Source organism: Nycticebus coucang, chromosome 1 (genome assembly GCF_027406575.1).
Source record: "Nycticebus coucang isolate mNycCou1 chromosome 1, mNycCou1.pri, whole genome shotgun sequence".
Lineage (NCBI taxonomy): Eukaryota > Metazoa > Chordata > Mammalia > Primates > Lorisidae > Nycticebus > Nycticebus coucang.
Window position 1 is genome coordinate 134108842 of NC_069780.1, and position 121896 is coordinate 134230737.

Consider the following 121896-nt stretch of genomic DNA (forward strand, 5'->3'; position numbering starts at 1 on the left):
CGCCTGTAGCTCAGTGAGTAGGGCACTGGCCCCTATACCAAGAGTGGCGGGTTCAAATCCGGCTCCAGCCAAACTGCAACAAAAAAAAATAGCTGGGCATTATGGCGGGCACCTGTAGTCCCAGCTACTGGGGAGGCTGAGGCAAGAGAATCACCTAAGCCCAAGAGCTGGAGATTGCTGTGAACTGTGATGCCAAGGCACTCTACCAAGGGCGACAAAGTAAGACTCTGTCTCTAAAAACAAAAACAAAAACAAAAAAACAATGACAACTATAACCAAAAAATAGTCAAGCGTTGTGGCTGGGACCTGTAGTCCCAGCTACTTGGGAGGCTGAGGCAAGAGAATAGCTTAAGCCAAAGAGTTTGAGGTTGCTGTGAGCTGTAACTGCCACGGCACTCTACCCAAGGCAACATAGTGAGACTCTGTCTTAAAAAAAAAAAAAAAAAAGGACAGTGTTTTAAAAACACCTTTTGGGGGGTGGCACCTGTGGCTCAGTGGGTAGGGCGCTGGCCCCATATACGGAGGGTGGGAGGTTCAAATCTGACCCCTGCAACAACAACAACAACGACGACAAAAATAGCTGGGTGTTGTGGCGGGTGCCTGTATTCCCAGCTAATTGGGAGACTGAGGCAAGAGAATTGCCTAAGCTGAAGAGCTGGAGGTTGCTGTGAGCAGTGATATCAGAGCACTCTACCAAGGACAACAAAGTGAGACAATTTACTATATATTTTTAAATAACTAGAACAGGCTCATTGCCCATAGCTCAGTGGTTAGGGTGACAGACGCCTACACTGGGGCTGGCGGGTCTGCTAAACAACAATGACAACTATAACAAAAATCTAGCTGGGTGTTGTGGCAAGCACCTGTAGTCCCAGCTACTAGGGAGGCTGAGGCAAGAGAATTGCTTGAGCCCAAGAATTTGAGGTTGCTGTGAGCTGTGATGCTACAGCACTCTACCGAGGGCGACACAGTGAGACTCTGTCTCAAAAAAAAAAACTAACTTTGGAATAGCATGAACTTCACCCCCAACTTTTTTTTCATGGTTTACTCAAATTGTGCACAAAAATATTTTACTAATATTACATGAAAATCTTTTCTTTTTTGAGATGGAGCCTTAAGATGTTGCCCTGGGTAGAGTGCTGTGGCATCACAGCTCACAGCAACCTCCAACTCATGGGCTTAAGCGATTCTCTTGCCTCAGCCTCCCAAGTAGCTTGGACTACAGGTGCCTGCCATAATGCCCAGCTATTTTTTGTTGTTGTAACAGTTGTCATTGTCGTTTTTGCTGGCCCGGGCTGGATTCAAACCCGTCAGCCTCAGTGTATGTGGCTAGCACCCTACCTACTGAGCCACAGGTGCCGCCCTACATGAAAATCTTGTTGAAAAGAGAAAACCAAATTTTACCCTGGCATCAGTGTATTATTAGGATAAAAGCTAATTTATTTATTTACTTATGTATTTATTTTGAGATGGAGTCTCACTTTGTCGCCCTCAGTAGAGTGTTCTGGCGTCACAGCTCATAGCAACCTCAAACTCTTGGGCTTAAGCAATTTTCTTCCCTCAACCTCCCAAGTAGTTGGAACTACAGGCGCCCACCACAACACCGGGCTACTTTTTTGTTGCAGTTGTCATTGTTGATTTTAGCTGGCCTGGGCTGGGTTTGAACTCACCAGCCTGGCTGTTTGTGACTGGCACCCTACTCACTAAGCTAGGGGAGCTGCCCGTGATTTATTCTTTATAGACAAATTTACTGAATACTAAAAGTTTATCAGTAGATTCATACAACTGAATTACAAACATGTTTACGTCTCTGAGGGGCAATATTACTTGAAATTCTGTATTTTCAGAGAAATCCTTAACATGCTGAGAAATTGTATTATCTGAAAGCAGAACTTCTTTTTTTTAATTGAGACAGAGTCTCATTTTGTCACCCTCAGTAGAGTGCCGTAGCGTCATAGCTCACAGCAACCTCCAATTATCAGGCTCAAGTATCCTCTTGCCTCAGTTTTTCTGTTTTTACTGGAGATGGGGTCTCCCTCTTGCTCAGGCTGTTCTCGAACTTGTGAGTGCAAGCAATCCACCTACCTTGGCTTCCCGGAGTGCTAGGATTACAGGTGCGAGCCACTGTGCCTGGCTGTAAAGAGTTTTTTGGGTTTTTTTTTAACATTTATTTATTTATTATTACTTTTTTGGTTGCAGTTTTTTGGCCAGGGCTGGGTTTGAACCTGACACCTCTGGTATATGGGGCAGGTGCCCTACTCCCTGAGCCACAGGTGCCGCCCTGTAAAGAGGTTTTAATTCTGATATGTTGACTTACTGTGCTTTGGACTGCTTTTGAACATAATTTAATTAATGATAAATTTTCATGGCACTCATAAGACCCTCTCACAGCACATCAGTGTACTGCCATAAAGCTTCTCCATTTCCACCCTCCTTGTTACGTCCCCTGCAGTGCTGTTTGTTCCATTGTGGTATTTCTTTTTCTCTGTTCTTTCCCTAGTTGTTTGTATCTCTTATTCAGATAGTAAAAAGTTAGAGATTGGCCAGGATGATGATGTCTTGTGCCTGTAATCCTAGAACTTTGAGAGGCAAGAAGGATCACGTAAGCTCAGGAGTTTGAGACCAGCCTGAGCAAGAATGAGACCTTGTCTCTACTAAAAATAGAAGAAATTGGCTTGGTGCCCATAGCTCAGTGGTAAGGGCATCAGCCACATACATGGAGGCTGGCGAGTTCGGGCCCAGCCCAGGCCTGCTAAACAACACTGACAACTGCAACAAAAAAATAGCCAGGCGTTGTGGTGGGCCTCTGTAGTCCCAGCTACTTGGGAGGCTGAGGCAAAAGAATCACTTAAGCTCAAGAGTTTGAGGTTGCTGTGAGCTGTGACACTACAGCACTCTACCAAGAGTGACATGGTGAGACTCTATCTCAAAAAAAAAAAAAAAATAGAAGAAATTCTCTGGGTGTTGTGGCAAGCACCTATAGTCCTAACTAATTAGGAAGTTGAGGCAGGAGAATTGCTTGAGCTCAGGAATTTGAGACCAGCCTGAGTAAAAGTGAGACCCCATCTTTACTAAAAATAGATAAAGATTGGCTAGGCATTATGATGGGTGCCTGTAGTTCCAACTACTCAGGAGACTAGAGCAGGAGGATGGCTTTAACCTAGGAGTTTGAGATTGCTGTGAGCTTAGCTAATGTCATGGCATTCTATCCTGGGCAACAGACTGAGACTGTGTCTCAAAACAACAACAACGAAAAGAATGCAAGCAGACCTGTCATCGACCATTTAAAACACAATACCTGGGCGGCGCCTATGGCTCAGTGGATAGGGCACCGGCCCCATATACCGAGGGTGGCACATTCGAACCCAGCCCTGGTCAGCTAAAACAGCAGTGACAATTGCAACAAAAATAGCCCAGCGTTGTGGCGGGCACCTGTGGTCCCAGCTATTCCGGAGGCTGAGGCAAGAGAACCATCTAAGCCCAAGAGCTGGAGGTTGCTGTGAGCTATGACTGCATAGCACACTACTGAGGGTGACAAAGTGAGACTCTGTCTCTAAAAAAAAAAAAAAAAAAAAGTGGGGCATTGTGGCGGGAGACTGTAGTCCCAGCTACTCAGGAAGCTGAGGGAAGAGAATTGCTTAAGCCCAAGAATTGAAGGTTGCTGTGAGCTGTGACGCCACAGCACTCTACTGAGGGTGACAAAGTGAGACTCTCTCAAAAACACACACACATACACACACAATACCTATCTCTCTCTCCCTTTTTTTTTTTTTTTTGAGACAGAGTCTCACTATGTGACTCTCGGTGGAGTGCAGTGGCGTCACAGCTCACAGCAACCTCAAACTCTTGAGCTCAAATGATTCTCTTGCCTCAGCCTCCCAAGCAGCCAGGACTACAGGCATCCTACACAGCACCTGGCTATTTTTTTTATTGTTGTTTGTTGGTTTAGCAGGCCCAGGCTGTATTTGAACCAACCAGCCCTGAGGTATGTGGCCAGCACCCTACGCACTGGCTATGGGCACCGAGACTACCAATCTCTCATTTATAAGTCAAATTATTTCTCCCATCCATTCATCCTCCTGGGCAACCATTTAAACTCTTCAATTTTCACCCATCCCTCTGAAAGTTGTGTATAAAAATATCTGAACTCCATTGGAAAACTAGGTTATCACTCTGTGATTCCTTCCCATGGGCACCGTAAATCTTTTCTCTTATTAATCTGCCTCAATTGTGAGTTGATCTTTCAGCAAACTCTTGGAGGAAAGGGTAAGTTTCCCTTCATCCCTACACATGAAACTATAAAAATTCTAGAAGAAGGGCGGTGCCTGTGGCTCAGTGAGAGGGTGCCATCCCATATACTGAGAGTAGCAGGTTCAAACACAGCCCCAGCCAAACTGCAACAACAACAAAAATAGCCAGGCATTGTGGCGGGCACCTGTGGTCCCAGCTACTCTGGAGGCTGAGGCAAGAGAATTGTTTAAGCCCAGGAGTTGGAGGTTGCTGTGAGCTGTGATGCCACAGCAGTATCCAAGGCGACAGCTTGAGGCTCTGTCTCAAAAAAAAAGAAAGAAAGAAAGAAAGAAAAAAATAAAGAGAATCGCTTGAGCCTGTTGCAGGAAGACGAGGCCCAACTGAGAGAAAGAGCACCCAAATGCTATGTTTATAAGAGAAAGGGCTTTATTTACCGGCCAGGAGCTTACAGCATAGAAGAATTCCAAATAGCCACGCTCCCCAACTGGCCTGATCTTTCCTTTTTTTATGGACAGTCAAAAAGTTCCAACCCATAGGTACCCTTCTCTTTGGCCAGTTTGAATCAAGTGGAAGATGCTGTTCCAGCTCCTATAGAACTCAGGATTTCACAGAACTTGGAGTTCCAGGAAGTTAGGTTTACAAATTCCCAAAAAGTGAGTCACCATGGAGAGAACCCCGCAGGTGTATCCTTGTGGTTTCTTTAAGAAGACCTGTTCTCCTAGACCTCACCCTTCTCAGGTATCCTCTCTCAAGCCCAAGAGTTTGAGGTTGTTGTGAGCTATGATGCCTTGGCACTCAACCTCAGGGTGACCTAACAAGACTCTGCCTAAGAAAAAATAAAAATAAAAGTAAATAAAGAAAGAAAGAAGGAAGGAAGGAAGTCTGGAGGGACCATAGGAATATTTGGGAACATTGTGACTCAATTGATCAAGCATGTCTTGCACATGATACAGTTTCCACATCTGAGCATAGGGTGAACACTAGACATCATGAAGACCCCAAATATTGGTAAAATCAACAGTTAGACCAGCACTCAGCAATTTTCACCATAAAGGAAAAAGAATGTGGGTCTGAAATAACAGAGGCAATCTACGATGAACAGAGAAGGAGAAAGGTGCCCAGAGATGCAGAGAGACCAACGAAAGTGTTACACAACCAATTTCAAAGGGAAAGAAAAAGGGTATTTATTCCTTTACACTCCCTTTGCATATGTCTCTCTCTTCTCACTTGTGAGCGGGACCCACGTCTAACTCTCCCTAAAACTGCTCTAAGCTTTCTCTTTGTTCTTAAATAAAGTTTCCTCTCTGTTATACTAAAGCCTGTGCAAAGTTGCCTTTGCTTCCTATTCAGGGCTGCCCTGTGCTGCTCCAGTTCTGCTTTTGGTTTCTACTCACTTTCTCTTTCCATTCCAGCAGTGCCTTGGTTGAATTTACTAGTTCCACTGAGAAATTGAACAAGGTCAGCTGGGTTCCAGGAACCAGAATCTCATCCTCCAACACCTATGTACATATTAAATAAATTTGTGTGCTTTTTGTTCACCAAATCTGCCTTTTGTAAGTTGACATCTTTCAGTGAAATGCCAGAGGGCAAAAAGGAAGCTTTCTCTTAGCCCCCATAATAACATATAAAGAACTCTTAAAATCTACAAGAAAGAGACCGGGCAGCGCCTGTGGCTCAGTTGGTAAGGCACCAGCCCCATATACCGAAGGTGGCAGGTTTAAACCTGGCCCTGGCCAAACTGCAACAACAACAACAACAATAACAAAATAGCCGGGCGTTGTGGCGGGCACCTGTAGTTCCAGCTACTTGGGAGGCTGAGGCAAGAGAATCGCCTAAGTCCAGGAGTTGGAGGTTGATGTGAGCTGTGACGCCACAGCACTCTACCAAGGGCAATAAAATGAGACTCTGTTTCTAAAAAAATAAAAATAAAAAAATAAGAAAGAGACCAAAAAAATTATTTATTTATTTAGAGACAAAGTCTCACTTTGTCACCTTTGGTAGAATGCCAAAAAAATTAATAATAGGAAAAGACATGGAACAGGCACTTTACAAAAAAGAAAATTTCCAATGGCAATAAGCATATAAACAGATAATTGTTCATCAAAAACATAAAGAAATTGAAATCAAAAGGACAGATAAAGATACAATGCAAATGTAGCAGGAGCCAATCAGAAAAAAAGACTTTCAGGCACCAGTTGGAAGTGGAAATGACTTTATTCATGGGCCAGGAGACCTGCGCAGTGTCCCAAAAACCAAGCCCACCAACTCAATTTCTGGCCTTCCTTTTATATAATTTTGGGGCTTGGGTGCATGTGAAAATCTCATGATTCAGGGAAGGTCAAGCCAGCACAATGCACTTGGTGCATGCCTGCTGGTCCTCAAAGACAACAGATGGTCAAGGAAGTTACAAGGTTACTACATGGGTTCAACATGCATCCTCTGAAAGGCATATAGAAAACAGGAACATCTGCTGCAATGGGGGTTGTAATTAGTAGCTTAGTACTTATTGCAGACTGCCTGGCTTATGACTGCACAGAATTACTGGGGCAGAGCCTAATTCTGCTTCACTCTCCTGCCTCACAAACAGAAAAAGAGAACTACAATGGCTATAATAAGATCAAAATATATTTTATTTTATTATTATTGTTGTTATTTTTTATCACAGTGTATTTTTTTTTTTATTGTTGGGGATTCATTGAGGGTACAAGAAACCAGGTTACACTGATTGCATTTGTTAGGCAAAGTCCCTCTTACAATTGTGTCTTACCCCCAAAAGGTGTGGCACACACCAAGGCCCCACCCCCTCCCTTCTTCCCTCCCTCTGCTCTTCCTTTCCCCACACCTCCCTCCTTCTTTCTCTCTCTGGTCTCCCCTTCCCCTACCCCTACCATCACCTTGATTGTCATTAATTGTCCTCATATCAAAATTGAGTACATAGGATTCATGCTTCTCCATTCTTGTGATGCTTTACTAAGAATAATGTCTTCCACGTCCATCCAGGTTAATACGAAGGATGTAAAGTCTCCATTTTTTTTAATAGCTGAAGAGTATTCCATAGTATACATATACCACAGCTTGTTAATCCATTCCTGGGTTGGTGGGCATTTTGGCTGTTTCCACATTTTGGTGATTGTAAATTAAGCTACAATAAACAGGCTAGTGCAAGTGTCTTCACGATAGAAGGATTTTTTTCCTTCTGGGTAGATACCCAGTAATGGGATTGCAGGATCAAATGGGAGGTCTAGCTTGAGCGCTTTGAGGTTTCTCCATACTTCCTTCCAGAAAGGTTGTACTAGTTTGCAGTCCCACCAGCAGTGTAAAAGTGTTCCCTGCTCTCCACATCCACACCAGCATCTGCTGTTTTGACATTTTGTGATGTGGGCCATTCTCACTGGGGTTACATGATATCTCAGGGTGGTTTTGATTTGCATTTCTCTAATAGATAGGGATGATAAACATTTTTTCATGTGTTTGTTAGCCATTTATCTGTCATCTTTAGAGAAGGTTCTATTCATGTCTCTTGCCCATTGATATATGGGATTGTTGGCTTTTTTCATGTGGATTAATTTGAGTTTTCTGTAGATCCTAGTTATCAAGCTTTTGTCTGATTCAAAATATGCAAATATCCTTTCCCATTGTGTAGGTTGTCTATTTGCTTTGGTTGTTGTCTCCTTAGCTGTACAGAAGCTTTTCAGTTTAATTAAGTCTCATTTGTTTATTTTTGTTGTAGTTGCAATTGCCATGGCAGTCTTCTTCATGAAGTCTTTCCCCAGGCCAACATCTTCCAGTGTTTTTCCTATGCTTTCTTGGAGGACTTTTATTATTTCATGCCTTAAATTTAAGTCCTTTATCCATCTTGAATCAATTTTTGTGAGTGGAGAAAGGTGTGGGTCCAGTTTCAATCTTTTACATGTGGATATCCAGTTCTCCTAACACCATTTATTGAATAGGAAGTCTTTCCCCCAAGGTATGTTCTTGTTTGGTTTATCAAAGATTAGGTGGTTGTAAGATGTTAGTTTCATTTCCTGGTTTTCTAGTCAATGCCAAGTGTCTATGTCTCTATTTTTGTGCCAGTACCATGCTGTCTTGACCACTATGGCTTTGTAGTATAACCTAAAATCTGGTATGGTGATGCCCCAGCTTTATTGTTATTACTAAGAACTGCCTTCACTATATGGGTTTTTTTCTGGTTCCATACAAAACGCAGAATCATTTTTTCCAAATCTTGAAAGTACGATGTTGGTATTTTAATAGGAATGGCTTGGAATAGGTAGATTGCTTTGGGAAGTATAGACATTTTAACAATGTGATTCTTCCCAGCCATGAGCATGGTGTGTTCTTCCATTTGTTAATATCCTCTGCTATTTCCTCTCTGAGGAGTTCATAATTTTCTTTATAGAGGTCCTTCACCTCCTTTGTTAGGTATATTCCTGGGTATTTCATTTTCTTTGAAACTATGGTGAAGGAAGTTGTGTCCTTAATTAGCTTCTCATCTTGACTGTTATTGGCGTATACAAAGGCTACTGACTTGTGGACGTTGATTTTCATATCCTGAGACATTACTGTATTTTTTGATGACTTCCAGGAGTCTTGAGGTTGAGTCTTTAGGATTCTCTAAGTATAAGATCATGTCATCAGCAAAGATGGAGAGTTTGATCTCCACTGCTCCCATTTGGATTCCCTTGATTTCCTTGTCTTGCCTAATTGTATTGGCTAGAACTTCCAGCACTATGTTGAATAGTAAAGGTGACAGAGGACAACATTGTCTGGTTCCAGTTCTAAGAGGAAAAGCTTTCAGTTTTACTCCATTCCATAAAATATTAGCTGTGGGTTTGTCATAGATTCAGTTTCAGAAATGTGCCATCTATGCCTATACTCTTCAGTGTCCTAGTTAGAAAAGGATGCTGGACTTTATTGAATGCTTTTTCTGCATCTCTTGAGAGGATCACATGATCTTTATTTTTGCCTCTGTTAATACGTTTATGGACTCGAGTATGTTAAACCAGCCTTGCATCCCTGGGATGAAACCTACTTGATCATGATGTATGACTTTTTTGATGATAAGCTGTAATCTTTTGGCTAGGATTTTGTTGAGAATTTTTGCATCTATATTCATGAGTGAAATTCGTCTGAAATTCTCCTTTTTAGTTGGGTCTTTTTCTGGTTTTGGTATCAGGGTGATGTTTGCTTCTTAGAACATGTTGGAGAAGAGTCCTTCCTCCTCAATTTTTTGGAATAATTTGTGCAGTACAGGAATAAGCTCTTCCTTGAAGGTTTGATAGAATTCTGGTGTGAAGCCATCTGGACCAGGGCATTTTTTTGTTGGAAGCTTTTTTATTATTTCTTTAATCTCAGTGCTTGAAATTGGTCTCTTCAGGAGCTCTATTTCTTCGTGGCTAAGTCTAGGGAGAGGGTGTGATTCCAAATATTGATCCATTTCCTTCACATTGTCAAATTTCTGGGCATAGAGTTTCTAGTAGTATTCAGAGTTGATCTCCTGTATCTCTGTGGGATCAGTTGTTATTTCCCCTTCATCATTTCTGATTGAGGTTACTAGAGATTTTACTTTTCTATTTCTAGTTAGTTAGGCCAAAGGTTTATCTATTTTATTTATTTTTTCTTTTCTTTTCTTTTCTTTTTTTTTCTTTTTTGTAGAGACAGAATCTCACTGTACCACCCTCGGGTAGAGTGCCATGGTGTCACACGGCTCACAGAAACCTCTAACTCTTGGGCTTACGCGATTCTCTCGCCTCAGCCTCCCGAGCTGCTGGGACTACAGGCGCCCACGACAACGCCCGGCTATTTTTTTGTTGCAGTTTGGCCGGGGCTGGGTTTGAACCCACCACCCTCGGCATATGGGGCCAGCGCCCTACTCACTGAGCCACAGGCACCACCCCACTATTTTATTTATTTTTTAAAAAAACCAACTCCTTGTTTCATTAATTTTCTGAATGATTCTTTTGTTTTCAATTTCATTGATCTCTGATTTGATTTTGGATATTTCTTTTCTTCTATTGAGTTTAGGCTTAGATTGTTCTTTTTCCAATTCCATAAGATGGCTTGTGAATTTGTTGATGCACTCTCTTTCTGTTTTTCGAATGTAAGCATCTAAAGCAATAAAATTTCCTCTCAAAACTGCTTTTACAGCATCCCACAGGTTTTGGTAGCTTGTGTCTTCATTGTTGTTATGCTCAAGGAAGTTAATGATTTCCTGTTTTATTTCTTCCTGCACCCATCTGTCATTCAACAGAAGATTGTTTAATTTCCACGCCTTTCTGGAACATTCTGGGGTTGAACGTTTTTGTTAGAGTTGAGTTCCACCTTTAGTGCCTTATGGTCTGAGAAGATACAAGGTAAAATTTCAATTCTTTTGATTCTGTTGATATTTGTTTTGTGTCCCAGGATATGATCAATTTTGGAGAATGTTCCATGGGGTGATGAGAAGAATGTATATTCTTTTTTTTTTTTTTTTTTTTTTTGTAGAGACAGGGTCTCACTTTTATGGCCCTCGGTAGAGTGCCGTGGCCTCACACAGCTCACAGCAACCTCCAACTCATGGGCTTAAGCGATTCTCTTGCCTCAGCCTCCCGAGCAGCTGGGACTACAGGCGCCCGCCACAACGTCCGGCTATTTTTTGGTTGCAGTTTGGCCGGGCCGGGTCTGAACCCGTCACCCTCGGCATATGGGGCCGGCGCCCTACCGACTGAGCCACAGGCGCCGCCCAAGAATGTATATTCTTTATCTTTGCGATGTAGTTGTTCTATATGTGTTTATCAAGCACTGTTGTTCTAGGGTCTCATTTAAATCTCTTATATCTTTGTTTAATTTCTGTTTAGAGGATCTGTCCAGCTCTATAAGAGGAGTGTTAAAGTCCCCTGTTATTATGGTATTATCAGATATCTTATTGTTCAGACTGAGTAGGATCTGTTTCAAGAATCTAGGAGCATTTAAATTGGGTACATAAATATTTAGAATTGAAACGTCTTCTAATTGTATTTTTCCCTTGACCAATATAAAGTGACCATCTTTGTCTTTTTTAACTTTAGTTGCTTTAAATCCACATGTATCTGAAAATAAGATTGCAACTCCTCTTTTCTTCTGAATTCCATCTGTCTGAAAAAATTGTCTTCCAACCCTTGACTTGGAGTTTTAATTTGTCTTTTGAAACCAGGTGTGTTTCCTGTAGACAGTAAATAAATGGCTTGTGTTTTTTAATCCAGTCATCCAATCTATGCCTCTTCAGTGGGGAATTAAAACCATTAACATTTATTGAGATAATTGATAAGTGTGGGAGTACTCTATTCATCTTATTTTGTGAGAGTGCATTGCTTCGTTTTGTCTTTTGCATCAGTGTGGAAGTTAGGTTCTGTCCTTTAATTTCTGAGTTCTTACTTTGCTGCTGATCCATTATGATGGTCAGTGTCTAGAACAGGTTGAAGTATTTTTTGTAGAGCTGGTCTTGTTGTGGCTAAGTTCCTCAATGTTAGTATGTAAGTAAATGATTTGATTTCTCCATTAATTTTAAAGCTTAGCTTAGCAGTATATAGAATTCTGGGCTGGAAATTGTTCTGTTTAAGTAGATTTAAGGTAGATGACCATTGTCTTCTTGCTTGGAAAGTTTTATTAGAGAAGTCTGCAGTCACTCTGATGGATTTGCCCTTGTAGGTCAACTGACACTTACTCCTGGCAGCTTGAAGAATCTTTTGTTTTGTTTTGACTTTGGACAGGTTCATCACAATATGTCTTGGAGAAGCTCAGTTAGAGTTGAGGCTACCTGGGGTCTGTTATTCCTCTGAAAGGAGCGTGTCAGAATCTTTGGTGATATTTGGGAAATTTTCATTTATAATGTTGTCTAGTATGGCTACCATTCCCGTGGGGCATTCTTCTTCTGCTTCTGGGATTCCTATAACTCATATGTTGGAATGCTTCATAAAGTCCCATAATTCTGACAGTGAATGTTCTGCTTTCTCTCTCTTCTTTTCTGCCTCTGTAACTATCTGAGTTATCTCAAGAACTTTGTCCTCTACTTCCAAAATTCTTTCTTCTGCATGGTCTCACCTGTTGCTGATACTTTCTATTGCATCTTTAAGTTCCCTAATTGACTGCTTCAGTTCCTTCAGCTGTGCTATATCCTTTCTATAGTCTTCATATCATTCATTTCTTATTTGATTCTGTTTTGGGATTTCCTTTTGGTTATTTTCCTTTTGGTTATTTTCCACTTTATTAGCAGTTTCCATCATTTCCTTCATTGTTTTCATCATGTATATTCTAAATTCCCTTTTTGTCTTTCCTAACATTTCTTTAGAGGTGTAATCCTCTGCAGTAGCTACCTCATGGTCCCTTGTAGGGGTTGCTCTGAACTGGTTTTTCATGTTGCCAGGAGTTTTCTGCTGATTCTTCCTCACGAGTGATTTCTTTTATCTGTTTCCTTACCCTAATTTTCCTTTCATTTCTTCTTGCTCTTTAAGTTGCCGTGCCAATTTTCCACTGCTTTTGTCCTCCTCTTGGGGTCCAGAAGTCTCTTGCTGACTCCCTGTGTCCTCGAAGGGATGATTATAGGCAGATCCCACCAGCCAGAGATGCCTGGAGTTTTGTCTCCCCAGACTCACAGTGCCCAGTTGCAAGGAAGCTGTTACTCAGCTGCCATCTGGCTCCATGCTCAGATCAGAATATATATATATATATTTTATTTATTTATTTATTTATTTTTTTTGTAGAGACAGAGTCTCACTGTACCGCCCTCAGGTAGAGTGCCATGGCATCACACAGCTCACAGCAACCTCTAACTCTTGGGCTTACACGATTCTCTTGCCTCAGCCTCCCGAGTAGCTGGGACTACAGGCGCCCACCACAACGCCCGGCTATTTTTTTGTTGCAGTTTGGCTGGGGCTGGGTTTGAACCCACCACCCTCGGCATATGGGGCCGGCACCCTACTCACTGAGCAACAGGCGCTGCCCAGATCAGAATATATTTTAATACAAAAAATTTCTGGCCTGGGCATGGTGGCTTACACTGTAATCCTAGCATTCTGGGAGGCCAACACTCAACCCTAGGGTGACAGAGTGAGACTCTGTCTCAAAGAAAAAATATATATATATTTCTAGAGATAAACATAGACATTTTTAGTGACAGAAAGTTTAAGCCATCATGAAAGATATATAATTATACACCTATATTTACCTAAAATTAAGCCCCAAAATACTGGGGAGCAAAACTGGACAAATTTGACTTGAGAAAAAGATGATTCAATAATACTAGTTGGACTTAAATACCTCACATTTAATAGATGAAACAACTAAACAGAAAAGCATCAAGGAGATAAAAGACTTGAATAACATTCCATTGTATTCATATACCACAGCTTGTTAATCCATTCCTGGGTTGGTGGGCATTTAGGCTGTTTCCACATTTTGGCAATTGTGAATTGAGCTGCAATAAACAGTCTAGTACAAGTGTCTTTATGATAAAAGGATTTTTTGCATTCTGGGTAGACGCCCAGTAATGGGATTGCAGGATCAAATGGGAGGTCTAACTTGAGTGCTTTGAGGTTTCTCCATACTTCCTTCCAGAAAGGTTGTACTAGTTTGCAGTCCCACCAGCAGCGTAAAAGTGTTCCCTTCTCTCCACATCCACGCCAGCATCTGCAGTTTTGAGATTTTGTGATGTGGGCCATTCTCACTGGTGGTTTTGATTTGCATTTCTCTAATATATAGGAATGATGAACATTTTTTCATATGTTTGTTAGCCATTTGTCTGTCTTCTTTGGAGAAGGTTCTATTCATGTCTCTTGCCCATTGATATATGGGATTGTTGGCTTTTTTCATGTGGCTTAATTTGAATTCTCTATAGATCCTAGTTATTAAGCTTTTGTCTGATTCAAAATATGCAAATATCCTTTCCCATTTTGTAGGTTGAAAAAATGGAGACTTTACATCCTTCGTATTAACCTGGATGGAAGTGGAAGGCATTATTCTTAGTAAAGCATCACAAGAATGGAGAAGCATAATCCTATGTACTCAATTTTGATATGAGGACAATTAATGACAATTAAGGTCATGGGGGAGGAAGGAAAAGCAAAGAGAGGGAAGGAGGGAGAGGGGTGGGGCCTTGGTGTGTGCCACACTTTCTGGGAGCAAGACATGATTGCAAGAGGGACTTTACGTAACAAATGCAATCAGTGTAACCTGGCTTATTGTACCCTCAATGAATCCCCAACAATAAAAAAACAAACAAACAAACAAAAACAAACAAAACACACCTTCACTAAAAAAATAAAATAAAATAAAATAAAAACCTCAGCAAGCTTTCCTTTTTGGGAAGAGGAGAGAGAAGGGACAGAAAAAAAAATAAAAGACTTGAATAACACTGTTCATCAACGGACTTAACAGACATATATAGAAGACTCCATTTACAATACATATTCTTCACAAGTGCACGTGAAACATTCTCTAGGAAAGGCTATAGTTTAGACCATAAAACAAATCTCAATAAATTTTAAAAGATTAAAATTAGACAAGTTCAATGTCAATGAAATGAAATTAGACATTAGTAACTTTGTAACCAGCTCCATGAACAAATTTCAATGACTCCTTATATGTTTTTCTTAATTATCTCCCTTAACTACTATTTGACCTTTTGACTTTTTTCCCAGACAGATGGATTTTCTATAAGAGGAAGGAGTTGTAGCCGGGCGTTGTGGCGGGTGCCTGTAGTCCCAGCTACTTGGGAGGCTGAGTCAAGAGAATTGCCTAAGCCCAAGGATTTGGAGGTTGCTGTGAGCTGTGTGATGTCATGGCACTCTACCAAGGGCAATAAGGTGAGACTCTGTCTCTACAAAAAAAAAAAAAAAAAAAAAGAGGAAGGAGTTGAGATACCAAAGGCCCCTGGACAGACTTCCTGTTGACCTTCATCCCTTATAACCTGTCCCAATGCAAACAGCTCTTAGAGAGTTACCCTATGACCTATCCCAAGGCATGTGGCCCCCTCCTTTAAAGTCCCATATCTCCATATGTAGGAGAGATGGATTTGAGGCAGTTTCTCCTGTTCTCTTATTCTTCCGACAAGATGTTTTTATTTTCTTTCTTTCTTTTCTTTTTTTTTTTTTTTTTGACATGGCCTCAAGCTGTCACCCTGGGTAGAGTGCCTGTGGCATCACAGCTCACAGCAACCTGCAACTCCTGGGCTCAAGTGAGTCTCCTGCCTCTGCCTCCCAAGTAGCTGGGACTACAGATGCCCACCAGAATGCCTGGCTGTTTTTTGGTTGCAGCCATCATTGCTGTTTGGTGGGCCTGGGCTGGATTCGAACCCACCAACTCAGGTGTATATAGCTGGTGCCTTAGCCACTTGAGCCACAGGCGCATAGCCTTGACAAGATGTTTTTCCTAGTCAAAATTCCTTTTTGGGGGCAGCACCTGTGGCTCAGTGTGTAGGGCACTGGCCCCATATTCCAAGGGTGGTGGGATCAAACCTGGCTCCAGCCAAACTGCAACAACAATAACAAAATAGCCGGGCGTTGTGGCAGGTGCCTGTAGTACCAGCTACTCAGGAGGCTGAGGCAAAAGAATCACCTAAGCCCAGGAGTTGGAGGTTGCTGTGAGCTGTGACACCACAGCACTCTACCGAAGGCAGTAGAGTAAAACTCTGTCTCTAAATACAAAAATAAACTAAAATAAAAATAAAAATTCCTTTTTAGGGCTCGGCACCTGTGGCTCAAGTGGCTAAGGTGCCAGCCACATACACCTGAGCTGGCAGGTTTGAATCCAGCCCAGGCCTTCCAAGCAACAATGACGGCTGCAACCAAAAATTAGCCGGGCATTGTGATGGGCGCCTGTAGTCCCAGCTACTTGGAGGCAGAAGCAGGAGAATAGCTTGAGCCCAGGAGTTGGAGATTGCTGTGAGCTGTGATGACAAGGCACTCTACCCAGGCAACAGCTTGAGGCCATGTCTCAAAAAAAAAAAAAAATTCCTTTTTTGTTTTTTGTGCATAGTCTTACTCTGTTGCCCTGGGTAGAGTGCTGTGGCACCATCATAGCTCACAGCAACTTTATTTATTTATTTATTTTTGGTTTTTGGCAGGGGCTGGGTTTGAACCTGCCACCTCCGGCATATGGGACCGGCACCCTACCACTTGAGCCACAGGCGCCGCCCTCACAGCAACTTTAATCTGTTGGGTTCAAGCATTCCTCTTGCCTCAGCCTCCCAAATAGATGAAACTATAGGCACCTACCATGTTCCCTGGCTAGCTTTTCTATTTTTATTAGAGAGGGAGTCTCACTTTTGCTCAGGCTGGTCTGGAACTCCTGAGCTCAAGTAATCCACCTGCTTCAGCCTCTCAGAGTGCTAGGATTACAGGCTTAAGCCACTGTGCCTGGTAAAAATTTCGTTCTTCCATGTTAATCCTCGTCTCAATATTTATGGATATTTATGCAACAAGCAACCAGACATAGGCCAAAAGCCTCTTACAATTTGGATAACACAATAAGGAAATTTGGAAAATTCACAAATATGTGAAAATTAAATAATATATCCTAAATAAAGAACAAATAATACATCGAAGAAGAAAACTCAACATAAATTTAAAGCTACTCTGAAGTGAGTTAAACCGCCATACCAAAACTTACAGAATACAGCAAAACTAGTGCTCAGAGGTATAAACAACTACATGAGAAAAGAAAAAAGATCTCAAGTCAATAACCTTACCATCTTTCACCTTAAGAAACTAGGGAAAGGGCAGCGCCTGTGGCTCAAGGAGTAGGGCGCCGGTCCCATATGCTGGAGGTGGTGGGTTCAAACCCAGCCCCGGCCAAAAAAAAAGAAACTAGGGAAAAGGGTGGCGCCTGTGGCTCAAGGAGTAGGGCACCAGCCCCCGGGGGGGGGGCGTGTTCAAACCCAGCCCCAGCCAAAAACTGAAGAAAAAAAAAGAAAGAAAGAAACAAGGAAAAAAAGGGCCCAATGTGGTGGCTCACACCTGTAATCTCAGCAGTCTGGGAGGCCAGGCTGGTAGATTGCTTGAGCTCGGGAGTTTGAGACCAGCCTGAGGCAGAGCAAGACCTTGTCTCTACAAATAGCCAGGCGTTGTGGCAATGGCCTGTAGTTCCAGCTACTCCAGAGGCTGAGGCAAGAGGATCACTTGAGCCCAACAGTTTGAGGGTTGAGGTTGCTGTGAGCTGTAATGCAACAGCACTCTACTGAGGATGACCAAGTCAGACTGTGTCTCAAAAAAAAAAAAAAAAAGGAAACTAGAAAAAAAAAAAATGAAAAAGAGCAAACTGAATCCAAAGCATGAAGAAGAAAGTAAATAATATAGGTTAGGGCGGCGCCTGTGGCTCAGTCGGTAAGGCGCCGGCCCCATATACCGAGGGTGGTGGGTTCAAACCCGGCCCCAGCCAACCTGCAACCAAAAAATAGCCGGGCGTTGTGGCGGGTGCCTGTAGTCCCAGCTACTCGGGAGGCTGAGGCAGGAGAATCACGTAAGCCCAGGAGTTGGAGGTTGCTGTGAGCTGTGTGAGGCCACGGCACTCTACCGAGGGCCATAAAGTGAGACTCTGTCTCTACAAAAAAAATAAATAAATAATATAGGTTAGAGTGGCAAACGATAATATACAAACAATAGAGAAGGTAAACAAAGTCAAAAGTTTGTTCTTTGAAAAGACTAACAAAATATGACAAGTCTTTAATCTTTAGAAAGAGCAAGGAAGACAAAAAGAGAGAAACTTAAATTACTAAAATTAGGAATAAAAGAGGAGACATTACTACTGATCTGATAGGAATAAAAAGGATATAAGGGAATACTATGAACAATTATATGCCAACAAATTATATAACTGAGATGAAATAGAAAAATTCCTAAAAACACATAAACTATCAAACTTGATTCAAGAAGGCTTGGGCCAAATGCACTGGGGATGGTGGGTTCGAACCTGGCCCCAGCCTGCTAAAACAACATTGACAATAATAACAAAATAATAGCTGGGTGTTGTGGCAGGTGACTGTAGTCGCAGCTACTTGGGAGGCTGATGCAACAGAATCACTTAAGCCCAAGAGTTTGAGGTTGCTGTGAGCAGTGATGCCACGGCACTCTACCAAGGGTGACATAGTGAGACTTTGTCTCAAAAAAAACCCCAAAACCCCACAAAACAAACAAAAAAAACCCTTGACTCAGGAAAACAAGAAAATCTGGATAGACTTATAACTGGTTAAAAAAAAAAATTAGAAATTAAAAACTACCTGCAAAAAAAGCCTGGGAATAGATGGTTTTCCTTCTGAATTCTGACAAAACTTTAAAGAATTAACACTAGTACTTCTTAGATTCTGCAAAAAAATAGGAAAGAGAACACTTTCTAAATGTTCTATAGGCTAGTGTTACTCTAATAACAAAGCCAAATATATCACAAAGAACGGAAAGTACAGACCAATATCCCTATGACTACAGGTGCAAAAATCCTCAACAGGCTCGGTGCCTGTAGCTCAGCGGCTAGGACGTCAGCCACATACACTGGAGCTAGTGGTTTCGAATCCAGCCCTGGCCTACCAAACAACGACAATTACAACCAAAATAATAATAATAATAATAATAATAATAATAGCCAGGTGTTGTGGTGGGCACCTGAAGTCCCAGTTACTTGTGAGGCTGAGGCAAGAAAATCACTTAAACCCGAGAGTTGGAGGTTGCTGTGAGCTGTAATGCCACGGCACTCTTGAGATAGCTTGAGAATCTGTCTCAAAAATAAATAAATAAATAAATATAAAAAAGGAAAAGAAAACCCTAAAGAATCCACACCAAGAAAAAAAACACAAACTGAACAATGACCAAACACCCATGAGAGCTGATAAACAAGTTAATCAGTGTTGCAGGATAAGAGATAAATATACAACAATCAATTAAAAAAAAAAAATAGAAAAAAAAATATACAACAATCAGCTATATTTTCATAAACTAGGAATAAATAATATGAAAACTGAATTAAGAAAACAATGTCATGTATAACAGCATTAAAAAGAACAAAATACTGGCTTGGTGCCTGTGAATCAAGTGGCTAAGGCACCAGCCACATACACTTGAGCTGGTGGGTTTGAATCCAGCTTGGGCCCGCCAAATGACAATGATGGCTGCAACCAAAAAATAGCTGGGCGTTGTGGTGGGCGCCTATAGTCCCAGCTACTTGGGAGGCACAGGCAGGAGAATCGCTTAAAGAAAATCACTTAAACCCAGGAGTTGGAGGTTGCTATGAGCTGTGATGCCATAGCACTCTACCCAGGGTGACAGCTTGAGGCTCTGTCTTAAAAAAAAAGAAAAAGAAAAACTAGCTAGGTGTTGTGGTGGGCATCAGTAGTTTGAGCTGCTCACTAGACCAAGGCAAGGGGATTGCTTGAGCCCAAGAGTTTGAGGTTGCTGTGAGTTACAATGATGCCACAGCACTTAACTGAGGGCGACAAAGTAAAAAAAAAAAAAGGGTTGGGTGGGTGGCTCACACCTGTAATCCTAGCACTCTGGGAGGCTGAGGCAGGTAGACTGCCTGAGCTCAAGGGTTCAAGACCGACCTGAGCTTGGGTGGTGCCTGTGGCTCAAGGAGTAGGGTGCTGGCCCCACATACCAGAGTTGGCAGGTTCAAACCTGGCCCTGGCCAAAAACTGCAAAAAAAAAAAAAAAAAGACCAGCCTGAGCCAGAGCGAGACCTTGTCTCGAAAAACAGCTGGGCATGTGGCAGGCACTTGTTTGTAGTCCTAGCTACTCAGGAGGCTGAGGCCAGAAAATCACTTGAGTTTGAGGTTATTGTGAGCTATGATGCCTCGGCACTCTACCGAGCGCAATAAAGTAAGACTCTGTCTCAAAAAAAAAAAAAAAAGGAAAAGAAGAAAAACCCACAATAAAATAAAAAGAAAGAAACAAAAAAATACAACAGGCACATCTATGATGTAAGATGTTTGAAAAATGGTTATCTCTGGGAAGAGATGTTACCTGGAGGAGGAATGAGGCAGTGAACCTAGTGGATGGGACATGCTCTATGTCTTGATTTGGGTGGTTGTCTTAGTCCATTCAGGCTGCCATAACAAAACCAGTATAGATTGGGTAGCTTACAAACAACAGACATCTATTCTCACAGTTCTCCAGGCTGAAGTTCAAGATCAAGGTGTCAGGCTTGGTGCCTGTAGCTCAGTTGCTAGGGCTCCAGACACATACACTGTAGCTGGTGGGTTTGAACCCATCCAGGGCCTGCCAAATAACAATGACAACTACAACAAAAAAATAGCCGGCCATTGTGCCTCACACCTGTAGTCCCAGCTACTAGGAAGGCTGAGACAAGAGAATTGCTTAAGCCCAAGAGTTCGAGGTTGCTGTGAGCTATGATGCAACCACACTTTACCTAGGGTGACATAGTGAGCCTCTGTCTCAAAGGAAAAAAAAAAGATCAAGGTGTCAGCATGATAGGATTCTATGAGGGCCGTCTTCCATGCTGCAGACTGTTAACTTGTGGTATCCTCAATTGCAGAGAGTAGAGAGGGAAAGACAGCTACCTTGTGAGTCTTTTAGAAACAGGGTCTTGGGCGGCGCCTGTGGCTCAAGGAGTAGGGTGCCGGTCCCATATGCCGGAGGTGGCGGGTTCAAACCTGTCCCCGGCCAAAAAAAAAAAGAAACAGGGTCTTGCTATGTTGCCCAGAATGGAATGGAATGGCTATCCACAGATGTGACCGTAATGCAGGACAGCCCTGAACTCCTGGGCTGAAGTGATCTTCCTGCCTCAGCATTCCAGATTGCTGGGACTGTAAGTAAGATAGGCAAGTAGCGCTGCATCTGGCCTTTGTGACTCTCACAAGGCACTAATCCCTTTCTTTAGGGCTCCACCCTCGTGACCGAATCCTATTACCTCTCAAAGGCCCCCCCATCCTGCTACCAGGGGTATAATATAAAAAATAAGTTTCAACATTTGCATTTTGGGAGAGTATACAAACATTCAGTCCATAACCAGGATAGTTCTTTAGGTATCAAAAACTCATTTGAACTGTGCACTTAATATTGGAGACCTTGGGCAGCGCCTGTGGCTCAATGGCACCATATACTGAGGGTGGCGGGTTTGAACTTGGCGCCAGCCAAACTGCAGCATAAAAATAGCCAGGTGTTGTGGGCACCTCTGGTCCCAGCTACTCGGAAGGCTGAGGCAAGAGAATAGCCTAAGCCCAAGAGCTGGAGGTTGTTGTGAGCTGTGACTTCATGGCACTCTACCGAGGGAGACAAAATGAGACTCTGTCTCTAAAAAAAAAAAATATATATATATATATAGACCTTATGTACTTCCTTGTAAAGTTTATGTTGATGACACAAATAAGAAAAAAATCAGGAGTTTAAATTCTTTCATTTTGCTAGAGATATCACGGTTTTTGTTTTAATTTCTCATTGTGTATAAAAGAGTTTTGATAAAGATGCAGTGCTAAATTTTAAAAATGTCAGTTCCATTCTACAGCTCCTGTATTAGAATCTTTAGGGACTCTGCATTTTTGATACTGAAGCTTGAGAACCATTGCAATAGCAAGAGCCCAAGGCAGCCGGCCCCACAGGGATGGCCTACTTTCATCTCATCCCAGCCCGGCACTAATCAGTTCCACTGTAGCATTTTCAGACCAAGGCCAGCCTGAAAAATTGAGAGACATTGTGTATTGTTTCAGCCTTGATGTGGGAGAAGCAAAAGAGGATCCCTTCTTTATGCCTTGGCAGGCCATGCCTTTCCCAGCAGGATGTGCCTTTGTTTGCATTGAAAGATCATCCCTGTTCCTATCTCTCCTTTTGGCTTCTTTCTAATATAAAAGAATTCAAATATTTTGCTGGGTCCTTTTTTTTTTTTCTTAGTCATCCTTGTTGAGCTGGAGTATTCAGAGTTTCACAGTTCTGTTTCTTTGTCCGATTTTTGTTTTTGAAGTTGGAATAAGAGTAAAAGAGTGTTTGCTTTGTGTTGTTCTTGATTACATCTAGGACTTCCACGTGCAGATTTATACTTTGAAAGCATTTTTAGTTACAGCATTATCTATAAAACAGAACTTAGGTGTTAATCAAACCCCTAGTTTGGGTAATTAAACTGCCATAAAGAAAATTAAGCAGTCAGGTGGCGCCTGTGGCTCAAGGAGTAGGGTGCTGGTCCTATATGCCAGAGGTGGTGGGTTCAAACCCAGCCCCGGCCAATAGCCAAAAAAAAAAAGAAAATTAAGCAGTAATTTAAGCAAAATTAAACCTTCTGCTTTGCAATGTTTTTCTAAATCCACCGATGATGCTGGTGGTGGCGGGTGGGAGAGTTGGAGGAGTGGGAGGCTGAATGCGTCAGGAAGGTAGGACTACAATGTCTCTTTAACATTAGTAAACACTTTCAGGTGTGAGTGCTATTACTACAATGCATAATAATGTCTTGAAAATATGGAACACATACCACCAAAATCCAAATAATGTACTCAAATTAACTTCCAATCATATTGAGTTATGTCTTGTTATAGGATCCCATTAAAGATGATCTCAAATTATCTTGGATCTGCTTTCCAGTGTCAAAGATCCCTTACCTAATAGACCTAGGGTTACCTTAGCATAGGACATTTTGTTCTGATTAGAAAAAGGTACTCCCTCAGGGTAGACAAATTAGGCAAAGGCATCCCCCTCTGGGTGATGAAACCTCGAGTTAGAGGGGTTGACTTGGCACGCAAAGCTAGGGTAGGATTTCAGCCTTTTCTTGTGCCAACTCTGGTGCATGACCTTGTGCAAGATCCACAGTGTGTGGATGCAAGGAATAAGGACTATTCCCAGGACCCCCCTTCATCTACAAGTTGACTCTATTCACAAGATGAATGTCCAGGGACTCATTTATTCTGTCACTAATGGGGCAGAGGCCTTTATCCAGTTGTGCAGGAGAAGGACCTGTCCTGGATTTGTCCCCACTTCTTGATCTCGGCTACTTCAGCTGGTCTCCAGGGATTACAAAAACTCTTGGCAGGCGGCGCCTGTGGCTCAGTGAGTAGGGCGCCGGCCCCATATGCCGAGGGTGGCGGGTTCGGACCCAGCCCCGGCCAAACTGCAACAGAAAAATAGCCGGGCGTTAGGGCGCGCGCCTGTAGTCCCAGCTACTCGGGAGGCTGAGGCAAGAGAATCGCGTTAAGCCCAAGAGTTAGAGGTTGCTGTGAGCCGTGTGACGCCACGGCACTCTACCCGAGGGCGGTATAGTGAGACTCTGTCTCTACAAAAAAAAAAAAAAAAAACTCTTGGCACAAATGTCTCCATCCAAACCCCTGCGCTAAGAGACTTGACCAGACTCTGATACTGCTTCTAGCAGCCTAAGGCCGTGTCCTTGAACGACCTGGCTCTCCTTGAGTTCCAGTCTGAAAAAGACTGCCAGAAGAATTTACTATTTGTTCCAGCCAACACCTGGCCACAGGCCCTTCACAACTCTTTCTCAGAGCATAAAAAAAAAAAAAAAACCTCCACATCCATAGCTCAGTGGTTAGGGCTGTGGCCCATACACCAGGGCTGGTGGGTCTGAACGCAGCCCGGGTCTGCTAAACAACAATGACAACTATAACAAAAAAAAAAATAGTCGGGTGTTGTGATGGGTGCCTGTAGTCCCAGCTACTTGGGAGGCTGAGGCAAGAGAATCGCTTAAGCCCAAGAATTTGAGGTTGCTGTGAACTCTGACGCGACAGCACTCTACTAAGAGTGACATAGTGAGACTCTGTCTCAAAAACAAACAAACAAACAAAAAAACCCTTACAATTGTAAACCTTCCTCTGTCCCTTTGAGATACATATGTATCTTTCATTATCCAGCAGTATCTTTGTCAAGGATCTGAAAGCTATTCTTTTGAATGTAATTGTCAGGAAGGACAGGGCCTCTGTCTCCCATCCAGCCTCTGAGGGAGGGTAGAAGCCTGACGTGGGCACCTGTCAGCTGGCAGACACAGATGGCCTATCACGCTGACACTGAACAACTCTCTTACCCACTTTCCGTAATTTTTCACTTTTCCAACCCCTGGCTTCAAGTGATCCTCCCACCTCAGCCTCTGGAGTTGCTGGGATTAGGCACCCCGCCCAGCACAATTTTTCACTTGTCTAATTTTGCTGGAGTGAGACTCACTCCTCCTCCCTGCTCCCCCGTTTTTCCCAGTCATGTCTGCCCAAACCAGAATTGAGTTCAGCTCTTTCTACCACTGCCATAGTTACTGAATAAAATCTGCCACTATCTTCTCTAACTGGTGTTCAGGTTATCTTTGACAGTTCTCCTTCTACCAAGATCTTACCTTGCATCTTTCTATGTAAAGGAGTATAAGATGCTATGACAATGTTATAGCATGCCTGTTTACCTAGATTCCAGAAGGATAATATTTAATCACTGCCGATTATGTGTTATGTGCCGTAACTGACTCTCCCAAAACCCATCCGTATTTTTCTTACTATAAAAGCACTACGAGATGTGACAATTAAGTTCGCCAACCTGCCACCATGTGCTTACGCTGGCAGCACTGTACAACACTCAGTAAGGTTTCATGACCTTGGTATACAGTTTCTCACAGTTGTGTTCACATGGATGTGTGGCGGTGCTTGCTGAGTGGCGTTCATTATTCTTCTTGTGCGTTTTTGTGTGCCGTTGAGAGAATGCTGGAGCTTGAATTAGAGCAATAAACGTGTACATTTCTTGTTAAACTTGGCAAGGGTGGAGGTGAAATCAGGCACATGTTAGTCCACATTTATGCAGATAATGCCATGAAGAAAACAGCAGTGTGCAAGTGAATTAACATTTTTCTGAGGGGACAGAAAGCATCACTGAGGAAAAGAGGCCAAGGTGGCCAGTAATGAGCAAAACTGATGAAAATATTGCAAAAACCCAAAATCATAGGCTGACTGTGAGGAGGATAGCGGGCCAAGTAAACATCAATAGAGAAACAGGAAAATCATTTTTTTTTTTGCAGTTTTTTTTTTTTTTGGCTGGGGGCCAGGTTTGAACCTGCCACCTCTGGCATATGGGGCTGGCACTCTGCTCACTGAGCCACAGGCGCTGCCCGAGAAACAGGAAAATCTTAACTGAATATCTTGGCCAACAATTCATGGCTCTTGCATCATGACAATACACCAACTCACATTGCACTCACTGTCTGGGAGGGTGATTTTAGCCAGGAAACAAATAATTCGCCTTATCTGGCCCCCAATGATTTTTTTTCTTTACCCAAAGACAAAGAAAACAGTAAAAAGGGCGGCGCCTGTGGCTCAAGGAGTAGGGTGCCGGACCCATATGCCGGAGGTGGCAGGTTCAAACCTAGCCCCGGCCAAAAACCACAAAAATAAATAAATAAATAAATAAATAAATAAATAAATAAAAATAGAGTTTAAAAAAAAAAAAAGAAAACAGTAAAAAGAAGACATTTTGATGACATTCAGGACATCAAGACTAATATGACAGCTCTGGTGGCCATTCCAGGAAAAGACTTCCAATATTGCTTTCAAGGGTGGACTAGACACAGGTGTTGGTGCATGGCTTCCCAAGGGGAGTACCTCGGAGGCGATATAGTGATATTCAGCAGTGAGGTATGTAATACTTTTTCTAGCATGACTTCACAAACTTAATTGTCAGACCTCGTATATGTTTGTCATGGAAAATAAGAAAAATACAATAAACAAAGTACAAAGCACCCATTCAATAATTCCACTACCCTGTCTTGCCACTTTGGAGTCCGTCTCCGACTTTGATATACTGTCTATCATTATGGTCTAAATATTCTGTAAATGTATATATATATTAAAGCATACTCTTTTTTTTTGAGACAGAGCCTCAAGCTGTCGCCCTGGGTACAGTGCCAGTGGCATCACAGCTCACAGCAACCTCCAACTCCTGGGCTCAAGTGATTCTCCTGCCTCCACCTCCTATAGCTGGGACTACAGGGGCCTGCCACAAGGGCTGGCTATTTTTTGGTTGCAGCCATCATTGTTGTTTGGCGGGCCGGGGCTGGATTTGAACCCGCCAGCTCAGGTGTATGTGTCTGGCACCTTAGTGGCTTTAGCCACAGACGCCGAGCCTGAAGCATACTTTTTAAAGTAAAAGTGAGATCATAACTTTTAAACTGATGTCTTTTCCACTTAAAATTTGGGCATAAGCGATTATCTTGCCTCAGCCTCCCAAGTAGCTGGGACTACAGGTGCCTACCACAACGCCTGGCTATTACTTTGTTGTTGTCGTCCTTGTTGTTTAGCAGGCCTGGGCTGGGTTTGAACCCTCCAGCCTGCGTGTATGTGGTTGGTGCCATACCCAATGAGCTCTGGGAGCACCTTTTTTTGTTGTTGCAGTTTTTGGCCGGGGCTGGGTTTGAACCTGCCACCTCCAGCATATGGGGCCGGTGCCCTACTCCTTGAGCCACAGGTGCTGCCCTTGAGTCAGAGTTTTACTATGTCACCCTTGGTAGAGTGCTGTTGTGTCACAGCTCACAGCAACCTCAAACTCTTGGGTTTAAGCGATTCTCTTGCCTCAGCCTCCCAAGTAGCTGGGAATACAGGCACCCACACAATGCCCTGCTTTTTATTTTATTTTTTGCAGTTTTTGGCCAGGGCTGGGTTTGAACCCACCACCTCCAATATGGGGCTGGTGCCCTACTCCTTTGAGCCGCCCAATGCCCAGCTATTTTTTTTTTTTTTTAGTTGTCATTGTTGTTTGGCAGGTCCTGGGCCGGATTCAAACCCACCAGCTTTGGTGTATGTGGCCGGTGCCCTAGCCACTGAGCTACAGGCACCCAGCCAATCAACATTAATTAACAGCTATCTTATTTTTGCATTTCCCTTGCTTTTCCTACCACCAATGTTTTTCCATTATAGATAATACTGAAATAGTCTTGTAGGCAAATCTTTGTGCTGTGCTGATCCTTAATTACTTCCTTTGAATAAACTCTGAAGGGTGCATTTAACTCCACATGACTCAGCTCTCTCTATTCTCTGACATCACCCTTGCTCATGTCTCTGTGATCATGTCTGTTTCCCATGCAGGATCTTCTGTGGTCCCTGCTAGATTTTGGCTGGGCTTGTGCTATTTTTTTCTATTCTCACTTAGTAAGCTCACTCACTCCCTGGCTTCAATTACCATCCCTACACTGATAACTCCCCCTGTATACACCTTCAGTCTAGATATTCCTCCAGAGGTCCTAAAAATCTCAGGTGTCCCCACTTCCATGTCTCACAAACACATAAAACTCAACACATACAAATGTAACCCATGGGCGGCGCCTGTGGCTCAGTCAGTAGGGTGCTGGCCCCATATACCGAGGGTGGTGGGTTCAAACCCCGCCCCGGCCAAACTGCAACCAAAAAATAGCCAGGCGTTGTGGCGGGCGCCTGTAGTCCCAGCTGCTCGGGAGGCTGAGGCAGGAGAATCGCTTAAGCCCAGGAGTTGGAGGTTGCTGTGAGCTGTGTGAGGCCACGGCACTCTACCGAGGGCCATAAAGTGAGACTCTGTCTCTACAAAAAAAACCAAACAAACAAACAAATGTAACCCATGATTTAACCCCGAAATCCTCACTCTACAGTGATTCCTATTTCAGTCAGTAACAGCACTATGTATCTATCTAGTGGCTCAAGCCAGAAACCATCTTACGTATCTTTCTATTATTCCCTTACACATCTTGCCGAGTCCTGATGCTACTTTCTACCTTTGTGTTGTAAGAATGTGTTGCAGTTTGGCCGGGGACCAAACTTCTTTTCCTCCTTACTGTCAGCTCTACAGCAGACTGTCATTTCTTTGCTATCATGCAAATATCGCCCTGTCACTCCGAAACTTCATCTCCCCATTGCTGTTAGGGTCGGGTCCATACTCCTTACCATGACTAACCAGAACTTCTATAAAAAAGGATAACCGGGGTGGCGCCTGTGGCTCAGTGAGTAGGGCGCCGGCCCCATATACCGAGGGTGGCGGGTTCAAACCCAGCCCCGCTCGTCTGAACTGCAACCAAAAAATAGCCGGGCGTTGTGGCGGGCGCCTGTAGTCCCAGCTGCTCGGGAGGCTGAGGCAGGAGAATCGCAGAAGTCCAAGAGCTGGAGGTTGCTGTGAGTTCTGTGACATCATGGCACTCTACCGAGGGCGGTAAAGTGAGACTCTGTCTCTACAAAAAAAAGAAAAGGATAACGGGTGGTCCTGCCTGTTTCTCCAGCTTCACTTTCTGACACCCCGTGGTCTGCTATGACCCCTCCTTTCACAGGCCGTCTTCTTGCTGGCCCTGCTTGTTTTACCCATCACATCCTTACATCACAGGATAAGGATAATAGATAAGGATAATGGTATCTATCTAGTATCTATATCAAAAAGATATTATAGGGCTGGGCGTGGTGGCTCAAGCCTGCAATTCTAGCATTCTGGAGGGCGAGGCAGGTAGATTGCTCGAGCTCAGGAATTCGAGACCAGCCTGAGCAAGAGCAAGACCCACATCTCTAATAATAGCCCAGTGGGAGGAGCCTGTGGCTCAGTGGGTAGGGCGAGGCCCCATATACCAAGGGTGGCATGTTCGAATCCGGCCCCCGGCCAAACTGCAACAACAAAAAAATAGCCGGGCATTGTGGTGGGCGCCTGTAGTCCCAGCTACTCTGGAGGCCGAGGCAAGAGAATCGCCTAAGCCCAGGAGTTGGAGCTTGCTGTGAGCTGTGACGCCAAGGCACTATAGCAAGGGCGATAAAGTGAGCCTCTGTCTCTTTTTTTAAATTTTATTTTTGTAGAGACAGAGTCTCACTGTACCGCCCTCGGGTAGAGTGCCATGACGTCACACGGCTCACAGCAACCTGTAACTCGGCCTTACGCGATTCTCTTGCCTCAGCCTCCCGAGCAGCTGGGACTACAGGCGCTCGCCACAACCCCTGGCTTTTTTTTGTTGTTGTTGTTGTTGCAGTTTGGCCGGGGCTGGGTTTGAACCCGCCACCCTCGGTATATGGGGCCGGCGCCCCACTCACTGAGCCACAGGCGCTGCCCTGAGCCTCTGTCTTTTAAAAACAATAATAGCCCAGCGTTGTGGTGGGCACCTGTAGTCCCAGCTACTTGGGAGGCTGACACAAGAGAATCACTTGAGCTCAGTGGTTTGAGGTTGCTGTGAGATATGATGTCATAGCACTCTACCAAGGGAGATAATGTGAGACTCTGTGTCAAAAAAAAAAAAAAAAAAAAAGATTTTGTAAAGATTAACTAAGATAACTTAAGTATGATATTTAGGTCCATAGTGGGCATATAAATGTTTTATAAATATAATTTAGCAAAATGACAGTGGTGATCATGATCTATTGCCTCCAGATGGGTGTTCCACTTTACATGCCCAACTATAGGGTGTCCCAAAAGTTGCCCCTAACATTGCCATTCATAGGGAAAATGGAAACTTGTACCTAAATGTACCTTTATTTGCAAAATATTCATTACAAAATAATTATACAATGTTCTCTATGTGTTTGTAAAACACCGCTTCGTAAACTTTTGTAATTTCCCCTTTTCCTTTTTTTTTTTTGAGACGGAGTCTCACTTTGTCACCTTCTGGAGAGTGCCATGCGCAGCTCACAGCAACCTCAAACTCCTGAGCTCAAGTGATCCTCTTGCCTTAGCCTCCCCAGTAGCTGGGACTACAAGTGCCTGCCACAGTACCAGGCTATTTTTTTAGAGCCCATTTTCCCTTTATGTATGGCAACCTTAGGGAAACTTTTGGGACACCCTGTATTAGAGAATATGTAGCTGTTTCAATAAGTCTTGCCAGTTGCTCTTAGCAATTTCATAAAAATTTCCCTGTTGCCTACAATAATACAAGTGCAAAATTTATATTTTATTAATATCAATGTGTCTCTTTTTGGACATTTTTGGTATTTATACATTTTGGGTTTCTTTAAAGAAATGTTTCAGTGACATCTTCATACATATCACTTTTTTCTTCTTCTCAAAATAATCCTGTGGATGAAAATCCAGGAGCAGTATTATGGGGAATACATTCACATTTTTATTACTTTTGATATGTATTGCCAGGTTGCTGTCTACAAAACACAGCCTACATATTCTAATTTTGGGATTCCTCTCCACATTCCTTTTTAATTAAAAGTGAAAAACAATTACACTTTTCTGTATATTCTTTATGTATTTGATATGGTGATAACTTTAACCAGTAACTTGGTTCCAGACTAATATGGCCACTTATCATTAAAGACTTATTGAGGCGACGTGAAATGTATAAAATCAAATGTACTATACGAGTAAATATGTGTGTATAAGATATTCTTTGCATAGTCAAGAATTAGTGTGTTTTCTTCTTCAGTACCTACCAGGTAAGTAAGTCACAGAGAGCAAGTCAAATAGATTTTGTGTGAGGTAACACACAAAATCAAAGAATGATATGTGCATATATGGCATAGTGTACATGCTATACAAGTATTCTTTTTTTCTAGCTATATAAAAGAGACAGTTTTTTACTCTCAGCACTAGGATTGCAGAGGAGACTGGAGGTAGGCAGCCTGAATTGGTTTAGCAGCTCCAAGTTCCTATCTCTCAGTTCCAGGCATACTTAATTAATGAATGGATTTCATTCTCAGGGTCAGCTCCTGGTTCCAAGATGGCTGGTTAGCTCCCAAACTTAAAGCTTCCTTCCAAACAGGAAGAAGGAAAAAAATACAAATATTTGGCAAAAGGCAAAGGTATATGCAAGTTGAATCTGTCCTTTTTGATCTGTGGCTCAAAGGAGTAGGGCGCCGGTCCCATATGCCAGAGGTGGAGGGTTCAAACCCAGCCCCAGCCAAAAACTGCAAAAAAAAAAAAAAGAAAAATAAATGGTTTCTTGGGTTACCTAATAATCTGCTTACATATCATTGGTCAAAATGACCATATGGTTATCCCAGCTACAAGAGGAGTCTGGGGGAAAACAGTCTTCGTTGGGCACATTACCACCCTGAAGAAAACTGAGTCTGTCCAGAAGATAGGGGAGAATAGATATTGTGTAAGCAATTTGCAATATCTACTATAGATGTAAATATGTATGTAATTTATAGGAAAGATATCATGTTATTTCTCTTAAACCCAAATAAAAGTTACCAAATACTCAATCCTTATACTTTATCTCATATCAAATCAATCAAACCAGAAGAAATTAAGCTTTTTTTTTTTTGCAGTTTTGATCAGGGCTGGGCTTAAACCCACCACTCCTGGTCTATGGGGCCAGCACCCTACTCCTTGAGCCAACTGAGCTTTTCAAACCTGTTCTCTTGTTCTTCTGGTTCTCCCCTCTTACCTCCCCGTCCATAGCATAACTCAGGAATTTGAAAACTGCATATATTAGTAGTTTTGACTAGGGAAACTCAGGCAAAATACTGCTTTTTAATCCCCAAACATTCTGTGACATGTTTTCTTATACCCTAGGGGACAAAATCAAGCATTCTAGGTTAGCAGTCCCTTTTCTTCTTTTAGTGCCAGCAGGTAAGATTGCCTCCTCTTTCTCCGTTGCCATGGCTGGCATTATTAGGTGACTAGTTAACTGATTGCCTAATAGTTTAGATCAAAAACTGGGCTGCCTCATTTATTAAAATTTCTCATTATGGTGTTGTTGCAGGAAGGCCAGGCCCATTGGAGAGAAAGAGCACTTAAACACCACGTTTATAAGAGGAAGGGCTTTATTCACCAGCCGAGAGCTTATGGCATAGAAGAATCCCAAATGGCCACGCTCTCCAACTGGCTTGGTCTTTCCCTTTTTATCAACAGTCAAAAAAGTTCCACCCAACAGGTACCCTTCACATTGGCCAGTTTGAATCAAGTGGGAGATGCTATTCCAGCCCCTACAGAACTACAGGATTTCACAGAACTTAGAAATTTCCAAGTTCCAGGAAGTTTATAAATTCCCAAGAGCTGAATCACCATGGAGAGGACCCTGCAGGTGTATCCTTGTGGTCTCTTTGAGAAGACCTGTTCTCCTAGACCTCACCCTTCTCCAGTATCCTCTCTCATTGTTATGAATTATGTATCTACATCTAAGCTATCTGTTTCTATAAACTGGATCCTAACTCTATGTGTTTAAGTCTCTTGCAGGGTCAAAGATGACGATGAATATTTTCTGAGGAAATGTGGTTTTTTCATTCACTAAATAAATTCAAGCAGAACTAATTGTGCCCTGGGACCAGAAAACAAAACAAAACAAATGTAAACCACAACTTGGGCAGCAATTGCCCTTAAAAGATACGGGGGACAAAGTGCTTTCAGAAGTGAACAGATAACAAAATTTTTCTTTGTATTAGAACAGTGGTTCTCAACCTTCCTAATGCCGTGACCCTTTATTACAGTTCCTGTGGGTCTCGACCCATAGGTTGAGAACTGCTGTATTAGAGGGAGTCTTACAAGTTTTCTTCCTAAGGCTTAATTCTCCCTTCACATCCAGGAAAATACTTCTAGATCTAAGAAGTCATTTGAACATGAAGGTGTAGGATATTTGGTGTGTGTTAGTGCTTCAAGCGCAAAATCCAATCATATGGTGTAGGATTTTGTGTACATTAAAAGTAGTATAGAATTCTGGTTAAGTGAGTGTCCTCTAGAATCAAAAGGCCAGGATTACTAGCTGTGTCTCCATGGACAAATTACTTAGCTTCTCTGGGTGCCTCAGACACCTCTTACATTAACTGGGATAACATTAATAAGTACCTGAAAGAAAGGTATGAGGATTAAATGAACCAATTTTCATAATGAAGCTAATAGAGTGCCTGGAAATTTGTTAGCAGTAGGAGACATAAACCATTATTTTAGCCAGGAGGAATTCCTCTTGCACAGTGTAATTTATGGGTTCTTTTTTGGGTCACTTGTATCAGTAACCTCAAAATCCAATGTTGTAGAAAGCTTCTTTGATATAGGATGGTTCCATTCCTTTTAAAAATGTAAAGAGAATTCTTATGTTTCTCCTCCTTAAAACAAAATAATGATTAAAGCAAGCATATGCAACTATAACAACCAAAGCAATAATCCTTTTACTCTTCCAAAAATGTTCTACAAAAGACTCAAAGTGAATTTCAAAATATTTTGGTAGCAATTTACAGCATGAACTAATTTGATAAAGACTCATTTTTTTGTGGTTCTTTGCCTACTAAGATAAGCGAGATTTAATGTCTGTCAGCCAAGGAAAGAAGTAAATGGTGATTTTTTTTTTTAACTCTTAGAACAATGTCCCGATGCAGGTAAAGGGAGTCAAGCTAAAGTGTCCTCAAGGAAGTCCTTTCTTATTCATGTTAAATAGGTGATAGCTGTTCTTGAATGGGTCTCAGCAGATTGGATGATGGTTAAAAGAAGAGGGCTGGTTTTAGCAGTCTGGAGGGTGGCCCTTGGAACCTCTCTTTTAATGGGGCCGGTTGAGTGGCCAGAAATTTGAAATGCCTCCAGGTACAATCACCCACACAAACTTCTGAAACAATAGCTAAAAGTCAATCACGTTCAGGCTTTTCAAGTGCACTAAGGCCTGAGGTTTCAACACCTGTAAAGGGTAATCAGGTAGCCAAAAAAAGACTATTTTCCTGAAGTGCCAATTGTTTGGAATTACCTTGGGGACCTCTTCTTACCTACAGCTCTAGAAATATAAATTCAAAAGTTATATATAACTTTATTCATTCAGGATTGGGTGTGGATAGGACCCAACAATTCACAATTCCTACTCAATTAAATCTTTTAAGTGCCACTAAAAATGTTAAATGTTTGATGTGTAACATTCAAGATTTCTACGAATTAATATTACAAATGAAACACAGCAAATGTGATGGTAAGTCTTACGCGCAACTCAAGGCAGAAAAGCCTATTTGTAAACAAAATGAAACAAAAAATCTGCGGCGTGGGGCCCTGTAGTCTAGCTACTCGGGAGGCTGAGGCAAGAGAATCGCCTAAGCCCAGTTGTTGGAGGTTGCTATGAACTGTGTGACACCAGGCACTACTGAGGGCAATAAAGTGAGACTCTGCCTCTACCCAAAAAAAAAAAAAAAAATCTGAGTCAAATATATCTATATTGATAAATGTTCTCTGCGGTTTCCCGCTCTGTTCTCATTAAGTATTTTTGTTTGATCTTGCTTAGGAAATTCGTGAAAGGTTGGTATTGTGATTGTTAAATATTTCCCAAGAATGAATAAAGCAATTTCCAACTTACCTTGATGAGCTGGAAATAACTTTAGTGCTCTTGGATGATAAGTTTATTTTCCAGAGTTTATGCATAAAAGGAAGTCTTGAAATTCTTACATACGATACCGTTTTCCAATTTATTTATTAAGTATATTTAAACCATAGCATGCAATGCCTTAAAGAAAATTTACCAGACTTTAAATGCTTGAGACCTTATATTTTGTCAGCGGGGAGTAATTAGCAGAGGGGCCCCAGGCCATAAGGCAGTAGAGTTGGGTTGGGAGGAAGAGAGGGTGGAGCCGGGTTGCCCAGGGTCTGGGTTAGTTTGTATAGGTTACATTCTGAAAGAGAAAAGGTCAGCACAGGAATTTGGTGGTTCCTTGTTATACGAAGATGAACGTACGAGCTCTAGGGGACCTCCAGATTGTGCACGGACCCCAAGATTTCTTCTCCTCTGCAAGCTCCTAGGTGGCCGGGGGTTAGGATGGAGGAGGCGGGGCGGATGCCAGCGGTCCTTCCCCGCTCCCTCCGCATCCCGGTCTGGAGGCCGGTATGGCCGCACCCACCCTGGGTAAATTTCCGGAGGGCTGGAGCCGGGCGGGAGGACTCTGCTGGGTTGTGCAAATGGGATTCTGCGGAAGCTGACATTAAAGGGATACGCAAATTCAGCGTGGTAGCCCCCGCGGCTTACCCGCAGCTATTTTTAATCCTAAGCCAAGGTCACTCTTTAATACTGGGCCGTAGCCTGAGCTGGGGCGTCGCGCTGCCGGGTTACTGCGGCCAGGGCCGGAGAGAGGGGGCGCAGGGGGCGAGACGGGGGTCACGCGGAACCCCCGGGTGGCGGAGTCGGCACCTGGCCGGCGGGCGCCTGATAGCCGAGTCGGCAGCGAGGCAGGGCGGCGTCCCCGGCGCCGAGGGGGGGCCGCGCGGCGCGGGCGGGCGGGGGGATTCGCGGTGGGCGCGGGCGCGGCGCTGCTGCAAAGCCTGGAGGCGCTGCGGCGCGAGTGCGTCACGTCGGCGGAGGGCACGGTGGTCTGCGGCCGACCCGCCACACGGAGCCGGGCGCGCGGGCCGAGGGGGAGGCGGGTGCACCCGCCCGGGCGGCGGCGAGCGGCGCGGCTCCGGACCGGCCGTGGGTAGCCAGCGAGGAGCCGCGGGCTCCATTCATTCGCGCGGCTCCGCCTCCTTTCCCGGGCTCTGGTGGCTCTTCCGAGGTGAGTGTGTTGCCCATTCCGGGCGGGGGCCGCGGGGTGAGGCCGAGGGTGCCGCGTCTCCGGGCGGCTACGCGAGCCGCCAGCTGTGGGCGGCCGGCGCGGACTGGGCCCGGCAGGCCTGGGGGCGCGTGGCCAGCTGGCGGCGGCCGGCAGGGCCCGCAGGGGCGTGAGGCGCCCCCAGGTGCGCTGGCCCCGGCGTCGGCGCCACCATTTTGTGTGAGGGAATGCCTCGGTCTTCCCTAGCTCGGCTGCCGGCGCGTTCCGTGTCGCGGCTGCAGCTGGCGGAGCCCACTGCCTCCCACTTCCCCACCTGGAGCCCTGGCGTTTTCGCCGATTGCTTTGGCCTGGTGAAAAGCCGACCTGGTGAGGTGTAGAACTTTGGTGTTTAGACTCGGTTCAACTAAGCAGGTGGCCTCCAGAGATGCTGTGATCATTTCCTTCCCTTTAACTACTTTTGGAATAGGTATTGTACGCATTCTCCCTCTTTTAGAATTCAGGTCGTTGCAATTTTATTATAATTCTTCCTCAGCTGTGCATTATGCAGTTTTCCAGAGGTCTGTGTTATACCTCAGGAGATGGAAGGATGAAGCCTAGAGCCCAGGGTTCAGGGGTCTGGATTACATTTACTCCCCTTATGTCCTTGGGGAGAAATAATGAAGCATCTCAGTCGCTTTTCAGCTTCTGGGAATTGGCGTGGATGGAATGGCAGGAGCTGATTCTAAGAGAACCACCTGATGCAGGTCACCTTCTCCCTGAGGGAGATTTTTTCGGAATCTGAATTAAAATGTGCGTAAGGATTTTTGTGGGGGTTGGAACTGGAGGGACAGGTTGCTAAAAGATGACGCCAAGGAAAAGTTTTAATTGTGATTCAGGACGGTTACACTGTCATTTTCAAGGTTCCCGAGAATTTGCTATTTCATATTAATTTGTTGATTCCTCGCAGACGTGCTGCTTACGTACCGAGTAGATTATACCCCATGCCATTTGTGTCTTATCACTGCATCACGGACAGGAATTAAAATCTGGAATGGTGGTTGTTGCATAATACATACATTCGAGCCCTGGCGGGAATTCACTTGAGTGGATCTGGGTTTGGTGTGCCATGTGTTTTTATTTTTTAGTTTTTTTGCACATCTTAGGGTGTACGGGTAATTTTTGCAAACTATTTTTTGTTATTCTACTATGAAGTATTTACAAAAGGAAAGCCTTTTAGTGACTCATTTGGACCAGATGATAATTTTTATTTTTTTGCTTTTGCTTATTTTGGGGAGAAGGAGGCAGAGAATGAGATGGTGAGAAGCACCTGGAAAAAAGTCCATTTGTGATAAGGCTTCGAGTATAAACAAAGGTAAAATAATCTGTCACAGAAAGCTTATAGCTGTCACAGGGGACCCTTTATGATGAGGATCACTGTGGGGAATTTAAAAATAGCTTATATGAGTAGCAGCAGTAACCTTTCGCATGAGTGATCATAAGTTAAGGTATATTGACCTGTGGATTTTAGGTTTTAAAAAGGTTTCACATTAGTCTGACCTTTGAAATAGTATTCAAATCATTACAAATGGTTTGTATGATTTCTTTAATAGAAATGAAATATACATCAAACAAAGGACTTAACTCTGATTTGGAGAAAACAAAATATTTAATAATTAAATGCTTTTGAGAGTAAAATTACCATGTTGTTCTCTTCATTAGACCTTTCTGTTTAGTTGAAGACTCACCTGCTAATTCTATCTGCCAACAAGTGATTCCATATCATGGACTGTCTCTACTAGAAATTTCGTGTTCCCTAATGACGTGTTTTTACCATAGAGGGGATTATGGAGGCAAAAGGGACTTTTGACATTTAGAGGCCAGTCTTGGTTTAAGGAATTTAAGTGAGGGAAATTGCCTATCAGGGATTGCAGATGACCTGTCTGGACCTGTCCTACGCCCATGGAGAGTGAGATTGCTTCTTCTGTTAATTCAGCAGTGAATCAAAAACAACCCTTACACCTTTTACATTGATTATGTAATACGCAAGTCAGAGAGGTTCACTGAATTGGTACAGCTGTTTCTTTGACTCCAGTTTGGAAGTGATCTTGATTTGCTCTTTAACGTAGCTTTGAGATTTTGAGCATTATTTTACTAATGATTGAGAAATTGAAAAAAAAATCTATATTGTATATTAGCTCCCACTTGAGTAACTCTTTTTGTTGCAGTTTTTTCTTTTTAAGCCTTAAGCATGTTATGTTCAGTCATCTGCCTAAAAATGCAAAAAGATTACTCTTTGGGCGGCGCCTGTGGCTCAGTCAGTAGGGCGCCAGCCCCATATACCGAGGGTGGCGGGTTCGGACCCAGCCCCGGCCAAACTGCAACCAGAAAATAGCCGGGCATTGTGGCGGGCGCCTGTAGTCCCAGCTACTCGGGAGGCTGAGGCAAGAGAATCGCTTAAGCCCAGGAGTTGGAGGTTGCTGTGAGCTGTGTGAGGCCACAGCACTCTACCGAGGGCCATAAAGTGAGACTCTGTCTCTACAAAAAAAAAAAAAAATTACTTTTAAAAGGTAACTAGAATGTAAGAGAATCAGATATTCACGTCGAGGTTCAAAAAATATATCTGTCAAAGATTTTGTAGAAAGGATTGTTCGTTGAGTAGGAAGTTAAACATCTTTATATTCCTTCCATTTCTAAGATTTTATGATTTTTTTTTAATGATTTCTATTTATTTATTTTTGAGACTGAGTCTCATTATGTTGTCCTCAGTATCCACACTGTAGAGAGCTGGAGCATCGCAGCTCACAGCAACCTCAAACTCTTGGGCTTAAGTAATTCTCTTGCGGGCGGTGCCTGTGGCTCAAGGAGTAGGGCACCGGTCCCATGTGCTGCAGGTGGCGGGTTCAAACCCAGCCCCGGCCAAAAAACCACAAAAAAAAAAGTAATTCTCTTGCCTCAACCTCCCAAATAGCTGGGAGTACAGGTGCCCACCACAACACCCAGCTGTTTCTTGTTGCAGTTGTCAAACTGGCCTGGGCTGTGTTCGAACCCGCCACTTTTGGTGTATGTGCCTGGTGCTATAACCACTGTGCTATGGGTGCCGAGCCTTTTTATGATTTTTTTTTTTTTTTTTTGGTTTTTGGCCGGGGCTAGGTTTGAACCCGCCACCTCCGGCATATGGGACGGGTGCCCTACTCCTTGAGCCACAGGCGCCGCCCCTTTTTATGATTTTTAAATGGAAAAAAGGAATTACATGATTATTGTGTGTGATGATGTTCTCTTCACATGTCGTTAAGCTTTGTGTATTTAGCTGTAATTTAAGTTAAAATTTTGTATTCTTCTTTGGAAGTAGGTGTATTTCACAATTCTTTTGATGATAATAGAATTACTCAAGGTGGAATTTATTAAGGAAGAGGTGTGATAATTTAAAGATAAATAGGGAAAAGCTGATAATTTATAAAGACATCATGCAAATAAGATTCATGGAGTTTTAAAGTTGGTGTATTATACCTTCAGGTTTATGTGCTCTGTATAGGGAACTGTTCGTCTATGCTAACCTATTCTTTGGGCTACCTAGGCTTCATGTACTTCAGTTTTTTAAAGAATATCATATTGCTTAGTAGTTCTAGTAAGATGTTAGTTTTAGGTTAAACTAAAGGCTGCTTTCATTTATTCAATAATTATCTGTTGTGTATGTTGTAGAACACAAATGGGCCCTACCCTCTTGAAGTCTATAATGAACTGGTTGTGTATTAAAATGTTAAAGTTACCTTAAAACCTAAGTGTATAAAGATTTTTGAAAATAAGTGTTGGGAACAAATCAATTTATAAATTGCAATTTTTTTTTTTTTTTTTTTTTTTAATTTTTTGAGACGAGTCTCACTCTGTTGCTCAGGTTAGAGTGCTATAGCCTCAGCCTGGCTCACAGCAACGTCAAACTCCTAGGCTCAAGTGATCCTCCTGCCTCAGCCTCGCGAGAATGGGACTTCAGGTGCCCACTACAATGCCTGGCTAGTTTTTCTATTTTTAGTAGAGATGGAGTCTTGAACTTCCAAGCTCAGGCAATCCACCTGTCTTGACCTCTCAAAGTGCTAGATTAGAGGTGTGACCTCCTGTGCCCGGCCACTAAATTGCAATTTAAAAAAAAGCGCCAAATTGCATGTTAGCACATTTTATTTTTTATTTTTTTTGCAGTTTTTGGCTGGGGCTGGGTTTGAACTGGCCACCTCCGGTATATGGGGCCAGTGCCCTACTCCTTTGAGCCACAGGTGCCGCCTGTTTTTTTTTTTTTTTTAAGAGACAGAGTCTTACTTTGTCATTCTCAGTAGAATGCCGTGACATCACAGGTCACAGGAACCTCTAGCTCCTGGGCTTAAGCGATTCTCTTGCCTCAGCCTGCTGAGTAGCTGGGACTACAGGCGCCTGCTACAACACCTGGCTATTTTTTTGTTGCACTTTGGCCAGGGCTGGGTTTGAACCCACCACCCTCGGTATATGGGGCTGGCACCCTACTCGCTGAGCCACAGGCGCCACCCAGCACATTTTATTTTTAACTTCTACAGTGTTGACATAGTTTAATTTGAAAAATTCATTCCAGTAGTGCTTATTTGTATAACCTGAGCCAGGCACTGGGGACAAAAACTTAAATGTGCAGATGGATCTAGAAATTCTTTTTTTTTTTGAAGTTTTTGGCTGGGGCTGGGTTTGAACCCGCCACCTCTGGCATATGGGGCTGGCACCGCCCATCTAGAAATTCTGTCTTGACAGTGAGACAGATAGTAAGCAGATAATTCTGTCCTGTGAAAGGAGCACACAGAGGGAGGGGTGCATTAATTCTGTCTGAATGAGATGAGTCTGGAAGGGCTTTACATATTCAATGACAGTTGCACTTGGTCTTGAACAATGGATGAATGAGAATTTACCAGATGTTTTTGGTGGTGTGGGACATCTCGTGAAATAGAGTTATAACAGGTCCTGATCTGAAAAGTGAGTTCTACTGAGTTGGTCTAGCCAGGTCCCATGATGGACTGGGGCCTGATTCTGAATGGGTTTGTATGTATTTTGGTCCATGGTGATGGGGAGCCTGTCATGGATTTTAGAAGGAAAGAGTTAATGGAATGGAGTTCTCTTTTCTCTTCTCTCTCCTCTTTTTTTTTTTTTTTAAAGGAAGATCATTCCAGTAGCAGTTTAAAGACTAGATTGGTATAAAGAAAATATAGTAAGACCTCCATAGTTGACCACCTCCCTCCATTGGCCACCTCCATAATTTGACCTAATTTTCAATGACTAGACATGCACCACATGTATACATCAGTACAGTAGGCCTAGTTCTTTATGTTGACCACCTCCATCTGTTGACAGGATGAGATTCTTGAGTAAGAGCATGTGGAGTAGCCAAGGCTTATACTTAGGTGAAGTATTAGGGATCAAAATGTTAAAGGGTCCTTAGAGTCTAAATGCACAGAGATTTTTGAAATATGAATTGCGAACAACTTAATTTTTTAGATTGCCTTTTTTTTTTTTCTTTTTAAGACAGAGGGTCTCCCTCTGTTGCTCAGGCTGGAGTGCAGTGGCATGATTAGCTCAAGTCATCCTCCTGCCTCAGCCTCCCACCTAACCCTCCTAAGCTGGAACTGCAAATATGCCACCACATCTGTCTGATTTAAAAAAAAATTTTTTTTGAGACAAAGTCTCACTATGTCACCCTGGGTAGAGTGCTGTGGCATCACAGCTCATGGCAACCTCAAACTCGTGGGCTCAAGCAATTCTCTTGCCTCAGACTCCCAAGTAGCTGGGACTACAGGCACCTACCACAATGCCTGGCTATTTTTTTGTTGTTGTTGTTGTTGCAGTTGTCATTATTGTTTAGCTGGCCCAGGCCAGGTTTGAACCTGCCAGCCTAGGAGTATGTGGCTGGCGCCCTACCCACTGAGCTACGGTGCTGTCTAAAAATTTTTGGTAGAGACCCCGTCTGGCTATGTTGCTCAGGCTGGTCTTGAACTTAGGGCCACTAGTGATCCTGCCACCTCACCCTCCTACCAGTATAGGTATTAGTCACCACGTTTGGCCCTTGCTTTTTTTTTCTGAAGCCCTAGATTACATATGGGGAAACCCCTGTGTTTATGGGTTAGGTAGGCAGGAGGGGTGTTCCTGAGGAGGAAAAGAAACTAAGACGAGTTTAGAGCAGTGTTTTTCAAACTTTTTTTATATCACAGCACCCTTGAACCTATAGTTAAACTTCTGTGGCACTCTTAAATAATGTTGATTAAGAAAAAGGCTTGGGGGCGGCGCCTGTGGCTCAAGGAGTAGGGCGCCGGTCCCATATGCCAGAGGTGGCGGGTTTAAACCCAGCCCTGGCCAAAAAAACCAAAAAAAAAAAAAAAAAAAAAGGCTTGGCACTGGTAGCAAGTGGTTAAGGCGTTGGCCACATACACCCAAACTGGCAGGTTCGAACCCAGCCCAGACTATCTAAATGACAATGACAGCGGCAACAAAAAATAGCTGGTGTTGTGGTGGGCGCCTGTAGTCCTAGCTACTTGGGAAGCTGAGGCTCCTAAAATCCTCTCACAGGGCACCTGTTGAAAGTCACTGGTTTAGAGAGTATGTTGTCCTGGGTGTCAAGGAAGGAGATAAATTTTTTTTTTTTTTTTGAGACCCTCAAGCTGTCACCCTGGGTAGAGTGCTGTAGCATCACAGCTCACAGCAACCTCCAACTCCTGGGCTCAAGCGATTCTCCTGCCTCAAGTAGCTGGGACTACAGGCGCCCGCCACAATGCCTGGTTTTTTGGTTGCAGCCATCATTGTTGTTTGGTGGGCCGGGCTGGATTTGAACCTGCCAGCTCAGGTATATGTGGCTGGTACCTTAGCTGCTTGAGGCACCAAGCCAGAATTTTTTTTTTTTTTTTTTTTTTGAGACAGTCTCACTTGGTCAACCTCGGTAGAGTGCCTTAGCTTCGTAGTTCATGGCAACCTCAGACTCTTGGGCTCAAGTGATTCTCTTGTCTCAGCCTCCCAAGTAGCTGGGACTACGGGTGCCTGCCACAACGCCCACGCTATTTTTAGAGACTGGGGTCTTGCTGTATTTCAGGCTGGTCTTGAACCTGTGAGCTCAGGTGATCTACCCACTTCAGTCTCCCAGAGTGCTGGGATTACAGGTGTGAGTCACCTTGCCTGGTTAAGGAGAGAAATTTTTAAGTGGCAGAAGGCGGTCAGTGGGTCTGGTTTGTCATAAGGTCAAGAGGAGTGAGAATGAAAATAATCAATTGAATTTGGGACTTGGAAGGTTATTGGAGGCCTTAAGAGAAATAGTAGGTGTATTAGGTCTGGGTCATGCCTGTAATCCTAGCACTGTGGGAGGTCTAGGCTGGAGGTTTGCTTGAGCCTAGGAGTTTGAGGTTGCTGGGAGCTAAGGGCATGGCACTAGTGTGGGTGTCAGAGTAAGACTTTGTCTAAAAAAAAAAGGAAAAAAAATCCTGATATTTTATAGTCTAAGATCTTTTATACGTGTGCACCAGCACTTTCAAATTTGGATCCACCTCCGATGTGCCTGATGAATTTATTCTGATACTTAAGTTAACAGTAGTTATTATTCCGTATAGTTCAACAATTTAAGCCAAGGTTTGAACATTGACATTGCTGTTTCTAGATGCCTGACTTTCGTTAAGGTATTTAATCTTCCTGAGCCTCAGGTTTCCTCATCTGTGAGGAAGAAGAAAAGATATACTTCATCTACATGTGGTAAAGTATAGGTACAATGACTTGAGTTGATAGCATTCTGGTCAAAAATTGAGAAAACCTTCTGCTTTTGTTATTTGTGTATTAATGTAGGGGAAATGTACACTTTGTTGTTTTTTTTTTTTTTGGCCGGGGCTGGGTTTGAACCCATCACCTGCGGTATATGGGCCTGGCGCCCTACTCCTTTGAGCCACAGGGACCGCCCTTTGTTTTTTTTTTTTTTTTTTTTTTGAGACAGAATTTCACTATGTTGTGCTCCGTAGAGTGCCATGGCTTCACAGGTCACAGCAACCTCCAACTCTTGAACTTAAGTGATTCTTTTGCCTCAGACTCCCAAGGAGCTGAGACTACAGGTGCCTGCCACAAAGCCTGGCTTTTCTTTGTTTCAGTTGTCATTGTTTAGCTGGCTCAGGGCCAGGTTTGAACCTCAGCCTCCCTACCTACTGAGCTATGGGTGTGCTAGAAATGTACACTTTTGAAACATTGAAAATAATTCCCTTTAGCCCCCTTTATGGCTTCTGAGGATCTCTAAGTAAGTGCCTATTTTCTGGCCAGGCCTGGTGTCTCAACTCTATATAACCTTAGCCTTTTGGGAAGCTGAGGCAGGAGGATCAGTTGAGGCCAGGAATTGGAGACTAGCCTGAGCAATATAGTGAGACTTTGGCTCTACCAAAAATAAGAACAATTAAAAAGAAATAAAACTAAAAAAACAAAAAAAGGAAAAAGAACAATTAGCTGGGAGGGTTGTGCTGCTCTGTAGTCCCTGCTACTTGGGAGGCTTAGGCAGGAGGATTCCTGGAAGCAGCAGTGAGCTTTGATTGAACCACTGTGCGCTCTCTATTCCTGGGTGACAGAGTGAGACCCTGTTTCTTGAAGAAAAAGACAAAAGGATCAGATCTAAAATTAGAAGACAACAGGTGCCCTGTCTTTTGTTTTTTGGAGACAGGATCTGCTCCCATTGCCCAGACTTAAAGGCAGTGGCAGCATTATAGCTCACTGCAACCTCAAACTCCTGGGCTCAAGTGATTCTCCTGCTTCAGCCTCCAGCGTACCTGGGACTATAGGTACACACCACCACACTCATCTCATTCTTCAAATTTTTTGTAGAAGCTAGTTAGTCCAGGTTGCCTTCAAACTCCAGGCCTCAAGCAATCCTCTGACTTTAGCCTCTCAAAATTCAGGGATTACAGACATCAGCCGCCATGCTGGTCCCTGGTCTTGCTTTCTGTTATTTATATTCATGAGTAGAAAATACAGCTAAATTTAGTAAAAAGTACTCAAATATTAGATGTCTTGATATTTGGCTTTGGAATATAATACATACCTAAAAGTACTTGAAATTAATTTCAAATCATGGAAGAAGAAATTAAAATGATTCTAAGTAGATTTTGGAGAATATTAACTTTTTGTATCTGAGTAGAATCTAATAATGCAGGAAAAAGCATGGTTTTACTTTATAAAATGATTCATATAATTCTATATATGATTGACCACTGAGTTGAAGTCTGTGGACCCTTAGTCCTCCTTTCCAGAACTCTCTGATACTGGTTTGAATCAAGCCAAGTGGAAGTTATTATGCCAATGAGAATCCTCACCATGGGCAGAGAAGAGTTTCTCTTGTCCTTTGTTGGAAACATACCAGCTGTAAGTAACAGTATTTGACCAGCTAGTTGGCTGGTCTGTGTTTTTATACCATATTGTTCATTTGTGGACATTGTTGGAAAATCTAAGTTAAATTTTACTTTTTAGAGATATGCAAAGTTCTCATTTCATCTGCATATTGATTCTTCAAATATAGTTTTCTTGCTTCCCTTCTCCAGCAAGAATTATTTTTCCTAATTGTTTCTGTTCCTCATCTGCTGTACCATGGTTTCAAGATTGTTTGTCATTCAATGCTTCCATTAGAAGCATTCCAGTTTTTTAGTGTGGTTTTTTTTTAAAATGTGCCCATCAAAGTAGAATAAAACACTGCAGATGCTGTCTGATGCATGAAAAATACAGCCATACTTTTCTATCCCTGAATCTGGACAGTTACATATATAATCTTTATAATGAAGACTTATTCCAAAGTTATTTTGCCTTGACTTAAAAAAAAAAGACCAACTTGGTTCATATTGAATCAGTATAATCTGAATTTCATGGTCTTATTTGTCTCTGTCCTTTGACAGCGGATAATTAAAAACTACAGGTGTCCCAAAGGTTGCCCTGAAGTTGCCATACATAGGGAAAATGGGCAATTGCAGCTGAATGTCCCTTTATTGACAAAATAGCCATTACAAAATTTTACAAACAAGTGGCCAACACACAGAGAAAATTTTGTAAATATTCAGTAAAATCTTGTAATTCTGTGTGTATTGGCTGCCTCTGTGTAAAATTTTGTAATGGATAGTTTGTCAATAAAGGGACATTTAGCTGTAATTTTCCATTTTCCCTATGTATGGTGACTTTTGGGACACCTTGTATAAAGCAACTTAGTGAATTTCATTTTTTCCTTCGCTCTATTTTGCTGTTACCTGGTGTTTTTTTTTTTTTTTTTTTTGACCTGGGCTGGGTTTGAACCCACCACTTCTGGCATATGGGGCCAGTGCCCTACTCCTTGGAGCCACAGGCGCCGCCTGGAGTTACCTGTTAAAGAAATATTTGTTAGGCCTTTGTCAGTTTTTGTTTCATTTTTACTTATTAAAAATAAATCTAACTCCTAAGAAGTGACTGAATGATATGGTGGTTATATAACATTTGTATTACATTTAAACACATCTTGTATTATATTTGTCTTTTGTCTTGACAAAAGCCACTTCGGCCACCGGTTACACTCTCTTGAGACAGATTGCCTGGGTTCAGAGCTGGACTCTTTCCACTTTCTGATATGTGACCTTGGGCAGCTTACTTCACCTGTCCATACCTGAGGCTCCTCATTTGGGAAATGTGTACAGGAATACCTGCTTCAGGGGATCATTTTGAGGAGTAAGTTAGATGTGTGTAGGGTGTTTAGCATAATGCCAGAGGCAAGGTAAGCAATCAGTAAATGGTGGTTCTCTTATCAGAAAACACATTCTGAATTTTAAAAAAAGAACATAAATGAAATTTTGAGGCTATTACTCCTTTCTAAGTCAACACCTTTCTTCCTAGCTTCTATCTCCAAATAAGCTATTATAGCTTTAAAAGCCTTTTTTGGATATAGTATAAGGTCTTGCTCTGTCACCCAGGCTGGTGTGTAGTGGCATCATCTTAGCAGTTGCAAACTCCTGTGCTCAAGTGATCCTTCTGCTTTAGCCTCCTGAGTAATTGGAACTATAGGCACGTGTCACTATGCCCAACAAATTTTTTTTTTTTTTTTTTTTTTTTTTTTTGAGACAGAGCCTCAAGCCGTCGCCCTGGTTAGGGTGTGGTGGCATCACAGCTCACAGCGACCTCCAACTCCTGGGCTTAAGCAATTCTCTTGCCTCACCCTCTCAAGTAGCTGGGACTACAGGCGCTTGCCACCAACATCCGGCTATTTTTTGGTTGTAGTTGTCATTGTTTGGCAGGCCTGGGCTGGTTTTGAACCCTTCAGCTCTGGTGTATGTGGCTGGCACCTTAGGTGCTTGAACTATAAACGCTGAGCCTGCCCAGCTAATTATTTTTTTTTGTAGAGACAGAGTCTCACTGTACCCCCCTCGGGTAGAGTGCGGTGGCGTCACACGGCTCACAGCAACCTCTAACTCGTGGGCTTACGCGATTCTCTTGCCTCAGCCTCCCAAGCAGCTGGGACTACAGGCGCCTGCCACAATGCCTGGCTATTTTTTTGTTTCAGTTTGGCCGGGGCTGGGCCTGAACCCTCCACCCTCGGCATATGGGGCCGGCGCCCCTGCCCAGCTAATTTTTAATTTTTTGTAGAGACAGGTTCTTGCTGTATTGCCTAGATTGGCCTCAAGTGTTCTCCCTACCTCTGCTTACCAAAGTGTGGGGATTATAGGCGTGAGCAATCTTGCCTGGTCTGTAAGCACTTTGAAGGGAAAAAGCAATTAGTATCCTTTAAGTTATTAATTAGAAGATCTATCAGAAGTCCTTCAGGGCGGCGTCTGTGGCTCAAGGAGTAGGGCGCCGGTCCCATATGCCAGACGTGGCGGGTTCAAACCTATCCCCCGCCAAAAACCACAAAAAAAAAAAAAAAAAAAGTCCTTCAGTGGTGGCGCTCATAGCTCAGTGGGTAGGGCGCTGGCTACATACAGAGAGGCTGGTGGGTTCGAACCTGGCCAGGGCCAGCTAAAACAACAATGACAAGTGCAACAACAACAACAAAAGCCTGTAGTCCCAGCTGCTTGGGAGGCTGAGGCTAGAGAATGGCTTAAGCCCAAGAATTTGAGGTTGCTGTGATGCCATGGCACCGTATCCAGGGCAATAGCTTGAGACTGTCTTCAAAAAGAAAAAAGAAAGAAAATAGAAGTCATTCATTCCATCCACACTTTTTACTTGTCTGGAAAAAATAGATTATGCCTCCCTGTAATTCTGGACCTAGTAGGATAGAAGAATGAAAAATGAACCACATTAGTATGTGTTTTGTTATGTGGTAAGTATATTAAAAGAATTATGCATGCGATAGAAGAATGAAAAATGAACCACATTAGTATGTGTTTTGTTATGTGGTAAGTATATTAAAAGAATTATGCATGCACAAAGTACTTGCCATAGCATTCCTATACTTGTCTCCCTTCATTTCTTTCTGTCAATCCATCCTACACAGACCTGCCAGATAAATTGTTTTATTTAAAGCATAGCCCTGCTCAAGGTCCCTTAATGGCCTTCCTGTTATATACCAAACAAAATCCAAATTCTTCAGTTTGGGATTCTTGGCCTGCTGTATTCTGTCCTCGATTTATTTTCCTAGTATTTCTACCACCATTTGTCCTTTCATCCCCTAATTCTCTTGGTAAATGCAACTATTTGCCATTCTTAGTATGCTTTTGTCTTACATTTAAAAGCACATCCTTCCTTTTTGAGGGCCTACCCCTGTATCTCTGCCTGTTGAAAGACCACCTATTGCTTTTCTTTTTATTTATTTTTATTTTTAATTTTTACATATACATGTGTTTATTAGGTTTCCATTTTTTTTGCCTTCACAAAATTAAAAAGGCTTAAAATTTAATAACAATAACAATGTTTAAGATAAGGACTAGAAACAAAAACCTCATAAAGGACGAATGAACATAAATATATTCAGAAAAGGAATCAGACAATTGCTACATCGAAATATTAAGCAATAGTAATAATAATGCAAAGAAAGTAACATTCACATTGCGAAATAAGAGTATGTCGGGCGGTGCCTGTGGCTCAAAGGAGTAGGGCGCTGGACCCATATACTGGAGGTGGTAGGTTCGAACCTGGCCCCTGCCAAAAACTGCAAAAAAAAAAAAAAAAAAGTGTCTATTACAGAATGCTTTGACTCTGAGATTCAGTATTGAGTAATCAGTTAACTTTTTTTTTTAAGTATATAAAAATAGACAACTCATATTTATAAATAAAAGTAAAAGATAATTTCAAAAAACAAATCATGCCAAATCTTATAGACAATAGAAAAAGAAGAAATACTTCAAAATCATACTACTTGATCTGGGTATACCTTATATTTTTTTTTTTTTGTAGAGACAGAGTGTCACTTTATGCCCTTCGGGTAGAGTGCCATGGCATCACACAGCTCACAGCAACTTCCAACTCCTGGGCTTAAGCGATTCTCTTGCCTCAGCCTCCCGAGTAGCTGGGACGACAGGAGCCCGCCACCATGCCCAGCTATTTTTTGGTTGCAGTTCAGCCGGGGCCGGGTTTGAACCCGCCACCCTCGGTATGTGAGGCCGGCGCCTTACCGACTGAGCCACAGGCGCCGCCCCTGGGTATACCTTATATTAAAATTGGAGAAACGGGCAGCACCTGTGGCTCAAAGGAGTAGGGCACCGGCCTCGTATACTGGAGGTGGTGGGTTCAAGCCCAGTCCCAGCAAAAAACTGCAAAAAAAAAAAAAAAAAAAATTGGAGAGAGTATATTATTATAAAGGGGAAATTACAAACACATGTCAACTTGTAAATGAGGATGCAATATCCTAAATAACATGCTGTGAGGTATGAAGCCAGGGCACTCTACATAGGGTGATAGAGTGAGACTGTCTCGAAAAAAAAAAAAAAAAAAAAAAAAAAAGAAGGTTTTGCTTTCTATTTGAAATAAGATGAGGCAGTATCTTACTGCTCTGTTACCTACAAACTTACAGGCAATTCTCTCCCCTTTGTAATTAAGGATTTTTCCTTTCCCAGAGGACAGAAAAGGATTGCTGAACAGTGTTGAGGCCCATCTGAGATTTTTGATAGTTGGAGCAGTCTGTTCAGCTATTTTATTTTTATGGTACTGAAAAACTCAACTCTCAGAATGGAAAAGGTGAGTGGTTGGGTGAATCTAGAATTCAGGGCTTTGTGTAGGGCAGGTAGGATAGATGAATAAGAGATTAGTATGGTTAAGAGATCAGCTGAGCTGACCTAGTGTCGGACCTAGGTTAGTTAGGGAAGAAAATGGAGTTAGGGAGAAAAAAGAAAAAGGAGGAATCAAGAGAGGAATTGTAATGAGGTTCAGAAAGAGGCTTTCTGTATAAAAGGTTGAGAGTTTCTGATTGTGTTGCCTGGATACCTAACCTATTCTTGTGTTGGAGAAACAATCATGAGAGGTAGGTTTATGACTTGGATTGATTGGGATAATGATGTTTTTGTCTGAGAATTCTTTCAGCTCTAAAATGTCCTTAACTCTTTCTGGATTTGCCTCTCCCTCTAAAGCCCTGAATAGCAATAACCTATAAGAGTCATGAAATAATTTAGGAACTGAACACATAGAATATGTTCTTTTATTATATAATTTTTTCTTTTCTTTCTTTCTTTTTTTTTTTTGTTAAAGACAGAATCTCATTCTGTTGCCCCAGGCTAGAGTGCTGTGAGATCAGTCTAGCTCACAGCAACCTCCAACTCCTGGGTTTAAGCATTCCTCCTGCTTCAGCCTCCCGAGGAACTGAGACTAGGTGCTCACCTGGACACCAAGCCTTTTTTTTTCTATTTTTGGTAGAGACAGGGTCTTCTTGGTTAGGCTGGTCTTGAATTTCTGAGCTCAAGTGATCTTCTGGTGTTGGCTTCTAAGTGCTAGGATTACAGGCCTGAGCCACCATGCCTGGCTCCATTTTTTTTTTTTCTTTTTAAAATTTTGGAATACTATAGAGGTATGCACATTTTAGTTACACAAAGTTGTAAGTGTGCCCTTTACCCAAAATATGTTCATTGCACCAGTTAGGCATGAATTTATCCCTCTTCTCTGCTTCCCCCTACTTAATTTCCTTTGAGTTCTACTTGCATAAGTGCACATAAGTGTTGATTGGCTAGTTCCAATTTGGTATTGGTTACACAGGGTGTTTGTTTCTCCAGTCCTGGGATGCTTCATTAGGAACATGGTCTCTAATTCCATCCAGGTTGTTACAGAAGATCACCATCTTTGTTACACTAGATCACCATCTTTGTTACACTAGATCACCATCTTTTTTATGGCTGAATAAGTATATTCTATGGTATACATACATTGATGTAGTAATGGGCACTTGGGTTGTTTCCACAGTTTTGCAGTTGTGAATTGTGCTGCTATAAACATCTGAGTGCAAGTGTTCTTTTGATAAAATCTCTTTTTCCCTTTGGGTAAATACCTAGTAGGGGGATTGCTAGATCAAAAGGCAGGTCTATTTTTAGTTCTTTACCTCTCTTGTGCACTAATTTTTAGAGTATTGTTGACATCTGGTGGTTAACAATAAACAGGGAAAATGCAGAATAATAGAAATTTGTTTTCTAACTCTTTTTTTATATTTTTCTTGTTAGGAGCATTCATTCTTTCAAATAGTTATGTAATTTTTCAGGAAAAAGGGATGATATTATTAAACGATAGAATGTAGCAGATGCTGATGGGCATCTTAGAACTCTTATGTAAGAGGTCTTGGTATTATCTTTTAATACATGTTAGCCAGGATTAATGAGCATACCATTTGCTTAATTTATAAATTAATTTGGACACTTTTTACACTTCACTGTCCATTCTGTGTCAGTTTTTTTTGATGAGTTAGTTCGCTTAAGGCTACATTAAGCTTTCTCATTCATGTAGAATCTAGTTAGGCCTTTTGGTTTATCATGGGCAGAGCATGAAGTACTTGACAGAATTTGATCTGACAGCTTTACAGTTATGTAACATGGAATAGAAGCTTAAAAACAACAAAAAAAGAGGGAGAAGCAAGGAATTTATCATAGCAACCTGTATTTCTCTCGAGAACTTTACCACTCTCATCCTCTGCCTGTTTAAACTGTAGCAGAACCACAAAAGGCTGGTAATTTACATAGTCTTAAATTAACCAAGATTTACAAAAACAATTATGAGCATTTAGAGGTGAAAAGGTCTTTAGGATTATCCTGTCCAGTTACATCACATTACCAATGAGAATACAGAAGCCTAAAGAGGGTAAGTAACTTGCCTATAGACATACAACTAGCTGGTGGCAGAGACCCCAGAACAAGATCATATAATTCTACCAGTGCTTTTTCTGGCAAAATGTGTGAATGAAATATTTGATAATGTAATTACAGTATTTTTACAAAAGGAAATTTTATATAACCGGGACAAAAACTATGATATTTGAATTTTCATATTGAATACAATTGATTACATTGGAAGGTGTGTCTGATTGCCTGGATTTATATTCTTCTGGCTCTGTTAGGGGTATGATAGTCAAATAATGTAAATGCTAAAGTTTGACTAACTTATTTATTAAATGTGATAGCTGGTCTCTTTAAAGCCTGGTATATGGACACTTCTCAGTAAATGTTACCTGCTGTTAGCAATTTATAATAATTTCTAGTTCTTTCATCTTCCTTTAAACGCTAAGAAAATTTAGCGTTGAAAGCGACTGATAATAGAAGTAACTATTTTAGAAGGTGTTTTCTCTGTGTGTATGTGTGTCTCCAGGACTTTGGAATTAGGGAAATATTTTCCAGTTTTTTTCGTATTATTAATACAAAATTTGAGGGATACAATTGTTTTTATATTGTATACAGAAATCATGACTTCTGAGTAAGGGGCTTTTCCCTCAGTGCTCTTCTATATACAAATTTGAGGGTACCTAGGTGGTCTGAGTTAGGGAAACAGGGTTGTTTTGTATTTAAATAAAATTGTGTAAATAAATAAAAAAATACTCTTTGACAATAATAAAATAACTTTTGAGCTTAAAAATAAAAATAATAAAATATTATTTTTCTATTTAAAAACTTCAGTTGGCTCGCACCTGTGGCTCAAGCAGCTAGGGCGCCAGCCACATATTACCTGAGCTGGCGGGTTCGAATGCAGCCCGGACTCGCCAAACAATAATGACGGCTGCAACCAAGAAATAGCCGGATGTTGTGGCAGGCGCCTGTGGTCCCAGCTACTTGGGCTGCAGAGGCAGGAGAATTGCGTCAGCCCAGATGTTGGAGGTTGCCGTGAGCTGTGATGCCATGGCCCTCTTCCCAGGGTGACAGCTTGAGGCTCTGTCTCAAAAAAAACAAAAAAAACAAAAAACTCAGTCTGTGGCTCACACCTGTAATCTCAGCACTCTGCAAGGCTGAGGTGGGTGGATTGCCTGAGCTCACAGGTTCCAGCCTGAGCTAGAGGGAGCTCCCACCCCTAATAATAGCCAGGTGTTGTGGCGGGTGCCTAAAGTCTCAGCTACTTGGGAGGCTGAGGCAAGAGAATCACTGGAGCCCAAGAGTTAAGAGGTTGCTGTGAGGTGTGACGCTGTGGCACTCTACCAAGGGCGACAGTGAGACTGTCTTAAAAAACAAACAAACCTGTGGCTCAGTCGGTAGGGCGCCGGCCCCAAATACCGAGGGTGGTGAGTTCAAACCCGACCCCGGCTGAACTGCAACCAAAAAATAGCTGGGCGTTGTGGCGGGCGCCTGTAGTCCCAGCTACTCGGGAGGCTGAGGCAAGAGAATCGCTTAAGCCCAGGAGTTGGAAGTTGCTGTGAGCTGTGTGATGCCACGGCACTCTACCGAGGGCCATAAAGTGAGACTCGGTCTCTACAAAACAAACAAACCAAAAACCCCCCAAAAACCTTAGTCTAAAAAGATTTAAGAATAAAGAATAATGCATTTCTGTTTTTACACTTTAATTTAGCCTTAGATCTGTAGTAGTGCCTTCTTGTGGCAAGCAGCCCCATACATAGAGTGCAGTGCTTTCTAATGTGTGCTGACATGCTACCAATGACTTAGGACGTATTTTTAGATGGTATTTACGTGGATGTTCAAATTATGATAGGAATTTTAATGATCAGGAAAATATGTAATGTATCAAATTGGTGATTTCATAGGTTTTAATAGTTAGGCTGGGCTCTGTGCCTGTAGCTCATTGAGTAGGTTGCTGGCCACATACACCAAGGCTGGGCCCTGCTAATCAACAATGACAACTGCAACAAAAACATAGCTGGACGTTGTGGTGGGCACTTGTCCCGGCTACTTGGAAGGCTGAGGCAAGAGGATGATTTAAGCCCATGAGTTTGAGGTTGCTGTGAGCTGTCACGCCATTGCCCTCTACCGAGGGTGACATAGTAAGACTCTGTCTCAAAAAAAAAAAAAAAAGAAAAAGTTTAGAAGAATTAAAAAAGAGTTGAGAATTTCCACAGGTATTAGCATGCATTTTTATATCTTGTTCAGTTGTCTATCTGTATGGTGGTGTTTTAACTACAGAAGTTTTTTTTTTTATTGAGATAGAGTCTCAAGCTGTCACCCTGGGTAGAGTGCTGTGGTGTCACAGCTCACAGCAACCTCCAACTCTTGGGCTTAAGCGATTTTCTTGCCTCAGCCTCCCAAGTAGCTGGTGCCCATCACGGCGCCTGGCTGTTTTTTTGTTACAGTTATTATCATTGTTTAGCTGGCCCCGGCCAGGTTCAAACCCGCCACCCTGGGTGTATGTGGCTGGTGCCATAACCACTGAACTATGGGCGCCAAGCCCAGAAGTTTTAAAAGATGTTTTTTTTTTTTTTGTAGAGACAGAGTCTCACTGTACCGCCCTCGGGTAGAGTGCCGTGGTGTCACACAGCTCACAGCAACCTCCAACTCCTGGGCTTAGGCGATTCTCCTGCCTCAGCCTCCCAAGCAGCTGGGACTACAGGTGTCCGCCACAACACCCGGCTATTTTTTTGTTGCAGTTTGGCTGGGGCTGGGTTTGAACCCACCACCCTCGGCATATGGGGCCGGCGCCCTACTCACTGAGCCACAGGCGCCGCCCTAAAAGATGTTTTAACAGGGATATCACTTACCCTTAATTATAGTTTTGCCTTTTTAGGGTTTTTCTAGCTTTCTTTGCTAGTCCTTTTTTTTTTTTTTTTTTAGACTGTCCCACTATGTTGCCCTTCGTAGCGTCACGGCTCATAGCAACCTCCAACTCTTGGACTTAAGCAATTCTCTTCCCTCAGCCTCCCAAGTAGCTGGGACTACAGGTGCCTGCCACAGTGCCTGTCTTTTTTTTTTTTTTGTAGAGACAGAGTTTCACTTTATCGCCCTCTGTAGGGTGCCTGTAGCATCACAGCTCACAACAACCTCCAGCTATCCGGCTTAGGCGATTCTCTTGCCTTAGCCTCCCAAGTAGCTGGGACTACAGGCGCCCGCCACAATGCCTGGCTATTTTTTCTTTTTTTTTGGAGTTTGGCTGGGGTGCGAACCCGCCACCTTCAGTATATGGGGCTGGTGTCCTACCCAGTGAGCCACAGGCACCGCCCCTTTTTTTGTCATTGTTTTAGCTGGCCCGGGCTATATTCGAACCCGTCTACTGGTGCAGTAACCACTGGTTTACAGGCGCCAAGGCTGCTAGTCTATTTTTTCAAACTTATAATCAACTTGTTTTGCTTTAGGAAAAAATAGAACCTTAAAGGTATTTTCATTAGGATTGCCTTATGATGTTGCAGTTTCCTTTCTAAGAACATGATTTGTCTTTCTTACTGTTTACTTCTTATAGGAATGTGTAATGGTTTTTCTCACATAGGTTTTGTACTGTTTCTGTTAAATTTAAGCCTATTTTGATACTTGCATTATAAATGAGGTTATCTTTTCTTTTTTTCTCCATTCCATTTCTTCTTGCTATTCTTATTTTATATACGAAGACTTGATTTCTGTATAATTTTATGTGCTCCTATTTTACTAAATTTTCTTACTTTGAATAGTTTTTCCATGGATTCTGTTGGGATTTTCAATTAAGTATATTATTTGAAAATAGTGCATAGCAGTGGTTCCTCCCTCCCATGCTACCCGCATCCCCAATCAGAGTTATGCCTCTGGTGCTTTCTCTTGTTTAATTGCATTGACTGTTGCCTACACAATGTGATACAGGAGTGGAGTCCTTATTTTTCTTTACTTTAGTGGAAAAACCTTTAGTGTTGTCCCATTAAAGTACTGGCTTTGTTTTCTTTTAGATAGCTATATATGTGTGAGATATAATTTATATACCATAACACTCACCCATTAAAACTCAGTGATTTTTTTTTTCTTAGTAAATTTGTAGGGTTAATTTTCTTTTTCATAGTAAATTATAAATTGTGCAGCCATCACTATCATCTAGTTACAGAAGATATTATTTCAGAAAGTTCCTTTGTGTTCTTTTAGCATGTTTTTTTTTTTTTTTTGCAGTTTTTGGGGCTGGGTTTGAACCCACCACCTCCGGCATATGGGGCCGGTGCCCCACCCCTTTGAGCCACAGGCACTGCCCTCTTTTAGCATGATTTTTATATGTTTATATACCTCATACCTTTTATGAGGGTATATTTATGTGCATATTTTTGTGTATGTGCATAGGGGTATGAGTTCTATGCCTATATAGTTATATTTATTTATATTATGTAAGGAAGTATGTATTCCAGTTTCATTGCTTGCTATTTATGTATTTACTTTTTGGGGGAAAGGGTTTTGCCCTGTTGCCCTGGCTGGTGCTGTGATCACAGCTCACTTTAACCTCATAATCCTAGGATCAAGCGGTCCTGATGCCTAGGTCTCTTTTGAGTAGCTGGGACTACAGATGCCCACCATAACACCCAGCTAAGTTTTGTAATTTTTGGGGAGATGCTGTCTTTGCTGTTACCCAGGTCTCTGAACGCCTGGTCTCAAGCAATCCTGCCTTGGTCTCCCAAAGTGCTGGGATGACAGGTGTGAGCCACCACGCCTGGCCTCTATTGCCTGGTTGTTTTTTTTTGAGAGACAAAAATCTCACTTTGTTACCCTCGCTAGAGTGCCTGTGGCATCACAGCTCATAGCAACCTCCAGCTCTTAGGCTTAGGTGATTCGCTTGCCTCAACCTCCGAGTAGCTGGTGGTACTACAGGCGTCCACCACATGCCTGGCTATTTTTTTTTGTTGTTGTTGTTGCAGTTTGGCCGTGGCTGGGTTCAAACCTGCCACCCTTGGTATATGGAGCCGGCACCCTACTCACTGAGCCCTCTATTGCCTGCTTTTAATACAAATGAATAATGTTTGAAAGTCTTCTTTTTGACATAAAACTTGATTAAATCAGCAGGCTCAAGTTGTAGTCTATCTTGTTATATTGAAATAGAAAAATTTTGTTACAAGGTTATGATAAAATTTTTTTCTGTGAGTAAAGGAAGATGGCATTTCATATTCTGAAATGTTTTATTCCGTGTCGTTTGTTAAAGAGGATGGCATACCCTGTGGATATGCTGGATAATTGCAGTCATGAGGAACTGGAAAACTCTGCTGAAGATTACATGTCAGATTTAAGGTGCGGGGACCCTGAAAATCCAGAGTGTTTTTCTCTTCTCAATGTTACGGTAAGGTTTGTGCAGTCATTTTTGTTGTCAGTCTTTTCATTCCAGTTTATACAAGAAGTCAATATCCTGTCATCTTTATTATCTTGAAGTTTTTTTTTTTTTTTTTGAGACAGAGCCTCAAGCTGTGACCCTGGGTAGAGTGCTGTGGCATCAGCGCACAGCAACCTCCAACTCCTGGACTCAAGTGATTCTCCTGCTCTGCCTCCCAAGTAGCTGGGACTACAGGCTCCCGCCACAATGCCCGGCTATTTTTTTTTTTTGGTTGCAGCCGTCATTGTTTGGTGGGATTCGGCTGGATTCGAACCTGCCAGTTCTGGTGTATGTGGCTGGTGTATTAGCCGCTTGAACCACAGGCACCAAGCCTATCTTGAAGTATTAAATAATAACTTTTGAAAATCTCCTCAAACAGCTCAGCGCCTGTAGATCAGCAGGCTGTACTCCAGAGCTGGCAGGTTGGAAATCCAGCCTAGGCCTGCCAAACAACAGTGACAACTACAACCAAAAATAAAAATAATAGCCGGGCGTTGTGGCAGGCTCCTGTAGTCCCAGCTACTTGGAGGTTGAGGCAAGAGAATCGCTTAAGCCCAAGAGTTGGAGGTTGCTGTGACTGAGCTGTGATGCCACGGCACTCTCCCCAGGGTGACAGCTTGAGACTCTGCCTTAAAAAAAAAACTTCTCAAAAGATTTATTAAAAGTCTATTTAGTAAAATGGGTAAATATTGCTTGATTCACAGAGCAGCATAATTAGTTTAAAAACTCCACAGATTATTGTTTAGTATTTGTCTTTATGCCTTTAAAATTATACGTGAGTTCATCTGCTTTGCTAAGACTGTTTATTATTTGAGCTAACTCTGATGAAATTTAGGTTTGAAATTTGTGAATTTAGAAATTTTTTTATGGCTCGGCACCTGTGGCTCAAACGGCTAAGGTGCCAGCCACATGTATCTGAGCTGGTGGGTTCAAATCTAGCCCAGGCCCACCAAACAACGATGGCTGCAACCAAAAAATATCTGGGCATTGTGGCAGGCGCCTGTGGTCCCAGCTACTTGGGAGGCTGAGGCAAGAGAATCGCTTAAGCCCAGGAGTTGGAGGTTGCTGTGGGTGGTGATGCCATGGTACTCTACCCAGGGGGACAGCTTGAGGCTCTGTCTCAAAAAAAAAAAAAAAAAAAAAAAAAAAAAGAAGAAAAATTTTTTTACTTAAAAAATACCAGTAAACATGAAATGGCACATTTTTGTGTTATGAATCTTTTTTCCTCTTTGTGAAATAGTAAAATCAAATTTTCTAGTTGGCAAGCCATGCTATTTTGTGATAGACCATTAGACTTGGAATCATTAGGGTTCTACTACAAATAGGCATGGGCAAATTCCTTAAGTTCTCTAGGCCTCAGATTTTTCTTCTGGACGTAATGATTATTTAAAAGTTTTTTTTTTTTTAAATCTTTTTCAGCACTAATTTTATAATTGTCTGGATTGAAATACAGTCTTTAAGTGGGGAATTAGTGTCGAATTAATGAAGAAAAAATGTTTAAGCATATTAACAGCATATATCTCATTGAAGAAGTAAACTCACCTAACTGCTTTCTTTTATTAGGAAACACATTATGTCCCCCTCATGTAGCCTAAATAACCAATGATAAATTGTAGAGCTTTTTTTTTTTTTGGTAGGGACAGAGTCTCAGTTTAATGCCCTTGGTAGAGTGCTGTGGCATCACACAGCCATTGTAGTTTTTTTTTTATGACTTTGAGTCATATCATGGGATTTGTTTTTATTCAGATATGTGGCTAGAACATAGTTATTAATATTTATTGAAATAAATTTTCATTTTTTTCCCTTAAAATAATAAAATTCTTCCAGAAGGGACATATCTGATTTACTCTTTTTTTGAGAAATATCATCTCCTATGAAATGAAGCCATGCAACTAAAATTAATGTGGGGAAAGTTTAATACTTTGATAAAAAGTAGTGTTCTTACATATGTAAAATATGTAAAGTTGTGGGTTATTTTTATTAAATGTATTTTAAGACAAAAATTTAAAAAGTAGTGTTTTTGTCATGTATTTTCTTAATAGACTTTGACTAATCTCTAATTGTCATTTCAGATTCCTATTAGCCTATCAAATGTAGGCTTTGTACCTCTTTATGGTGGAGATCAGACTCAGAAAATTCTTGCTCTTTTTGCACCTGAGGATTCACTGACAGGTCTCTGTTTTTGCTTAATATTCATTAAATAGAGATTTTTTTCTCCAAACTGTTAGAAATTTATTAAAAAGGTAGCTTTATGAAGGAATTTGTTATTTTAAAACTTGCTTCAAATTGTAATTTTAGGAAAATTATTTATTGCTCATAATTAAGTGTTTAATGGATGGAATAAAATAAAAATAGTGTAGATGAGGCCACAATGTATTATAAAGTATGGGTGTATTTAACAGTGTCTGTGTCAACTTTACCAAATATTAATAGTAATATTGTATACTTTAAAATATAAATGCTAATGTTATCTATTCTTTTTTAGCTGTGGCACTGTACCTTGCTGATCAGTGGTGGGCTATTGATGATATTGTGAAAACATCTGCCCCTTCTAGAGAGGGGCTTAAGCAGGTAACAAGATCCTGTAATTTTGGAAGTGTTTCTAATGAAGCCATTTCACAGTGTTTCCTATAAACAATGATAGTTTTTGAAACTACTGAGTTCTTCCCCATTTTTAATATAATCAGGTTAAGGGCGGCACCTGTGGCTCAAGGAGTAGGGTGCCGGTCCCATATGCCGGAGGTGGTGAGTTCAAACCCAGCCCTGGCCAAAAACACACACAAAAATAAAATAAATAAATAAAATATAATCAGGTTAAATTAAACCCCTGGAGTTTTATTCTTATGAGGAAGCTGGCACTCAGGTTGGGCTTCCTCTGTTTTAGGTTAGGCTTCCTCTATTTTATGTGATTATAACGGTCTCTGAGAATTAAGTGAGGTGGAATGAATACATCTGGATTAGTTGACTGGAAGCTGGCACTCAGGTTGGGCTTCCTCTGTTTTAGGTTAGGCTTCCTCTATTTTATGTGATTATAACGGTCTCTGAGAATTAAGTGAGGTGGAATGAATACATCTGGATTAGTTGACTGGGGCTACATTTATCCACTTCAGCTTCTGATTTTCTTATTGAATAAAAGAAAAGCTAGTTTTCTTAGTGCGGTTGGTTAGCTGCTGCTTCTCTGGGAGAGAGTGGCCAGGAAACTTGTTTTTCAGTTGGGCCTCCTTGGGTGGTCTGCACAGTGTTCTGAACAGTGCAGTGAACAGGTTCAAGAGAGAGACGCTTCTAACCTTTATGACAGTTGTTCTCCACTTTCCTAATGCCGCAGCCCTTTAATGCAGTTCCTGTGGGTCATGACCCGTAGGTTGAGAACTGCTACTCTGCAGGGTTGTGGCAAAAGCTGGCGACTGAGGAGTGTTACAGGAGGGAAGCTGGTTTTCATGGTGTAGGTGAGAGGGTTTAAGACACATCTCCAGTACTTGGGTTATTCGAGAATAAATAGGACAGGATGGAGGGAACATTCAATATGTGAACTGTTTGAAGAGGCAGGGCAGAATAAAATAGTGACGGCATCTTTGGTGACTGTAGGATGGTGATTTGTGATGAAAGTGAAGGGATAGAAAACTGTAACTTGGTGGAGGTACATTAGACTTTTCTTCAGGAGAATAGCAACTTTTTGGAGAAGCACTACTATTGATTGACAGGTGTAGGGATCCTTGATAATTAATCCTTAGAGGAAGAGACCCTTGCCTGAGGGAAATGGAATTAAAAGAAGTATATACGTATCCTAATATTCTTCCTTAGAGTGTTTCTGGGATAGTCCAAAGCTGTAAAAACTTGTCAAATTTGCAAGGTGCTTTTTTGTGAGCAGTTGAACCAATCAGAAGAAACAAAGACAGCAGGTCAGGAAACTGAAATCCAGGGTAGGAAGATGAGAAACTTATAGGTTACTGGGGTGTGTTCATATCTTCTCTGGAACTAAAACAGGAGAATATGAGAATAATACACTTAGTATTTTAAATTCTAGATATGCATTAATTTTTGAATGTGCCTTAAGGTTCCAGAGTAATAATCTCTTTTTTTTTTTTTTGTGTTTGGTTTTTGGCCGGGACTGGCTTTGAACCTGCCACCTCCGGCATATGGGACTGGCGCCCTACTCCATGAGCCACAGGCACTGCCCCAGAGTAATAATCTCATCTCACAGAGAGGATTTGTACACCTGGCTGTCTGCCAGTATGATAAGGAACTTTGAAGAAAAAATGAAGGGGAGAAGGGAATTAGAAACCTGGGAAAGGCTGTAAGTTGGAGTACTAGATCGCAATAAAGGAGTATAACTTATTCTCAGGAACAGTTCTGTGAGTACACATGCCAAGAAAATAAACATTATAATGTGTTTAAAAATGACTGAGGTTTGGCCACATTATGAGGGGGGACATGTAGATGTGAAAATTGGAGGATGGAGAAGGACAAGTCTTATTGTGGTAGTATGGTGTAGGGTATTTATCCTACTCAAGTGAAGAAAAAGACGTGAAACCTCCAGATATGTGAAGGGAGGAGGTGTAGAAACCAAAAATAACGCTGTAACTTTTTGGACTCCTTCAGCTTTAATTATCTTTGTGACCTTGAGTGTAGGAAAATCAGAAAAGGGGTGGCGCCTCTAGTTCAGTCGGCAAGGGCGCTGGCCACATATACCTAGGGTGGCGAGTTTGAACCTAGCTTGGGTCTGCTAAGCAACAATAACAACTGCAACCAAAAACAGTGGAGCGTTGTGGTGGGCGCCTGTAGTCCCAGCTACTGGGGAGGCTGAGGCAAGAGAATCGCTTAAGCCCAAGAGTTTGAGGTTGCTGTGAGCTGTGATGCCACGGCACTCAACCCAGGGCGACAGCTTGAGACTCTGTCTCACCAAAAAAAAAAAAGGGAGAGAGAAATAATAAAAGGGGCACTACTGTCCTAGTCAACTCCTGGGCAAAAAGGAAAAATTGGTAAAGTTACAGGTGGGAATTACAGTTCTTCTATTTAACAAACACATGACTTTAAGCAAATCACTTTTTTAATACCTTAATTTCTTCTGTCTCATATAGGTGGGGTGAAAATTAAATGAGATAAAGATCATAACTGTGCCTGAAACCTAGAGCTCAATTATATGGAAGGGAGATCCTCAAAAGCTTGCTGCAAAACTTTGCCCTTTTTTCTGTCCTACTCTTACCGTTTTATCATTTACTTAAAGAAGATGTAGACAACCTGGTTTATCAATTGTGCATGTCTTGGTGCTAAATGGGGGAACTAATCTGTGAAAGGCAGAATTAAGAAACAAAGAAAAGGCCAGGCGCTGCAGTTCACTCCTGTAATCCTAGCACTCTGGGAGGCCGAGGCGGGTGGTTTGCTTGAGCTCATGGATTTGAGACCAGCCCAAGCAAAAAGCGAGACCCTGACTCTACTAAAAGTGGAAAAACTGAGGCAAGAGGATCTTTTGAGCCCAAGAGTTGGAGGTAACTGTGACCTAAGATGCCAGGTACTCTACTCAGGACGACAGCTTGAGACTCTGTCTCAAAAAAAAAAAAAAAAAAGAAACAATCTAACATGATGGAAAGTAGAGAAATGTAAAGTAATACCTTTAAGTTCAAAAAATACTGTGCATCATGAAAACTAAACTACTATGTAGTAGCAGCACATATGAAATAGTTGGACTTTATTAGAAGCAAAATCAAGACAAGCAAAAGAGCTAATAAAAACCTTAAGTTTATATAGAAAACCACATTGTCTTAGCACTACTGTCAGTGTAAGATCCACGTGCCAGACTTAAAGAGAAATGTTAGCGATCTGGAGTGATTCTGAGGAGAGGATTGGACTGGCAAGAGTGCCAAAACCTGTATTAGATTAGCCTTTTCCTTGACTAGTTAGTTCCTATATTTAGCTTTGATGTAAGATTTAGGGGAATATCATAGGTATTTTCAAATTATTTATAGGCTGTGTGGCTGCAGAATATAAAAGTATAGTCTTTGGGAAGTAGATTTTAGTTCAGTATGAGGAAATGTGTTGGTCACAGCTGTGCAAGGAAGGAGTGGGTTGCCTTGGAATCTGGAGCTAGTGAGCTTTGTCATTTTGTGTGTTGTTTGGCATGGGACATCCCTTGCCAGGGATATTTTTGAGAGTAATGTATGTATACTCTAAAAAAAAAAAAAATATATATATATGTATAGTTAATCCTTTCTTTCTTCACTCAATGAATTAGAGGGCAAACTTATTTTCCTTTAAGATGACTTGGGGGAAGAGAAGACTGTACATGATTTTGTGTACAGAACTCGTTTTTGGCAGTGGACAGTGTTTATGGGGGAAAAGCTGCTATTTGATGTCAGTAAGTTGGGGTCCTTGTGACTGTGTAGTCCTGTGTGTAGGAGTTGAGGCTCTGTTTCCGTTCTTTTTATTGTGCCATGTATGTTTTTACTAGACTTTCTGTCCTATTTCATCTTGTCTGGGAGAGGAGGTTGTGTGGAACTAGGTTATTCCTCATAGTTAGACAGCAGAGACAAGGTTATTAAATGAATATTTTATTTATTTATTTTTTTTGAGAGAGTCTCACTTTTTTGCACCAGGCTAGAGAGCGTATCCCCAGCTCACAGCAACCTCAAACTCTTGGGTTCAAGTGATCCTTCTGCCTCAGGGTCCTGAATAGCTGGGACTACAGGGGCCTGCCACAGGACGCCTAGCTAATCAACTCGTTTTGATTAGTTTATACTGGGTAATTTTGCTGAGAAGCAGTATTCCAGCATAATATGTGTCTGTGAAAATGGCTTGTGATTGGTATGAGTGATTACTCTCATCTTTGTGATAATAAAATGTTTATGAGTTGTTTTGAATGTATTTGACATGCTTTGAATGCTATTATGAGGTGTGGGGACAGGGAGCAAGGGAAATAGCATCTCCTAATCGCTGCATGTTATAACCATTGTGCCTGGTGTTTGACTCTCTTTGTAGGTGAGCACTCTTGGGGAGAGAGTGGTTCTGTATGTTCTGAATCGAATTATTTATAGAAAACAGGAAATGGAGAGAAATGAAATCCCATTCCTGTGTCATAGCAGTACTGATTATGCTAAGATTCTGTGGAAGAAAGGAGAGGCCATTGGGTTTTATTCAGTTAAGCCTACAGGTGAGTCTTTAAAAGTTCTTTAAACTTTGTGTTATGGAAATCTACATTGGAGACCTTCAATTGTATTAATATTTCTGTTACATTAATCTTCAGGGTGCAAATTGAGTTTATTCTAGTTAGTTTCTTGGGAGTAACTTGATTCTGCCATCCTATGACTATGGGGATTATTAGGAAAGTTTTTGAAATAAAAATAAACATTTGATCCAGAGGAAAATTTCCCTACATGCGTGGGGAAGGTGTTGTGTTTTAACCTCATATTTGTCTGTCTGCTTGTCTCATACTTTCTTCCTTTTATTTAAAGGCGGTGGTTTACTTTGATTCCTGCTGCTGTTGCTATTATTGGCTCCTTCTAAAACTCCATCTATGGCCCAAATAGTATATAGTTTGTTTCTGCTTAGCATAACTGATTCTGCCTGATGTATTAAAGAGCAGTCTGGCTAATTACCAAGAAAAAGTGCTTTGATATATTTAGAAAACACAAACAGCTTTGAAATTGTTAATCTAAAGTTTGGGTTTCTGATACTAAGAGCCAGCTTTCCTGTGCGCTTAGAAGACTAGTGGTCGTACTTGCTTTCTGTGTCTTCCTTTTCACTCAGCTCCCTAGAACTGCTGGAGCCAAGAAGACCTAACCTTACTCTGTGTGCTGTTACGCCTTATGTAGGAGAGTGTGCAAAGTCTGGATTCCCTGTTAAAAAGAAATAAAATGGATTATAGTATTTAGTCATGGTGATGGGTGCATAGCATATATCAAATTGGGATATATGCAGGTTTTTGAATAATTCCACTTTTAAGGCTGGGATTAATTATATTTCCTAATAATAAACAGCTGTTTTTATTAATTTCTCATAATCTTCCATGTCTATTGGTATTTCCCTCACAGTCTACATGGTATTTCTTTCTGTAGCTGTTGCTGTTATTAGGATAGACCACATCTTCACAGGGTCCATGGTTGTCAGTTACTTCTGATTGTTATGTTTGGTTTTCATTATATTTACCAATTTTTTAGGAGTCTAGCTGCACATCATGAATAGTAATAAAAGGTATTTTTTGAGCACATCATCATGTTAGTCATTGGGGAGTTATACTTTTTTTCTATAGTTAGTTTACAGTGATCTATAGTCTTTTTATTTTTTTTTTTTATTAAATCATAACTGTATACATTGATATGATCATGGGGCATCATACACTCGCTTCATAGATGATCTATAGTCTTAAAGTTAAGTTACACTAAACTTGAAAGAAATTAGAGAAAGAGATTCTTATCTAGGTAAATGGAATTAAATATTTAAGTTTTCTCATTCTGTGCCACTTACTTTATTTACTCCAGGTGGTAGTAGAATACTCTCAGTGCTACTGCCTGGTGAATTGAACCACTGAGTGATCTTTATTTTATTTTCCATGTTTCTTTTTTTTTTTTTTGAAACAGTATTGCTTTGATGCCCTCCGTCCAGGCTATGGCATCATAGCTCACAGCAACCTCAAACTCTTGGGCTCAAGAGATTCTCTTGCCTCAGTCTCCCGAGTAGCTGGGACTACAGGTACCTGCCACAACGCTATTTTTAGAGATGAGGTCTCTGGCTCTGGCTGGATTCAAACCTGTGAGCTCAGGCAATCCACCCATCTCAGCCTCCCAGAGTGCTGGGATTACAGGAGTGAGCCACCAGTCTGGCCTATTTTCCATATTTCTTAAGTCTTGACAATGTATGTCCTATATAATTCCAAAGGGACCAATTTCTCTTTCCAGATATCAATAGATTTTTTTTCATATTTGAAAAGCTCTTATATTTAATACTTTATCAATTTTATAAATATTTACCTTGATTTTTAAATTTTTTTTTATTTACTTTTTTTTTCTTTTTTTGTAGAGACAGAGTCTCACTGTACCACCCTCGGTAGAGTGCCGTGGCATCACACGGCTCACAGCAACCTCTAACTCTTGGGCTTACGTGATTCTCTTGCCTCAGCCTCCCAAGCAGCTGGGACTATGGGCGCCCGCCACAACGCCCGGCTAGATTTTTTAATTTCTTAACATGTATCATACAAATTGATTTTTTTCTTTTTATTTCAAATTAATATGAGGGTACACATTTTCAGGTTACATTGTTTTCAGTTTTAAGATAAGGTTCAAATTAGACAAAGTTTTCAGTCTAAGATAAGGTTCACCCTGAAGGGCTCAACTATAGGGTGATAGCCCTGTTCAGCAGGGAGTGCTGAACATCCTCAGATTGTGCACATTAGGTGAGAGCCCTTAACAACAGATTTTTTTTTTTTTTTTTTTAAAAGATCAAGCTTTTTTTTTGGTTGTGGCAGCAGATTGCTTTAGTCTTAAAGCAGTGATTGATCTGTTCACTCAGGGCTCTCCTGTGTTTGGTCCTTTTCACCTGATTTGAATAAGGTTTCAGTGTTGTAAAAGCTATAGTGCCATAGAATTCCACTTTCTCTTTTTTTTAATTGAGACAGAGTCTCATTTTGTTAACCTGGGTAGAGTGCTGTGGTGTCATAGCTCATAGCAACCTCAAACTCTTGGGCTGAAGCGATTCTCTTGCCTCAGCCTCCCAAGTAGTTGCGACTATAGGCACCAGCTACGCCTGGGTATTTTTAGAGACAAGGTCTTGCTCTTCCTCACGCTGGTCTGGAATTTGTAAGCTCAGGCAATCTACCTGCCTCGGCCCCTCAGAGTGCTGGGATTATAGGCATGAGCCACCATGCCCGGTCTCCACTATCCTTTCATCTGATTTGAAACTAATTAAGAGCACATGTTCTGTCTCCTCACCAGTTTCCTGAGTCAGTTAAAATAGGTAAGTGTTTTATTATCAGTGTTAAATCCAACCTTTTTATACCTTATGTCTTAAAATAGATTTTGATAGGGGTCTTTTCAACATTAACTTGGCGTTTTCTTAAAACTGGCATTTACTAAGTAATTTTAGCCACTAAAAATAATATTTTAGGTCATATATATTGCTAGTATAATAAATGGTATAATTATTTCTAAATGGTTCACATTATGATATGTTTAGTTTTTTTTTGTAATATATTATCACAGTATAATATACTTGAACCGGTAAGAATTGATTAAAAAAGAAAAGGTGAATACTAATGCCATTTTCTACAGATTTAGAAAAAAAAATCTTAAATTTCACATGAAATCAAAAAAGAAATTGAATAGCCAAAGCAATCATAAGCAAAAAGAGTAAATCTGGAGGAATCACATTACCTAACTTCAAATTATCTAGTATAAGGTGGCAGTAACCAAGACAGCATGGTAGTATAAAAGTAGACAAATAGATCAATGGAACAGGATAGAGAACCTAGAAATGAAACCATGTACTGTAACCAACTGACCTTAACAAAGCAGACAAAAGCGAACCCTGGGGAGAGGATACCATTTTCAGTAAATGGTGCAGGGGAAATTGGAGAGCCACATGCAGAATGAAACTGGATCCCTATCTCCGACTACACACAAAAATGAACTCAAGGTGGGATTAAAGACCTTAATGTAAGACCTGACTGAAACCATAAAAATTCCAGAAGAAAACTTAGGAAAAAACTCTATTGGACGTTGGCCAAGGCAAAAAATTTATGAGTAAGACCCCAAACACATTAAAAGCAAAGATAAATAAATGGGACTTATTTAAATCAAAAGACTTCTATACAGTAAAATAAGTAATAATCAGAGCAAATAGGCAACCTATAGAATGGGAGAAAGTATTTGCAAACTATATATTCTACAAAAGACTAGTATCCAGAATCTACAAGGAATTAAAATCAGGAAGGAAAAAACCAAATAACCTCATTAAAAAGTAGATAAAAGACATGAATAGATATTTTTCTTTCTTTTTTTTTTTTTTTTTTAGACAGAGTCCCACCCTGTGCCCTGAGCAGAGTGCAGTGGCGTCATAGCTCACTGCAACCTCAGACTCGGCTGTGGGCATCCTGCTACCTCAGCCTCCTGAAGCCACTGAGATTATAGGTGCTTGCTGTGGCACCCGGCTGGGTTTTTCCTTTATTTATGAGTCGGGGTCTCACTCTTGCTCAGGCAAGTCTCAGACTCCTGAGCTCAAACAGTTTTCTCTCCTCAGCCTCCCACACTGCTGGGACAATAGGCTTGAGCCACTGTGCCTGGCTGAACAGATATTTTTTAAAGGAAGATGTACAAATGGCCAACAAACGTGACAAAATGGTCAACATTACTAATTATGAGGGAAATGCAAATTTAAAACTAAAATGAGATTCCACTATACCCCCGATAGAATGGTCATTATTATAATAATTATTATTATTTGAGACAGAGTCTCACTATGTCACTCTTGGTAGAGTGCTATGGAGTCACAGCTCACAGCAATCTCTCTAACTCTTGGGCTTAAGTGATTCTTTTACCTCAGCCTCCCAAGAAGCTGGGACTACAGGTGCCCACCACAACTCCTGGCTATATTTTGTTGCAGTCGTCGTTGTTGTTTAGCAGGCCCAGGCTGGTTTTGAACCCACCTGCCTCAGTGTATGTGGCCAGCGCCCTAACCACTGATCTATGGGTGCCGAGCCAGAATGGTCATTATTAAAATGTCAAAAAACAAAAGGTGCAGTGGCTCATGCCTGGAATCCTAGAACTCTGGGAGGCCGAGTCAGGTGGATAGCTTGAGGTCACGAGTTCCAGATCTGCCTGAGGAAAAGCGAAACCCTGTTCTACTGAGAATACAAAAACTGAGGTAAAGGATCACTTGAGCCCCAAGAGTTGGAGGTAGCTGTGAGCTATGATGCCAGGGCAACAAGCTGGAGACTGTGTCTCAGAAAAAAAAATGATGTTGGTGTGGATGTGGTAAAAACAGAATGCTTATGCATCGTTGATGAGAATGTAAATTAGTTTAATCACTATGAAAATGGTATTGAGATTCTTCAAAGAACTAAAAGTATATCATTCGATCTAGCAATCCTACTTCGGGTGTCTATCCAGAGCAAAAGAAGTAATTTTGTCAGAAAAACATGTACCTGTAGGTTTATTGCAGTACAATTTATAATCCCAAAGTTATGGAATCAATCTAAGGGCCCATCAGCTGAAGAGTAGATTAAGAAAATGTATACAGGGTGGCGTTCGTAGCTTAGTGGGTAGAGCGTCAGCCACATACATCCAGGTTGGCGGGTTCGAGCCTGGTCCTGGCTAGCTAAACAACAATGACAGCTGCAACAAAAAAATAGCCGGGTGTTGTGGCGAGCACCTGTAGTCCCAGCTATTTGGGAGGCTGAGGCAAGAGAATCACTTAAGCCCAAGAGTTCGAGGTTGCTGTGAGTCCACTGCACTCTACCGAGGGTGACATAGTGAGACTAAGTCTCAAAAAAAAAAAATAAAATAAAAGGAAAATGTATATATAGTGGAGTCTCTGTAAGTTGACCATCCAGGGGACTGCAACAGACTGGTCAGTTTATAGAGGTGGCCAGGATAAGGAACTAGGCATACTGTTCACATGGTGCATGTCCAGTCTATGAAAATTAGGTGAACTTAAGGAAGTGGTCAATGTAGGGAGGTGTTCAACTATGGACGTTCTACTATATAAGTCTTTCACAGGAAGTTGAATGGAACTGGAACCAATGGAAGCTATTATCCTAAGTGAAGTAGCTCAGGAATGGAAAAACAAACATGGCATGTTCTTTTTTTTTTTTTTTAGTAGCTGGGACTACAGGTGCCCGCCACAACGCCCAGCTATTTTTTTGGTTGCAGTTCAGCCGGGGCCGGGCCTGAACCCACCACCCTCGGCATATGGTGCCGGCGCCCTACCGACTGAGCCACAGGCGCTGCCCAAATTTTTTTTTTTTTTTTTTTGGCCGGGGCTGGGTTTGAACCCACCACCTCCGTCATATGGGACTGGCGCCCTACTCCTTGAGCCACAGGCGCCGCCCCCACATTGCATGTTATTGCTTATAAGGGAGAGTTGAACAATGAGTATACATGCTCACTCAGAATGGTAGGAAGGACTTTGGAGACTTGAAAGTGGGGAGGGTGGGAGGAGGGTGAGGGATTTAAAATTACCTATCAGGTACAATGTATTGGGTGACAGGTATATTAAAAGACCTGACTTCACCACTATTCAGTTCATCCATGTAGCAAAATCCACTTCTACCTCCTTAAATCTATTGAAATGAAAAAGAAAAATAGAAAGTAGACAAAAGTAGTTTCTGAGAACAGAGGGCATTTCTTAAATTAGAAAATTCTCCGTCTTTATTGACAACATTTTTCTTTTGAGAATTCAGAAGGTAAAATGTGTTCTCTTCTGTAAATATTGGTTACAACATTGGAAGGAAACTTAGGAAAATAAATACATAAAAATGGAAACTAGACTATAAGAAATAATAATTGCTTATGGTGGATTTTTGAGTTCTTTGGCTTTGCTTTTGTAAACACATTTTGAAACTGTACCTACCATAAAATTTACTCCTTAATTCTTTTATTATAAGAATTGTTGTTCCAAATATAAAAATGTGGTTTGGTAGATGAGAAATTACTCATTTCATTTCTATTTTATTCAAAATTATTCAGCTAGCTCTTCATTATTTATGAGGATTTCAGTATTTAATCTTTCATTAATCAACTGTAAATATATCACAGGAATATATTCTATTTTCAGTCTATGGTGAGGCTCACAAATAGAATTAATATTTGGAAAAAAAGAATTAATATTTGTTTTTGTTTTGCTTTGTTGTTTTTCATTTATTTTATGGAGATAGCTCTGTTGCTTATGCTAGAGTGCCATAGCTTCAGGCTAGCTCACAGCACCCTCAAACTCCTTTGTTCAAGTGATCCTCCTGTCTCAGCCTCCCGAGTGTTTTTTGTTTATTTGAAAGATAGCTTGTTCTGTTGGTCATTCTGCTGGACTGCAGTGGCATGATCATAGCTCACTGTAACCTTGAAACCTTGAACACCTGAGCTTAAGTGATCCTCCTGCTTCAGCCTCTGGAGTAGCTGGGACTACAGGTGTGCACCACCACACCTGTATTGTGATTACAGTGGAGGTTGCAGTGAGCTATGATCATAATTATGGTATTCTATTAAGGGTGACAAAATGAGACTTTGTCTCAAAAAAAAAAAAAAAGTCACCACACGTGTGAACACATGGTATTTCAATATTATTTAATAGTTAAATTTTTTTTTTTTTAAGACAGAGCCTTCAAGCTGTCTCCCTGGGTAGTATGCTGTGGCATCACAGCTCCCAGCCACCTCCAACTCCTGGGCTTTAGTGATTCACTTGCCTCAGCCTTCCAAGTAGCTTCCCAAGTAGCTGGGACTACAGAAGCCTGCCACAACGCTCGGCTAGTCTTTGGTTGTAGTTCTCATTGTAGTTTGGCAGGCTTGGGCTGGATTTGAACCTGCCAGCTCTGGTGTATGTGGCTGGCGCCTTAGCTGCTTGAGCTATAGGTGCTGAGCCTTTAAAATTTTTTTTTTATAGAGATGGGATCTTGCTTTGTTGCCCAGGGTAGTCTCAAACAATTGCCCTCAAGGAATCCTCCTAGACTGGCCTCCCAAAGTGCTGGGATCATAGGTGCGAGCTACTGTATCTGGCCCTCTTTTGATTTTTAAACAAAACAAGGAGACTACTCTTGAGTAGTAGTTTACTAAGGAAAGATGTCTAACAGTACTTCAAGTTTCAAAATTTGTTAGCTTGGGAGGCGTGTCGGGTAAATTGCCTGAGTTCACTGGTTCCAGACCAGCCTGAGTCAGAGTGAGACCTCATCTCTAAAATAGCCAGGCCTTGTGGCGGGCGCTTGTAGTCCCAGTTATTTGGGATGCTGAGGCAAAAGAATCGCTTGAGCCTAGGAGTTTGAGGTTGCTGTGAGCTATGATGCCATAGCACTCTACCAAGGGTGACTAAGTAAGTCTCTGTCACAAAACAAAACAAAATTGTAGAATTTTTGTTAGAATAGCCTGTTAAGTAGGAAGAGACACACCTTTCAACTTGAAGGAAAAAATGTTTTCAGGTGAAGAGCAACAAAAGTCATTCTCTACATTTTGAAACAAGTTCTCAAGTTGTGATTGTTGAAGAAAGTACAGACTAAAGCTTTTATTTTAATTATCCTTTCATTTCTTATTTTTATGAATACATACTAATTGTACATACTTAATGGAGTACATGTGTTTTGATACACGCTTATATTAATCAAATCAGAGTAATTGGGATATCCATCCCCTCTAGTATTTATCATTTCACTTAGCAACATGGCAATAATATTTCTTAGTTGTTTTGAAATATACAATAAATTATTGTTTTTGTTCGTTTGTTGTTTTTTTTTGAGACAGCCTCAAGCTGTCGCCCTGGGTAGAGTGCGCTGGCGTCACAGCTCATAGCAACCTCTAACTCCTGGGCTTAAGCGATTCTCTTGCCTCAGCCTCCCAAGTAGCTAGGCGACTATAGTCGCCCACCACAATGCCGGGCTATTTTGTGGTTGTAGTTGTCATTGTTGTTTGGCAGGCCTGGGCTGGATTTGAACCCGCCAGCTCTGGTGTATGTGGCTGGTGCCTTAGCCTCTTGAGCTAAAGGCTCTGAGCCCAATAAATTATTGTTAACAGTGGTTGTGGTATTGTGCTGCTGAACACTAGTGGATTTTTAGAAACATTCCACTGCCAAATATTGGCAAAGTTTACTTTCTAAGATGCTACACTGACTTCATATCTTTTCCAGATACCTACAAGATTGTATTTAGAAAGTTTTTTTTTTTTTTTTTTTTTGTTTTTTGGAGACCGAATCTCACTCTGTTGTTCCAGGCTAGAGTCCTGAGGTGTCAGCCTAGCTCACAGCAACCTCAAACTCCTGGGTTCAAACACAACTCCTGCCTAAGCTTCCTGAGTAGCTGGGACTATAGGCACTTTCCACAAAGCCTGCTAATTTTTTTTCTGTTGTATTTAGAGATAATGACTTACCAAGCTTATTTTATGGTTTTCTGTTAGAGGATCATTTTAGTTAGTTTGTTCAATAGTTAAAGAATAGTTCGTTTAATAGGAATAGTTACCATGTTGACTAGTTTCTAGAGTCCATTTGATACATTTAAAAGAATGATGTAATAGTTTGTTTTTTGTTTTTTTTTTTTGAGACAGAGCCTCAGGCTGTCACCCTGGGTAGACTGCTGTGGCATCACATCGCACAGCAACCTCCAACTCCTGGGCTCTGGGCTCAAGTGATTCTCCTGCCTCCACCTTCCAAGTAGCTGGGATTACCGGTGCCCATCACAACGCCTGGCTATGTTTTTTTGGTTGCAGCCAACATTGTTGTTTTGCGGGCCTGTGCTGGATTCGAACTCTCCAGCTCAGGTGTATGTGGCTGGCGCCTTAGCCGCTTGAGCCACAGGCACTGAGCCAATAGTTTCGTTTTTAAATAAATTTTTTTTTTGTTTTTAAGACAGTCTCACTATGTCACCTTTGGTGGAATGCCATGGCAACACAGCTCATGGCAACCTCAAACTCTGGGCTTAAGCGATTCTCTTGCCTCAGCCTCCACAGGCACCTGCCACAACGCTTGGCTATTTTTTTGTTGCAGTTGTCGTTGTTTAGCTGGCCCGGTCCAGGTTTGAACCCGCCAGCCTCGGTGTATTTGGCTGGTGCCATAAGTGCTGTGCTCCGGGTGCCGAGCCAAGTCAATATTGATAATTGCAGAGGGAAAAATAATAAACTTACATAGGGAAACTTGGCAGACCTAATGTTAACCAATAGATCATGATTAATATCACCAGTCATAAAGACATAGCTGGGTATGTGGCATGGACTTGTAGTCCTAGCTGCGGGGGAGTTTGAGGCAGGAAGATCACTTGAGGTCAGAAGGTTGAGACCAGCCTGGGCAAAATAGACCTTGTATTTACGAAAGAAATTAAAAATTAGCAAGGTTTGGTGCCATGGTGGCAAACACCTAGTCCCCCTATTGAGAATGCTGATGTGGGATGATTGATTAAACTGAAGAGTTTGAGGTTGCATTGAGCTGTGATCTTGATTATGGCACTCTACCAAAGGTGACAAAATGAGACTCTGTCTCAAGGAAAAAACAAAGTCACCACACATGTGTGAATACATGGTATTTCAAAATTATTTTAATAGTTACAAAGCAGAAACATTTTTTTCCTTTCTTTTTTTTTTTGTTGCAGTTTTTGGCGGGGTCAGGTTTGAACCCGCCACCTCCGGTATATGGGGCTGGTGCCCTACTCCTTGAGCCACAGGCGCCGCCTGCAAAAACTTTTCTTGAGGAATTTAGGCTAAGAAGAAAAGAACTCTAAAAATACCAGTATAAATGTTTGCCTGGGAAAGGCCCCAACTAGGTAAATGACCCTGCTGTGAAGTTCATTGGCAGCAAACCCTATGCATGGTAGGCATGCGGAGCTTCAAATTGGCTTCTTAATGTCTCATTCTATGAACAGGTAGTCATGGTTAAGGAAAGCCCCTGTTATGTAAGACGGAGATCAAATAAGCATAAAAGATTTTGGGGAGAAGACAATGGAAAAAATATGGCCCTTAATATTTTTTTTTAAAGTTTAGAGTAGTCATCGTCCTTATGAAGTAAGAACAAGATATACTTTAGAAGAATATTCATAGAAATATTAGAAATTAAAAATTCAACACAAGGAAGATAAAGTTGAGGAAATTGATCAAAAACAAGAGCAAAAAACCTTTAATGATAAAAAATGGGAAGAAGATAAAATTAGAGCAATTATCTAAATGATAGATGTTTCAGAAGAAGAGAACAGAAATTGGAGGGGAAGAGATCATAAGTGAAATAATAAATGAACATTTCTCAGAATTATAAGAACATTGCATTTCTAGATTAAAAGGGACCGATGAAGATCTATTACAGTGAATTAAAATAGATTCATGCCAAGATTATCATGAAATTGCAGAGATTGTGAAATCATGATAGACTGATTTAGATAATAGATGATGAATCAGAATGATATTAGGCATCAACAGTGAATGTTAGAAGTAGGACAGTGCCTATGAGACACTAAGAGAAAATGATTTCCAGTGTACTGTATGCCTGGTCAAGTTATTAATGAAACATGAGAATAAAGGAAATTTGTAGATGGTCAATTTTTTTTTTTTTTTTTTGGCCGGGGCTGGGTTTGAACCCACCACCTCCGGCATATGGGACCGGCGCCCTACTCCTTGAGCCACAGGTACCGCCCAGATGGTCAATTTTTAATAGTTTACTTCTCAGGTATCCTTCCTTTTCCAGGAAGCAAGTAGAATTTGCTATCAATTAAAATAAGAAAGTAAGGAGGCCAGGTATGGGAAGCTCACATCTATAATTCTAGCGCTCTGGGAAGCCAAGGTGGGTGAATAGCTTGAGCTCAGGATTTGGAGGCCAGCCTGAGCAAGAGTGAGACCTGGTCTCCACTAAAAATAGAAAAACTAGCTGGGCATTGTGACAGTCACCTGTAGTCCCATCTACTTGATAGGCTGCTGCAAGAGGATCACTTCAGCCCAAGAGTTTGAGGTTGCTGTGAGCTATGATGATGCCATGGCACTCTACTCAGGGCGACAAAGAGAGACAGTCTCAAAATAAATAAATAAATCTGGAAAGAAAAATATTGGATCATGAAACTAAGAGGAGAGAAAGGAGAGGAGATTCACAAATCATAGGTATATATCATAGCTGTGGAACTGCTCTGTCTTGTGGTAACCATTAGCTTTATGTGGCTATATAAATTAAAATAAAATTTAAAAATTCACTCTCAGTCATACTACCTGCATTTTTAAGTACTTACTAGTCATGTGTGGCTACTGTGTTAAAGTAGACACAGCATTGCCATTGCAGAAAGTTACTTTGGATAACACTTGTGGAGATTGACTCATCTAGATTGGAGCAGATCAGAAAGCTCTGGGACATTGATTCAAGAAGAGGAAATTGAGAGAAGACTTGATGTGTTTGAATTTAGCCAGATGAGATTTACAGAGTTACCGGAGAGTTGAGATAAATTAGAGATAAATAATAAATAGTGTTAAGGCATATCAAAAAGCAGTGCAGGCAAGAAAGAAGAAACAGTCATGGTATATACTACCTGGCTCAGTTGTCAAAGTCTTTACACAGTCAGAAAGTAAAACTGAAAATTGATCTAACCAAAGTAATACAGATTACTGTTTTGAGGTGATTGTGATGTGTGCGTAGAAACCGTGGTTGTAGCGGAATTGGGATTGGGATGTGTGAAATGTATGTAATTGCTAAATTCTCACCTTCTGTATTGGGAAGTCTTGATTATGCCTGACGTGGAAAAATCAAGTAGTATGTTGATTAGGATTGTGGAAGCAAGTAAATACCTAAAAGATCAGTTAAATGATTTCAAAGTAGTTGTTTCTGGCGCATGGGAAATATGTTGTGTGTATGTGTGACCCACACAAGGAAGGTGGGCACAGAGCTGCTTTTTTCCCCTCAGGTCTTTATATGGCTGTTATATTCTGAACAAGGTACATGTATAACTTTGATTAAAGTCAACAAGTAAACATTTAAAAAGGTGGAACCATGTCCGGAATCTAATTAATGTCTACCACAAAATTAGCAGAGCTTTATAAATTGTCACTGGGCCTATAATGATCAGGGTCATCTGTTAAAAGGGCTGTGCTAACTAAAAAACTAATGAAAAAAGTCTCAAATGGAAGACACAGTACTATTTTAATTCAGTGGAAGATTTTTGGCCTATGTTGATATACAGATAAAGAAAAAGATGCAGCTGGGCACAGTGGCTCATGCCTGTAATCCTAGCACTTTGGGAAGCTGAGGCAGGTGGATTACCTGAGCTGATAGGTTTGAGACAGCCTGAGTCAGAGCAAGACCTCATCTCTAAAAATAGCCAGGAATTGTGGCTAGCATCTATAGTCCCAGTTACTTGGGAGGCTGAGGCAAGAGAATCCCTGGAGCCCGAGAGTTTGAGGTTGTTGTGAGTTATGCTACTGCGCTCTATCGAGGGTGAAAGTGAGACTCTGACTCACCCCCGAAAAAAAGAATAAAGATGCAAGTTTGTATAAACTTGCAGATACCACATTTTAGTGTATAGATAAGCTGAGAGAAAAAACAATTGAGGGCATTATCTTCAGCTGCTGTTTAGGAAATATTATTTGGCGTTAACTATGAATTTCCTTGATTCTATTGGAAGACTCATATTTTGGGGGAAGCGCAATCTACTTAACAAGTAGTATAAATCATTTGAACTAACTACTGAAGAGATTTATGATTAATACTAGGGTAAGTGTTTTAATTAATTTTTTTGGAGACAGTCTCACTTTGTTGCCCTCGGTAGAGTGCTGTGGCATCACAGCTCACAGCAACCTCCAGCTCTTGGGCTTAGGTGATTCTCTTGCCTCAGCCTCCCTAGTAGCTGGGGTTACAGGTGCCGGCAACAACACCCAGCTATTTTTTTTTTGTTGTTGTTGTTATTGCAGTTTGGCTGGGGCCGGGTTTGAACCTGCCACCCTCGGTATATGGGGCCAGTGCCCTACTCACTGAGCCCTAGGTGCCGCCCAATTTATTTATTTTTTTATATTTTTATGACAGAGTCTTACTTTGTCATCCTGGCATTAACGTTATCTCACAGCAACCTCAAATTCTTGGGCTCAAATGATCCTTTTGCTACAGCCTCCCAAGTAGCTGGGACTACAGGCTGGTCTCTTAAGACCTGAGCCGAAGCAGTCCAACTGCCTTGGCCTTCCAAAGTGCTAGGAGTCCAGGTGTGAACCAGCCTGCCCAGCCTAGTATTTTAGGTTTTAAAATCTGTGTTGGGGATGATTTATAATGGAAGCATTTTTTCCTTTCCTTGTTTGCTGGTCAGTTTTCCTTATGACTTCATACCTCTTACTGGGAGCCTTATCCATGATCTTCCCTACATTTTTTGATAGATCACTTAATTCCTCTTCACTAAAATTTAGATTTCTAGGTCTTCTAAAGGTTTTTTTTTTAAAGAATAACAAACATTGATATAAAATGATAACGACTGATGGTGTAGTTAAAGGCAAAACATGGCTGAAATTTGTGTTGGAGGATTGAAGTTATATTTTAGGGACTTGAGTCTGTAATACTTAGGGAAATGAGCAAAGGCATGTGAGAATCCTATACTACTCCGTGGGTACCTGAAAGATACTATTGGGAAATGAGATGGCTAGTTTGTTTAGGTGGAGTTCTAGCTGTCTAAAAAAAATCACATAGGGGCTCGGCGCCTGTGGCTCAAGCGGCTAAGACGCCAGCCACATACAGCTCTGAGCTGAGGGGTTCAAATCCAGTGCGGGCCTGCCTAACAACAATGATGGCTGCAACCAAAAAATAGCCGCGCATTGTGGTGGTTGCCTCTTATCCCAGCTACTTAGGAGGCGGAGACAGGAGAATTGCTTGAGTCCAGGAGTTGGAGATTGCTATGAGCTGTGATGCCACAGCATTCTATCCAGGGCAACAGCTTTAGGCTCTGTCTCCAAAAAAAAAAAAAGGGACATAGGATTCTGTTTATTGGGGAGGTAGGGATTACTTGGTGGAGACACAAAGATGACTGGCCATGGGTTTATCCCTTAAAGCACCAAACGTCTCATGGATGAGGCAGAAAACTAGAGTTTGTAAACATCTCATGATAATTCAATTTGATAGTAATGTATATGAAACATCAATTGTAGTCTTTGGAATGAGCCATTAATTTTGCCTGAGGGAAAGTGTTACTGAGAAAGTGATATTTAAACGTGGCTTTGAAGTTGTAAGTAGATTGTCAAGGAAGGGAGAAGGGAAATAACGTTCTTAAATACACATCTGAATAGAATATCAGTATCCGAAGGAAGGCACAGAGTCACAGAAGTTTAGAAAATATTTAGGCCCACATCCTGGAGAAGTGGTAGGCCTAACAAGTAGGAGAGGTAAGGATGGAGGTCCCATTGTGAAGTCTTAAGGTCCATTTTATTAGACAGGAAACTATCCGAAGAATTTTATGTAGGGATAACATGATTAAATACTTTAGGGGCATAATTTTTGTAGTGCTTGGAAATTTGTATTTTAAAGTCAGGGAAGTCAGTTAAAAGTGCTATTTTAATAGTTGAGGTGAAAGACGGACCAAAACTAGGAAAGTGGTAGTAGGAAGGGAGAAGAAAAGAGGTTTCAGAGAGATTTTCAGGAAGGGGCATGTGGTGACTCCATTGTCTCTGAGTAGGGAGGGAGGGAGGGAGCACATCTGGATGATTTTGGCTTAGGTGCTTAGGTATGGGTGGGAGGCTGTCATCTAAGATTGGGAGTATGACAGGAGTAGATCTGATGACACTATTAGTTCAGTTTTGACATGGAAAGTTCAGTGTTTCTATGAGACCTGTAAGTAGAGATGTATACAGTTAGAAATTATGTTGTAGTGCAGGGAGAGGTGTGGATATTTGTGGGGACCTGGAAGCCCAGGTCATTTATGGTGTGAGTGCGGTCAGCCAGAACTTTTGTATAAAGTGAGTGTCCATGTTTGTGAGTATTAGTGTGAGGCTGTGTAATTAAGGTAACCAAACATAACTGGAGGAGGATGCTGGCAGAAGGTATTATCTTTTGAGATGTGACCATTGATTTCCTGAAAGTCAAAAAGGAAATTTTTTTTTTTTTAGACAGAGCCTCAAGCTGTTGCCCTCAGTAGAGCGCTGTGGCATCACAGCTCACAGCAACCTCCAACTCCTGGGCTTAAGCGATTCTCTTTCCTCAGCCTCCCAAGTAACTGGGACTACAGGTGCCCGCCACAATGCCCAGCTATTTTTTGGTTGTAGTTGTGATTGTTTGGCAGGCTCGGGCTAGATTCGAACCCGCCAGCTCTGGTATATGTAGCTGGTGCCTGAAGCTCAAGCAGCTAACTTCATTCTTCTCTTACCTCCCAGGGAGGTAAGGGAAGGATTTAGTTAACAGCCTCCCATCCATACTTTCTTCCCAGGGAGGTAAGAGAAGGATGAAGTTAGCTGAGGATGCTAGCTGCCCACCAAATATTTGTGCTTTTTTTTCTTTATTCTGATCATTTGCCAGCAGCTGACCAATCAGAGATTATATTTTTTAACCATTGTCACAATTTTATGGTGCTGTGTGACTAGTTTTCCCCAAAGTAATGAAAGAAATGATGTCTGTGACTTGGGTCAAGGTGGTGAAGATACATTCCTTTTCCTTACCTGTCTGCTGCATTGAGGATGTAGAGGGTAGGGAGGCCACAGGGCAGCAGGCCACTGGGTTTCTGTGTTAGTCTGTTTGTTTGTGGCCCCAACAAACCCTGCTGTTCAGTATTTACATCCTGTATAGGCTGCTTGAATGTGGGCTGGACCTGTGAGAGGATACAGGACACTATGCTGAACCTCACGAAGGTTGGCAGTTGCCAGTGTGGTACTCTTAGCAGCCAGTTGCCAAGTGAGAAGTATGACCCCTGAGACCAGGACGTGGTAAGGAGACCTGAGCAGCTCTGGGGAAGAAGACCAAGGCTGTGATGACAAGCCCAGCAGCGCTTTCAGTCAGCAGCTACTACTGAGTGCCCCAGCCAATGCCCTACTCTGTCTTAGAGAGTTGTGATAAATAGTGATTACATTTTTGTTTTAAGCCAGTACATTTGAGGCTAGTTTGTTAGGCAAGAATAGGTCTCTGAAACAGTTCCAGGATGTTTGTGAAGTACACTACCCACTTGTCAGGAACACTTACATGAGACTGTTATTTGAGCAAAATAAGAACTTTTATTATGTTAAGCTTTACAGGTTTGTTTTGTTATGATAGCTGGTGTTACCTTAACTGATCTATAAAGCGCGAAGACTATCAGAATATATTCCCTAATAGCATAAGACAAGGTCTCATCACATTACTTATTTGGATTCATTTATGCATATCTCCTGTGGAGACAGTCATACACTGAAGGCTTCATGAGAGTTAAGCCAGGTTTTATGGAACAGGAGGGAAAGCATATTCCTGGGTGGACAAAGAAGAAATGATGATTCCATGAGAAAAGAAAACCCCTCAGTTGTGGGCGAGAATCTGTTCTTGAATTTGATCATGCATCCTGAATGGTATCACTTAAATTTATTCATTTATTTAAAAGTTTTTAAGTGTCCTGCCTGTAGATAGAGAAGGAGAAGGAAAAGGGAAGGAGCAGGGAGTAGTACCCTGTTTCCCTGAAAATAAGACATCCTCCGAAAATAAGACCTACTTACAGGACAGATAAGACGTCCCCTGAAAATAAGACCTAGCGCATCTTTGGGAGCACATCTTAAAATAAGACACTTTTATTTTCTGTGAAACAGGGTAGAAGAGCAAGTGAAAGGAATTAAGTGATAGTAGTAAAAATGTTGTAAGCTCTGTCTTCCTGCAACTTAACACTTTAAAGGATGAGATAGACAAGTAGAAGATACCTTGTCAGGCGGCGCCTGTGGCTCAAGGAGTAGGGTGCCGGTCTCATATGCCGGGGTGGCGGGTTCAAACCCAGCCCCGGCCAAAAATCACAAAAAAAAAAAGAAAAAAGAAGATACACTTCAGGTGCTTTGAAGAAAAATAGTATAGATTAAAAGAACAGTGTGTCTGTGTGTGGGGGTGGTATTCATTCTTTACTTTTTTTTTATTTATTTATTGCCAGGGCTGGGTTTGAACCCACCACCTCTGGCATATGGGGCTGGTTCCCTACTCTTTTGAGCCATAGGCGCTGCCCTGACTTTTTATTTTTTATTTTTTTTGAGCCAGAGTCTTGCTCTGTTGCATCAGGGACCCTCCTGTCTTAGCCTTCCAAATATGTGGAACTGCAGGCACACCCCCTCACAGCCAGATAATTGCTCGATTTTTTGTAGAGACAGGGTCTTCTGTGTTGCCTAGACTAGTGGTGAATTCTTGACCTCAAGCAGTCCTCCCCCCTCAGCCTCCCAACAGGCTGGGATTATAGTCTTGAACCACTGTACCTGGCAGCAGGGGTATTATTTTAAATAGACTGGTTAGGAGAAGCCTCTCTGGAAAAAGTGATAGAATAATGAGATACATGAAGTTTCAATAGAACAGATTTTTAGGCAAGGAATTGAAAACACAGAAGCCTTCAGGCAGAAACAAGTGTGGCTTGTTTCAGAAATGGCATGGCTAGGCTCAGCACCTGTGGCTCAAGCAGCTAAGGCCCCAGCCATATACACCTGAGCTGACGTGTTTGAATCCAGCCTGGGCCTGCCAAACAGTAATGACGGCTGCAATCAAAAAATAGCCGGGCCATTGTTGCGGGCGCCTGTTGTCCCAGCTACTTGGGAGGCGGAGGCAAGAGGATTGCTTGAGCCCAGGAGTTGGAGGTTGCTGTGAGCTGTGATGTCATAGCACTCTACCCAGGGTGAGAGCTTGAGTCTCTGTCTCCAAAAAACAAAACAAAAAAAAGTCGTGGCTAGAGTACAGTGAAATGATAGAGGTTTAGAGAGGTAGAGTTTGAATTTTATTCTTCAGGTGATAGGAAATCATTGAAAGGTTTTTAAGAGGAGAGTAACATCTGATTTGTCTTGTCAAAAGGTACTTCTGGGCTGGGGACAGTGGCTTACTCCTATAATCCTAGCACTCTGGGAGGCTGAAGCAGGTGGATCACTTGAGCTCACGAGTTTGAGACCAGCCCGAGCAAGATCAAGATGCCTGTCTCTACTAAAAATGAAAAACTGAGACAGGAGGATCACTTGAATCTAAGAGTTTGAGATTGTTATGAGCTATGACACCACATTACTCTCCCAAGGGTGACAGCTTGAGATTGCCCCCCCCACCCCCAAAAAAAAAGTTGCCTGTGGCTCCTATGTGGAAAACTGGGTACAGAGGAACTGGAGAGAGGGCAAGGTTGAGGTAAACTAGTTTAGAGGCTGTTGTAGAAGCCTGGTGAGAGCTTTGGTGCCTTTGACAGGGAGAAGGGGGTAGAGGTGGTGAGAGGTAATCATGTTTGGGTTAAGTGACAAGGTTATTCTGCAGGATCTCTGGTGGGTAAAGGGAAAGTGTCAGTGATGGGCCCTCTAAGTAACAGGTGAACGGTGGTGAGGTTTACTGAAAAACTAGTAACTGGGGGAGGTAGTTTGAGAACTGTCTGTGCAAGATCTGATTATAAATGGTTTATTGGAGTCAAGTGTATAAATTGCTGTTATATTTATATTTTTAACAGCTTTATTGAGATATTCACATACCATATGATCCAGTCATTTAAACTATTTAATTCACTTATTTTTTTATATATTCACAGAATTGTGCAGCTGTTGCTTCAACTAATTTTAGGTAATTTTCATTTCCCCAGAAAGAAACTCTATACTCAGTAGCAGTTTCTCTCCATTTCCTCCCCAATCCCGGGCTCCTGGTCCTTGGCAGCTCTAGTCTTCTGAATGTTTTATATAAATGAATCAAGCAGTGCACCACCTTTTGTTCTTCTTTTGCTTACCATATGTTTTTCAAGTTGCATCCATACTGCAGCACTCAATCAGTATTTGATTCCTTTTTATGACCAAATAATATTCACTTTATAGATACAGCAATTTTGTCTTCATCAGTTGATGGACTTTTGGGTTGTTTCTATTTTTGGCTATTTTGAATTATGCTTCTGTGAACAATTGTATACATGTCTTTATGGGGACGTGTCTTCATTTCTTTTGGAATATATACTTAGTAGTGGAATTGCTGGGTTGTGTGTAACTCAGTTTTGCCTTTTGAGCACTTGCCAAACTTTTCCCAATGCAGTAGCACTATTTTACCTTTTCATTAGTAGTATATGAGGGTTGCAGTTGCTCCACATCTTGGCTAGTACTTGTAATTATCTGTCATACTGATAATAGCCAACCTAGTAGGTGTGGAGTAGCATGCCTTTGTAATTTTGATTTGCATTTTCTGAATGACTACGGATGTTGAGCATCTTTTCATCTGCTTTTTTGACCATTTTGACCTTCTTTGAACAGAAATACTATTAAAATCGTTTGTCCATTTTTAATTGAGTTTTTTTTTTGGATGGGGCTGGTTTTGAACCCACCAACTCCTGTATATGGGGCCGGCGCCCTACTCCTTTGAGCCACAGGTGCCGCCCTTTAATTGAGTTTTTAAAACTTTTTTCACAGCTTTATTGCGGTGTAACTGACATAATAAAAAAAGTGCCCATACTTAATTTCTTTCTTTTTTCTTTTTTTTGAGACAGAGCGTCAAGCTGTCGCCCTGGGTAGAGTGCTGTGGCATCACAGCTCATAGCAACCTCTAATTCTTGGGCTTAAGCGAGTCTCTTGCCTCAGCCTCCCAGGTAGCTGGACTACAGGTGCCCGCCACAATGCCCAGCTATTTTTTGGTTGTAGTTGTCATTGTTGTTTTGGCAGGCCCAGGCTGGATTTGAACCCCCCCAGCTCCGGTGTATATGGCTGGTGCCCTAGCTGCTGAGCTATAGGCACTGAGCCAGGCACAGACATTTTTAATTTTGTGAGGTCTAATTTATCTGCATTTTCTTTTGGCACTTGTGCTTTTGGTGTTGTATCTAAGAAGACTTTGCCTAACCCAAGATGACAAAGGTTTACTCCTATGTTTTCTTCTAGTTTTATAATTTTAGCTCTTATATTTAGGTGTACGATCCAGTTAAGATTTGTTTATGGTACAAAGAGGGAGCCCAACATCATTATTTTAGATACATGGATATCCAGTTGTCCTAGCACCATTCATTGAAAAGACAGATCTTACCTGTAGTTTTTCCCTATGGAATTGTCTTGGCACTCATGTCAAAAATCAATTTACCATAAATAATGAGGGTTTGTTTCTGAATCATTTATTTGATTCCATTGATCTCTTCATCTGTACTCCTGCCAGCAACATAGTCTTTGATTACTGTAGCTTTGTAGTAAGTTTTGAAATTGAGAAGTGTGAATACTTCAACTTTGTTTTTTGTCAAAATTGTTTTGGGCTTTGGGGGTCTTTTTCATTTCCCTGTGATTTTTAGGATCAGCTTGTCAATTTCTACAAAAAAATCAGCTAGGATTTTGAATCTGTAGGTCATTTTGGGAAATATTGACATCTTAACAATGTCAAGTCTTCAGATCTGGGAACATGAGATGTCTGTCTTTTCATGTTCTCTAATTTTTTTAAACAATGTTTTCACTGTACCAGGTTTTTATTTCTTTTAAATTATTATTTTATGATTTTTTGGTGCTATTGTAAATGAAATTATTTTCTCAGTTTTGTTTTGGTTCATTGCTGATACATAGAAATGCAATTGATTTTTTTATACTGATCTTGTGTCCTGCAACTTTGCAAAACTTCTTGATTGGTTTTGATAGTCTTTTAGTTGATTCCTTAAGATTTCTATATGCAAGATCATATCATTTGCTGATATAGTTTTGTTTCTTGTCTCCCCACCTGAATGCCATTTCTTTTTCTTACCTAATTGCCCAAATTACTTGGTTGAACTGAAAAAAGTTGTTGGCATCCAGTACAATGTCCAATAAAAATGATGAGAGTGGACATCCTTGCCTTGTTCCTGATCTTTCAGTCTTTCACCAATGAGTGTAACATTAGTGGTGGGTTTTTCATGGATGCCCTTTATCAGGTAGAGAAGTTGAGTATTTTTATCACAAAAGGTGTTAGCTTTTGTCAAATGCTTTTTCTTTGATTATTGACATGATCATGTAGCTTTTATTTACATTTATATGAGCTGCCATCATTACAGAGGTTAAAGACAGACACTAGTGGTAAGCAGTATTTGAATAAATGGCAGAAGTCTTGGGAGTGTTTAAGATTATCCAGAGAGTATAGAAAGAGAAAAAGACCAAACATGGAACTTTGGGAAATACAAACATTCAATCTGTCATGTGCAATGCTATATTTAATTTAATTTGAGTTAATAAGTTTCATGAAAACTTGACCTAAGGTAGCAGGTTGCAATTTTTGCTTTGCCGTGTAATCATGCTACTGTCTGCAGCTACTGATGTATCTTAAGAATCTCTGGTAACACTGGAAGTTTTTATTACTTTAATTTAATTGTGTTTGTATGAGCCAAACCCTGGAGAGTAGGAGTATGTAAGGTGAAGGCAAAGGAAGAACCAGTGTGATTTTTTTTTTGAAGTGAATATGCGCATGGCAAGTAAATAGCAGAACTGTAAACTTTGTGAACACTGCTTGTACATAAATTGACTATTTTAACACTACTCTTAGATGTTGGTGTTTACCTTTTTGCCACTAGAATGTATGTTTCTGTGAAAATAGAAAAAAACTTCAACTTGTGGGAAATTTCCTTCATATCATTAATTGGTATTCCTTTGTAAGGAACCCAAAGCAGGCACAATAATATGCAACCATAGATCTCTGACTTTGTGCTGAGAACCACAACTAGGCAGTACTCTCATTCATTTTTGCTTTGTACTTCTTACTTGAACTGTTGCTGCTTATATTGTCTCTTCTAATTTTATGATCACTACTACAATGAGAAAACTCTTGACTTCAAGGCATTAAAAACTAATAATGGTCAAATTAGCTTATGGTGAGACTGCTCGTTAGATTCATGCAAGAAAGTCAGACCCTTGGAAATAGCGTAACTGCATGTTAGCTATTAAAATCTAAGTATATAATAATGTGTGTTGCCTATTTTAAGTTTAAATTACATGAGAGTTTTGGAGACTGTTGCAAAAGTTATTGAAATTCACCCATTAAATCATAAATAATTCAAATTACTTGGTTAAACTGAAAAAAAGTTGTTAATCAACCAATTAAATGATATGAGTGGTAAATCAATTTGTGAGATGTTTGTTTTTGTTTGTTTGAACTGCTGTTATTAGAATTACCCAGACTCGTGAATAATCTGAGAATAATAGATTATTATTTGAAACATAAAAGCGTAGAATATTGACTGATAACCATGAATTCCAAAATTAATAGAAAATGGGGAAACCCCACTACGTACCCTCAACTTGTAAATTATTAAGATACATTAAAGGAACTAATATATCTGTTTGGATGGTCAGAACCCAAATATACAGCAGGATTCTTAAAAGACAAATTGGCATAGTTGTGTGTAATACAGACAGACCTATCTGGATAATCCAAAATTATTTTTCTTGTTTAACTTTAAACATGTAAGATGTATTTAGAATTATATTCACAGTAAAAAGTTGGCTGATTTAGCCATTTCTAAGACACATGTTTCCAGTTAGTCCTAAGATAGTGCAAAAAATTTGGAGAACTAATTCATTTCTTTACCATCATAAAGTAGATAAAAATAAAACAGTACTCAGTAGGAAATAAGTAAAGTAGAAAGATTAATATTCAGGTACTTAGGTAATACGTAGAGTCAAGTATTTGACTTTTGGAAAGTGATAGTGAACTATTTATTTAGCCTTCATTAGATGATAACTGTTGGTAAATATAAGATGCATAGGTCTTTTCCTTATCACATGTACACATTATGCCTAATAATAGCTTGAAAGCATTATGTGACAGAATTTACTTTTCTTTAACATTCTTCTTGATGTAGGAAAAAATCTAAACATTTTAACTTGTATTCACTAAATCTATATATATCTGAATGTGAAAAACTGGTTCACTGGTTCTGTTCTTATTATTGTAGGAAGCATATGTGCCTCATTTCTTACCCAGAGTTACCAACTGCCAGTTCTTGATACCATGTTTCTAAGAAAGAAATATCGAGGTAAAGATTTTGGGCTTCAAATGCTGGAGGACTTTGTTGATTCGTTTACAGAAGATGCACTTGGCTTGCGGTATCCACTGTCTTCTCTCATGTACACAGGTAAACGGTCTAAGTTAAAAAATGCCAAATTTGTCTCAGTGTCACTTCTGACTTCTTCATGGTACTGCAATTATATATATGTCAGTATAAAGTAAATTGCAGTCAGATGTGGTAGCTCATGCCTATAATTCTAGCACTTTTTGAGGCTGAGTAGGGGGATTCCTTGAGGCCAGGAGTTTGTCTCCTGGGCAAAATAGTGAGACTCTGTTCTATAAAAAATAAAAATAATTTGAAATTTTAAAAAAATTAAGAAAATTTGTAATCTTTTGCTCTTTAGGACTTAATTTTGCAGATGTGCTCTTACATAACGTATATGGCTTTTTGGAGGTGGTTAAAAAAATAGATACAATTTACATACCGTAAAATTCACTCTGTTAACATGTGCAATTCAGTGGTGTTTAGTATATTCACAGTTGTGCAAGCCTAATCACTAATTCCAGAACGTTCTCACCCCCAAAAGAAACCCTGTTCCAAGTGGCGGTCACCATTATTCTTCATTCTCTACTCCCCCCATCCCCTGTGAACCATTAAGTTACTTTCTGTCTCTCTGGATTTACCCATTCTGAACATACCATATAAATGGAATCATACAATGTGACCTTTTGTGTCTGGCTTCTTTCATTTAAATAATGTTTTCAAGGTTTATACATCTGTCAAGCATGTATTAGTACTTCATTTCCTTTTATCACTGAGTAAAATATTCCATTGTGTCGATATAATACATTTTGTTTATAGTATGTTTTGTTTCAAAGTGATACTACCTTTTCTTTTTTGAGACAGATTCTTGTTCTGTTGTCCTGGGGAGAGTGCTGTGGCATCAGCCTAACTCACAGTAACCTCAGACTCCTGGGTTCAAGCGATCCTACTGCCTGAGCCTCCGCGTAATTGGGACTATAGGCACCTGCCTCAACCCCCACCTAATTTCCTGTTTTCTTTTTCTTTTTCTTTTTTTTTTTTTTTTTTTGTAGAGACAGAGTCTCACTTTATGGCCCTTGGTAGAGTGCTGTGGCCTCACACAGCTCACAGCAACCTCCAACTCCTGGGCTTAAGCGATTCTCTTGCCTCGGCCTCCCGAGCAGCTGGGACTACAGGTCCCCGCCACAACGCCCGGCTATAATTTCCTGTTTTCAATAGAGATGAGGTCTTGTCGTTCAGGCTCGTCTTGATTTCCTGAGCTCAAGTGATGCTCCTGCCTCTGCCTCTTACAGTGCTGAGATTACAGGAATGAGCCACTGTGCCCAGCCTGATTGTATCATTTTACATTCCCATAAATGATGCACGAGGGCTATAATTTCTTCACATCTTTGTCAGCATCTGTTGTCTGTATTTTTAATTGTAGCCCTCCTGGTCAATGTGAAGTAGCATCTCATTGTAGTTCTGATTTTCATTTGACGTTTGTGCATCTTTTCGTGTGCTATTGGTCATTTGTATACCTCCTTTGGAGAAATGTCTATCTAGAGTCTTTGATTATTTTTTCTGTGGGCTATTTGTCTGTGGTAGCTTTTTAAACTTACATGACCAAAAACGTTTCAAACATATAAAATGGTATAAAGAATAAGATAATAAAGACTCGCGTACCATTCATGAGAAGTGGATTGTTACTAGTACAGTTGAACCTCCATAATTAGACTTCCTCCTTGGGGTAAGGACTATTCTCATTTTGGCAATTACTTTTACCATGCATTTTTTAGATTTTTGTATGTGTCCTCAAACAATTATAGTTTTGCATATTAAACATTATATAAATGTGTACTGTGTGAAGCCTTTCGCACTGTCCTTTTGTTCCTCAATCTTTGTGTTTGCAAGATTCATCCATGTGAATTTATACAGTCCTATTCATTAATTTTTAGTATTGTGTGGTATTATAGTCTATATGAATATGCTATTTGATGATGTTTTAAAAACCATTAGTGAATTTATTTTTCTATTTGCATAAAGGTCATACAATTGCTTTTTTTCTTGATGAAGTAAGATTTAATCCTAGAAAGTAATTAATTTGGAAACTTTTATAAAATGTAGTTTATTATTGATTTTAGCCTAACATTAGGTGTTTATTTCCACTGAAAATATGTTTTTATTCTAGGTCCTCTCTCTTTAATGTCAAAAGTTATCCAGAAAACAGTATTGAGTGCCCTTGAATCATATTTTCTCTTTAGACATAAGAGTGGGATGGACATTGTATGCTCTTGGATAATCCTTAAAATGGATTACCCTTAATTACTGCTTTAGTGCATTTGGGGAGAAATGCAGACATCCCCTGCAGACAGAATCTCTTAATATTTACTCTCTTCTATGATTCTAATGATAAATGAATTGTATGCCTAATGAGTTACAGGTAAGTGTTAGCTGTCTGTCTTTGCGTAAAGTCTTGGTGGTCTCAAACTCTTTATTTTTCCTTCGATTTATATGAAAGTTCCCCTGACAATGTTTTATTGATATCATCTATATGATTTTTTATGAATAAAACTCTGAAAAGTGAAAATAATTGATTATATTGAGAACAGAAACAGTACTATTTCAGACCATGTGGCTTCTCCATCACTTTCTGTTTCTTTTCTTTCCTTTTTTTTTTGGTTGCAGTTGTTATTGTTTACCTGACCCTGGTTCAAACCTGCCACCCTCAGTGTATGTGGCTGGCATCATGACTACTGTGCTATGGGCGCGGAGCGCACTTTCTGTTTCTGACTATTCCTTGAAGAGTACAATTAGATTTGTAGAGCTTGGATTTTCTGTGTTGTTTTCTCTTCCAACTTAAGTAATAGCTCCTTGATGTTCTGTATGTCTGATGGTTCTTTGAGGATCTTCACTTGTTTCTAATCATATTTTTGAAGATCTTAGGAAAGATTCTAGTGTTTTATTTTGCATGCTTTAAAAAATAATTTGTTTCCCAAATAGGTAATAAGTGCCCAGTATGGATGGGTTTGGTAGATATGTATGTAGGCTAGAGTAGATAATCAGCTAAAATAGGAAGTTGGGTTTACACAGTAAACAATACTTACTGTCTGTATTATGTTACGGTTTCTAAGTATACTATATAGCATGTATACCTAGAAACAGGGAATAATTAGTCAATGGTCTTTATTACTTAGCTCTAGTGTAATTTTGCATAGGAAACTATTTCTGTCCCTAAACAGGGTCTCTGACTTTTTATCAATTAAACACAATTTTTCTTTCTTTCTTTCTTTTCTTTTTTTTAATGAAATAAAGCAATTTTTAATTTTAGAAAATGATACAATATGTGATACATTCATTTCATATGTACACAGAGGCGCTGGGCCCAGAAGACCCAGCCTGATTTTCACACACTTAAGCAGAGCATTTGCTCTGGATCGGGTTCCAGAACAGCCTTCAGTTCACTTTGGTTGAGCAGGTGTGGGGGGTGGCATAGAGAGGATGGGCTGATGGTGAGTTGCCTTGGTCCCTGTGGGCCAGGGTGGTGGAAGCATACCGAGGACTGGGGTAGAACCAATCCCATTTGATTGTTTTCCAGAGCTGAGCTCCCACTAAACATAATTTTTCATAAATGCTTGCTGAGATTACTTAAATTTTATCTTGAGTGAGGCAGTACAAATTGGAATATGTGTCAACAGAAAATGGGGACACTTTCCATAAATTTGAGGGATAATAGTACTAAAATGTTCTTGTCACATATCCAAAACACGTTTGTCTTATTTTTTAATTGAATCATGATTTTGATTTTATGTTCATTTTCATTTTTTAATTATTTATTAAATCAGAACAGTGAACATTGATGCATTTATGGGGTTTAGTGTAGTGCTTTGATATACAATGTAAAATGCTTACATCGAACTAAGTAACATGTCCATCACAATTATAGTTGTTTCTTAATAGTTTTGAACTGTGCCATTGCATCATGCACATTAGGTGAGGTCCCCCAAATACTCTCCCTCCTCACCTATCCCCCCTCCCTCCCCGCTCTTTCCTCTTCCCTTCTACTTTCTGGACTGTAGTTATGTTTTGCCAATCATATGAATGTGTAGGGAATTATATATTGATTTCATGGTAATATTGAGTACATCGGATAGTTTTTTTAACATTCTTGAGATACTTTACTAAGAAGAATATGTTCCAGCTCCATCCAGGTAAACATAAAAGATGTGAAGTCTCCGTCCTTTTTTATGGCTGCATAGTATTACATGGTGTACATACACCACAATTTGTTAATCCATTCATGCACTTGGGTTGTTTCCATGTCTTGGCTATTATGAATTTGGCTGCAATAAACATTCTGGTACAAATGTCTTTGTTGTAAAATAATTTTTGATCATCTGGATATATATACCTAGTAGAGGAATTGCAGGATCAAACGGTAGGTCTACTTTTAGTTCCTTGAGTGTTCTCCAAACTTCTTTCCAGAAAGGTTGTATTAGCTTGCATTCTCACCAGCAGTACAGAAGTATCCCCTTCTCTCCGCATCTACACCAACATCTGTAGTTTTGGGATTTTGTGATGTGGGCTAATCTTACTGGAGTTAGATGATATCTTAAAGTGGTTTTGATTTGCATTTCTCTGATGATTAAGGATGATGAGCATTTTTTCATGTGTTTGTAGGCCATGCACCTGTCTTCATCAGAGAAGTTTCTGTTCAAGTCTCTTGCCCACATAGAAATGGGGTTATTTGTTCTTTTTTTATTGATTAGTTTGAGTTCTCTGTAGATTCTAGTTATCAGACCTTTGTTGGAAGCATAACCTGCAAAAATCTTCTCCCATTCTGAAGGTTGTCTGTATGTTTTACTTACTGTGCTCTTGGCTGTGCAAAAACTTTTTAGTTTGATCAGATCCCAGTAATGTATTTTTGGTGTTGCTTCAAATTGCCTGCGGTGTCCTCCTCATAAAATATTCTCCCAGGCCAGTTTCTTCAAGAGTTTTCCCTGTACTCTCTTGTATTTTTTTTTGGTTTTTGGCCCGGGCTAGGTTTGAACCTGCCACCTCTGGCATATAGGACCAGTGCTCTACTCCTTGAGCCACAGGCACTGCCCTCCCGTAGTATTTTTCTAGTTTCATGTCTTAAGTTTAAATCTTTTATCCAGTAAGAATCAATTTTTGTTAATGGTGAATGGTAGGGAGGGGTTCAGTTTTAGTCTTCTACAGGTTGCCTGTCAGTTCACCCAGCACCATTTGTTAAATAGGGAGTCTTTCCCCCACCGAGTATTTTTGATAGGCTTGTCGAAGATCAAATGGCGATAGGTAGCTGGGTTTATCTCTTGGTTCTCTATTCTGTTCCATAAATCTACCTCTCTGATTGTGCCAGTTACCAAGCTGTTTTGATCACTATAGATTTATAGTATAGCCTGAAGTCTGGTAACATGGATACCTCCTGATTTGTTTTTATTTTTGAGTAATGTATTTGCTATTCGAGGTTTTTTCTGATTCCATATAAAACGAAATACTATTTTTTTCAAGTTCTTTAAAGTATGACAATGATGCTTTAATAGGGATTGCATTAAATCTGTAGATTTTTTTGGGTAGTATGGACATTTTAACAATGTTGATTCTTCCCAGCCATGAGCTTGGTATGTTTTTCCATTTGTTAACATATTCAGCTATTTCTTTTCTCAGAGTTTCGTAGTTCTCTTTATTGAGATCTTTCAAGTCCTTTGTTAGGTAAATTCCCAGATATTTTATCATCTTTGGTATTACTATAAAAGGAATAGACTCCTTGATTATATTTTCAGCCTGGCTATATTGTTGGCATATATAAAAGCTACTGATTTGTAAGTATTGATTTTGTATCCTGAGATGCTGCTGTATTCCTTGATCATTTCTAAAAGTTTTGAAGTTGAGTCCCTGGGATTTTTCCAGGTATAAGATAATAGCATCAGCAGAGAGTGAGAGTTTGATCTCTTCTGACCCTATTTGGATACCCTTGATTGCCTTCTCTTGCCTGATATGACTAAGACTTGCATTACTATGTTGAATAGCAGTGGAGACAGTGGGCATCCTTGCCTGGTTCCTGATCTGAGTGGGAATGTTTTTAATTTTACACCATTCAATATGATATTGGCTATGGGTTTGCTGTAGATACCCTCTAACAATTTAAGAAATGTCCCTTCTATGCCTATTTTCTTAAGAATTCTGATCATGAAAGGATGCTGGGTATTATCAAAGGCTTTTTCTGAGTCAGTTAAGAAAATCATATGGTCTTTGTTTTTATTTTAATTGATGTGATGTATTATATTTATGGATTTGTGTATGTTAAATGAACCCTGTAACCCTGGAATAAAACCAACTTGATAATGGTGTATAATTTTTTTGATGTGTTGTTTAATTCTGTTTGCTAAGATCTTATTGAATATTTTTGCATTGGTATTCATTAATGATATTGGTCTATAATTTTCTTTCATTGTTGGATCCTTTTCTTGTTTGGGTATTAGGGTGATATTTGCTTCATTGAATGTCTTGGGAAGTATTCCTTCTTTTTCTATGCTTTGGAAAATGTAGTATAATACAGGTACTAGTTCCTCTTGAAAGGTTGGACAGAATTCGGATGTGAAGCCACCTGGTCCTGGACTTTTCTTTTTTGTGAGTTTTCATATTGTTGATGCTATTTCAGTGATTGATATAGGTCTATTCAAGATTTCTAGTTCTTTCTGGTTGAGTCTAGGAAGGTGGCATGCTTCCAGATATTGGTCCATTTCTTTTCAGATTTTCATATTTCTGGGAATATTTTTGTAGTAATCATTGAGCATTTTTTGAGTTTTTTTTTTTTTGTAGAGATAGTCTCATTTTGTCACCCTAGATAGAGTGCTGTAGCATCACAGCACAGCAACCTCCAGCTCCTGGACTTAGGCCATTCTTTTGCTTCAGACTCCAAGTAGCTGGACTACAGATGTGCCCGCCACGATGCATGGCTACTTTTTTTTTTTTTATTGTTGGGGATTCATTGAGGGCATGGCTACTTTTTTGTTGCAGTTTGGCTGGGGCTGAGTTCAAACCTGCCACCCTTGGTATATGGGGCTGCTGCCCTACTCACTGAGCCATAGGTGCTGCCTGATTTTTTTGAATTTCTGAGTAATTTTTTGAATTACTTTTCCTTTATTGTTTCTGTTAGACAATATTAGAGATTTTCCTTTGCTGTTTCTGCTTAGGTTGGCCAAAGGTTTATCAATTTTGTTAATCTGTTCAAAAAAGCCAACTTTTTGTTTTATTGATCTTCTGAATGATTCTTTTGTTTTCAATTCATTTAATTCTGCCCTAATTTTGGTTAGTTCTTTTCTTCTGCTGGGTTTGGGGTTGGAATGTTCTTCCTTTTCTAGTTGCTTGAGGTGATCCATTAAGTTGTTGGCTTCCTCTCTTTCTGTTTTCTTGATGAAGGCTTCCAGTGTTACAAATTTCCCTGTTAGGACTGCCTTTGCAGTATCCCATAGGTTTTATTAATTTGTGTCTTCATTATCATTTGTTCCAATAATTTTGTGACTTCCTTCTTAATCTCGTCTTTGACCCAGCTATCATTTAGCGTAAGATTATTTAGTTTCCATGACTTTGGTTGAGTATGAAGATTCCTGTTGCAGTTGAGTTCACCTTTTATTCGTGGCGGTCCAAGAAGATACAGGGAATAATTTCTGTTCTTTTAAATTTCCTGATGTTAGGCTTGTGTCTTAGGATATGATCTATTTTGGAGGATGATACGTGGGCTGATGAGAAGAATTTATATTCAGTTTTATTAGGATGAAATGTTCTATAGAGGTCTGTAAGGTCCATTTATTCTAGGGTCCGGTTTAAGTCTAATATTTCTTTGTTTAGTTTCTTCTTGGAGGATCTATTCAAAACTGTCAAAGAGGTGTTAAAATCTCCAACTGTTATAGTGCAGGAAGTACCCCAAAGTTCATATCCATTTGGGGTTTGCTTTATCAATTGAGAAGCATTCTGGTAGGGCGTAAATGTTAATTATCAAAATCTCTTCATGTTGGGTGTTTCCCTTGACAATATGTAGTGACCATCCTTGTCTTTCTTTATCTTTGTTGGTTTAAAGGCAATTCTATTTGCAACTAAAATTGCAACCTCTACTTTTTTCTGGTTTCCATTTGCCTGTGTTATAGAAGTCTGTCCTATCACTCTGAGTCTATTTTTATCCTTTAAGGTAAGGTGAGATTCTTGTATACAGCAGATATCTGGTCAAATATCCAGTCTGAGTTTATGTATCCAGTCAGCCAGCCTGTCCCTCTTTAGAGGATAATTTAAGCCATTCACATAAATTGAGAGTATTGACAAGCCTGATTGTGTTTGGGGTGTCATGATTTTCAGATGTCCATTGGACAGTTTTTTTTTTTTAACTTTTTTTTTATTTTTATTTATTTATTTTTTTTAAAGGAATTCTTTTATTTATTTATTTATTTATTTTGATTTTGGCCGGGGCTGGGTTTGAACCCGCCACCTCTGGCATATGGGACTGGCGCCCTACTCCTTGAGCCACAGGCGCCGCCCGTGTCCATTGGACATTTTAAATCCTTTTACTACTTGGAAGTTGGGTTTTGTTAAAAATTTCTGGGTGAGTTTACTTTGGCGGTAGAGCATTGTGCTGGTCATTGTGCAGGATGGGTCTGAGAATATCCTGGAGAGCTGGTTTAGTTATGGCAAATTTCTTTAACATGTCTATGTCATTAAAGTATTTGATTTGTCCAGCACAGATGAAACTCAGTTTAGCTGGATACAGGATCCTGGGTTGGAAGTTGTTTTGTTTTAGAAGACTGATGGTCGATGACCATCTTCTTCTGGCTTGAAACGTTTCAGCTGAGAGATCTGCAGTCATTCTGATACTTCTCCATTTGTAGGTGATGCTTTTCTTGCATCTGGCTGCTTGCATAATTTTCTCCTTCATCTTAACTTTGGCAAAGTTAATCACAATGTGTCTAGGAGATACTTTATTATTTGGAATAAGTCTTTCTGGGGTTCTGAAACTACTATCTGGAGTTCTGTATCTCTTGGCAATGCTTGGGAAATTCTCCTCTAAGATCTCTTGGAACAGATCATCTGTTACCTTTAGGGAACCATCCTCTTCTTTTTCGGGACTAACTATATAAGATGAATGTTTGATCTTTTGGATTGATCCCACAACCCTCTCAGGGAATGATCAGTTTTTGCTCTCCATTTGTCTGCCTCTTTGAGCGTTTGGGAATATTCAAAAGCTTTGTCTTCAGTTTCAGAGATCCTTTCTTCTGCCTGGTTAACTCTATTACTGAGGGATTCTACTGTATTTCAGAGCTCCTCAACTAACTTTTTTGTTTCCTTGAGCTCTGCTACCTCCTTTCTCATTATGTCCATATATTTGTTGACTTTGTCTTTGGATTCACTAATTTCTTAAGACAGTCTTTGGAATTCAATTTCTATCTTTTTTTCCATTTTATTTATCTTATTTGCTATCCATATTCTGAATTCAATTTCTGACATTGCTGCCATTTGTCTATTATTTATGGAATCTTCATTTTTATCTCCTTTGTCATTTCTTGGGGTTGTTGACCTAGTCTGGTTATTCATGTTGCCAGAGTTCTTCTGTTGGGTCCACACCAGGTTTATTTTCCACCATTTGGTTATTAGAATTGGTAGGGTGAAATTGAATTATTGCAGGTAGTAGAAATAGGCCTTTACCAAAGTCCTAGGCTTTGTAATTGTGGCTTATCTCCTAAAACCTTACAAAGGCCCCTTTCAGAGTTTTGGCCAGAGACTCTGAGGACCTACTTGGTGAGATAGTACAAGCTAGCTCTGTTTTGGTATCAGCCAACCTCTACCCAATCCTCAGAATCCACAATATTAGGTTTAAATCTCTGCTGTGCAGAGATACAAATAGCTGTGGTGCCCAGCTCCCACCCTTCAGTTCTTTTCCACTTCATAGCTTCGACGGTAAACTTCAGAATGTCACCGAGCAGACAGTCCCAGACATGAGTTCCAGTTAAATTGTCTCAGGCAGTGCATACCCTGCTCAACAGAGAAGGATTCAAGGGTCTCCAACAGCACAATTGGAGCCAGGGAGCCATACCCCCGCCTGCCAGACTCAGCACTATTGTCCGTTTCTCTGCTCACAGGCCCAGATGGAGCCAGGGGCCATGCCCCCGCCCATCGGTCTCAGTCCACACCCAGCTAGCCTCTGCTTGCCAGACAAGTTGGAGTCAGGGGACCAGGCCCCCGCCTGCCAGTCTCAGTTCACTGCCAGGCAAGCCTTTGTTCGAAGGCTTTGTTGGAGTCAGGGCACCACACCCTGCCCACAGATCTTAGTCCTCACCCTTACCAGCCCTCTTGGAGACAGTGGACCATGCCCTTACCCTCAGGTCTTGGTTTTTACCCAGCAAGCCTCTGCTGGAGGGTTCTGTTAAGGTCAGGGGACCACGCCCTTGCTCTCAGGTCTCAGTCTATGCCTGGTAAGCCTCTGTTCTCAGGCCCAGTAGGGGCTAGGGACCAGCCCTGTCTGCTGAACTCAGTCCACTCGGGGCAACCACTCTTCCTCTGTGGGTGCTGTTAGAGCCGGGGGTTCTGTACCCTGTCCCACCAGACACAGCCCGAACTGACGGTCAACACCACCACTGGCCGGGCATCCTCCTGCGGAGCGTCCCTTTCTTCCTGCATCCTCTTTTTTCCCTGTTAGTCACAGATTAAGTCCCAATGGTTGGTGGTCCACACTATGCCCAGATCTCTTGGAAAAGACCAAACACTTGGTGCTCTGCAGGGGGCAGAACTTCAGACCATGTGAGGGGGGAAGGGTGGACTGGGCGTTTGGACTTGTGGGGGAAAACATCTGTTCAATTTTATGCCTGGCGGCGTGATGTCTAGGTTCGTAAGTGTTACCTCCCTGGAGAAAGAGACCTGGAGTTTAGCGGCTGGGCTGGAGGGCTCTCTCCAGAGGTAAAATGAGAAGTCTTTTGTTCTCTGCTCCTTTGCAGATAACCTGCGGCGGGCCTCCTGCTTGGGGGAGGGGTCTCCCATCCTCTAGTGGATAGGCTTTGTATCTGTACTTTGTTTTCTTGAATGCTCTTCTTTGGGGTTACAGCTTGCCGAACTTCTTTGTTGGCTCAGCTCCCCCCCCTTTGGCTTCATAGAGTCTGATTCCATCCAGTTTTTCTCCCTCTGCTCAGGAGCCTCTGCTGAGGGTTGCTTACCAATCCGACCATCTTCCCAGAATTCCCCATTTTCATTTATTTAAAAATTTTTATTTTGGTTGCATTTTGATGCTATTAATATTTAATTATTTTCACTGAATAGGGAGTACAATCACAAATTCAAAAGATATAAAAGGTTTTAGTAAGAAGTCTCTTATTTTGTCCCTTTAGCCACCCTGTTTCTGTTCCTGAGTAAAAGTTACCAATTTCTTATGTATCATTCCAGACATATTTTGTGTATATGCAAACAAAATGTATATATTGTCCTTTTATATTTTATACGTTAAACTTTTTTTTAATTTACTTAATATAGTTCACATCAGTTTGTAAAGACCGTTTTTTTTTTTTTTACATCATATGCTACAAATGAATGCTGTTAACTATTGGTGGACACTCTTTCTACCCTGTGATTTCCACCCACACGCTATTCAACACAACACTTCTTTTTTTTTTCTTTTTTCTTTTTTTGTAGAGACAGAGTCTCACGTTATGGCCCTTGGTAGAGTGCCGTGGCCTCACACAGCTCACAGCAACCTCCAACTCCTGGGCTTCAGCGATTCTCTTGCCTCAGCCTCCCGAGTAGCTGGGACTACAGGCGCCCGCCACAACGCCCGGCTATTTTTTGGTTGCAGTTCAGCCAGGGCCGGGTTTGAACCCGCCACCCTCGGTATATGGGGCCGGTGCCTTACCGACTGAGCCACAGGCGCCGCCCACAACACAACACTTCTAAAACCAAATGTGTGAGAGTATTTCTTTATATACCAAGCAGCTCTCTGGCAGACGCCAGCTGGTGTCCTCTGATTCAAATCTGTCACTGCCCACCTGGAGTTAGCATCAGATACTGCAGATCCAGGGTGTGGTCCTGAGAGTCTGCCCTCCCCTGCAGATTCACCTAGCAAGTAGTAAGTTGCCACTGGTACTTCTGACTGACCTGCTATAAATTTGGGCTGTCATTCCCTCCTCCTTGGGTTCGATTAATTTGTTAGGGAGGCTCAGAAAACACAGGGAAATACTGTAGTTGGGTTAATCAGTTTATTAATAAAGCATACAGGTGAACAGCAGACAGATGCTCCTGTGCTAGGGACCCATCCATACCTCACCCTCTGGGTAAGGAGCATCTGTCTGCATGGATTTGGGGTCTGCTACCCTTGCAGCACATGGATGTGTTTGCCAGCCTGGAAGCTCCCCCATGCCCATGGTTTAGAGATTTTTATGGAGGCTTTATCATGTAGGCCTGATCAATGATTAATTCCATATTCATCCCCCTCCACTCTCCAGAGAATGGGGGTGGGGCTGAAAACTCCAGGATTATGATTCTAGCTTGGTTTTACTGGTGACCAGCCCCCTCCAGGAGCCTAGCAAGAGTTATTTTATTCATGTCCTGGGTGACAGGAAATTCCAAGGGATTTAGGAGCTCCGTGTCAGGAATTGGAGACAAAGACCAAATAATAGAAAAAAGATTCTTCTAGCACCCTTATCTATAAGGGAATTAAGAGCTCTGTCTCAGGAACTGGGTAGATACCAAACATTGGGAAGATTCTCCTAACACTTCTACTACTGAGGAAATTACAAGGGTTGTAGATCTCTGGGCCTGGGGGCAGAGGCCAATGTGTATATTTCTTAATATTGCAAACTTCTGTGTTATGCTGTGGTTAAGAGAAAAACAATCAGTGTTTTGAAATCACAAAGCTGATTGCTCCCTCGTGCCACCTGTCCATTGGTGGCCATCTTTGTCATCTTCATTCTAGCACCCTGGCTGACTGAGCGGTTATCATTATCATTCAGAATGTTGCCAGTGACTGTGTATGGGTGTGTGAGAGTTACCCCTACTTAGAAGTCCTTTTGCCCTAGAGCCTTCTTGCCAAATGTACCAAAGGGCATAGTTTGTGGTTCAGAAAGAAGAAAAATGCCCAGTTACAAGTTAAGCTGAACTTGAGAAGGCTCACAAATATGTCCTCTGTATATAGAATATTCATTTTTTTTTTTTTTTTTTTTTTGGTTTTTGGCCGGGGCTGGGTTTGAACCCACCACCTCTGGCATATAGGACCGGCGCCCTACTCCTTGAGCCACAGGCGCCGCCCTATATAGAATATTCATAAAGTTTCTGTGCAATTAAAATAGTTTCACATTGTGAATTGCACAGGAACTTTATGGACACCCTTTATTTACAATTTATTATGTCTCGCAGTTTACCAATCAGTGGTCCTTTTTACCATAAGAAATGTTACTTAACCAAAGTAGCTGACATTTCACTTTCATCAGGTTTGTAGGCAACGTTTTGTAAGGTTATAAAGCAAGGGCCTTCTCTTATGAGAAGCTGAAAAGTGTCGTTAACCTTTCACTCATATAAGTAGTCTCTCCTTGTCCACAGGTTTTGCTTTCCACTATTCTAGTTTTCCGCAGTTAAGCATGAAGCAAAAAAGGAAAACAAATTTTTTTTTTTTGGAGACAGAGCCTCAAGCTGTCATCCTGGGTAGAGTACCGTGGCATCACAGCTCACAACAACCTCCAACTCCTGGGCTTAAGCGATTATTTTGCCTCAGCCTCCCACGTAGCTGGGACTACAGGTGCCCGCCACAATGCCTGGCTGGTTTTTGGTTGTAGTTGTCATTGTTGTTTGGCAAGCCTGGGCTGGATTTGAACCCACCAGCTCTGGTGTATGTGGCTGGCACCCTCGCCGCTTGAGCTACAAGGTGCTGAACTGATCTAAAAATATTATATGGAAAACTCTACAAATAAACAATTGTAAGTTTTAAATTGTGTGCCATTCATGAAATGATATCTGTCCTGCTCTGTCTCACCCAGATTGAGAATCACTCCTTTGTTTAGGCTGTCCACTTCATGGTGGAATTGTAGTGCCTGTTTTTAACCCTTATTTTACTTAATAATGGCTTGAAAGCATGAGTGTGTTGGTGGTGGCAATTTGGATATGCTAAAGAGAAGCTGTAAAGTGATTGAGAAAGTGAAAGTTCTCGACTTAAAAAGGAAAGAAAAAGAAAAATATTTGCTGAGATTGCTAAAATCTATGGTAAGAAAAAATTCTTTATCTGTGAAATTGTGAAGATGGGAAAAGAAATTTTTGCTCATTTTTCTGCCACAGCTCAGACTGCAAAAGTTACGTCAACAGTATGTGATAGCAGTTAGGTTGGGCAGTGTCCAACTTTCAGACGGGGGGTCTTGGAACATGCCACCCAGTGGATAAGGGGAGGCCAATGTAGACTGTATCTAGAGTAATAAAATCCTCAGTGAAATTGCTGGTTAAATCACATGTGCATTTCTAGGGTCAGTAAAGCTAACTTGCCTTTTATAGGGGTTGTGCTGTTTTTTCTTTTTCAGACAGAGCCTCAAGCTGTTGCCCTGGTTAGAGTGCTATGGCATCATAGCTCATAGCAACCTCCAACTCGTGGGCTTTGGCGATTCTCTTGCCTCAGCCTCCTCAGTAGCTGGAACTACAGGCACCTGCCACAACGCCCAGCTCTTGTTTGGTTGTAGTTGTCATTGTTTGGCAGGCCTGGGCTGGATTCCAACCTACCAGCTCTGGTGTATATGGCCGGCGCCTTAGCCTCGTGAGCTACAGGCATGGAGCGTGGGGTTGTGCTGTTTTACGCTTCTACCAGCAATGTGTGAAATGCCTGTTTCCTCACATCATAGCAACATAGTTCATTCAATATTTTTGATATTTCTTAGCATAATAGGTAAAAAATGTTATCAGGACAGAATCTTAAAAATTCATTTTATTAAATTATTACTTATATACAATAACATGTCCCTATTTTAAGCGTACATTTTGATGACTTCTTACAAATGTATAGACCCTTGGTGCCAGGAATGCAATCTACATATATAATATTTTCATTGTTCCTCAAAGTTCCTTTTGTCCATCAATCTCTTTGCTTGCTTCCCCTCCAGATTACTGGTACCAGGCAAGCACTGATCTGCTTTATTTCAATACAGATCAGATTTTTCTTTTCTAGAGTATTATAAAAAGTGGAAGTATACAATATATAGAGTTCTATGTCAGGCATTTTATTTTATTTTTATCTGTCTGTCTGTCTATCTGAGGCAGAGTCTTACTTCATTACCCTGGATAGAGGGCTGTGGAGTCATAGCTCATAGCTACCTCAAACCCTTGGGGTTGAACATTCCTCTTTCCAGGTTGCTAAGTAGGTGGGACTACAGGTAGGTGCCACAATGCCCAGCTAGTGGTTTTTTTCGTTGTTTTTTTTTTAACTTTTCCCCCTATTTTTAGTTGAGACTGGGTCTTGCTCTTGCTTAGGCTGGTCTTGAACTCCTTATATTAAGCAATCCATCCGCCTTGGCCTCCCAGAGTGCTAGGATTACAGGTGTGAGCCACTGCGCCTGGCCCTCGCATTTTATTTTTGAGATTCCTTAATGTATGTCTCAATGCTCCATTCCATTTTTATTGCTGAATAGTCCTCATTTGTATGGTTATAGAATACCATGGTTTATTTGCCTATTCATAAGTAGCCTTTTTTGGCTATTATGAATAAAAGTACATGAAAATATTTTGTGGGGACATATTTTCATTTTTTTGGAGCAAATAGCTAATTTTTCCTTGGGATAATTTTGTTTTTACAATTCCAATTTAGAAATTCTTTATATTCTCTGAGTACTAATCCTTTGTTTTATTCTAAATTTCTTCCAATCTGTGTCCTTCTGGTTTCATTTTCATATAGAACTATGCAGTCCAATGTGGTAGCCATTAATTTAATAAATATGTTTAATTAATATTAAATAAGTTCAGTTTCTCAGGAGGCACAGGTGGCCAGTGGCTACTGCTTTGGATAGTGCTGCTAGAGGACATTACTGTCTTCACAGGAAGTTCTTTTGCATAGGACTGATAGAAAAGATTTCAAATCTTAGCTGTCAAATTTATCATTAACTTTTCAGTCTGGAGTATGATTTTTGAGCCTTTTATAAGAAATCTATTAGAACACTGAAGTCCTAGAGGTATTTGCCTATTTTTAACGTTTTGCTTTCATGTTAGACCTTAGACTCCATCTAGAATTTATTTCTACGAATGATCTTGATGTGAGGTCAAGATCTTGAGTTTATTTTTTCCTGTATGGATTTTATTTCACCACCTTAATTTAATAGTTTATCCATTCTCAGCTGAAAGGTTAAATGTCTCTTCTGACATTTGGCAAGTTCTAGTGTAAGTGTGGTTCTTCCTTGGTGGGGTGTTTTTTATTTTTTGGTATTTTTTTTCTTTGCCCACTCACTCCCATCTGTTTAACTAGCCTTATGTCATTCCCAGGTTGTTTTAATTACTGTGGTTTTTAATGGTGAATTTTGGTATTTACTTGGATAAATCTTTATTCCTATTTTTCTTCTTAGAATTGACTTGCCTATTTTTTCCTTTTTATTTTTACAAACTGATATATAATGGTTAAGCGTTTTTTTTCTTACCTTTGGTTTTTCGTTTTGGTTTTGGGATCATGTTTTATCAAGTGTCATTAAAAAGTAAATTCTTTTGAGATTTGGTTTGGAATTGCATGAAATTGACAGGTTAATTGGTGAGAATTGGTGTTTTTATGCTATTGAGTCTAACTTGTCTTTTTATTCAGTTATTTATGCCCTTCAATAACTTTTTTTTTCTTTTTAATTTGAAACAGTCTTACTTTATTGCCCTGGGTAGAGTGCCATGGGGTGTCACAGTTTGCAGCAACCTCAAACACTTAGGCTCAAGTGATCCTCTTGTCTCAGCCTCCCGTGTAGCTTGGACTATAGGCACCCGGCATATTCCCTGGCTAGTTTTTCTGATTTTTAGTAGAAATGGGGACTGCTTTTGCTCAGGCTCGTCTTGAACTCTTGAACTTAGGTGATCCACCTGCCTCAGCCTCCCGAAGTGTTAGGATTACAGGCGTAAGCCACTGCCCCTAACCTCCTTAAGTAACATTGAATAATTTTACCTGTAAGGGTGAAGCATATTTTTGTTAAGATTTTTACTATTTGGTCATGTTAAAACTCTGATTTGGTATTTTATTTAGAATTTTTATTTATAAATGAGACTATTCTTTCCTTTTTTAAGTTGCCTTGGTGGTGTTTTGGTATCAGGGTTGTGTTGTCCCCAGTGAGGGAGTTGTATAGCTTACTTCCATTTTATTCCTGTTTTTAAAAAAAGTTAATATTTGGGATTTGTAGAAAATTTTAAATGTGTTCTGCAGCTTGCAAGCAGTATTTTGAAAAGTATCCAGGAGACCATGAACTCCTTTGGGAAGTCGAAGGTGTTGGACACTGGTACCAGCGGATACCAGTCACCAGAGCATTACAGCGAGAAACACTTAAAATTCCAGGTAAGAGTGTTTTAGTTTGAACACAACTCTAGTTTAAAAAGCAGTGGCTGATAATGGTTGTGACTTACAGCCCAGAGTAGTATTGTAATATAATGTGATCTTTCTATAGTAACTTCCCCTTTTGTATAAAGTTTGAATTTTTATAACATATTAATATTTGAGTCACTAATAAGGAGATGCCTTGAATAGCCCACTTTGAATGTTATCAGTCCAGTAGGAACTGGTGTATACGAAATAAAGACATTATGAAAACTGCATAGGGCATCAGGGGATCAAAGGTAGTATCTACTGTCATGCATCTCTCTCCAAGGTCACCAAGTGCTTAAGGTAAACTATTTAACATTCTGTATAATGGTAGGGTTTCTTTTCTTTTCTTTTTTTTTTTTTTGTAGAGACAGAGTCTCACTGTACCGCCCTCGGGTAGAGTGCCGTGGCGTCACACGGCTCACAGCAACCTCTAACTCTTGGGCTTACGCGATTCTCTTGCCTCAGCCTCCCGAGTAGCTGGGACTACAGGCGCCCGCCACAATGCCCGGCTATTTTTTGGTTGCAGTTTGGCCGGGGCTGGGTTTGAACCCACCACCCTCGGCATATGGGGCCAACGCCCTACTCACTGAGCCACAGGCGCCGCCCATTCTCTTCTCTTCTCTCCTCTCTCCTCTCCTCTCCTCTCCTCTCCTCCCCTCCCCTCCCCTCCCCTCCCCTCCCCTCCCCTCCCCTCTCCTCTTTCTATAGAGTCTTAGTTTGTCGCCCTCAGTAGAGTGCTGTGCCATCACAGCTCACAGCAACTTCCAGCTTTGGGGCTTAGGCGATTCTTTTGCATCAGCCTTCCGAGTAGCTAGGACTACAGGCACCCGCCACAACACCTGGCTGTTTTTTTTTTTTTTTGTTGCAGTTTGTCTGGGGCCGGGTTTGAACCTGCCACCTTCCGTATGTGAGGCCGGTGCCCTACTCACTGAGCCACAGGTGCCACCCAGTGGCAAGGTTTCATTGAAAGATACTATGAGGGGGTATCTCACACCTAGCTAGATGTTCTGTACCCGGTGTCCAGGGTGCTCTTCACAGCTTTTATGAAAATCATTACAGTGTTACAGTTAAAACCTAGTATTAATCAGGTTATAATTTTTAAAATTCTTCTATACACAGCAGTTTCTCAAAATGAACCTAAGAGACCTGTGTCTGGAGAATATGCACCCACATCAGTTGCAGAGTGCGAAGCAGGAGCTGGAGACAATCAGGCTAGTGAGAGTCCTCTAACTGTAGGTACACTGTACGTTTGTTGCAGGAAATCACAAGTTTTGTGTTTTTTAAAAATAGATTGAGTTTATAGTTACATTTTAAATGGTATAGCTCATTTAACAAACTTCAGTAATTTTTACTGTGTTAGTTTTCCTGACATCTTCTGTTAATAGATTACTAAGGACTTTGAAAAATAATTTTAGTGATGTTAATGGTATTATAATTAAATTTAGTATATATATAAAATAGAAGAAAATAACCTGTAATCCCACTATTTAGCCACTGATAATATTCTTATACACATAGAGGGTGGCTATAAAGTTCATGTGCAGTTTAAAATAATGTGCAGTTTAAAATTGTACGCAAATTTTATGGACACCCTGTATGTAATATTGTAAAGCATGTATCTGTATACATTTTGTTTTTGTTTTTATTCTCTTAGACTGCTTCTAACTGCTTTTCTCAATAAATATTAGAAGCATTTTCTGTGGCATTACGGTTTTAAAATGATTGTTAAATAACACACTGTTATCTATTTTATGTAAATATCGTTTATTTCCTTAATTTAGGATACTTAATTTTTTTTGCATTTTTTTTGGCTGGGGCTGAGTTTGAACCCACCACCTCCAGTATATGGGGCTGGCGCCCTACTCCTTTGAGCCACAGGTGCCGCCCAATACTTAATTTTTTTTTCATATTTTAAGACAACACGTTTATGCTTGCTTCTTTGCATATATGTAATTATTTTTCTGCACATAAAAATTTCTAGAAGTGGAATTAGTAGGTCAAAGATGAGGGCATTGTGGAAAGTGTCATACTGTGTCTGCTTTTGCAGAATGCAATGCACTTTGCAAGTACTAGGTATTTTGAAGTAGATAGGTAGACCCATTAATGAACTGCATAGCACTTGCCAGCTTCTTTTGTAGGACTGGTATTATGTGGTACTTGGTATTACTTAAAGTATGGGCCCATTGATAGGATGCTAGAAATCTGGGTTTTTGTTTGTTTTTTTTTGTTGGGAGTGGGAAACAGAGTCTCACTTTGTTGCCCTCAGTAGAGTGCTGTGGCATCATAGCTCACAGCAACTTCAAACTCTTGGGCTCAAGCAATTCTCTTGCCTTAGTCTCCCAAGTAGTTGGTACTACATGCGCCTGCCACAACGCCCAACTATTTTGTTTTTTATTTATTTATTTATTTAAGAGACAGAGTCTCACCTTCTCACCCAAGGTAGAGTTGCTGTGGTGTCACAGCTCACAGCAACCTCCAGCTCTTGGGCTTAGGTGATTCTCTTGCCTCAGCCTCCTGAGTAGCTGGGACTACAGGCACTCGCCACAACGCACGGCTATTTTTTTTGTTGCAATTTGGCCAGGGCTGGGTTTGAACCCGCCACCCTTGGTATATGGGGTGGCGCCCTACTCACTGAGCCACAGGAGCCACCCTGTTCTTTTTTTTTTTTTTTTTTTTTTTGAGACGAGGTCTTGCTCTGGCTCAGGCTGGTCTCAAACCTGTGAGCTCAGGCGATCCACCCACCTTGGCAGGATTATAGGCGTGAGCCACCACGCCCGGCCTTAGAAATTTATTTTTATTTAGGGTTTTGTTGTGATAGTGTTTATTATAGTTCTATTTTTGTACATACACATGAGCTTATTTTAAATGAACATTGAATATGCCTGTGTAAATGAATATGCATTCGAGAGACAAGTGCTTTGGAGAATTGTTTGTGCTTCTTCTTTCGTGTTCTAATCAGCATGAGAGTGACTAGATTTGAATGAAAAAGTTTTAAACATTTTAAAGCATAATATACTAACTATAAGAAGTTTGTTTTTTTTTTTTTTTACATTTGGAACTTCACACTTTGGAATAAGCCCCTGTTGTTCTATTACAGTCCAAATTCTTCAGATATACAGATTCATTTACTGTTGGTCAGATACCATAAAATCAAGGAAAGTCGAAAATCATTCTTATAAATATATCAATAATTTAATCTTAGGAGAACTATTTTAAATGTGTCATTTGAGTGAGAATATAGTGATCCTATTTCCTAAGGTAGACAGCATAAATTAGAGTTTAGAATCTAACCTAATTAAATTAAATTAGATTTTTTTAGGGCCTAGCCTAATTAAATTAAAGTTCAGAAATTCGTATTCTTTGTATTACTTTAATGTTTTAATTAGCTGAAGGAAAATGTTTATTTCTTACATGAATGATTTATGTGTCTTTTTATCAGTAACCACAGAAAGAAGTAGTTTTGTTTATTTCAGCTACATGATTTATTCTTTAGGCAATGATGATATTTTTATTTACATTTTCCTAAAACATACCTTTTTTAATTATTATTATTTTTTTGAAACTGAGTCTCAGTATGGCGCCCTTGGTAGAGTGCCATGGCGTCACACCTCACAGCAACCTCAAACCCTTGGGCTTAAGCAATTCTCTTGCCTCAGCCTCCCAAGTAGCTGGGACTACGGGTGCCCACCACAATGCCTGGCTATTTTTTTGTTTTAATTGTCATTGTCTAGCAGGCCTGGGCCGAGTTTGAACCCACCAGCCCCAGTGTATGTGGCTGGTGCCCTAACCGCTGAGCTACAGGAGCCGAGCCAAAACACACCTTTTTTTTTTATGATACTTTTTGCTCCTTTTATTTATTCATTATTACCTATATCTTATCCCTTTTTAGTTGAACTATAGTCTTCTTCATGATAAGACTTTTAGCATATTATCTGTTACACTTGCTCCTTGGTTTGTATTTTATAAATAGAACTTTTTGAATTCTATGTGCCCACCATAAAGAGGTTTTAGTAAACCCATCATGGATAGATGTGGTTTATGTAATAAAGTAGGTGCTGTGGCAGACATTGGACGGATAAAGATGTATTTCACCTACACAAGGGAAAAACTAGGATGGTTCCTTGTTGGAAGCAGATATGTAAACAAATATGCTTCAGGATGATAATTGCCTTAATTATTATAACAAGTGATTGGAGGTTCATAGCAGAGGATGGCTTTTATTATTTTTTTAATTCATTTTTTTTTCTTTTTTGAGACAGAGTCTCACTTTCTTGCCCTAGTAGAGTGCTGTGGGGTCATAGCTATCACAGCAACCTCAAACTCTTGGGCTTAAGTGATCTTCTTGCCTCAGCCTCCCAAGTAGCTGAGAGTGCAGGCACCTGCCATAACACCAGGCTATTTTTAGAAATGGGGTTTTAGTCTTGCTTAGGCTGGTCTTAAATTCCTGAGCTCAGGCAATCTACCTTCCTCGGCCTCCCAGACTGCTGGGATTATAGGCGTGAGTCATTGTACCCAACCCCTGAGGATTTTAAAGGGTGGAAGTTCTGTGACAAGAGTGTTAAAGCATTAGATGGGGTGTAATTAGACCGATACCAATGAGGAGGCTATTGGAATATTTCGGGTTAAAGGCCAGAACTAAAAAAATGGCAGTACAAAGACACAGTAGTTTTGAGAGTTTATTCTGTTAAAATTGACAGGTTTTGTGATTGATTAAATAGTGATAGGAAGAAATCATTACTAACTAACTGGTTTCTGGCTGGAATGATCAACTGAGTTATTATTGCCATTCACCAAGAAAGGGAATAATATTCGGGAAAGATAAAAGTTCATTTTGGGGAAGTTAGATGTGAAAATGGATGGGACACCCACTGAAAGACATTTCATTGGAAGTAGAGCTTTGGAAATCAGGAAGTTAGGAGCTTAAGGTGTATATTTGGATTCCTCAGCAAATATTGAAATTAAGGTAGTAGGTTAAACAGCGAAGGGAGAGTATATGGACTTGAAAAGAGAAGGTGGCTAAGGAGAGAACAGCAGGAGACTCTAGTATACCCCCCTGTAACCATTAGATAGCTTGTATGCGTTCTTAGTCTTACTGTCAACAGAAGCATTTGTTTTTAAAGTAAGTTTTCTTAACGAAAAGTATTTGAAAAACGTTTTAAAAGCTTTTCTTTGAAGCTGTGAATGAAATAGATCAATCAGTAGAAAAAATTCTCACAAACTTTATATTTTAATCTTTATCTATTTTAGATTGATTCTCTAAAAGATGCCTTTGCAAGTACTTCTGAAGGTAAGAAATTCAGCTGCTCTGTCAGTGAGACATTTTGAATTAAGGCTGTGCGCGTGTGATTTATCTCGCTGTAAGATCTGTATCTGGATTCTAGTGCACTCACTGCCTCTGACTTTGCTTTGTAAACACTTGAGTAAGCTGTTGTACCTCATTTCCAAATGGGGGAGAATATAAGTGAAAATGCAAAAGCACGTGGTAAAGCTCAGGGTTTCATGGAAATGTGAACAGTAAATATTGAAAAAGTTATTATATAGTATAGGAAAAGACATTTGAAAGTAATTTTCATAGCCTGACAGAAGCAAGAGAAGGGCAACCAGTGTAATGATGGGGGTGTATGTAAACTAATATAGTTCTTGTGTTTCTCTGAATTTTAATAGGTAACCCTTTGAATGCATAAGCAAGTACAGTTTTACCATTTTCTCCTCAGGTCTTGATAAAACTCCAGTAGTTTCAACTCGTGCTCGCAGTAGTCATCTAAAGCGGCCAAAGATTGGAAAACGGTTTCTGGATTCTGAATTTAGTGGTTCTCAAGGTGAAGATGAAAAGACTCCTCAGACTTCACCTACAGCTTCAATCGACAAGTAAAGAATTGTTTACTTTACTCTCATTATTTTACTTATTCTTATTTTCATAGTATTTAGTATTTCAAGTAAGAGGCTATTATTGCATTGTTTATGTAGCAGGTGACCTTGATGTAGGACTTTTGCGTTTGAATTCTTCTATAAGATTATGTGTTATGCTTCCTAGTGGTGTTACCTTGATAGTGATATAAGGGAGAAGTTGCTAGTTAAGAGTGGGATAAACTCACTCTTTTAGTCTCTCGTGTGTGAAAATCCAGGAGAATATTCTGGCAATTATGTTATTCCAAATGAGTCATATCAACAACTCTCAATTTGATCTTTTTAGTAACTCTGAAGGTTTAGTCAGTATTTAAAATCTTCAGTTTTACTTTACTAATTAATTGTATAGACTTTAGATATAATTTATAAATTAGTGATAACCACAAATAGTGTAGTCAGTTCCTCTGGGAATTTAGTAGCCACATTGAATCAGCAAGATATTTGGGTCAAAACTTTATCCTTTAAGGCAGGCTCAGTGGTGTGTGCCTGTAACCCCAGGTACTCGGGAGGCTGAGGCAGGAGGATTGCTTGATGCTAGGAGTTCAAGACCAGCCTGGGCAACATAGAGAGACCTTGTCTCTAAAAATAAGAAAAAAGAAAAAAATAATAAAAACTTTATCCTCTATCTGTTTTTGAGTGTTAAGGAAGATTCTAAATTATATAATACAATTAGATTTCTGCAAATAGTTTTACTGATTGTTCCTTAGCCATTTAGTTAATTCATAACTTTGCCATTTTAGCTATAAAATTATTTTACTAAGGTAGGGAATTTTGTAACTCTGCAAATTTCATGATGTAAATGATTTTAAATTAGGATAATTAAGTATGTAAATAATTTATTTATTTATTTATTTATTTTTTTTGTAGAGACAGAGACTTACTTTATGGCCCTCGGTAGAGTGCAGTGGCCTCACACAGCTCACAGCAACCTCCAACTTCTGGGCTTAAGCCACTCTCTTGCCTCAGCCTCCCGAGTAGCTGGGACTACAGGCGCCCGCCACAACGCCTGGCTATTTTTTTTTTTTTTTTTTTGGTTGCAGTTTAGCCGGGGCTGGGTTTGAACCCGCCACCCTCAGTATATGGGGCTGGCGCCTTACCGAGAACCACAGGCGCCGCCCGAGTATGTAAATAATTTATTTTGGTAAATTCATAATGTTAAAAGCAATAAGTAAATATTTAAATCTAGCAGTTTTCAAAAAATAATAAGAGCTTACATAAATGGTTTGTATTCTCACTGGCCAATATTTTGATGTAGTACCCTTAAGAGAGACATTGATTTTAGAATTATTGGTGGAATTTTGTTTACTTTTCATAAATACAACAAGTAACACTAAATGCTTAGATAGTTAGTCAGATGCAGAAAGAACATCATCTTTGCCCTTGAAGAATTGACTCCCTGGTGCTAATGACAGACCTGTATATAGTTAAGGGCACCGTGAGGTAGACAAAGAATGCTGTGTATGCAAAGGAGAGACTGATTCTAAGTGAGGGGATGGAGAGATACGGTATTTAGGCCAGGTCTTCAAAGATAAGTAAAAACTAAATACACAGTTGGGAGAGAAGACTTTGTAGTGTAAGGGTTCACCAGCTATGGTCTGTAGGCCAAATGTGGCCTACTGTCTTTTTATAAACAAAGTCTTATTGCAAGACATCCCTGCTTGTTGGATTTATGTGTTTTTTTTTTTTTTTTATTATGGTTGCTTTCATATTACAAAGACAGAAATGAATGACTGCAACAGAGACTATATGGCTCATAAAGTCTAAAGGAAAAGTTTGCTGACCCCTTTCATGTACACCAGGACTGTCCAATAGAACTTTCTGCAGTGATCAAAATGTTTTGTATTTGGACTGCTCAGTATAGTAGCCACTATACACTGTTGCGAATTGAGTACTTGAAGTATGACTAGTACAACTGAAAAACTGAACTTTTTATTTCATTTAAATTAGTTTAATTAGTTTAAATTTAAATAGTGACTTTTATCTTCTGGCTACTGTATTAGTAAAGGAGCAAAGCTAGAAGGAATGTTGATAAGGATAGCTGATGTGTAAGCGTTTGGTCATGTTATTTGAAGGAAGGTACACTTTGTTGATAGAACTTATATGGAACCACTAGAAGTTTCTGAGCTGGGCTGTCACAGGTATATATATAATGTGTATAAGAACGTCAGCTCGGGGGCAGCGCCTGTGGCTCAGTGAGTAGGGCGCCGGCCCCATATGCCCAGGGTGGCGGGTTCAAACCCAGCCCGGGCCAAACTGCAACCAAAAAATAGCCGGGCGTTGTGGCGGGCACCTGTAGTCCCAGCTGCTCCGGAGGCTGAGCAGGAGAATCGCGTAAGCCCAAGAGTTAGAGGTTGCTGTGAGCTGTGTGACGTCATGGCACTCTACCCGAGGGTGGTACAGTGAGACTGTCTGAAAAAAAAAAAGAATGTCAGCTCGGAAAGCCTTGAAGATATACTGCAAGTCTAAAGATGAGTTGAGCAAAAGCTTGAAGCAGGGCTGCAAAAATAGGAATAGAAAGTTAGGGATAGTTTGAAAGGCATTTTTGGGGTAAAACTAAATCATAAACTTTTTGTTTGTTTTGGTGTTTTTGGAGCCACGGCGTTGCTCTGTTGCTTCGATTAGAGTACAGTGGTGTCATCATAGCTCATTGCATCCTCAGACTTCTAAGTTCAAGCAGTCCTCCTGCTTCAGCTTCCATATCCTCCTGCTTCAGCCTCCTAAGTATCTGGGCCTGGAGGGGGCCCACTGTAACACCTGGCTTGTTTTGTCTATCTTTAGTAGAGATGAGGTCTTACTCTTGCTTAGGCTACTCTGGAACTCCTGAGCTTAAGTGATCCTCCTGCTTTGGCCTCCCAGAGTAGGCACGAGCCACTGGGCCTGGCCTAGATTATACATTGTCCAAGCTGACGTTTTTGAGAATGAAAGGAGCGTTATTAATATTTATGCCACTATCTGTAATTATGGACAAAAGTCTGCATACTGGTACTGCCCCTGGTAAACTGTGATATATATTCATTCTAATAGAATAAGATCTCCAATAATATATGGACAGAATAAAAAGAAGGGGTCGGGCACCTGTTGCTCAATGGTTAGGGCCCTGGCCATATGCTCCAGGGCTGTTGGGTTTGAAACTTGCCTGGGCCTGCTAAACAACAATAACAACAACAAAAAATAGCACCTGTAGTCCCAGCTACTAGGGAGGCTGAGGCAAGAGAATCATTTCAGCCCAAGAGTTGGAGGTTGCTGTGAGGTATGACGCCACTGCACTCTACCAATGGTGACAAAGTGAGACTCTGTCTCAATTAAAAAAAAAAAAAAAGTAAAAAAGGGTCTAGTTTACATTTTTGACAAGATGGTGATATCATTAATTGAATTGGAGAACAAGGTGAGAAAGAGAACGAATTTATAAGAGGATGAAGAAGGTCGGCGCCTGTGGCTCAAGTGCTAGGGCGCCGGTCCCATATGCCGGAGGTGGTGGGTTCAAACCCAGCCCCGGCCAAAAAAAAAAGAGGATGAAGAAATTGGTTTTAGAATCCGAAGTTGTTAACTGAACAACACAGAATTGATTCTCTAAAACAGTGGTTCTCAACCTTCCTAATGCCGCAATGTATTTTCATTGTTAAAAAGAGGTTGCGACCCATAGGTTGAGAATTGCTGCTCTAAAATGTTACTTTGTTAAGAAAAGATTCCTGAAATTTTACATTCATCTTTAATAAATCTAGTAAGATGGTTTTTTTTGGTTTTCCAGACTGGAGTCTACTGCACGCACATCAGAGAGCTCAGAAGAATTCTTAGAAGAAGAACCCGAACAGAGGGTGATTGCATTTGAGGATGAAAGCAGTGATAAAGACCCACAGGCAGCATCAGAGTCCCAGCCCCACTTAGAGAAGCAAGATGGCAAAAAGGTGTGAGAACACTTACTAAATAAAATGAATGGAAGCAAACTAAAATTTAACTTTCTTAATCCTGTTGTTAGAAAAATATAATGATATATTTTACAGTCTTAGTACAAATTATGTTTAATGTGGAAAAGCAAGATCAGGTGCTGGAGTTGGGGAGAGAAAGGTATAAGTTTAATTTTATATTTCTGAGTTTATAAAAGTTTGCGTTACATCAGATTTAAAATTGGGGATGTTTAGTAAAATCCTTCAGTGCATTTAAAGTATAATTTGTAGATTTAATCACACTTAGGTACACAAATGGCGTGACCATAAGTTCTATCTTACAGTATCAGTAGAATGCCTTTCAGTGCAACCAGCCTTCGTATACCCCTATTTTGGCTAGAAGGATAGGAATTAGTTATCTTGAAAAACAAACAAACAATAAGCAACTAACCATAATTGATCTTAGAAATTAATAGATAAACAGCTAAACTAATTTCTTTAAGAAAACACTATAAAACAAGCCAGGTGCAGTATCTCGTACCTGTAATCCCAGCATGTTGGGAGGCTGAAGTGAGAGGATCATATGAGGCCAGGAGTTTGAGACCAGCCTGGGTAATGTAGCAAGCAAGACTGTTTCTACCCCCCCCCCCCCAAAAAAAAAAGAGAGAAAAGAAAAGAAAATTAGCCCAGTATGGTGGCATGCACATGTAGTCCCAGTGGAGGCAGGAGGATTGCTTAAGCCTGGGAGTTTGATGTTACAATGAGCTGTGTTTGGGTTGCTTGTACTCTAACATGTTGAGTGAGACTTTGTCTCAAAAAAGTAAAATAAACACTAGAAAACAAATTAGCAAACCCTTTTGTGAGTAAGTAAATGCTTCATCTGGCTTGATTTCTATAGCCTCGCAAGTATTTATCTTCTTTTTTCCCCCACTCTCTACCTCCTCTCCTTTTTATAGGTAGTATCTTCAGTCTTTCCTTTCTGCACATTCCTTATTTCTTCTTTCATATGTACCTAAGTTTTTTTTTTTTGAGTCTCAAGCTGTCGCCCTGGATAGGGTGCCATGGTGTCACAGCTCACTGCAACTTCCTACTCTTGGGGTACAGCAATTCTGTTGCCTCAGCCTCCCAAGTAGCTGGGACTACAGGCGCCTGCTATGACACCCAGGTGTATTTTTGGTTGCAGTTGTCGTTGTTGTTTTAGCTGGCCCGGGCTGGGTTTGAAACTGCCAGCCTTGGTGTACATGACTGGTGCCCTACCCACTGAGCTACCCGGGTGCTGCCCATATGTACTTAATTTTCTTGAAAAACCTTTGACTTCTTTGCCAAGTCCAGCCTACAGGTGAATAATGAAATTGTATTACCAATTTTATTTTTTTAAGTTGCTCCTATTCAGTCCTCGCTTTGTCTGCTTCATGAAACCATTTTTTTTTTTTTTTGGAGACAGAATCTCATTATGTTCCCCTTGGTAGAGTGCTATGGTGTCACAGCTCACAGCAACCTCAAACTCTTGGGCTTAAGCAATTCTCTTGCCTCAGCCTTCTGAGTAGCTGGGACTACAGCGCCTGCCACAACGGGCTGTTTTTGGTTACAGTTGTCATTATTGTTCAGCAGGCCCAGGCCAGGCTCGAACCCACCAGCCTTGGTGCATATGGCCAGCGCCCTATTCATTGAGCTACAGGCGCTGAACCCATGAAACCATTTTTTTAAATGACATTTTTCTTCTATGGAACATTGGGAAAATGAAGAGAAATCCATTTTTAAAAAACAGGATTTGTATGCATCTAGATGTTGATAGAAATATACGTTTGTGGCCTTTTCCATCTTCTGAAACTTAAGATTAAACTGTACATACTTCATGTAACCTGTTTCACTCATTCAACAACTAGTGATAGCTTCTATTTAATTGCGAAGGCTTTCCCCCCCCTAATCCGGGGTTTTGTTCTCTCTCTTCCTCAACTTTTTCCAGTCCACTGGCTTTACACTACCAAATTTTGGTTTCTTTGTTTTTCTGTCTCTGCAGTTTCCTTTTTTCTTTATGTATGTATGTATGTATGTATTTTTATTATTCTTACTTTTTTTTTTTTTAACTCCTAGGCTTGAGTCCATTATATAGGTTAGTGCTCTTTTGGAAAATGCATATAGTCTCAACAGTTTTTAACTGTTGTCTCTTTGGAGATGACGAATACCTCTTCATCTGCAATATTGAGCCCATAGTATCACTTGCCTACTGAATATTTCTAGACAGACTTCTGTCATCTTAAATTCAACAAAATCTTCAAATTCTTTCTTGGTTATGGCTCAGTCGGCCTCCCAAATATCTCAGACTACAGGCAAGCGTGCCACCATGCTTGGCCAATTAAAAACATTTTGTGGTAGAGATTAGGTATCATTATGTTGCCCACGCTGGTCTTGAACGCCTAGCCTTAAGTGATCCTCCTGTCTCAGCCTCCCAATTAAAAAAAAAAAAAAAAACACTTTTTTTTTGGGGGGGGGGGTAGAGATTGGGACTTGCTGTTGCCAAAGGTGGTCTTGAACTCCTGGCCCTGCTTTGCTGTTTCTTATCCATTGTTCTGTTCTCAAACTTAAAAGTTGAAGGACCTTTTTCTTCCATTGCTTTTCACTTTTAGTTACTCACCAAAATGTAAAAATAAATTTAAAAATTTAATTTATGCATTTTTCCCACTCTGGTTGGTCCTTTTATATGTTTTATTTTAAAGTTCTGTGTGTAATCTTTTCTCTGTGCCATCTGGTATTATAATAATAAAGCCTATTTTAATAAAATATATTTATTATAGAAAATTTATATTCTAGAAAAAGTTTATAAGGGTATTTATTTTAGAAAATCTTATTATAGAAAAATAAAAGTCTATGATTTCAATATCCCTTTTATTGAATTATACTTTATGTGTTAGGGACCCTACATAATCTGCCCAAATCTATTTCTGAACACGTAGGTGCATTAGTTTTCTAATTTTAATAGTAATAAAATTCCCCTTTATTATTAGGTCACTGGCATTAATTAGAAATATTTGAAATTAAGTTGAGGTAAATCAAGAAGAATATGAGAAATTGCTGGGATTGCTCACACCTATAATCCTAGTACTCTGGGAGGTTGAGGTGGATGGACCACTTGAGCTCAGGAGTTTGAGACCAGCCTGAGCAAGAGTGAGACCCTGTCTCTACTAAAAATAGAAAAACTAGCTAGGTGTGGCAGGCACCTATACTCCCAGCTACTCGAAAAGCTTAGGCAAGAGCATTGCTTAAGCTTAAGACTTTGAGGTTGCTGTGAGATATGATGCCATGGCATTCTATCAGGGGCAAGAAAGTGAGACTCTTATCTCCCAAAAAAAACAAAAATTGTATTTCCATATTTTAATAATATGATGCAAGGAGTAGAATTATTCATTAATGACTCTGAGTTGAATGACAATGAGCTAGCTGAGACTGGGGTTCTTTTCCTTCAGCAAGAAGCAGCAGTTAACCTCTCTTCTCCTGGGATAGGTAGTGCTTCCTCCCTGTGGCAAGATAAACTATAGCTTTCCCAGGCCCCTAAGGTGCCAGGTGCTGAACAGCTGGTATCATGTAAAGAGGAGGGATCCAGTTTAGTCTTCCTCTGGAGCCTTCGTACTAAAAGGTTCATCACATGATTGCCCTATAAAGGGTTTAGGATCTTTTCATTGAATCTCAGACCCACAGGTTTCTTTTCCTGACTCTGCCTCATGAGTTTCCCCTTTTCCCCAGTAAGACACTTTACCCATACCTTATAATGTAAATTTATCTTGAGTCCTGATGCTTGACTAGGTAGAGACTAAGAAGGGACTCACTTTCTGTGACAATTAAGTTTGTAATCATGTCCTGATCTCCCCCCACCCATGGTGTAGGAATCTGAATTAGAGCCTATGAATGGTGAGGTAATGGATGATACTCTTAAGACCTCACTTATAACTGAAGAGGAGGACTCCACTAGTGAAGTTTTAGATGAAGAATTAAAATTGCAGTCTCTTAATTCCAATGAAGACTCTGCAAATCTTGTTCCACTGGTGGTAGAATCTTCAAAACCCCCTGAGGCTGATGTACCAGATAAGGTAAAGGGGAAATAACCTAATTTTGGTGATATGGGGGGGAGGGGATGTAGTATATCTATCTGCCTCCACCTTAACATACATAATCATTTAGGAAGATTAACTTTTATCCTAGATTCGATAGTATAAGAAAAAGCAACTAGTAAAGTAATATTCCATAAATTCAAATTGGTATAACTTTAGTCATCTCTGCCTTACTTTGTAGACTTAGGGAAGTGCTTAGAAAAGTGGGGAAATCAGTATTTATCAAATATTTGAGTATTTATTCTTTAATAGTCTTTAACCAATACAGTAATTTTAGTTTGCTTTAATTAGGAGGACAGATTAGTAGAAATAAACTTGGTGGAGTATTTTAAAAGAAATTTAATTTTGTGCCAGACCTTTGATTTTTAACTAAATGAAAATCTGTAAGTTCTCTCCTCCCCTATCCCACAAAACAAAACAATGCTTTTAAAAATTGTTTCTAGAATTTTAAAGTAAATATGATGGTGCTTTCCATAATTATTTCAGAACTTGACAGTAGATTCTGTCATATAGATTATTTTGGAACATGACAGTAAATCTTGACTCTATCCAAATCGCATACCCACTGAGATAGACTGTTGACTCCAAGGATTCTGGTCAATATCATAACAGACTTTTTCTCTTTGATGTTCTATGAATTTTGTTGTTTGTAGGAAGGGTGTGTGTGCATGCATGTGCGTGTGTGTGGAGTGTCCATCGTTATTAGTGCCTGCCTACATTGGGAAAATTACATTCCTGTTTCTGTATTGAGGAGAAGGATGTAAAAAACAACATGAAACATTAGGCCTTGTTTTGTTTTAAATTACAAACTAATGTTCATTATTGTCAGAACTGGATTTTTTCCTCCTAAAATTAAAACACTTTTATTCTTTTGTATTTACTGAGGTATTGCTAGCTGAAGCCAGTTTGACGTGGTGAGAGAGGTATCAGACTGATGAAAGGAGTGCAAACTGAATTAAAACCAAACCCTGAACCCTTTTAGAGAACAAATTTTACATGCTCAAATTTTGTAACTTTTGAATAGTTCAATTTATGGCTAAAATACTACTGTATAGTATTTTTATTAGTGTCTCACCTGAATAAATGAGTAAAACTTCCATTGCCCTTAATCATCATTTAACAAAACCACAGTCAAACTTAGTAGGGTGGCACAACATCAAGTCCTGAGGGATTGTTGGTTTTGGCAATACCAGGAAAGTAGAAACTTTGAGTTGATTCATGTTTTGAAGTTGATTCTATGGTAGTATCAGGAAACTAAAAACTTTGAGTTTATTCATGGTTTTGAAGAATCTTGATAGGAACCTTAAAGGGTTTTAAGTATCCTATTTGAAGTAAAATAATTACTTTTATTATATGTTTAAGAACTTAGTGTATCAAAGAAAAGAACTTAGTGCCTTGGTGTGTGTCACACTTTATGGGGGCAAGACATGATTGCAAGAGGGACTTTACCTAACAATTGCAATCAGTGTAACCTGGCTTATTGTACCCTCAATGAATCCCCAACAATAAAAAAAAAAAAAAAAAGAACTTAGTGTATCAAAATTACCATGTGAGAAGTTTTGAAGAGATTGGGTTGTATTCAGAATATATACACATAATTAATAGAAGTAATAAATACTGAATTATTTCAATTGTAGTTGAATGTCATTAGTGTCTAGGATAATTTATTTTATAACTATATTGCAAGGAAAAGTTTGTTAACCAGTTTTTTTATTTTCAGACGCCACATATAACTGACTCAGAAATTTTGATAGACGAAATCCCATCTAATGAAAAGGGGCACCCTGAAGAGAAATTGCCCCTCGTTTCAAGAAAGAAAGCACATCTTGGGAGTTCAGACAATGTTGCTACTATCTCAAATGAAGAACGATCTGATGCTGGTTTCCCAAACTCTGTGATAGCTGAGTTTTCTGAAGAACCGGTCTCTGAGAATTTATCACCCAACACTACTTCTTCATTGGAAGACCAGGTTGAGGAGGGGGTACTTGAACCCCAGGAAACATCTACTCCTCTTCCTCAGAGTTCTTTGATAGAGGTTGAACTTGAAGATGTGCCATTTTCACAGAATGCAGGGCAGAAGAACCAGTCAGAGGAGCAGTCTGAAGCATCTTCTGAGCAACTGGATCAATTTACCCAGTTGGCAGAAAAAGTTGTGGATAGCAGCTCAGAGGAAATAGAAGTGGAAGTGCCTGTGGTAGACAGGCGGAATTTAAGAAGAAAGGCCAAAGGGCATAAAGGACCTGGTAAGAAGAAAGCTAAGCTGACCTGATTGAAGAAGAAATGCAGATGAGAAATCCTCCTCTTTGTAACATATTGTTATTTTTAAGATACGGTAATTAATAAACAGCATGGGACACAGGACAAAAATTTCCAAAATTTCAATTGAACTTATTTACTATGCAGTTTTTCTCTTTCCCTTTAGGACCTAGTATTCACCATTCTTTTTAATTTTTCAGGCTATGTTTTGTATATGCAATTTTTTATTTTTATTAACCATGTTTCAATTTTGGGAAACCAGATCATACTATATTTTCTTTAGTAGGCGAGACATCTGACCATTAATATTTCAAAACGTATAATTAAAAAACTGTGGAAGT

At 40.6% G+C, this 121896-nt stretch overlaps 1 protein-coding gene across 7 annotated transcripts; it reads left to right on the forward strand.

The window, feature by feature from the left end:
* Positions 1 to 34684: 34684 nt before the first annotated feature.
* Positions 34685 to 121660, forward strand: FAM169A (family with sequence similarity 169 member A). Of its 7 annotated transcripts, none has more exons than XM_053588591.1 (13): positions 34685 to 34911; positions 56969 to 57103; positions 59206 to 59305; positions 59619 to 59704; positions 64106 to 64277; positions 87771 to 87950; positions 105247 to 105375; positions 106522 to 106634; positions 110650 to 110689; positions 111117 to 111270; positions 115058 to 115214; positions 119075 to 119278; positions 121020 to 121660. In XM_053588591.1, exons 1-13 carry the CDS (start codon positions 34825 to 34827, stop codon positions 121566 to 121568), a joined length of 2106 nt encoding a protein of 701 aa, XP_053444566.1. In that variant the 5' UTR covers positions 34685 to 34824; the 3' UTR covers positions 121569 to 121660. The 7 variants fall into 7 exon arrangements, with proteins under 7 accessions (XP_053444566.1, XP_053444570.1, XP_053444604.1 ...); XM_053588595.1 differs by having other exon boundaries at positions 106525 to 106634; XM_053588603.1 differs by lacking the exon at positions 34685 to 34911 and adding an exon at positions 35386 to 35554.
* Positions 121661 to 121896: the final 236 nt, after the last annotated feature.

Excerpts from the sequence above, each read along its gene's own strand:
- FAM169A (XM_053588591.1), top strand. The coding sequence starts at position 34,825 with ATGGAGGAGGCGGGGCGGATGCCAGCGGTCCTTCCCCGCTCCCTCCGC. Across the intron at positions 106,635-110,649 it reads CTAGTGAGAGTCCTCTAACT|ATTGATTCTCTAAAAGATGC; the intron begins GTAGGTACACTG and ends TATCTATTTTAG. Across the intron at positions 119,279-121,019 it reads AGGCTGATGTACCAGATAAG|ACGCCACATATAACTGACTC; the intron begins GTAAAGGGGAAA and ends TTTTATTTTCAG.